The sequence below is a fragment of the Acartia tonsa genome, chromosome 7 (genome assembly GCF_053477335.1).
Source record: "Acartia tonsa isolate MP-2025a chromosome 7, ASM5347733v1, whole genome shotgun sequence".
Taxonomy (NCBI): Eukaryota; Metazoa; Arthropoda; class Copepoda; order Calanoida; family Acartiidae; genus Acartia; species Acartia tonsa.
Window position 1 is genome coordinate 9,368,199 of NC_137266.1, and position 144,179 is coordinate 9,512,377.

The 144,179-nt window shown below is 30.7% G+C and overlaps 4 protein-coding genes and 1 long non-coding RNA gene across 5 annotated transcripts; all 5 read right to left on the minus strand.

Moving 5' to 3' along the window:
• Positions 1-567: 567 nt before the first annotated feature.
• LOC145324788 (uncharacterized) lies at positions 568-5,619 on the minus strand. Its single transcript, XR_013881326.1, has 5 exons — positions 5,526-5,619; positions 2,477-2,546; positions 1,938-1,978; positions 1,075-1,162; positions 568-605 (listed from the first exon to the last, which is right to left on the minus strand). It is a non-coding gene; the product is annotated as an uncharacterized LOC145324788 (long non-coding RNA).
• A 1,902-nt stretch (positions 5,620-7,521) lies between these two features.
• Positions 7,522-21,639, minus strand: LOC145324146 (uncharacterized). Its single transcript, XM_080166773.1, has 15 exons — positions 21,585-21,639; positions 21,450-21,504; positions 21,324-21,379; positions 20,688-20,746; positions 20,198-20,276; positions 19,677-19,768; positions 18,918-19,000; positions 18,719-18,765; positions 17,508-17,611; positions 16,830-16,869; positions 16,625-16,717; positions 9,008-9,071; positions 8,599-8,681; positions 8,111-8,159; positions 7,522-7,574 (listed from the first exon to the last, which is right to left on the minus strand). The coding sequence occupies exons 7-15, from the start codon at positions 18,937-18,939 to the stop codon at positions 7,522-7,524; spliced, it is 555 nt and encodes a 184-aa protein (XP_080022899.1). The 5' UTR covers positions 18,940-19,000; positions 19,677-19,768; positions 20,198-20,276; positions 20,688-20,746; positions 21,324-21,379; positions 21,450-21,504; positions 21,585-21,639.
• Positions 21,640-54,669: 33,030 nt separating this feature from the next.
• On the minus strand, positions 54,670-59,272 carry LOC145324111 (uncharacterized). The gene is made up of 6 exons (XM_080166739.1): positions 59,157-59,272; positions 57,776-57,855; positions 57,468-57,571; positions 56,905-57,004; positions 56,244-56,334; positions 54,670-55,095 (listed from the first exon to the last, which is right to left on the minus strand). Exons 2-6 carry the CDS (start codon positions 57,778-57,780, stop codon positions 55,012-55,014), a joined length of 384 nt encoding a protein of 127 aa, XP_080022865.1. The 5' UTR covers positions 57,781-57,855; positions 59,157-59,272; the 3' UTR covers positions 54,670-55,011.
• Positions 59,273-59,613: 341 nt separating this feature from the next.
• LOC145324147 (cell adhesion molecule Dscam2-like) lies at positions 59,614-90,476 on the minus strand. The gene is made up of 19 exons (XM_080166774.1): positions 90,448-90,476; positions 90,043-90,127; positions 88,210-88,279; positions 86,095-86,135; positions 85,868-85,929; positions 85,251-85,333; positions 83,711-83,769; positions 82,450-82,646; positions 80,396-80,453; positions 74,573-74,650; positions 73,194-73,318; positions 72,308-72,392; positions 69,768-69,839; positions 68,915-69,020; positions 66,211-66,293; positions 65,154-65,249; positions 60,012-60,153; positions 59,848-59,910; positions 59,614-59,740 (listed from the first exon to the last, which is right to left on the minus strand). The coding sequence occupies exons 6-19, from the start codon at positions 85,274-85,276 to the stop codon at positions 59,614-59,616; spliced, it is 1,317 nt and encodes a 438-aa protein (XP_080022900.1). The 5' UTR covers positions 85,277-85,333; positions 85,868-85,929; positions 86,095-86,135; positions 88,210-88,279; positions 90,043-90,127; positions 90,448-90,476.
• Positions 90,477-91,135: 659 nt separating this feature from the next.
• Positions 91,136-96,353, minus strand: LOC145324148 (uncharacterized). Its single transcript, XM_080166775.1, has 5 exons — positions 96,288-96,353; positions 95,976-96,030; positions 95,442-95,548; positions 94,857-94,914; positions 91,136-91,206 (listed from the first exon to the last, which is right to left on the minus strand). The coding sequence occupies exons 1-5, from the start codon at positions 96,330-96,332 to the stop codon at positions 91,136-91,138; spliced, it is 336 nt and encodes a 111-aa protein (XP_080022901.1). The 5' UTR covers positions 96,333-96,353.
• Between the last annotated feature and the right edge of the window lie 47,826 nt (positions 96,354-144,179).

Here is a 144,179-nt window from a genome sequence, read left to right on the forward strand (position 1 = left end):
TAGAAGAAACAATGCTCGATAGGAACTCTAAGGGAAAGCACCACAATGAAATATTGGATAAAAGAAAAGAGAATGAAAAGTTTGCAAAGTCAATAGAAAATGACATTTCTTAATTAAATATTGTTATAAAATCATAGAAACTTATATACAGTAGTACCTGTATTTTATAACCTACATCTAACTTTTGTATTATTAAATTTTTATATCCTATTATTTAAAGTAGTAAGGATTTTGTCTGTCTTTAAAGTTCTTGCTGACCATAGTTTACAATTTAAGGCAAACTTAACATAAGTTCCTGTATGGTTTCAGACTATATTATCATAGAGTTAATTGAGATGGAAAAAACAATTTCAAAGAACAATTGTCAACAATTTCCAACTAAAGATATAATCCTATATTTTTTCCATTAATTAGCGTATAACTTTTGTGCCAGCCACAAATAAGATGTTGATTTTTATAGTCAATAACAATTGCAGTAGGTCCATTGTTATTTTTAAAGATTGAAGTCAAAACAGTATTATTAATATTAGATATCAATTCAGCAGGTTAAAACTTTATAAATACTTGCCTAGTTTTCCTATGGAGATCATGACAACATTCTAAACCTGAATAAAGGGAGGAGTAGGTTGCGCTAAAAATCCGTAAAGGTTGTGAGTTTTAAGTTAAAACAGTAGTAGAACGATAAAAATTTATGTTAACTTGAAAAAAATATTGTCTACAGTTCTTTTCAATAAGAAATAAACATATTTAGTAACTTTTATCGTTCTACTACTATTTTTAAGCCTTAAAACTCACACCTTTACGGATTTTTTGCGCAAACCTACTCCTCCCTTTTTAAAAAGTTTTATTTTAAAGCTTCTGATGTTAATTATAGGTCTAGGCGGGTTCTCAAAGCTCTAATTGGTTAATTGGATATAATTACACCCATAGTAAAAAAACGCGTTAGTATATGTTGAATCATAATAACTTATCAGTGGTATGCATAATTTCCATAGTCGATATTTGGAAAGAGATTCAAACTCACCACTTCCCCGAAAATAGTCAGCTTTTTTGTACAATAAACAAATTTTCTACCTGACACTTTTGCTTGTATAGAGTTATTTGTGAAAAGATTTATTTTATCTTGTTTTGTTGGGGATAACAGCCATTGCTTCAAATCACTCTAAAAATAAGAAAAGTAATTTCGAAACGGGTTCGAGTATGGAGAAACCACGTCAGAAACATTAAAGTGTTGAAAACTATTGGTATATCTGGGCTGGACACTATTAATGGAAATGTCTTGGCACTTTAACAGGCGCAGACAAAGGTCGAGCAATCAAATAAATTGTTCTTAACCTAATTTCCTATAGGGCGTTAGAGTATTGCATCCCATTACTAGCGGATGGTGCTCTGGATTCTCTAGAAATCGAAGAAAAACCCCATCGGCCAATGAGGTAAAAAACTTGATGTTATTCTTACTTTAAAAATGTAACCAATCTTTTTTTTGGATCTTCTGCATTTCACGGTAAAATATTGCTGGTAAGCAATATTTCCAAAAATCTATGAATTTTAAAGGCTGCTAGCTGCTAACGGCTGATCGTACAGATCATACCTGCACACCATTTTAAGCGGCATAAGAAGGCCTACAAATAATCTGGAATAGCCAAGATCCAATTATGCACAGGGAAATCTTCACTGAAGAAAAAACGCGTAAAATAGGTCTTTTTCGCGCATTTCTCTGCACTGCGAGATAATTATGCATTATTGATTTATGGCTATTCCAGATTATTTGTAGGCCTTCTTATGCCGCTTAAAACTGGTGTGCAGGTATGATCTGTACGATCAGCCGTTTGGCAGCTAGCAGCCTTTAAAATTCATAGATTTTTGGAAATATTGCTTACCAGCAATATTTTACCGTGAACTGCAGTAGATCCTTTTTTTTAAATCATAAAATATACCTTTCTAAGAGGAATTTGTAGAGAGTATACTTCTGAACTTTCTAAAAATAAAGAATTTTTTTTTTTTAATTTAAAGGATAAACTAAATATAACAAATGAAAGGTTAGGTAGCAATTCTACTAATGTATAAAAACCGTTATTATTGAGCATTGATATACATACAATGTACATCCAATAACATTAATGACAGACGGTCAGACTGTCTAAATTATAAGTTAGCTATACAACTTTAAATACAAGAAATAAGATGCTTAACTAGAGATTCAGCCAATTATCACATGAAACAATATTTCAAGGAACAAAAGACTTATTGAGTAGCTGTTAGGTCAAGCCACTAAACCGAATTAGTTCTTTTTTTCAGAGAAGCTTCACATAACCCCGAGGTTGGTTTAAGCTATTTTATTTTTAGATTTAAGCTATGGAATAATTTTTTACTATTTTTCTACTCTCCTTATCCCTTCCAACACAATAAAGAGCTCATAGATGCTAGGGGCGCAGCGGCTAGTATAACATAAATGCAGAATACTGAAATGTTATACCTTTTGTGACAGATAGATGAGGGGATGAATTGTGTTTTAATCTCTCTGATATTGATTCAGAAATTTCTTCCTAAAATGGATTAAAATGTTCAAGAATACATAGGTTTGCTTATTTAAGAATTAAATAGTATATTCTTTCCCCTTGGAATATTTAGGATTTGACACAATATGAGATTATATCCCTATCTTCAACTGAGGATCTAAAGGCAATGCGGGAGGGGACATTAGGCTGTTTATTAAAGTGTAGCCCCCAAATTTTATAATAAATCAAGTAACAACTATGGGGACTATTTTTGAATTTTAAATGGTTGGTTTATTAAGTTTAGTGTTCAAACGTTTAAAGCAATTATTGAAATCTACTGAAGTGGTAATTTTATGGATCATCATCGGGGATGTAGATCAATTTAATGACCATTGTCTTATCCCTTTAGATCCCTGGTCTAGATAGAGATACTGTGTTCCATAAGTATGGAGTGTATTTTTCTTCCCACACCCCTGTAGTTTGTTGGAGGGTAGAATTATCAAAATATCCGGATCATGGAAAGAAAACGAAGAAGGGGGTTTCGTGGTATTTTTAGAGTGAGCTCTTGATAGGTTATTTTAGGTTAGGTTAGGCTTGGTTTGTTGTTTGAATTGCTCCGCAGGGTTAGAGCCCCCCGACAAAGGTTAGAAGCTACTGTGAAAATAGACGAAGCTTGCTGCTTCGTTTTCTATCTATGATCTAAATATACCTGTATAAACATGGACGGATAAAAATTATTTTTCTATTCTAGTTGTGTTGTAATTAATTCTAATTTATGAATTTATTCAAATTAATGGACAAAATTTTCCTTGCTAATACTTCCCCAATATTCCTGACAAAATGCATCATTGCAAAGTATTTTTTAATTGCCATACAATCTCCTACCCCTGAACTATATTTTCTAAACTAATAATTAATTGCTTTCAAATATACTTATGATAGAAAGATAGACATATTAAATTGTGTAGATAGATAGGGAAATTAAAATTGTGGAGAGAGAGAGAGAGTGGGAGTTTGTTAAGTTTCTATAAAAAAAAACAAGGAAGACAACATTCATTATAGCGAAGAACAAAAATTAGTCAGTAGGACAAACAAACACTGACACTTGTGAAAGAACTCAATGAGAAAGATAAAATAGTGTATCTTGTTGTCACATGAAACATAAAAAAAAAACAGATTAATTGGATAATTATTTCACACAAAAATTATTAAATCAAAATGCTTCAAATGCTTTTTGTAACGTTTAAAGAGTTGCTTTGCTTTATAGATTTTACTGTTACAAAAATCATTACGCTTAGTTTTAAATCGATAGGGCAATACTAACATGTCCAAATGTAACGAAAAGAACAATCCATTAATATTAGAAAAGCTTCGCTTTAAAAAAATAAATATTTATTAAAAAGCACTTTTATCTTAATTTGAGCTATCATTTTTTCTAAAGCAATGATTTAATTTGTAAAATGGTAGCTCTGAAAATAAGATGAATTAGTTTTAAAGAATATTTTTTATTCTTAGTTTAAGCACTTATCCCCATGAATCCCTGTAACTTTTGAAATGCATAAATGCAAAGTTTCTGAATAATACATAATCTGAAAAGTTCACAATCCTATCAAAAGTCAATTCAGCACTTTTAGTCATTTTACTAGGCACAAAGTTACACTGCAAGTACAAAAAAATTATTTTGCGCATTTTTTTAGAGAAAAAATCGGCGTTATCCTCTTAGATTTTTTTCAATTTTTATAGAATTTTCTCAGCTTGCACTTTTACCCATTTAATTAATAAACATAAAGCAGTTATTTACACATTAAAATAGTTTAGTTCAAGCTGAAATTGAAAGGCAGACAGAACATGATGTATATTTTTAACTAATTTTCAATTGTATTACACTGTACAACCTTTGTTATAAATACTTTGATAATGGGTATAAAATCCAGTTTAAATTATCCTTAGTAGACAAAAAATAACATTTAAGTGCATTTAAATTCAATGAAAAACGGAGAACAAGAACTTTTTTAGCATAGGCAAATTTAAGAATGAAAATAGAATTATCAAAGCTTAAGTACCGAATTTGTATCAATATAAGATTGGAGTCGTATTGTTTGCTTTCAAATAGGTTTATATGATAGATAGGTATACTTTTATGCTTAATTGGAGGTATGGAAGTAAAGAATAGAAGGGCAAGGGGTTAAATAACTGTATATTTTCGGGGTTGGAACCCTGAGCCGACTTTCATTTGGGTCTTTAAATATCAGCCAAAAAAATCGGGAATTATTAACACAGCCAAGTCGCTACAAGAGCTATACATAAATCAATTTACTATCAGACGAAAAAGGTTATTATTAAAGTTGTAAATTCTAAGGAGCTATCAATCAAATTACCCCCTAATACAGAAAATATTTCTTTTTCATTTCTTACTATATAGTCGACTTGAACAATAGACAACAACAAAAAAGAGTCATTGGTACTTTAATGTAAAAAAATGTGCAAAACTGTTTTTGATTATAGAGAAGCTTTGCTAAATTATTCAGATTTTCAACCTTGATATTTCAGCAAGGGTATAAAATTCATTTTTGATTATCCTCATGCTGTAAAGAGATATAAAGTGCATCATTGAATAATATGGCCCTATAAAAACAGCAAATTATGCAGAAAAAAATCATCATAAGATCATTTATTTGATTAATATACAATTTTTATCCTTTGTTATAATTTGTTTGTTTTCCTTAAAGTACTATAAAGACAAGGGAGGGAGGGGACATTGGGCTGTTTATTACACTAGTCCCCAAAGTTTTAAAATAACGTTTTCTTATTCGTAGGCTTAGCAACTTTGAGGACTTTTATAGATTTTTGATTGGTTGATTCATTTAGTTGATTGTCCAAGCGCTGTGATTTGTAAATCTATTAAAATCTACAGTTTCTATTTGTAATCTACAGAAGTTGCATTTTGTGTTTCATCATTGGGAATGTACATAAATGAATTGGCTATTGTCTTATCCCTTTAGTTCCCTGGGTGGTAAAAATACTTACATTTTTGTGTAGATTTTCCTCAATGTTTTTAATTGTCTCCTCTTGATGGGTCAAGCTTTCTCTGACAGATAGATTAATAAATAAATGAAGAAAATTTAATTATAAAAAGAAATTAAACTGATTTTATATTTAAATTTTATATAACTTTAAAAACATTTAATAAATGTATTGGGAAGCCTTCAATCTTAACTATAAAGCTTATAAAAAGACTTATTCAGTTTCGCTTTAAAATGAATAAATACTCATTTCATGTAGATAGTTTGGTTGTACTCTATTTTCATGTTTTCCAACAATAAACACAAACTCTGCATGTTAGCCTATTAGATTTATTATATGTGAATATTGTGACAGGGGAATTTTTGATGGATATTGGTTCATACTTCCACCATGTTTAAGGGATGAGATGGGATAAAGTCATAAGGGGGGAATTGGAGGATATCGATATATATGCCACTGAGATAAAATATTTTATCAGGGTATGTCTCTCACTATATATATCCACCTATTCTATATCAATTGTTAGCCTGCTGCTGGCTAATTGAAGAGCAAACTCAAAATTTTACACAAAACTTTGTTTCAGAAAACTGTGGTAAATTTTATACACAGTTTATTACTTGTTGTTTAACATTTGTAATTAGTTAAATGAGTACATAGACTATACATATGTGTAGATTAATACTAAGATATGAAAATAACTATCAAATTTTTTAATGTATAGAAATTATTTAATATTTTAATTTATTCAGTATTCTTTGTTGTCTAAATGGTAAAAATGAAGGAGCTACTAGTGCCTAATAAAAAACTACGTCATACATTACAAATGACTAATAATAGGCCAGTGTACATAGTAATTGACTTGTGGTAAAATGTATCATATGGCCTATCATTGGTCATTTATAATGTATGACATAATTTTTTATTTGACACTATAAGCTGTTTCGGTAAATTGGAGTTACAGTTCTTTAAATTGCTTTAAAAACAAAACATTTTTCATCAGTCTCAGCGGCAAAAAAAATATTTATATCAAGAAACCCTTAATTCTTATAGAAGACCTTGTAAATATGACCTTGATGAAAGATTCTTTGATTGATCTTAGCCTAAATATTGCCATAGATTATTTATAAAAGGTAGATAATTCAAGATTGTTTTGTAAGTTTAAATTAATCATTAAAACTAAATGTACAACCTTAAATTTTAAAACATTTTCTTTATTAAAATTTTGTATTTATTTTCATAAAATACTATAATTTGTGACCTATAGTAGATATTCCTTGAAGTTTCCTCTGATATTTTCTAAAAGAAAAGTATTAAAGATTGAGACAAAAGATGCAAAAGATAGTTTTCAAAAACTTTTTTAATATCAAGTTTTCTTCCCTTTACTATAATTTCTTGGCAAAGGACAAGTAGTATAAAGGAGATAAAAATAATGGAAAGCAAATATCAATGATTTTTCTGAGATTTTATGTTATTAAAAAAACTTTTAGTTATTAGTTTAGACTCTTAAATTATATAAGACCAATTATATTTCTTATATATAACTTTTTTTATAATATTACTATTTCTTTTACCTCAGCTTTTTGTACAGAATATTTAAATACACATGTAGTATGACTGCACTAAATATTGTATGGGAAATGAAAACAAAACTCATGAAAGTATAAAATAATAGTTTTTCTACTTATTCATTTTTCTAGATTTAAAAAAATATTATGTGTTTACTGCTTATTATCCAAAGTAACAATGATGCCTAGTTAATAATCTATGTACTATATCTAGACCCACAATTTATTTCCTTAAAGCCTTTGTTCAGTTATTCCAACTATTAACTGCGCCCTTAGCATCTAAAGGCTCAAAGGTAAAATGGCATAAAAAGCCTATAATCATCCTAGGACCTATCGGAAATTTCCTAAAAATGCAGAACTCAATTGGTTCAGCAGATATCGAAATCTCAAGCTACAGACAAAAAAAAACCTAATACTTTTAAACAAAGTTAAATCTATCTATCTATCTCCCTGATATTTGAAATTTGTTGGTCCAATCTGTGTTGTTCTGAAATTAGAGATAGGAAGAGAGAATAATTAAACATTGATTGAATGAATAATTGAATTGCTAAACCAAAACTTTCATACAAAACTACAAAAAAAAACTATTATTAGAAAACTATTAAAAATTGTTTGAATCATTATTAAATTTTTATGAAAAAAATTCAGTGAGCAAAATATTAGAGTAAAACAATAGAGGTGGGGAAGGAGTTGAATAACTGTATGTCCTCACTTTTAATTAGATCTTTAAAAATCAACCAATAAAGTCGGGAATATTAACACAGCCAAGTCACTACAAAAGAGCAGAAAACAATTTGCTAGCAGACAAAAAATGTACCCAACAGAGGGATCTAAGTAGTTTCCTGGTTATACATCTTTATTTATAGATTTATTAGATAAACTTCAAAAATTCAATCTTAAAAAGATAAAAAAAATATGTCTGCCGTTTTCTAGGAACTCTTTCAAAGAGTATGGTTGCATTTATTTCCATGTTATTTTAAAATATAATTTTTTATACTAAATCTAATTAAATGTTCACAATACCTGCTAAATTATTAAGTTGGGCCTCATTTTGCTTCTCTAACACAGAAAACTAAAAATAAAAAAAAATATTTCATAAAATACAGTTATCCTAAGAAAATTGTTATTTTAAAAACAAGGATGACAACATCCTAATCTATAAAAGCATCAAAAAATCGTAGTTGGGAAAACGGACAAGGTGATTTAAACAGCTAGCAGTTGTGTGAATCAAGAATGAATAATGTGGCATGACTAAGAGACCGGCGGACCAAGTAAATTTTCTACTGAATGCTCAAAAGATCAGCTGACTATCTTTAAAAGTAGCCAAGGAAATAATATTGAAATCGTTACTCACTGACTTTTCAACCTTAAATTGACAAAAAATTTAAGTTTTTTTTATTTTTGTTGAAAGATTTTTGAAAAAGCATTGAAATCTCAATAAATTGGAAACCTTATCATCATAAAAATTGCTAAATCTTTCTAGCTCTTGTAAAAATGTAAATGAAAGTTACCTCTCTATCATTCTTATCTTGTTTATGTTTCAGATAATCCTCTCTCAAATTATCCAAGTTGCAGGCATAGTCTAATGATTTCTCTTAATAAAGAAAATTAATGAAAAAAGTATGTTTTATATATTACTTGGTACTCGTGGTAACGTCCCTAGAGGCCTCTAGGGGCACTTGAGGTGGTGGAGGGTTGAATTTGAAACCCCTTAGTTTCAAAAAGATAAAGTAAAAACAATATTTGATGGTGTTTTTTTTGAGTGGTAACCTTCCACCAAAAAGATATAAAACTTCCCAAGACCTGTGAGGAGCTACACTGTAAAGATAAACTGTATTGTTTTAGCGGTTAGTGAGATCCTTTGGTACAGACAGACGCATAGAGATAATGTTTACAAAAGGATTTTAATGAATAATTTACCTTTTATAAAACTCTGTTCTACTTCTAATTTAGCTTGATTTACTATTTGTTCATGTTGTAAATCCTAAAATTATACAAATATTCCTGAATTTAATTTATCATTTTATTAAATAATCCTAACTTTCAACAAAATGGTTTATATCAATACCAAAAAAGGTTTGCCTTATAAAAGACAAAATCTAAAATTACCTGTTCCTTTTTTTGAGAAAACAAGCACAAAGAATAAATAAACATAGAGCTTAATTCTAATATTTATATTTATTAGTTAAAAATAATTAAAAATGCATGAAAGAGGCATTTTTTTCATTCTCTATAGCTTCAATAGAATTTGTTAAGCTTTTTACACATATTCAAAAAAATTAATTCTGAAAAGACATTAATGATTCTATTCAAATGTAGACAACAATTGATTAAAGATGTTCGTTTTCAATGTATTTTTTTTCAGGGATCTACAGCCGCCCTTTCAGACTTAAGGGGGCTCTAGCTTGATATTGACTTAGGTTGTGTTTGATGCAGATTGGGGAAAAGACTGATTCTGTTGAGTAATTATTGAAAAATCGGTGTTATCCCTTAAAAAATATTTTTTTAAATTTTAAAAGTACCTGTTCCATTTTTTTTAACACGCATTAATGATAATAATTTTAATATTTATATTTCATGGTTAAAACTAATTGGATATACATGAAAGAGGCAGTTTTTACATTATTTTTACATTCATTAGAATTTGTTAAGCTTTTTACACATATTCAAAAAAAAATATTCTGAAAGGACATTAATGATTCTATTCATATGTAGACAGTAATTGATTTAAAATGTTTCTTTCAACTGCAGTTTTTCTCAGGGACCTAGAGCCGCACTTCAGTCACGTGGATTAGACTTAGGGAGGCTCTAGTTTGATAATGGCTTAGGTTGTTTGAGGCAGAGTGTAGAAAAGACAGATTCTGTTGAGTAATAATTGAAAAAATGGGCGTTATCCTATTTCATGGTTAAAACTAATAATGATATGCATTAAAGAGGCAGTTTTTATTATTTATTTTTAATTTCATCAGAATTTTTAAAGCTTTTTACACATATTCAAAAACATAAATTCTGCTAGGACATTAATGATTCTATTCAAATGTAAACAGCAATTGATTTAAATTGTTTCTTTTCAACTGCAGTTTTTCACAGGGATCTGCAGCAGCAACTTCAGACTGAGACTGGTTGAGGGTTGTTCAGGATGTCTGAGATATTGATTGACATACCCTGATAGGGCTTAATTCAATTTTTTTGCTGTTGCAGAAGGTGTATTTTTGTTAGGCTGAAAATGATAGTAGCCTAGGCCAAAGGTTGCTGAGGCTTATTCTATGACTTCTTGTGTGGCTTATTTTACACAGCTATTGGTGTGGCTTTTGTTCTTTGTCTAGGATTAGGATGGCGATCCATGGTATTTATTATTGTCCTATATTTATATAATATTTCAAAATATTTAACAAACAGTATATAAAACCAAGCCTGCTAAAGAGTTTCATTTTTTGTATAATGAAAAAAATAACTAGAATAATATTTTTGTGTTTTGCCACGGGCATTTTTTTCTTTCAAATGTACAATTCAATACAGAAATATGTTTCTTTCCCAATTATTACAGCAAATTCATTGGTATCGGTTAAAGATATTGAGCTTCCGATAACCTACATTTGTCAGGTACTGTTCTACAGTGTGTTTTTTAACAGAAAAAAAGTACTGTTTAATTTAACAAACTTACCATTGACAGAGTTTAATAATCAATATCTTAGTTTTGCATCATATAAATATATACCAATTTGTAACAAATTATGCCTAAAACCCTGTTTTTCATTGAATATGATTTTAGAAAAAAATAGCAAACCAATATTAAATTCTGATATTATTTTTCTGACTAAAAAAATCAAAAGCAGTCAGCTCCCAAACGGCTGGAAGATACTAAAAACAAAAATCTGTCAATGGTAAATGGGTTAAATTGAGGAACACTTTTTCTCTTAAAAAATACAGTTTGTTTTGTTCTATAAAAATTCCTGTTATAAATTTATTCTACAACATGATATACATAGCCTTTCTGAAGCAAAATAGCCGTCTGTACCTAAAAACATGAATAGAAATTATCTGAAAAACCAATAGTCAAGCAGAATTTTTATGTTTAATTTAAGCAGTCAAAAATAAGTAAATATGTTTTAAGGAGGATCAATTTGATTACTCAAACACACTTGGGTATGGTTCAGTAACAGGCTTTGTAATGGGAAATTTAAATGGAAATTATACTTGGAAAGGAAAACATGGAAATTTGACATATGAGGAGCTGCTACACATGATATATGTCCATGATTATAAAGATCTTAAATATGACAATGAAACAATCATATTTCTGATGCCATATGGTTTCTGTTTAACATTCAACAAAACAACCACTCAGAAAGTTATATATTGGTCTGTTAAGAAGTCTGTGTTCATGTTGACAGATCCTGCCAAAGTTAACAGTTTTAAAACTAATGAGATGGAAAATTCTAGGATACAATTTGGTCCAACAACTGATGGATTATTTGATATATCAGCATATGAGATTCAATATTCACTTCATGATTCACGCATTCAGGATGGTAAAGCTTGCACTGACTATGCTCGTTTAAAATCCAGCTATGAAGAATGTATTCTGACTGTTCTGAAGGCTAGATTGCTGAAGTATTACAATTGCTTACCACCCTGGTTTCCAAAACCTTCAGACCAAACTTGTGAAAAAGATAAAGAAATTAAGGTTGAACAAGAAAACCAGGGAAGCATTCTTGAGTACTCTAAGGATAGAATAAATTATGATATGAATGAGCTTATATTAGGCAGGGAATTAGAAATGCTGAAAGTCTGCTTGCCACCCTGCTTGAAAATGGATGTAAAAATGATCAAGGCTTCTTATAGGTAAACATATGATTTAATCCAACATTATTTTTAATTCTCAAAACAGATTCCATCATATTTCAGTCAGGGATACTTACAAGGAACAACGCAGAATAAAATTCTAACAGATTTGATGCAAACTTTAAAACATATTTTTTAAAGATCATTAAGTTTGTAAATGTTAAACTAAATTTAGTTCAGTTGAGGCACAAGCATGTCAGCAATTTTTTTTCCTTCTCAATTTAGCCTTTATGGAAAATTATTTTAATCTATTCCAATATGAATCATTGAAAGCTTAATATTTATAGATTTAGAAAAGCACTTTATAAAAATGATGAGACTAGAGACCTTTCTTGTTAAATACTTTATTACATAAAACCTTTAAAGAATTAAAAATAAGAATGTTTTTTTCAAATGCTTCAAATTTAATGATTTCTACTTATAGGGCAAATTGGAAAACGAAGGCAGACTTACATCTTATTACAAAAGACTCTGTTACAGTGCACACTGATGTATATGGATATGACATATTCAGTTTGGTAGTGGACTTAGGAAGTGCTCTTGGTTTGTGGCTAGGGTTATCTGCTCTCACTATTATGGACTACATTATTGAAGCTTTTAGTTACATTAGAAGCAAGTACCAAAGATATGAGCTCAGCATTAGACCTTGATTATTAGGGTGGGTTCATATCGGAATTAGACAAAGAGGGGATATGCAAAAGATAAAATTAACCTTTAAAACATTTCTGACCGAAAAAGAATTTAAAAAAATTGAGTTTTAGAACGCAACCACTAAAAAATATATTTGATTACTTATTAATATGCAAAGACGACATTCAAAATTTTTTTTTAAATCAGAACTATGGCTTCATGGTGCTCCCTGGAAAGGCCTTGAGGAGCTGAATCAGGAACTTTTTTTCCGTTTCAAAATATCTCGTTCCTAGCCTTAGAAATCACTAAAAAAACCACATTTTTTAAAGGTTTATTGAGAATTGTCCAATTTGTAGAGGTTTTTTAGATTTTCTCAGGCTAGGAACGAGATTTTTTGAAACAGTCAAAAGTTCCTGATTCTACTCCTCAATGCCTTTCCTGGGAGCACCATGAAGCCATAGTTCTGATTCAATAAATTTTTGACTCCCATATACAAATACCTTTACAATTTAATGTCTGGTAGTCAGCGGTTTTAAGACTTAGGATAAATTTTAAATCATCCAGAGGTGTATTATACTCATACAAATCATTTGCAGATCCCCGCTTTGGCCTCAGAAAACAAATGTCCAATATCAACCCACCCTATTGATTATAATGCTTATTTACTGCTTATTAATTAAAGTAATCAATTTTTAATTTATAAAGTAAGATGTTTCATATTACAATATTAACAGTGATTAAATTGAAATATTTCATACTTTCTTTTATATGAAATATTTTTTAAAAATCCTAAGCTTTATTAAACTTAAAAATTGCACTTTATGAAAAAAATTATTCTTATTATTCTAATTATATTTTATTCTATTATAATGTTCTATAATCATTGCAGAGTAATTTAATAAAAAAACATGAAGTTTGCATTTGTTTAAATAAAAATAACTAAGAAATAATTACATTTAAATTTGATTATTTTAAAAATAATAGCTTTCACAAATAAATTTTAATCATTTTATTTTTTCATAATCTGAAAGGACTGGAGGTCTGGAATTTCTTTGTTTGATATTTTACTTTAAATACTTTATTGAGTTCAACATATATTTATTCTCTTTGCCATGATGACTAGTTTGGCTGGCCATGATGGCAGCATTATAATTATCTATTATTACATATTCAAAATTCTTGAATAGGAACAATTAATCCATTCAAGCTTTAGAAATTATTTAATCATTTTGAAAGAAGTTTTTATTACCAAACATAAAAGAAAAAGAAAATTAAATACTTAATGATAGTATTAAATAATAATAATGTTCTGCTTTTGAACTGTGAAAAAAAAGTAAAAGAAAAATACTTGGAGGATTTTTTTAGTTTGAAGATTTTTTTTCTCTTAATGTTTTTGAAAAAAAAATTAAAAATCCCTAGGTAAACATTGAAAATCCCAAGGGAAACATTGAAGAACTTGAAAAACATGGAAGAACACTGAAAAAAAAACTGATAAACACTGAATAAAAATTTAAAAACAATTAAAACCTTGAAAAATACATTGAAAAGAAAATCTTAAAGAGACTCGGTAAAATTCCTAGTGCTTGTTAACATTGAAAATCTAATCTTTATGGTAATCAATATATCTTTCTAGAGCTTGTAAAAATGTGAATGTTTCCCCTACAAACAAAAACATTTATAATTTTATACTTTTCTTATACTAGGTCCAATCTTTTAGTGTTCACAGAGCAATATTTGTAAATTCTCAAGTTAAAACCCAAACAAAAACATCAATTAATGCATTTCATTTGTAAACATTAAATTACAAAAAAGGTTGCTTATTTATTTCTTTTTCAATACAAAACATACATATTATTATGTATAGTTAAGGACAATGATTTATGTACAGTACACAGATATTAGTAAAGACAATATGGCCAAATAAAAAATTAGTTTTAAAAAAATTTTGATAGGAAAAGCTCATAATCTTATTAAATCAATTAGTCAGTTGTTTTATAGTTGGCTTTAATTCCAGTTTCATTTATGCAGCCAAGTGCACATTTACTTTGAAATCAAAATTATGATTTTATCTGCTAAGAAATGTTGTTTGGAAAATATTTTCCCATATTATTTTGAAACTGATATCTAGTAGATTAAAAGCGGTGGTTAGCCATACTGAAAAATTATTTCTAGCATTGTATTATATCCAGTTTTCTACAAATATAAAATGTACAATCATAAGATTGTAGCCATTTTTTCAGGGCTTAAAAAACTGATTTAAATCTTAAAATTGTACATCTCATATCTGCGGAAAGTTGTTTATAATATGATGCAAGACATAACTATTACCTCTAATCTTTTGCTTTTATATTAAATCACAAGTTTAAACTTTTGAATTTTTATTTTACTGTCCTTACTCACCAGCGTTTTTAATTATAGAACTTTTTATGCATTACAATGAAATTGTATACATAATAGTCAATGTAAAATTATTCAGTCAGTTTGGTTGGTTTGAATCATAAACATGGAAAAGTTAACAAGATTGATTTTTCTGTGTTTTGTGACAGGAATGTTTCTGTTCCAGATGTACAATTCAGTCAAGAAGTATATTTCACCTCCCATTATAAAAGCCAACTCTCAGCTTTCAATTGAGGACATTGAATTGCCTATAACCTATGTCTGTCAGGTATGTAAGTTTTTTTTAACAAGAATATACATTGTTAATTGCACTTTGTAAAATATTTTTATATAGGATGATCAGTTTGACTACTCTAACACCCTAGGGTATGAACTTGTAACTCATTTCTTAATGGGATTGACTAATGGACACTATTCTTGGAGAAGCAAATATGGAAATTTGACATTTAAAGATTTGCAACATAAGATATTTCACTATGATTACAACAAATCCTCTACCAACAATTCTGAACTGAAATTTCTGATGCCATATGGTTTTTGCTTAAAATTCAACAAAACTGTCATTAAAAAAACTCGATTGTTTTCTGATAAAAAGTCAATATTTATGATAACAGATCCACAAAAAATTAACAATTTAAGAACTAATGAGATGGAAAATTCAAGAATTAAATATGGTCCAACAACTAATAATCTGTTTGATATGGCTGCATATGAAATTCAATATTCCCTGTATGATTCCCGCATCCATGATGGCAAAACTTGTACTGACTATACTAGCATCAAATCTAGTTATGAAGATTGTATTCTGTCTGTTCTGAAGGCTAGATTATTGAAATATTACAAATGTTTGCCTCCATGGTTTCCCAAACAATTTGGTCAGACTTGTGAAGTAGACAAGGAGATAGAAGTTCAACATGAAAATCCGGGACACCTTTTAGAATACTCAGATGAAAAAATAATGTATGATATGAATGAACTGATTTTTGGAAGAGAGCTGAAAATGCTGAAAGATTGTTTGCAACCTTGTTTGAGCCAGGATGTCAAAATAGTATTAGCAACTCACAGGTAAATAAATTATCATAATATTATATTTGTGTAAGAAACTCACTTCTACCAAGACTAGTATGCTGAAGCCCAACTGTATACCTGTTAACCAATTTGGGCTTCAATGTAATAGGCTGGGTACAAGATTACATAATTAACATCAACTCTTTGATTCTTAATTTAAATTTAAGGTCAAACTTTGCTGGTAATGAGGCATTCTTGTATCTGACCACAAAAGAAACTGTCACTGTGTATACTGATATTTTCAATTATGATGAGTTTAGTTTAGTTGTAGACTTGGGAAGTGCCCTTGGATTATGGTTAGGATTATCTGCTTTAACCATAGTGGATTACACCTTTGAAGCACTTACTTTTATCAGGAGTAAGTTTAAGAAACATTAATTAAGCACCAGATCTTAATTGATATATTCTTATAAATTATACTTTGTTTAACTTATTTTATTTCTCATCACATTTGTAAATTTTATTTGCTATTATACAATTAAAATTTATATTAAAATTTTATTCAATCCTATCGACTATGGTTTCTACCTCAATTTAAACTCTGAAAACAAACTCATAACCATAGAAAAACTGGTGTACATAAAAAAAGATAATAACCTGAGTCTTTTCAACTGTATTATGCAGAAACTCTAAAGATTTTTGTAGCTGAGATACTTGCACTTCTTGTTTGGCCAAGTTGGTGCTAATTTTCTGATATATATATATTTAAGTTATAAAATGAAGTAATCTAATTAAAATACTATTTAATTTCTTTCAAAAATTTTAGGTTAAACTTTGTATAAGATATCAAAAGTGAACTTACTTCTTTAGATTCAGATTCTGCTCTCATATTTTCCTCCTCTCTAAAAAGTAATATTGTGATATGGAAATGAAAACAAAATAAGTTCAATATTTGGTTAATATTTTTCTTACTAATTTGTTCAAATTTTCAAATACATTAATTTTTCTTTTATTGAAAAAGCTTCCCTACAATTGACAAAACTAGTTTGGTATTAATATTAGTCTTTTAAGAATAAAGTAAATTAACTAATTTATTAAATAACTCACCATTGTTTTATGTAGTCTTTTACAAAATTATTTTTAAGTGATTTTATTACAATTTAGCCTTTATAAATTTCATTATCTAGTTGTTTTGTATAAACCTTGGCATATTTGTTATTTGTTTCTTCAATAAAACAATTGAAAAAACAATAAAGTTTGTATAAGTATGTTTTGAAACTATTAAGATGAAATATTACATTTAGTTGTCCATGTTTTATGTTAAATTTTTTTTGTAACAGGTCAAGTGTGTAGAAAAATATTATACAAATCAAAGATAGAGAAAAAGTTTATGCTATATCATTTAAAACATAAAATTTTACAATTTTATCAATATTTGGTTAACATAGGAATTTAAAAAATATTACTTAAAGGAATTTATTCTTTTATCTTTTCCTGGTTAGTTTGTTAAATAAGTTAAGTCTTATAGAAAAAAATATACCTTTTATATTTGAAATAAATCCAAATTATAAGTAGAATGATAAATAACCCAGCTAGAATTGATAAAATGATAATGATAACTATTACTACCGTACTTAAACCAGCCTAAAATTTATAAGAATTATAAATAAATACATATAGAATAGCGCATTTTAAATTGAACATTTAATTGAGAATCTAAAAATACATGCGTCTAGATAAATTTGTAAAATTCTATTATATATAACTAAAGTAACAGGATGTTTGTCTGTCTGTGTGTCTGTCTGTACCGAAGGATCTCGCTAACCGCTGAACCGATCGGGTTCTCCTTAACAGGGTAGCTTCTCATAAGTCCCGGGAAGGTTTATAACTATTTTGGGGGAGGGTACCACCATCCTCCCAAGATAAATGACAAAAAAATCATTTTTTTTAAAATTTAGGCGAGACTTCAACGTCAAATAAGGTGGTATCGTACATAAAAAATGAACTTTAACAAACAACAACATTTAAAGTGCCACTAGAGGCCTCTAGGGGCGTAGCCGCTAGTTATATATATAGGAAAAAAATAAAAAAAAACATGAATTGAAAGTAAATCGAGAAAGTTGCTCAAAAAAAGACATGTGACGTCATAAAATGATAGATTATCCATAACTTTTTTAGGGGAAGTCTTTCCCGCTTCTCTTCTCATCTCTAACATTTTTAATTGACTTTCTCCTTTTACAATTGAAAATATTTTGTAAGTTCAAAATTGAAAAAGGAAAAAGAAAAGAAATGTAAATATCAATGAGTCAGTTTTACTTATTTGATATTTTGACAGACATATCCGTGTAACAAAATAGCTGTGCTACTCCACACCAGGGCTATGTTATCCTATTGGTAGCAAAACTGTTTGAAAATTTTAGCAAAATGTAAGGCCAGTGTTGTGGGAGTTACAGAAAGAATAAAGATATTGGGAAATAAAGATAAAGAACATTTTTAGTCAAACTTTAGGACAGCCCAAGGTAAGGTATTCTTATTCCCTTAACTGTACACCACCTATTATTAATTAGGATAGGCTGAGTAATTTTCACCTTTTTACAAATGTTTATACGTTGAAGGGTCGGAATAAAAATCAAACAATCCAGTATTACAGACTGACAGAAGGGCAGACATACGAAATAAAGCTCTCTTGAGAAGCTTCACTGTAAAAAAATTTAAATAAAACTCATTCATATAATACTAAAATATACATACAGAATTTTCAGATGTCGTCTTAATTTCAATAGTTTGTGGAATTGTATCTGAAACAAGTCTGTGAATTATTCTAGTAGCAAATAATATACAAAGATTAAACAATTTTAATATGAAATGCCCCAATGTATAGGAATTATGTTATGAAATGCAGAGAGTTCTTTTTTAGATAAATAAATGAATGTTTTTTTTGGATTGATACCTGCAGATATTCCAGGAGCCATAACTTCCAGATCAGGAGGTGGTATAGAAGGAGGGGAAGGCTCGGGTGTGGTTTCTGAACTTCTTGGGTTAAGAATTTATTATCTTTTTTGTTGATTTTATTTTATTACATGTTCATGGAAAAAGCTAAGTGTGTTTGCTTGGTATATTAGTAAGCATTAGAAGATAAGCTAGATGTACAACGCATATTATAATGAATTAAATACACCCCATGTAAAATGATCGTTGTTTGATCACTAGTTTTAAAACAAAAAAAATATTAAACCAAATTACCCTGAGTTTTTGATAACTTGAATTTAAACTATGGGCACACGTATATTTTACAGTCCAATGTCGCCTTCCTGAATGCTTTTATTACAATTCATTTAATATTGCTAGTATGCCAGCTTCATTTCTATTGAAAAATATTCCTATATGTTCTATAATCAAATGCGATGTTAAAGTCAAACTGCTCCAAAAGTCAGTTAAATAGAAAGATATGACTTTTCACCCAGGGAGGAAAGGGACATTGGGATGTTTATTACACTTGTACCAAAAGTTTTATAATAACGTTTTTTTTTCGTTGGCTTATTAACCTTTGGACTATTATTGAATTTTGGTTGGTTGGTTCAATTAGTTGAGTATCCAAATATTTTAACCACTAATTGAATCTACAGAAAAGGTAATTTTGTATATCATCATATGGGATGTACATCAATTTATTAGCCATTTTCTTATCCCTTAAGAGTGATGCTCTTACCTAAAACTAGAACCACCATCAGGACCAATAGGAAACTCAAAATTTCCATAATAGAATCTTGTCAATATCTGATGAGAACTTGCTACAAATTCCTATAGAAATATATGCGCATTTAAAAGGCAATTTTTTTTTCAAAAGCCTGTTTTTTATCAATTAGCTTAACAACTTTAGGGACTTTACTGAACTATCATTGGTTGATTCAAACGTTTCAACCAATAATTTTAATCTACAAAAGGGGTAATTCTGAGTATCATCAATTTATCGGCCATTGTCTTATCCCTTTACATCCCTAACTGGGAACACATACTTACACATCAAACTACTTTTAATACATTAATGGTAAATCAAAATGGAGTATTGATTTTTATTCTTCTTGGTTTCTAAAATGTATTTTATATGTCGTCCTCTATAAAAAATCGACCAAAGTTGTGTATAAAGATTAATTTCTAATTGGAAGATTTTTGTTTTTTGATTAACAGATTTTCCAAACAAACAGAAGTAAACAAAATTAAAATATTTACCTTACAAGGAAATCCATCAATAGATTTTGGTGAATAAATAACGTTAATTATAATTCTGGCTTTTTCACAGGGCACCCAACTATAATAAAATCAATAAGTGTTTACAGAATATTTCAGAAAGGTCCTAAGTTTTACTGTGTTCGACCAACAATTCTGATATAAAAGTAACAGGATGCCTATCTGTTTGTACCGCTGAATCTCCTTTAAAAAGAGCCCCTCCCCTACTTAATCTTTTAAAAATATTTCCATAAAAATACACTTTTATACAGCTCTGGCAAACAAAATGGAGATCGATTTAATGAAATTTATATTAATGAAATTTTTTTGTGGAAATTATTAATTAACCCTTACAGATCGGGCCCCAATTCCCACCTTAATAGATCGGGGGGGGGGGGGGAGGCTAATTTAGCCCCCCCCCCCTCTATCTCGGCTCCTGTTACAGAGAGAGAGAGAGTTTCGAAGCCATACTGTAAAAGTTATTTCAACTTACTTTGTATAAAGTAATATGTCACAATATAGAAGTTTCTGACCATATATAAAAGTAGTAATCTATAATAAATATATGAAATAGGAAGCTTTTATAGGCCCATAAAAATGACGTCAAACTGGCTTACCATTGGTCAATTAAAATTTATTCTGGCTTGCTCCTGGTATTAGTCAATCATTGATAATTTGTATTGTATGACGTCATTTTATTATAGGCACTTATGAGCTTTATAAAATAGTTTTTGGTTGTATTTTCGTAATAGTGATCATGCTGGAATAGGGTATATCAATATTTAATCAGAAGGCAAAAATTGAAATTTCTCTCTTCCCTTCGAGGACGAAACCGTTAGAAATTACAGTTTTTGCTACATGGTCATTAAATTAACAAAATAAATTGGAAATCTTTTCACGAAAGTGCAATATTACGAAAATTCATGCATAAATTTTTCGTATTTTAAGCGAAAATGTAATTGTATTAAAAAATCATACTGTAATTGCATAATACAATATTGTTTAAAATGCGATAAATTAATTTAAAGACAATTATTATTTATTAACAATTTTTGGTTTATGCATATAAAAATATTATGTTGGTAAAAATGTTTTTTATATAGTCGATAATACTGATAAAAAAGTTCACCTTTTCATGTTGTATAATCAAATTGTTATCTATTCCTCTATAATCACCTTCACAACCTAGAAAAGCATATTATGTTGTAAGGCAGCAAATGAATTATTGTGATAAAAATCTAAAAATCTTTTTAACCTGTTAATTTACTAAAATCACATCTTAAGTCTCCTTGTATATTAAATCCTTCTATCTAAAAACATAAGCAACTTATAATAACATTCATTATTTTGCAATAAATAAAATTTATTAAATTATCAATTAAAACTGTACCTTCAAATTGGCAATTAAAGAATTCTTTTCAACTAACACCAAACTTTGATTTTTACCACTTGAAATTAAATTAACATACACATCTTAATCATTACAAAGCCAATAGAATATTGAGAAAAAAACAGAAGTATATATCGTATTAATTATATTGCACATACGAGAATGTACTGGGACAAAGTGACTCAAAATCAGCCATGTGACATCATAAAAATGAGGAAGATCAGAGAATAAGTGGGAAAGAAAACCCTTAATAAAGAGATGAATAATCCCTCATTTTTATGACGTCACATGAGTCATTTTGTCCCAGTACACGGGAATAGGTTTCCAAATTATTCTGGAAGTTCTCCTCTTAGATTTTTTTTTCAATTTTAAAAATTTGAGTCCCCCCTTCCCCCCCCCCCCCCCCCGACAACGAACAACTATTTTAGTTTAGGTTAGGTTAGGTTATAGGCCAGGGAGCCAAGCGCTGCGGCTAGGCAGGCAAGGGGGCTGAGCGCTCCGGCTAGGCAGGCTAGGGAGCCGAGCGCTGCAGCCAGAGTAGTTCGTTGTCGGGGGGGGGGGGGGGGGGAGGTGGTTGGTGTACCTTATTCTGTTACCATAATAATCACATAATAATAATTATAATTTCTACCTACTTAGGCCCCGAAGGGGAAGGAGAATATTTGGAATATTTATTTCAGCATGGTGAAAATTACGAAAAGACGCTAATAGTTGTTTATCAAATCATATTATAAACAGCTTTCCACGGATATACAATTACAAGAAAAAAACCAGTTCTTTAGCTTTGAGAATCCGAAGGCACGGACTAAATAAACTTGTTTTAATCTTATGATTGTACATTTTCATATTCATAGAAAACTGGATATAATACGATGCCTTACATACTTTTTCAGTATGGCTGAGAACCGGTTCTAATCCACCGGATATCAATCGGTTTTTAAAGAGACACTTGAAATAACTATTTAAATTTTTAAAGTTTTATTACTTCAAAATTAAATCTTTTACCTTATACCCACCCTAAACCTTTGTCCATCATTAGGTGGGCACAGGGAATTATAAGATTCAGGTACCAGTTCAAATAAAGCTGAATAAAAATTAACCAAATATATTAGAACATTTTTTCCAATAATTCGAGGATTTATTTTACAATTAATTAATTATTTTTTGTTTTGTTCTTAAGTAACATTAAAACTTTGTAAAAGCTAAGCTTTCTATAATTAAGTTTGTAAGAAAAACTCTTTTCGATAATTTCTACAACATGTTAGAATTACCCCATCGATTTCAAGCTTTGCATAAACAGTTAGGTACGATTTAGGAAGCGTAACAACTCTTTAATCATTACCAGAAAGTCCGTTTGATCATTTATATATTTTGCTTTTTAGCCTTTTTAACATCAATATTTTGCATGATATAATTGACTAATTTAATTTTGGAATAATGATTCCTAGTATAGCAAGGTACCATAATATAGGCAATAATCTACACCTAAAAATAAAAATTTTGCAACACATTTATAAAAAAAAATTACACTTTCAAATTAATGTCCTTTCTTTAGAGCTTTGTTTTTATGGATGTTGTCATACTTGTTTGAAACAAAACTTACCTATGATTAATAAAGTATATTTTAAAGTCATAATAACTTGATGTTATAACTACAATATTGATAACATATTTGCATTATAACATGCAATCACTTACTAATATACTTTAATTGATTAGTTTTGTCCTTCTAATTAACAAGGACAATTATGCAGGGATCTAAAGGGATAAGACAATGGAAGATAAATTGATGGACATAGCCTATGATGATACAATAAATTTTTCCTTCTTTAGATTAGAATTAGTGGTTGAAACGTATGAAAACTCAACTTAATGAATCAACAAATTAAAACTCATTTAAGTCTTCAAAGCTGTTATAGAAAATGTTATCATTAAACTTTGGGGACTAGTGTAATAAACTACTATTGTCTCCTTTCTTCCTGGATTATAGCATAACCTTTAAAATATAAAGTTTTTTACTGAAATCTTTATAAAATGAAAATATTACCAAATTCTAAAATCTAATTACAAACTATGAAGTAAACTCATATTTACCCCTATAATATTATCAAAACTTATTGGAGATCTTTATCACATTTATTTCTTGCACAATACACAAGGTTATAGACCTCCAGCTTTATGGAAGGGGGAAAAAACAAGGTGCTTTCCCTCAAAGTGCCTGTCGAGCACTAAAACTCCACTATATATATATTTTTTTAATGCCCTTCCTAATGGAGGCTGCCCATTACCCAATATACCTATAACTAACCTGAGCTGGATCTTTAAATCATTTTAGTGGTGAGCCAGATCAGGGTGAGCCAACTTTCCACCAATGAGAGCACAGCATTTTATTAAATGCCGCGCTGTGATTGGCTGAAATTCGGCTCACCCCGATCTGGCTCACCAATAAAGATCCAGCTCTGACCTAAAGCAATAAAAAAAATCTATCCTCCACTATTATTACTTTCAATTTTGAGAAAGCCCAATCTGTCCCGATTGTATCACTTTTAAAAGTGCGATTCTAGTTACGTCATATACGTTTCGGGAAAGAAAAAGGGAAGGGGGGAAGAAAATCTCTTCAAAAGAGATGGGAGAAAAGGGAAGAGATTTTCATCCCTCCTTCCCTTTTTATATGACGTCACAGGAATCGCACTTTTCAAAATTGATACAAAATCGGGACAGATTGGGCTTTCTCTCAATTTTGCCTCAGTAGAAGTGTGGATTTTATTTGTTCATAAATGTATCTATGAAAACACTTTTAGATACGATCTACATAGAAAGATACAGAGGTACTTTTTTTGTTTTGTAGGTTTGATAACCCTAATGAGATTACCCAAATTAAGCAGAGTGGGAGAGCGATTCTCTGTTTTTTTTTCTAAAGTTAGTTGAGGTTTTCTATGCTCACAAGTCACTTTGAGTGAAAAATATATTTCTATATTGAATTTTAAACCTTTACGTGATCATTTGTCTATTAATAAGCTCGGTGGAAAACACCCCTCCAGGGGCGTAGCCGCTAGTGTTTGATATTGTCCTGCTTTAAAAAAGTTTTTGCATAATGTTCAGGAAAATACTTTTAAATAGCAAAGGACATAAGTAGGACTTTCCTGAAAATAACACTTCAGTGATTTTGGCTGGATGGAAAAAAGACATAAATCCCAAATGAAAAGTGACGTCATAAACGGGAGAGATGAGAGAAGAAGTGGGAAAGGAAACCCCTTAAAAACAGATGGATCTATTGACGTCACATGGCTCATTTTGTCGGACACTTTATCGAGTCTCTGAAAATTGGAGACTAGTGTAATAAACCGTTAATTGTCCAATCCCTCTCTCTCTCTCTCTCTCTCTCTCTCTCTCTCTCTCTCTCTCTCTCTCTCTCTCTCTCTCTCTCTCTCTCTCTCTCTCTCTCTCTCTCTCTGCTATTTTTACTGTTTTGTTTGGATTTTTTTATTTGACAAATATAACTAAAGCCATGTCATCATTTATCATCTCAGATAATTTGTCAACACATCACTGCAACACTTTCTATCTGCCTATCTATCTATCTGGCTGTATGTCTATCTATCTATCTATAATAAAATTAGTAAAATCACGCAACCTTTAAAAGCGTTCTATACCAATACCTGCAGCTTTTGCAGTGTTAACAGTTGATTTAATCAATAGTATTTATTTAGTTAGACTATGTGGAAAGCCTTGGCCTATAAACAGGCTCAACTTATTAACATGCACAGTTATGACTTCTCAGACATAGGTCATGCAATCAAAGGGTCGGTTGTCTGTTCGATGTTACTTGACCTAATGTCCTTGAGTATTGCATCCCATTACAAGCTGATGATGCTCTGCCTTCTCTAGATGATCAAGCAGAATCCTTCCCTTACGAGGGCAGGTAATTAAATTTTTAATTTGGTTGTATCTCATGTATCTTTCTATTCAACCAATGTGTTGCAAAGTTGTTTGTAAAAAAAATGCAAAGGCTTTTAGTAAATTTACGATAGCGAGGGTTGGTCCTGTGCTTTGCATAAATATAGCAGGAATCAGGAATCTAAAGGGATAAGACAATGATCGATAAATTGATGCACATCACTTATGATGATACACAAAATTACTCCTTCCGTAAATTATAAATAGTAGTTAAAACGTTTAGACACTCAACTTAATGAATCAACCAATCAAGGACTAGTGTAATAAACAGCCCATTGTGCCGTTCCACCCTGATTTGGAATGCAGGCCATGTACCTTAATTCAGCGCAGGTTTTTTCCAACTTCCTTCGACTTTGTTTCAGTTTTAAGTTATTTTAGTCAAAACACAATTTAGTAACTACCTTTTGCACTAAAATTTTGACCCTTTAGACGCTCTGAAGAAAACAAATTAGAAATCTCTAAAATTATAGAACAAAAGTAAAAAAACAGCAATTGTCAACTGGGTTTTTTCAATATGATTAAGAAAATTTAAACTGGTCGAGTCATGGAGAAACTTTGCTTCCTAAAGTAAAAATACAAACATTTACACTTTCACATATTTTAGGATGCACCCCTGATGTATGCTTATACAAAACAACTAAATCATAACATCCACAAGTGGCAAAGCACAAAAAAATCAATGTTAAAATCACGAAACCTTTCTAAAATTAATTTTACATTTTATAACATTAAAATACATTAAATACAAATTAAATTACATACTGGAGTTGTTGTAAGGAATATTTAAAGCAGATTAAAGTCCCTAATGAAAAACGAACATTAACAATTGTTGAGTATCTTAACTAAATAATCAGAACATAAATGTATACAGGTCGAAACAACACTGTAAGAAAATTGGTTGAAAAACTTAATAAATACAGGTAATGTTTAGGGACATACTTACATTTTTAATACTTGATTGTAAAGAGGATTCGCATATAACGTTGTACTCTATTGTCCTAGGAATCAGTATTCCAAAAATCAGATCAATGGATAAAAATATGATATAAAAACTTGTTGTTAAAAATTATCATGTTAAAATGGACGTACGGACATTATGGTTTTTATTATAGAGTTGCTACGCTTTCTAAATCGTACCTAACTACTACAGAAATAACCCTGAAAAGTTTTAAATCGGTAGGACAATTTTAACATGCCTAAAGAGCTATCAGTTCCGGACGTACGTACGGATGGACCGACCCTAATTATAGAAAAGCTTCGCTATTAAATAACCGTGTATTACCGTACCGAGCCCTGATTATCCATGTGAATTTAACTTCAGGATTTTAAAAGAAATGTTAATAAACTTTTCTTACATTTAAAAGCTCTTTATAAAAATGTGTGTTTTTGTGAAACACTAACGCTCACTTTTGTTCTAATAAGTTTCAATTTGTGCTGCATTCCAGCTTTATTTTTATACATACATGCATGCATTTAATAATAAAGTAGAAACATTTTTCATCATTTTTCTCATTTACTTTTTAAATGCAAAGATTTTTTATTATTAGGGTCCGTCCGTTAAAGCAACTCTATAATCAAGTCCTATAAATATAAGTATGTTCTTAAACAGTTTTGCAGTAAATGTACTTACAATTTTTTTAGACTTATGCATTAATTCTGCTTTTAATGTTCTGAAAGTGTTAATTTTCATTTGTCCTACCTTTTTAAGGCTTTGCTTTTATGGATGTTGTCATCCTTGTTCAGTAAAGCATGCGAGGATTCATTTTTACCATGTTACATTTTACACCTGGCTTTATGTTCAATATCAATTTATATAAAGAAATATTTTGTCTAACAAACTTCGATTGATTTCATGCAAATATAATATTAGGAAAAGGTATATTTTTTGAGAAAAAAATGGCAAGTTAATTTGCACAGGAATTGTTGGTTTAAAATTGTAATATTATCTCACTAAAAATCTCGTAGTTCTTAAAAGCGAATCTTTTCTACAAAAGGGTTGGAACAGATAGCTTTTTCGTTTATTTAGGCATGTTAGAATTGTCTTATTGGTTTTAAACTTTGCAATTTGATTCCTGAAGAAGTTAGCAGAGGCAAGTCCTAAAAATGTAAGTATGTAAGCAGTTTTTCAACAAATTCACTAATTTATATTTTAATTATTATTTCACTCTACAAGTGTGCTGTTAGTTTTTTTCTATCGTCTCAGAGGTTTGCTTTTATAGTTGTTATTATCCTTGTTTCCTCAATAAATTATGATTTTATCCTTTTTTCTTTATAATGATATACTTTATTAAATTATGTTGTACATGAATACAAATAATGAACATTCAGATTTTTTTATTTTCATGTTTAAAGGGATACCTATGAAAACTGTATTATGTGCAATTTCAAGGTTTTTATATCGACTATATGGCTTTAACAAAAGTGGTCACAGCTGGCTTAGTATCGACCTAAAGGCACTATAACTACGTTTTTATGTTGTAAAAGGGACAGATTTTACAAGTTCAGATATTTTAAATGATTAATTTTGTTTAAAGATAATAATTTTATTATATACACTTAAAAAGCTTGTAAAACATTTTATTAATCTAATTCATTACATCCTTTGTATCCCTGTTCTGTGATCAACCTAGCTTCCTGAGAATAACAATTAATCCTATCATTACATTTGTTCTTTACGTTCATAAGAGTAACTTACTTAAGAGTGGGCAGTTATTCTTGGTAAAATTGTAAGAACAGTAGATCTAAAAATCATAATGTTAAGAATAGAAGATATTAAAAAAGTGTTTTATTTTTTGATCTTGAAATCCAAAGCATGCACAGAAGCGTGCACAAAAATACCCAAAAATTTTAACACACCCTGAAGCCAAAAACGGGGTGGTTATTAAGGGGAGTAAGAAAGTAGGGTTGGGCCGGATACTTTTTTGGCCGGATACCGGATATCCGGCTGATTTCAAATGCCGGATATCCGGCCAACGCCGGATATCCGGCAAATATCCGGTTATCCGGCCAAATTACCGGATATCCGGCCGGATTACCGGCCAAATTACCAGATATTAAAGTAGTAAAAAAAAAATTTCTGATGAAATCTTATATAAATTTACATAAAGTTAAACTTATTCAGAAAAAATGTTCTTCTAGCTTCAATAATAAGAAAATTATAGCCATTTAAGATTTTTAAAAGCAGAGGTTTTTGGTGTAAAGTATAAAAAATTATAGAGCCGGATATCCGGTCGGATAGTTTCAATATCCGGTATCCGGCCGGATATTGAAAATGACCGGATATCCGGCCGGATATCCGGCCACACTGGATATCCGGCCCAACCCTATAAGAAAGTCAACAATATCAGATGGTGGATGTTACACTCTTCCTATAGACCACCCTGTACTCAAATGTAAATAACATGATGTGAAAAGTATTTTATTTGTGTTGATTTTTATCTTTACCCCCTCTTGCTGTTTTAGGGGGTTAGGGGTGTAGGAGGTTGGACCACCACTTTATTTTTTCCAGGGGTGTGGTCATATTCTCTTTTTCAGGCCTCTGCTTGAAATCTTATTGCTATCAAATACAAATATTCCTTAATACATATTGCTGTAAATTTGTAATTTTTGTATTGTACATTTATATAAACTTTAAAGTTTGTTGATATTTCTGCAGATAAGTTCAACCATTAGTGCTCAGTCATCAATATTGATGAGTTCTAACATAAACATTTAGTATCTTTTTTTTGGTAAATATACAATTAACATATATGCATTCAGAGCAAAAATTCAATATAAATAACATAAAATTTCAATTTACATGGCCAAATATTAAAATTGGAACAAAATGATTTTAGAGACAAGAATTTGAATAAAAAATTAAAACTAAGGTGTTTGTATTATATTATTGTTATATTAGATGTCTGTAGAATAATGATGTAAGTAAGGAGAGTGCTGACTAAACTAACAAGTAAACTTCTGTCAACACTGAAGAATCTGGCAGCTGTCATTCCTCCTTCCTAAATTTTTTATTTTATTATTTGTTATAAATATGGTAGTTTAGCTACATGTTATTTTAAACATAAAATAAGTAAAAAAATTTGCCTGGTTTAATATCATCAGAGCTGATAGTATTTTTCCTTTCTCCATGAAATTTTCTTCTTGTCCATACAAGTGCCAAAACATCTAGATACAAAGAAAAAGTATTGAACTATAGTGTGAACCGATTAATATCCTATAGATTAGAAGGGGTTTGAAAGGGCCAACAAAAGAGGAATTGATTTGATTTCTTATCTAATTATCTGTAGAAAGCTGTCTTAAATACAATGGGATAAATTACTACCATAAAACATTTCATCAGATACCTATCATTACCTTTTTTAACAACAATAATTTTTTAACTAATTACCTCTTTTTTAGCTTGTAATGAATTGTTACAGTCTTCTGAGACAAGAGCCAAGTAAACTAAGACCAAAACAATCCACAAAAAGCTCAACATATAACTTGCAACCATGAGTGTGACTCCTTGCTTTAAATAGAAAATAACTCCATAAGCAAAGAATATCCCTAAAAAAAGATAATTTTAACATATAGTAATGTGGACACTTTCAGCATCAAATTTGTTTTCCTTTAACCCTTAACAGTTGGACCCCTTGCCACACCTTAATTGGTTGGGGGTGGGGGGGGGGCGTTCAACATGAGTGTGACTCCTTGCTTTAAATAGAAAATAACTCCATAAGCAAAGAATATCCCTAAAAAAAGATAATTTTAACATACAGTAATGTGGACACTTTCAGCATCAAATTTGTTTTCCTTTAACCCTTAACAGTTGGACCCCTTGCCACACCTTAATTGGTTGGGGTGGGGGGGGGGCTAATTTTTTTTTGTAAAAGTCCTATGTTTGATAATGAATTTCAGACCTTATTTAAGTCAAAGTCAATTTTCGCTTCCTTCACCCTTTTATTTAACAACCTTTGTTTTTAGGTCTTTTTTACTTAAAAATTTCAAACGGCTGCAATTTTCTTATTTTTGAAGCTAGAAGAACTATTTTTTGCAGAAAATGTTTATCATTAAGTAAATTTTATATTAAAAATATCAAAATATAAATTTCAGCGGCCGCAACTGTACTTGGCAGCTGCCACAGTCGGCAGAAAAATGGTGGCGGATCTTTATGAAATTTTAATACCTTATGTAGACATGTAAGAAAAGCTTAAGTTTAAAATTTGAAGTCTAAGTAAAAAGTTGCGGCCACTGGAGCCACATAAAGATTTCTGGAGACCTGGAGAATCAGGACCTGCAGGATCATACCTGGAACCTAAAATTGACTTGAACACCTGTATTTCATATGAGGATGTACTTCTAGATGATATTTTAGTATTTTGGTAAGATAAAATGCTTTGTTTAAGTCAAAAATATTTTTGCTCTTTACCTGGATGACCCTGCCAGGTTTGCTGGCATCCTGTGACCTCCAGGATTGAGATATTAAAAAAATTATAACTCCCAGTTATGTGTCATACCCATACTTAAAAAGTCACCCAGTTTGGGCTCTTTATCTTTCACACACAGAAAATGAGATAGAAAAAACTGGAAGCGACCATTAAGGGTTAAGTACCTGTAATGGTTTGAATTGAGAAGAACAAGAACATACCCAAGCTCACAGCATTCTAAAACATATGTACACTTGAAAACTAATTTTCTATTTAAGAAATATAAAACTCACCTTGTAACTCTTGTATTCACTTAGATAATCCAGGATCAGATCTGATTTTAGATTGCCACCACTGAAAAAAAATACTCTTTAAGACTAGGAACAAATAGAAATAAAATTAATACTAATCAAATTAGAAAATGTGTTTTATAAGATTAATTGCATCATGTGAAGGAAACAAAGTTGTGGGTTTTGTCGTATTTTCACAGTAGCTTTTGAAAGGTTATTTTAGGTTAGGTTTGGTGATTACCCCACAGGGTTATGCAATTGGCTCTGCAGGGTTAGAGTCCCCCGCAGGTGCTAGAAATGCTACTAGGAAAATGAGTCAAAACCTGCAACTTTGTTTCCTTTACATGACCTGATAATTTAATAAAAAAGGAAATCTCACTCTGTATCAAATTCATCAAAGCTGATAAATTTATGTGCAGTGGGACCAAAAAATATGAGATGTTGAAGAATAGTCATCATTATGCTGATGCTAATAAATACTAGATATATAAAAGCTGCTATCACAGAAACAATATCATTCAGATCATTATAAGCAACACACATCAATACTGGAATTATAAGCAGAGGAACAGATACAATTATCATTAAGATAAGTAGGCAAGGCTTTCGTGGACTTGGTATATCTGAGTTAATAATTGATGGGTAGATTTTCAGAAGTTGACTGTTGGTGTAAGGACAAATCAGTGAATTCAAGATGATTAGAATACTTAGAACAGTCTCAAATATAGTAACAGCTTCATCAGTCACATACATGTAAATGTTCAGACCAATTATCAATAAAACTTCCACTAACAAGAATGGAAATCTTTAATTTAGATTTCAATCTATAATACTTAGCAGAACAATGTCTGTCTGAAGATTTAGTACTTCTGATAAACCTTGATCAAATTAGGTTATGACTTTCTCAGGAATATACACTTGAAAACCCCAAACAAAATAAATTGCCATGGTGCTCTGATTTTTTTTCCTTTATTTGTTCTTTTATAATTTACTTTTTTCTTCTCTTATGTAATCTTAACAATATATTTTTATTTTTATGAAAAATAAAAAAATAAAACTAGATAAAAGCTGATAAAAGTGACTCCCCTTCTACACCCTCAAAATACGAGAGTTATTTATTAGAATTGTGAAATCTTTTTTGAAAAGGAAGTATTTTGCAATAAAAATAATAATTTCCGAATTGTGTTAACAAAATATTGATGGTATACATTGAAATTCCTCTTCCAGAAGTATTGGGGGATTGTACACCAAGAAATTGGAGGGCACCAAACTGCCAAATACCATAGATTACAACATTTCATTTTGAAATTATCTGAAAATATTTATAACATAACATTATATACAAGATAGTGAAATGAAAAGTTTTAGAATTAATAACTGTTTCATATCTTTATATTCAAAAACATTTATCACATCATATTATAGACAAAAGTTAATAAAAACATCATAAGTTCAAATCTACAGAGCCAATAGCAAACAATATTACTGCTTTCTTGGACTTGGTATAATTGAGTTAATAATTGATGGGTAGATTTTCAAAAGTTGACTGTTGGTGTAAGGACAAATCAGTGAATTCAAGATGATTAGAATACTTAGAACAGTCCCAAATATAGTCCCAGTTTCATTGGTAACATATGTAAATGTTTAGACCAATTATCAATAAAACTTCCACCAATAAGAATATAATTCTTCAATTTAGATTTCAATTTATAATAAATAGCTAAACAATGTCTGTCTAAAGCTTGCTAAATCCAGAACCAATTAAGTTATGCTTCTTACTTAGGGAACATACCAATTGGTTTTGTTGTGGCTTTAATCTACCTTTCAAGGTGTGAAACAATTGCTAACAAAATTATTGCCTGTTCCCCAAAAGTATTTCTATCATTTGTTTGCTTTATCTTTTTTATGTAATGTTATCTATCCAATCTTCTCAATATTCATTTTATCATTGAAGGAGGAGCATCTTTAAAGTAAAGTAACATTTTTCAATTGTGATAAAATTCTTCTTTATTTATTATACATTGAAATTCCTCTTCCAGAAATGTTGAGGGATTGTACACCAAGAAATTGGGGGACACCAAACTGCCAAGTATTAGAGACTACAAAATTTCATTTTGAGACTATCTGAAAAAATTCATAACATCACATTAAAGACAAGATAGTGAAACAGTTATAGAATTAATAACTGCTTCTGTATAGCCCCAATACAAGTTTGTTTTCTCACCGCATAGCCATCCCTTATTGTATTTTATTGCAAAATTTGATGGGAAATAAGTGATGAAAAACATTTTCTGTTATTTTAGAAACAGCACAAAGTATCAGTGCTTGTGTAAATGCTCAAATATACTGATATGTAAATACTATAAATTCCAATAAGTACAGTACTTTTATATGAAAAATTATAAACAAACATTAAACAGGTTTAAATACTACATATTATATAATTTGTCTAAAAAAAATGAAAAAACAATTTGAGCATAAACTGATATTTAGAAAATATATTTAGAAAAACTAAAAATCAATTTTACAGTTTTAGTCTTTTATTAAGCTAAATTTAAAATAATATACTAAGAGTTAAATCAAATATTAATCAATAATTTATTGAAAGGATTTAACCTTACTTTGTAATATAGTATTTGTTTTATATGGTTACAAAATAAACAGAGCAAACCTAAGTTGTTAATGAAAAAGTAAATGTGTGTAGATTTTATCAGATTATGTTATACAAATTATATTTTAAACAAGGATGACAACATCCATAAGTAGCGAAGCACAAAAAATAATGGATGGGAATGTGTACAAGTAGATTTAAAGTGTATTTTTTTTAAATCAAAAATAGATTTATCAGAGAAAATAAACATGAAACCTTGTTTTATTTTGTATGATGACGACAGTCAAAGTAAATTACATAAAAGATGCTCATAACAATTGGAAAAATATTTTGATACTGATATTCCAAAAAAGTTGTAAATCGGACCAAAAACACTAAAGATATGGGAAAATGTGTAAAATAGCCAAAAACCTGCTAAAAGGCAGTCTGACTGCCATGTTTGTTTTTTAAAAAAGACAGGATATTTAATTTTGATATCTATAACTGAAAAATTTTGAAAATAGGACCATAAACACCAAAGATATGGAGAAAAATGTGAAAAATATAAAAATAGCCTAAAACCTGCAAAAAGGCAGTCGGACCATAATTGTTGTTTTCTTTAATCGACAAGAAATTTAATTTAGATATCTAGAACTTAAAAAAATTTTAAAATCGGACCATAAACACCAAAGATATGGAGAAAAATGTAAAAATATAAAAATAGCCTAAAACCTGCAAAAAGGCAGTCGGACCGTCATTGTTGTTTTCTTTAATCAACAGGAAATTTTATTTAGATATCTATAACTTAAAAATTTTGAAAATCGGACCATAAACACCAAAGATATGGAGAAAAATGTGAAATATATAAAAATAGCCTAAAACCTGCTAAAGAGCGGTCTGGCCGCCATTGATGTTTTATAGTTAATTGTGCTCCTTAATGATGGGAATGTTGTCAAAAAGTTTCAGCCTTCTACCTTTTATAGGAGCAGAGAAAATCACGTTTCCCCCAATTCATTAATTACGGACAGACGGACGGACGGACAGACGGACGGACGGACATTGTGAATTATAGAGTAGCTTCGCTACTAAAAAAACTCACAAAAGGGGGTTAAAACAACCCCCTGTAAAAAATAAGTGGTTTGCGCCAACTAACTATAATTCCCTCACATCAATCTGAACCCCCCCCCCCATCAATGGTCTCTCTTCCTCCAGAACCCACTATAACAGGGAAATTTGTTAGGTTTAAAATCTAACAAACTCCAAAAGTTTAAGACTATTTGAGTTGAGTACAGAATGAACACAGGGGGTGTCAACAAAGCTAAGCCAATAAAATAACACCCATCTTGATGTTATCACACCTTTCCAAATCTCATGGCCCCTTGATTTCGTTTAAGAATGGTGGCAAGATGGTAGAGTATGAACACCTTGACCAAAGCCAAGCTAATAAAATAACATTACTCTAGATGTTATTTCATCTTCCTTAAACTCATGCCCCCCTTGATTTTGGTTAGAAGCAGTGTAAGAGGGGTGTCTAAAAATTCAGATTTGATGTATGCACTAGGGTTGGGCCGGATATTTTTTTGGCCGGATACCGGATATCCGGCTGATTTCAAATGCCGGATATCCAGTATCCGGCCAAATTACCGGATATCCGGCCGGATAACCGGCCAAATTACTACATATTAAAGTATCAAAAAAGGATATAGTCCCTTAAGGCAACGCACCTTAAGGAGTGATTTGTTGTATTTATTTTAGGTTAGGTTATATTTGGTTAGGTGATTACCCCGCAGGGTTAGGCAATTGGCCCCGGAAGGTTAGAGTCCCCCGCAGGGGGCTAGAAATAGGAGGAAAGCTACTGTGAAAATACGAATAATCACTCCTTAAGGGGCGTTAACACGAAAGGGACTATACCCGCAAAAAAAATTTCATCATAAACTGGTGTTTTATATTATACTAGCGGCTGCGTCCCTAGTATCTAGGGATATTAGAAGGGACATGAAAGTGCAGAAAAATAACTTAAAACCTTACAATGACTTTTAAAAAAAATAAACAGCCTAAAACCACCCTTGGAAGAAGCTTTACTCTAAAGGAGAACCATATCGGTTCAGCGGTTAGCGAGATCCTTCGCTACAGACAAAAAAAGCTTACTTCTTTATATAATAGGATAAAATTAAGGTTAAATCATTAAATCATCTTTCTTCTTAGCAAATAAATCTAATTAACTATTACTAACCCTCAATCTGTAATATCAACCACTAACGGTTGGAGGATGGGCGGGGAGGTGGCGTTGAATGCCTGCCCCCCCCCCCCCCTTCTGTTTTTTTCTATCCCATTTTCTGTGTATAAAAGGTAGAGGGCTATAACTGAGTGACTTTCGAAATATGGGTATGACACATAACTGAGAGTTGAAATTTTTTTAATACCTCCTTTCTGGCGGGCACAGGATGCCAGCAAATCTGGTAAGGTCATTCAGGTAAAAAGTAAAAATATTTTTTTTATTTAAACAAAGCATTTCATGTTATCTAATACTAAAATATCCTATAGTCGTACATCCTCATATGTAATATAGGTGTTCAAGTCGATTTCAGGTTCCAGGTATAATCCTGCAAGTCCTGAACCTCCAGGTCTCCAGAAATCTTTAAATGGTTCCGGTGACCGCAAATTTTTACTTGAAGAATTCAAATTTTAAACTTAGGCTTTTTTATATATCTCCATGACATATTACAATTTCATAAAATCCGTTGCCGTTTACCAGCCAACCATCGGTTTGCGGCTGGCAGCTGCCAAGTACTGCTGCCACCGCCAAAATTCATGTTTTGATTTTTCTAACATAAAATTTACATAAAGATAAACATATTCAGAAAAAATTGTTCTATTTAGCTTCAATAATAAGAAAATTACAGCCATTTAAGTTTTAAAAAAAACAGAGATTTTTGTTGTAAAATATAAAAGATTATATTGCCAGATATCCGGCCGGATAGTTTCAATATCCGGTATCCGGCCGGATATTGAAAATAGGCCGAATATCCGGCCCAAACCTAGTATGCACCCTCCTGAAAAAACACTGACACCACTGCATAAACCCTTATATTTCAACCCCATTCCACACCTTAATTGGTTGAGGGGAGTAAGTGTTAAACAAACAACCCCCTTAGCTCCTATTAGAGATAGAGGGCTAATAAATTTTTTGCATGTCCCCTGTTTGAGAAAGTATTTCTGACTATAATTGAGTCAAAGTCATATTTTGTTTGCTTTATCCTTTTATTTGACAACCTTTGTTTTCAGGTGCTTTTTTACTAAAATGTTTTAAATGGCTTTAATTTTCTTATTTTGAAGTATAGAAGACCAATTTTTTTCAGAAATTGTTTATCTTAAAAATAAATTAAAATTAGAATCTTTGAAATAAAAATTTCGGCAGCTGATACACAAAGAAATGAGTTCAAAATCTTAGAGAGGGGGGAGGGCGATCAACGCTTTACACCCCAATCATTAGTGGTTAATATATTTGTAAAATTTTGATTGTCATTCTTCTATGAGTTACTCTTTGAGTTGTGAATATATTAATAATTTGTTGCTGCATAATACAACAATTATTCCAGACAATCATGAATTATTGTAAATCATTACAACTATCTATCTATTCATTTGTCTACCTACATTATCAAACCCTTTCAATGCAGGGAGGGAGGGAATATTAGGGTGTTTATTACACTAGTCCCCTAAGTTTTCTTATTCGTTGGTTTAGCAACTTTGGGGATTTTTATAGAATTTTGATTGGTTGATTCATCTAGTTGAGAGTAGAAACGTTTCAACAAATAATTGCAATATAAAGAATGGGTAATTATCTGTATCGTCATTAGGAATGTACAATTTATCGGCCATTGTCTTATCCCTTTAGATCCCTGCTTTCTATGCATTATTATATGGTTATTTAGAGTTAATTTTTCGTTATTACTATGAAGCGATGTGCCCCAAAAACATATTATTTTAGTTTTCCCACTTGTTGGTTACAGCTGAGATGGATGGAGAGGCATTTGAGTTCTATTCCTCTTTTTTTGACACTATCTTGGGGGGGGGGGGGGGGGGGGAGGTTGTAATTTTTTTCTATTGGCGATATTATTAACCTTTCCAGGACCTACATCTAGAATCTACATTGTAAAGATCTATAAAGGTTCAACGATTAGCAAGAATCTTAGCAAGGTACAGACAGACAGAAAGACTCACAGCCTCTTATTTTTATTAAAATTTTATCTTTTATCTATTTATTCCTCCTTTTTTTATGACACGGTTTTTTTTAACAACTTTAGCAATAAATTGTGGAACCGCAGTGCAATATGTGCCAATTGCATGTAATAAATATCTAAAACTTCATACAGGAAAAACTTTTTTTAAACTAAATGTTTCAAATAAAGTTTCACAACCCTAAAAGTAATATGTTTTTTCTTTCAGTAAGATCTCAAAACGGTGCAACATTTGTTGATTAATCTTTAGGTTAGCTTCGAGTTTGTTCTTGACAATTTTAATGGTTATACAAGATTAACACTTAAAAGTCGGACCCCTTTTCGCACCTTAATTGTTGGGAAATTAAAGTAATATATATAGAGCGATAAATAGTATATGTAACAATCACCCCTTTTCAAAGGCCTTTTACACACTATGGGTTGGGTCTTCTAGATCAGCTGAATCTTTCAAAAATGTAAATACAACTGGGTGCTGGCAAAAGAACAAAAAGCAAATTGTAAACTAATGTTAGTACAAGGACGTCCAAGCTTTTTACTTTGAATTAGGGGTTCTAGCGTTCAAGGGGGAAATCTAATATATTTTTAAAAAACTTGTGGGGTGTAAAATAAGAGGATTCAAAGTCTAATGGGATAAACACCCCTTTACCCTTTTACTTGGACGTCTATGTATGAGCTGTATTGATTTTTGCATTTTTCCCTAGTTAAAATTGTTTTGCATTGTCTGTTCATTTGTTGAAAAATATTTTGAAAATTATCTACTGATTTCATATAACTGACAATAACCCATTAGTTTAAAATAAGGACATAGTTAATTTGCCACCACCTCAGGGAGAGCTTAACCCTTTAAGGAAAAATAATTGAAAACAACGTAAATTCAGGCAAAAAATAAATTTGGGAACATCTGCAATATATTAGTTCTATAATTGTCGCTAGATGTCACTAAAAACTTGATAATTATGATTTGCAAGAAAGTATTTACATCATTAGGAATAATGTCTTGTTAATCACAAATAACTAGGTTTATAAATGCAGTAGTGTAAATCGGAAAAGATAATTATGAATATAATTTTATAGTCAGGAGCCTAAATGTGAGATATTGGTAATGGCAGTTTAAATACTTCATAGAGGTTTAGACAGAAATGGCAATTTATCACAAAAATTGTCCCTTTCTTTTTCAAAAAGTAGAAGAAAGCATTAAACAGCTGAATTTAGAAAGCAAAGTTTAATGAAATTATTCTCGTCTGCTGAGCTTTAGGTCTTTGCCATCGGAAATCATTTAGTAATCTGTTTATACATCTATACTATAAATTTATTGTTGGGAAAGGGGGGTTAGTCAGGCGTTGAACGCCTGACCCTATTTTCTCAGCTCCTATTAGAGCTAAAAAAAAAATTTGTTCACGTCCCCTGTTTGATAAAGAATTGAAGACTATAAGAGAAAATCATATTGAATTGCAGATGGATTTCATTTATTGTACAAAATTGAATAGCATAAAAGTGTGTAAAAATGTATAAAAATATTGTTGATAATATTGAATAAATGACAAGAATTATGCAGAAATATAAAGGCACAAGACATCGGCCGATAAATTGGTGTACAATGTACATCCTCAATGATGATACACAAAATACCACTTCTATAGATTACAATCAGTGGTTGAAACGTTTGGATACTCAACCTAATGAATTAATAAATCAAAATCCCTAAAGTTGTTTAGCAAACGAACAAGAAAACATTATTATAAAACTTTTGGGACTAGTGTAATAAACTGTCCAATGTCCCCTCCCTTCCTGAGAATTATGACAGCACAAACGTCCAGCAAATCTATAAACATAACATAAAGAATAAGGAGGGGTATCCTCACAATCTAAGCAAATGTTACAATGCAAATTATTGTTAGGTTTTAAAAAAAGGTTAGAGCTGAATGTATAAATTTTGTATGTAACTTTTGCACTATCATAGCAAGATCATACGATAAATCATCATGTAGTACTGCTGCATTCTTCAGGGCCGGAATAACTTCAACCCATATAATTTAGGCATGATGATTCCTGTAATAGTTAGGTACAATTTAGAAAGCGTAGCAACTCTATAATCATTTTCAGAAACTCGATATATATCAATTTTTAACCCATTAGTGCCGAGCGCCACTTTTATGGACCGATCGAGCTGAAAATCTCAAGGAAGCTTTATTATGGTAAAAACGGAATTCCAAATTTTTTTGTTTTGCTCTAGTGGCGTGCACAGGACAGTTGCAATAAAACCCGGTTCGGCATGGTTATAAAAAGCCAACAGCCGTAGGCACCCGTTTTTGGGCGGTTTCCACCGGCATTTAGACCCGTTTTTTTTGGCCCCAAAAATTAAAAATGTAATTTTTGAACGCCCAAAGTGAGATGAACACTTTTTAGAACTTTGATACGATCCGTAATTGAAAACTACATAACCTCATGTAATCTATAGAGCTACAAGTAATATACGAAAAGATTTATATCACATTTAGTGTTTTGGCTAAAGGTGCCTCCCTTTTCGGTTAATAAAAGCCTAATAAAACCCATTTTAATTGTAAAAACCGGCTAAATACCCATTAAGATATGTGCCATGGGCTGCCGAGCCGGGCTTATATAGAACGTAAAAAAACGATAAAAAAATCATATAAAAAATAATAATTTGAATAAAACGAATTCACAAATGAAAAGTACTTGCCAATAAACTTTAGATTTCACGAAAAAAATCAGCAACTTTACAGAAACAAAAAAGTTAGAAGGGGTATTTTGAATTCACCTAATTTTTCTTGATTTTCCAATTTTGTTGAGCTATACCAGCAAACGGAAGTAAGCAAAACTGCCTGCTCCAGGGGGAAAAGAAAACCAGGGTAGTAGAGGGGGGATTCATACTGAGAATGATGCAATTATGAAACTGGAAGCCAGTTATTTTTGCGATTTTCTGGAACCGGGCGATAAAAACCGGGTCGGCACTAATAGGCATGTTATTTTTAGCCTGTTTTGTTGGACCACATGTGAATTCTATATTTTGATATGAGAATATGAAAGGGTAGAATTATTCCAGAGTGGGTAAGGAGAAATGGATATATTGACAGGGGAAAATATACCGGCAATTTTAGTTGCTACAATGGTCCTTATTAATTGGACAGCTCGTTTATTAATTAACAGCAGAGCGGATGAGGTAAAGTGGGTGGATGTGTAGGGTATCGTTTTTTTAGCCAGCAGTGAGTATTACTTGATAAGTTGATCAGAGTACATTGAAATCTGGTGCAACATCCAAGTAGTTATATATCGATTGTAAAGAGACAGGGATGAAAAATGGAAGAGGAGAGGGGCACAAATAGACAGGGGAAAGAAATAAAATGGAAAGAAAACTAAGGATAAAAATGTGTCCATATTTCAGCAATTATAGAATATGTTTGTTTTGCTTAAGCTTTAAAAATATTCTATTATTTATCATGAAAGTTTTTTATTAAACTTTTGTTTTTAGATTAAAAAATAAATATCAATTAAAAAAAGATATAAAAATCTATAATATTATTTAATAAGAATTGTAATTTCCTTTTCATTATATCCATAATTAGTTCTGGTAATTTGATATGGAATGTAATTTAATATTATGACGCTAAAATCTTTTTTACAGAAATGAAACCTTACAAGTCATGATTAGTTTTTCTTTGAGGCTTTTCCTCAAAGTTTCTAGAGAGCGCAGTACGCTCCTTTGTGTGTAAAATAGATTGAAAATAATTTAGTGAGTGATCCATACACTGCATTGCTCTTACACTACACTTGTGGGGGTAACCTACACCCACTATAACTATAACCCACTTAATCTGACTTAAAGTAATCAATACACACAAAAAAACTTCCCCTCTCGTTTATTTTTAGTTTTTTTAAAAGTAAGGAGAGGGCAAGGTATTCTTCGCTTAACAAGGCTTTTTCAAGGGAAACCGCTGTTAGAAAATTAATAAGATACTTCACTTGATTTTCCATATCCAAAAACGTCAAACTCTTACATATAATATAATATAATAATATATGTATGAAATATACATATATAGAATATTACACCCCAATAAAAGAGTTGAATATTATACTTTCATATCATTTCGTCTTTTCAGGGGTAGGAAAATATATTCCAAACTAATTCTTACAACTAACCAAAGAAGGAGGGGACGTTGGACTGTTTATAACACTATTTTCCAAAGGTATATAATAATGTTTTCTTAGTTGGCTTACCAAATTTTAATGAATTTTGATTGGTTGGTTCATTAAGTTGAGTGTCCAAATCGCAAGTCTAGGTTTAGGGGTAAACCTGGATGATCATCTCTGGTGAGATTCAACTTAGAACTGAAAATAAAAAAATAATCTTAGATATCTTAATTCCAAATTTCATACCACTGTAATTGTATCTTATTAAAAGCTTTATTAAGGTCATATTATTGATTTTTTACTGTACAAATTAATCCAATAAGTTTTGCTTGAGTCTTAAGGCCGCCAGAATGAGTATTATCCGAAAATTTAAACCACTGATTTGTATCATTACTAGAGGCTGCGCCCTGTGCTACTAGGGGCTCGATTTATGAGTAGGAAAGAAAACAAATAGCCTAAAACAATCCCGTTGTTCAGTAGTTATCAAAATCTTAAACTACAGGCCAAAAGAAACCTTACTACTTTATATGATAGGATAAATACTTATTATTACAGAAAATATTTCCCTATTCATTTTTCTTCACAGATTGATTTTTATTGGAAAGAAAAGGGACTTACTAGACATAATTTGTACATTTGTATAAGATAAGAGAAAATTATATATTTTCATTTCTGAATTCCCCCCACAAAGTCGAAGTGTTCCTAATTATATCCATATGTATAAACTAGCGGCTTCGCCCCTAGCCTCTAGGGGCTTTGCCCCAAGAGGTTTGATCAAACCAATTTTTCGTACTTTAGATTTAAAATAAAAAAGAACAATTTTTTTTGGGGGGGGGAAATTTTTTTTTTTTTTTGAAGGGGGACCGGGGTAGTCTACCCCACTATTTTAATTTTAGTTTAAAAAGAAAATTTTTTTTTTTTTTGGGGGGGGGTATTTTCATTTTTAGCGGTTAGCGAGATCCTTCGCTACAAACAAACAGACAAACAAACACACAAACAGACAGACATCGTTCTACTTTGTATTATAGATATGAAATGGTCTATAATTAAGAACAGTTTGACTTAATACGAGCATTTAACTACAACCCAACACTCAATTTTACGGAAATATGCAAAAAAAATGGCACTTTTTAAACAAATCTTATTTGATTATTCTAGGTAGTAATGGTACCCTTCAATGGACTAATAACAAGCAATACTGATAATTTGATCAATAACTCACCTGTTTGTGAAAAAAATACTATACACTAATATATATTAGGCTACTTTAATCCATAGCATAGGATTAATTTATTTAGATTTCTTAAACAAACTAAAAATAATATATTTATATGCAAAAATATCAATAACTTTTAAAATTTTAACACAAATTTCCTGTTTCCAGAAAATTGGTTAAAAATGTTCATACATTACATAATTAATTTTTAAACACATCAAAAAAGATAAAAAATCATGGTTTATGTAATATAAAATTTCTATTCCATTAGATGCTGTAAGTTATCATTTAAGATGAGATTAATCTAAGGGCATTTTTTCAATTTTAGTTTAAATTTTTTTTGGGAGGGTTGTGGTATCTTCCTTCAAATTAGTTTAAACCTTCTCAGAGCCTATTAGAAGCTACATTGCAAAGGAGAACCATATTGATTCCGCATTTAGCAAGATCTTTTATTACACACAGATATCCTGTTACATTATCATGAGGATAAAAATCCTTTTAACACCTTTCGACCTGCATACTAGATAACAGCAATATTGAGTTTGTTTACCTACATGTCAATCTGATATATTCTTATGTTCAGTCAGGGAGGAAGGGGTCCCTAAATTGCACTGGTATCCAAAGTTTTATTACCACATTATCTTATTGGTTGTGTTAAATACTTTGGGTACTTCTATAAAATTTGATTATTTGTTAAAAAAACTACCACCATCTAACATTACTTGAAGGGGTAATTTTGTTTATAATAATTGTGGATTTAAAAACTTTGGATACTTACATCTATGGATCACAGTCACTTGTTATTTTTGAGCTGATCTTGTGATAGACAGATAGGTTTATTCTAGTTTGTATGCTTACTGTCAATTTGATAAATGTATATGATTTTGTAGTGTATAGTACAGCATTACCCTGGTATATAGGTAAGCACTACCATATTAATGATAGGATATAACTCAACAATCTAAATATATCTCAAATATAACCTTATAAACAAACACTTACATAGTTATAATAAAAGTAGAAAATATCAAAATACAGCTGGAAATACAAAAGTTAGTAACCTAGGATGTATTTAAAAGGGTTTGGCAGCCTGTAAAACTCAGTAAAATCAACAATTTAAAAATCAACTGGAAGTCTAAACCTGACATAAATCTTGCAATTTTCTAAGATTTTCAAAGCATATAAACAGGTTTAATTTTTAAGCTGATGCTCGGCTGCGTAGACCCAATACCCAAAATTTGAAGCCTCCAGCTTCAATAACAAAAAAAATTATAGACATTTCAAAATGGTATTTTTCGAACAGTGAAAATTTTGAAAGTTTTTCATTGCTAATAATAAAAATTTCATTATTAAAATATGTCGCCTAGAAAGAAAATTATAAGCTTATTTTTGGCAAAAACATAGGATGTCAGTAACTGATAACATTTTTACAATAAAAAAAACCCTGAACAACCAATCACAGCTGATCATCTGTATTACTTACATTAGTTTAATTTTTTCCCGCTATGATTTTACGCTTACAGATTTAATTTAAACCGAATTTTTAAAAGAAATTTTGACTATGAAAAGGGGTGTTTTTAGTTATCAGTTAATGGCAGCCTAAGTTTCTGAAGAAAATAAGCTTTTAATTTTGCTTCTAGACGACTTAGCTTAATATTGAAATTTCTATCATAAGCAATGAAAATCTTTCAAAGTTTTCATTGTACTAAAAAACATTTTGAAATGTCTGTAACTTTTTTGTTATAGAAGCTGGAGGCTTCAAATTTTGGATATTGGGTCTACTCGTGGCAGTCTTTTAGCAGTTAAGGCGGTATATTTCTTGCAGGGTTCCTTTATCTCCTTTTACTGGTTTATTTTTTAGCTTGAACAAACGTTGTCATCCTAGTTTTATTTTACAAATATAAAATTTATACAGATACAAAACTAATATTCTTTGTGACCTAATTTAAATTGAAAGTTGTATAAAGTTACACAAGTTTTTTTAAATCCAATTACAAACTTATTAAATAATAAACTTCATAAATCTGATTCTACAGATTTGTAAAGTTTATTTTATGTTTTTCATTTAATTATTTATCGATCTCTAAATCTTGAAATAGGTTTATTGGTTTTTATTGTACATTATTTGTAAAATAAGAGGACATATTGATTTTGCTTTATTAATAATAAAATACGAAAATGACGTTTTATGAAGTTGAGTTTTAGTAAGGTTAGGATAGGTTTATTGCTTTTTTTATTAGTTAACCTTTTAACATTCTTTATTCCTTTTAAACCACCCTAATAACCTATAAATAGAATAGTTAGTTTCCATACAATGCAATTTTTTTGTTTATAACAATGATGACAACATCTATGAAAGCGAATCTATAAAAAGAACAAACGACTATTAACACTTTAAACTGAATAAGCAGAATATAAATTAGTATAAGTAAAGTATAAACAAAATTGTAAGTAAATTTGTTTCAAAATTACTCAAGTACAGGGTACTGTTAAGGACTTACATTTTAGGACTTGATTATAGAGATACTTCCCTTTACTATTGTACCTTATTGTCCTAGGAATCAGCATTCCAAAAATCAGATGAATAGGATGAACTGTTAAAGAAATCATCATGTAAAGTTTGAAAATGATAGGAACATTCTAACCTGTCCATATTAACAAAAGGACTAACCGTTCCTAGTTATAGAAAATATTCTCTTATAATAAAACTGTCCTAACCTATTTTGATTTTAAGAGTATAAAGAAAACCGCAATACAACGTCTAGTAGTAAAATTGATTTATTTCTGCAAATCTAACGTCAGCAAGGTGTTTAACTATTATTACAAATAAATATAAATCAATTTTTGTTATAGGAAGATATAGAATGACATAAATAAGATAAGTCAACATAATACACATACCAGCAATTTCCTTTAACTGGTAAGGCATTATTTTGAAATGAATTAAGTATAAGGGGAGGGGTTTCATTTTTTCATTCCTTTAGAACAGGTTAGGTTAGGTTATATTGGGTTCTAGAGAGCCTCAATTTGGTTCCTTCCCTCAGGGTATAAGAATAGAAAAAACTACATCAACTTATTTTATTTATTTTAAAAATAAGGGATGGGCACTCTAAAGGAGAGCAGAAACATACCTTAGCATACATTATATAGTAATAATTTCCTTAAAAATAATTTAACTGCTTTGTTGTAAGGAACTTACATATATTAGACAAAACACAGGCCTGTAGAACAACTAAAAGTAAGCATATTATATTCCTGATATTTATTTATCGCATTTTTTTATAAACAGCTTTCCGTGGATATAAAAATGTACAATTATTACACGATTACTAACACCGGTTTTGATTCACCGGATATTTATCGGTTTCGAAGTAGTACTAGAATAAAAATTATATTACATCTTAAACTGAACTCTGTAGAATTGTAAAATTTTTATTTTAAACATGATTTTTATGCACTTCCAAGTTCAGTAAATCAACAACTTAAGTTTTTATTTAAGGTGTTTTATAGTTGATATTCCATTTGATTTATAAATTGCAGAAATCTATTTTGGATTTGTGAGTAAAAAGAAAGAAATAAGTGAACAATATGTTGCATTATAACTTCTTGGTCAAAGGGATAAGAAGATAAATAGATAATAATTTTAAATTTTAAAATTCTAATTGCGCAGCTTGTGTTAATTTACTAGTATAAATCTCAAGCATACCGTTGTAGTGAGGAGCTACGTGGTAAAAATGTATCATCTGACTAAAAATTTGACTTGTGAGTAAATCATGGTAAACAGAAGCAAAGGGTGTGCAAAAAAGCATACCTTTTAAAAATTCACAACTGCGCAGCTTGTGTTGATAGCAGAAATATGTTATGTATACAGTTAGAATCGCTATAAGCTCTAGTTTTTTCAAATATAAGAACCATTGAGATAAAGACCAAAATGTGTTAAAAATCACCCATGTGAGGTCATAAAAATGGGGGATTATCTATCCCTTTTTTAGGGGTTTTCTCTCCCACTTCTCCTCTCATCTCCTTTATTTTTATGACGTCACATGAGTGATTTTTAACACAATTTGGTCTTTGTCACCATTGATTGATAGATAGATATATTGACAACCTAAGAGAGCAAAACTGCCCGTAACCAATATGTATTTCTGAACTAATATGAAAAATTTGTAATTAGTTTGTAAGTTACATTTAGTTTGAATAGATGTATAGACAGATAGTTTGCTAGATAAAATTCTACCTTTCGTAAAATATAGGTAAATTGATCAATAGATAGGTAAATAGACAGAGGTGGATTCTTAAAAAAACATTTTAGCTCACTGGCTCATTAAAATTAGTGAGGCTTGCAAAAAAGTTTTGTGAAAAATCCTCCAAAATCGCATTAAAAATTTACAAAAATTAAACAAAATCTTATGTTCATAACCCTTTTATGATTTTATTTAACTTTTGTAGATTTCTGATGCGATTTTGGAGGATTTCTCACAAAAGTTTTTAGCGAGCCTCACTAATTTTTGTGACGCAGTGAGCCAAAAGGTTTTTAAGAATCCACCTCAGTTCCCTTTGTTCCTGAAAAAAAAGTAATAGCCAGCACTCAACACGTAGATTTGTGTATCATATGATATCGATGTTCAATCAAATTTTCTCAACACAACAAAAATTGAAACAAACTCTTCAGATATGTTTTAGAAATATTGCTTTTATAGAGGGTCATAAATGATAAATCCTATAATAAAATGTAGTAAGGTTTTTTTGTCTGAAGCTAAAGATCTTGGAAAATGCTGGTCGGAATAGTTTCCATTTTTGTTATGAATATCTTTGTAAGGTTTTAAGCTACTTTTACTAAATCTCCAGACCTTCTCTAGAGACTAGAGAAGAAGGAAAGAGTATGTTTAAAAGTAAGATTATTGTAATATCTTTTTAAAAATTATTTTAGCATTACTTTCAATTTACTGTTTTAGATTTTACCTTTTTTTTAAAAAATTTTTAATTAATGATCTGTGTGAAGCTAGGATTTTGAAAAAGTAGTTATTGGCCATACTAAAGGATTCCCCAAAATCTAAGGTGGTTCTTCCTCTAGCCCCCAAAAAACAGTTTGTTAAAAAAATTCTCACTCATTAATCAAATGCATTGTTTAAGTCTAGGTGTAATAAATTATTATGTTTGTTTATATTCATTTACATGTTTTTCTTTATTGTTTTATGCAAATCAAATCATGGGAAAAGTAAACATAAAAAGCACCAAAAAATACTTTTTATATCTAATATAAAGCGACTGGTAGTAATAAGTAGAAAAGCTACTCTATAACTAGAGTGAACCCACAATTCCACCACTCAATAAAATAAAGTGAGCATGAATTGGTTCTTAAAAGAATATTAAAAAGAAAGATATTCATACACTCTTCTTTCTTGATATTAACACTATTCAAAAATTAATATTGCTTTAATCCTATTTCATAAAGTAATAATTTCTTTTATTTTGTACCTTAAGATTTCTGTACCGTTTGATTTTCTTCATTATATGGAAGCTTTACATAAGTCCCTGGAGGATTTGCTTTGTGAGTCTTGTCATAGTTTTAAGCTATTTGTCTGTTTTTCTATCAACTCTAACACAGAGCTCCTAGATGCTAGGGACGCTGGAAGTGTGTATTTAAATTAGTATATTGTTTACTAGGGTTGGGCCGGATATCCGGTCTGGCCGGTTATCTGGCCGGTTATCCGGTCATTTTCAATATCCGGGCAGATACCGAATATTAAAACTATCCGGTTATATGATATCCGGCTGATTTTTGATGCCGGAGATCCGATTATCCGGCCGGATATCCGGTAATTTGCCGGATATCGAACGTTGGCCAGATATCCGGCCCAACCCTATTATTTACTGATGTTCTTATGCCTGAGTTCAACCACACTTTATTTATTGTTGTGAAGGTAATGACAAATTAACTAGATTATTTACCAGAAAAGGGGAATATCATTGCTTTATTTTCATAATTGAATACTTGTACTCATTACATCATTCACACCTCTATTCTTCACCTAACGTAAAAGAAAAGAGAGGGCATGGAATATATGTAACCTTGCCCACCCTTTCCCAAATGAGTATTGGATCTTTAAAATCAGCTAATATCATCGGAAACATAAACCTACAAAAGAACTGAAAGCAAGTTCATAATAGACGAAAAGGGTCACCACCACTTGGGCCAGGTGGTTGCCTGGATTATACATCTATACATTTATTGCCCCACATTCATTTTTGTTTAAAAATCTTAGTTTTTCTTTTATTGATGCAATATACTTTAGATGTGATGCCACTCCTCAGCCAAATAGCCCAAAACCTTACCTGGATGGATTTTAAACCTTTAATTACAGTTGTGAAATGCTCGGTTGAGACGTTTATGAGATTTTTGCAAACTTACTCAAATATAAATACAGTGTGTTTTTTATGAGAACTTTTTTGAAAGCAATTTTACCCCACTTATAGTTATCAGAATTTAATGATTAATGGCTTATTTTCTTCGTTTTTTAAGGCAATTAATAGAACAACAAAAAATATTTCAGTTTTTATTTAAAAAGTACAGTAAAATCTTAAATTCAAAACTTAGGTGTCAACATCTAAAAATGGTTTTAGCGCATTTTTCTTATGCTCAAATAATCAACCTTTTGCAAGAATAAATGCTAAACACTTCAAAGTTGAGATATAGAGCTAAAAATGTATACAGATACTATTAGGGACATGTACTAGAACATATAAAAGTTTGAAGGTCATATCTCAACCAGGGAGGGAGTACTGGCCCCCCAAAGTCGACTACAGAAAATCCATTTTTTAAAGAAAAATGCGCTAAAACCATTTTTATATGTTGACACCTAAGTTTTGAAATTTAGATTTTACTGTACTTTTAAATAAAAACTGAAATATTTTTTTGTTGTTCTATTAATTGCCTTAAAAAATAAAGAAAATAAGCCATTAATCATTAAATTCTGATAACTATAAGTGGGGTAAAATTGCTTTCAAAAAAGTTCTCATAAAAAAACACACTGTATAATCATTCATAAAACTTACACCAGAGATAAATGATAATGAAACGTAACCTGTACCGAACATTAATGATAATCTGAATTAAATCAAGTTTCTGTTATTTTCATGTTCTAAACTAACAGGTTAATTCCTCATTCAAATTATAAATCATTTCATTGCAACAAAAGACAATGCTTTTCCTGTAAGAAATAAAATCTGTACCAATTTCCATAACTGTAAATAGTTATTTAGTCAACTCACTTAATTATTGAACTATTAAATTTGTTTAAATATCTTTATATAATAATTAAATTTTGTAATTCTCATTATAAATAAAATAATAATTGAAATCAATTAAAGGGATGAATTTACGGCCTAGTCCAAGGCTTAATTTCTCCTTGCTGTGCAATTTTTAGTGTGACTATTTATATTTAAATAATAATTAAATGTATTGCATTAGTTAATAAATTATATTCTATTCTAAATTAGTTTCTGTTTGTTGTTTGGCTTTTTCTTCACCCTCTGTCTGTTTTATCCTTACTGCTTCTCTTCTTTATCTTTTCCTTGATGTTGTCCTATCTCAGTTGCTTTATCCAACTCATTTTCTGCATATTTTGTTGTTATGAGCTAATATTTGTGTCATTTAGGGCCATGAATATGAATTGGTCTATTAAATATTCATATCTATCTATCTATCTATCTATCTATCTATCTATCTATCTATCTATATATCTATCTATCTATCTATCTATCTATCTATCTATCTATCTATCTATCTATCTATCTATCTATCTATCTATCTATCTATCTATCTATCTATCTATCTATCTATCTATCTATCTATCTATCTATCTATATATCTATCTATCTATCTATCTATCTATCTATCTATCTATCTATCTATCTATCTATCTATCTATCTATCTATCTATCTATCTATCTATCTATCTATCTATCTATCTATCTATCTATCTATCTATCTATCTATCTATCTATCTATCTATCTATCTATCTATCTATCTATCTATCTATCTATCTATCTATCTATCTATCTATCTATCTATCTATCTATCTATCTATCTATCTATCTATCTATCTATCTATCTATCTATCTATCTATCTATCTATCTATCTATCTATCTATCTATCTATCTATCTATCTATCTATCTATCTATCTATCTATCTATCTATCTATTTATCTATCTATCTATCTATCTATCTATCTATCTATCTATCTATCTACCTATCTATCTATCTATCTATCTATCCTTGTATATATTTGATTAATTGAGGTTTCTTAGGATAAGAGTTGTTTTAAGATCACAGTTTATTTTTTATTCTAACTTTATGTTTTTGTAAGGCTGTTTTTAATTAGTATGCACTTGAAATTTTTGTATGAAATAACGGGATCTCAAAAATGTTTTTTTTTAGAGGCCTGGCGCTAGGTAGCCCGTAGAGATAGAGAGATAAGATTTTGTACATGTATTTCTAGGCCCCTAAAGTAACTTTTTAGGTCAGCGTCAGTGTATTTTGAGTAAGAGGTCTAATATAGCATACTTCTACCTACATAAAAAAAAGTTTTAAACATAAAAAATAAATTTTGTAAATAATCTAAAAAAATAGCTTTAAAACTACAATTTATGAGATATTTTTTTCATTCTGTTGGGCTGTAAATGTTGCATTTGATTTGTTGTTTTAAATGACACAAGAAAAGTTTAGAATTATGATTTATATGAAAAATTAAAAAGTTTGAGTGTAAGATTTATCAAGATTAAAATTATAAATAAAGTGTTTATACTTTAACACAGAAATTTGTAGAACAAAATGAAAAAATTGAACATATTGTTTCTTACACACAAAGTACCTGTTACGTACTGATACCCCCCCCATAGGCGTCCAAGGGGGGGGGTAATGGGCCATTTGGCACCCCCAAACGATTTTGGGGGTGCCGTAGGCACCCCCAAAATTTTGTGAACAATACCCCCCCAAAAAAAAATTACCCCTACCTTGGGGGTGCCGTAGGCACCCCCAACGATTTTGGGGGGGGTATTTACCCCCCCCAAACCATTTTGGGGGGGTAAATACTCCCCCCAAAATAGAAAATCTTTAACAAAAAATTTTGGGGGGGGTAAACAAATTTTACCCCTACCAACAGATTTCAGGGGGGGTAATTACCCCCCCTGAAATCTGTTGGTAGGGGTAAAATAGAAAATCTTTAACAAAAAATTTTGGGGGGGGTAAACAAATTTTACCCCTACCAACAGATTTCAGGGGGGGTAATTACCCCCCCCAAGCAAATTTTACCCCCGGGGTAAAAATTTTGGGGGGGGTAAAAAAAATTTGCGGCGCGCTTCGCGCGCCATTTTACCCCCCCCTTAAAAAAATTTTACCCCCCCCAAAATAAAAAGCTTGGACGCCCCTGACCCCCCCCCCCTCAAATAAATATTTTTGAAATAATTGAGAGAAAAAAAAATCCTCCATCACTAGTTTTTTTTAATAAGTGGAGGGGGGCTTCAGTGCTCTACAAGAAACCTTGTTTGACGAGTCATCAAATACCTTTTTATTTTTTTTAAAAATCAGTTGGAATTCTAAACATGACCCAGATATGACAATCTATCTTTCTCTAAAACAAAAAATTCTATAATTTTAGGCTACATCGCAGCTAACGTGTGGCTGCCGAGGCCTAGCTATAGGACACTACACAGGCCAGGGTTAAGGTCTGACTAATAATACAAAATTGCACAGGAAGAGATATCCTACAAAGAACCTGAAATTTGTCTTTTTCTACACATTGCATTGGTTGTATTATACTTCAACTTAAAAATGTCTAAATTACACGAGAAACTTTTTAAACATAATTAAAATTTTCTAAAGTCATTGTGTTGAATATTTTGCATAAATTTTCCGGGGGAAATTTTGTGGAAAAATTATTTTTATTAAACTTGTATTTTTTTTGAAATATTTGTTTTATCTATTTGAGATTAATATCTTATACAACAGCCGAGTAAAATATATCGTTCCTTATAGGTGGAAAAAAGCCACACTCTCCACAGGAGATACAGGGGAGTATTCATAATAACTTTTTTCCTTTAGAAAGCTGACGCATTCAATATTTTTTTTGGATGCGCTAATTAATCAGTAGATGCTCTTTAGTCACAAGTGCTTTAAAATAATGCAGCTGTTTACCCTAATAAAAATAATAAGGACACGTTTCTGTGTATCTGTCTGTCTGTCCCGAAGGATCTCGTTAACCGCTAAACCAATATGGTTCTCCTTTACGAAGTGTAGCTTCTCATAGATCCCATATTGGGAGGGAGTAACACCACCTACCCAAGATAAATCGTTCCTATAAAATTGACTCCCCATTTTTTTACCTTTTCTTTTTAAAAATAAAATCTAATGTAGGGGGGGGGGGTATGCTATTGCCCCCAATACCTCAGGTGCTTCTAGAAGCCTCTAGGGGCGTAGCATCTAGTCTGTAATAAGAAGCTAAAAAAAAACATTCCCATATAAACGACCCCTTAAATAGTGGATGTAAATATTCATTTATTTCCCTGGTATCTCATTTATATCCCTGGTATGATTTTAGAAGATTTTTAATTTTTTTTGGGAGATTTTAGAAATTTTATTAATTACTAAAAGAAAAAAATTATTCCAGGGAAATAAATGAAATTTAAAAACAAAAATTAAACCACATTTTACTAGCATAAAAATGAGTTTTTGTTTAAATGAGAATGATATTCCTGTCCAGTTTTTTGTTTAGGAATACCCCATTTAAACCAAACGGACAGTCTGACTAACCAAATTTTGAAATACTATTAATTTTATTTGACTCATGGATGATTGTCATACTTGTTCACCTATTTGATTTATTATGAAAGTTTATTTCTCTTTGCACCATGTGTTACCAGCAAAACTAATACTTTTTAACAAGGATAATAATTTACATTATTGGCAAATAATTGAATTTATGAAATTCCATAATTTAGAAGCAATAAAACAAAAACTTAAGTGTCAATTAGAACGAACAATAAAAATATTATAAAATTAGATATCAAAGCAGCAAAAATACATAACATTTTAAACAAGTTGTACAAAGTACGTTTTTAGACATGCTATGCTTCTTAATCATAACAAAATAACAAAAAAAGATATTGAAGTACAAAAAGGCAGACTTTTTCAAGACTTTCAGAGTAGCTTTGTGTATTCTGGAAGAAACATATTTAGATTGATTTAAATTTATATTTTCAACAACAAAATTAAACATTAACTTTAAAAATAATACATGATTAACATCACAAGTTAATTATATTCATAAGTAGCGCAGCAATAACAAGCATTCCAAAATTTATAAGTAAAGGTATGTAAATTGTAAGGTAAGAGGACGTACGGACAGAAGTAATATTACAAATCATAGAGTAGCTTTGCTACTGAAATTATTGTAGGAGTACTACAAGGCAAAATCAAGAAGTCTTAGAGACCTAATTAAATGTAGGTAATAAGGCCATACAGACGGAAAGAAAAATGCAAATTATTGAGTAGCTGCGCGTGTAATATAATTGTACTACAAGGCGAAATCCATGTGTCTAACACTCCCATTAGAATTGGAGGTCGGGGGTAAAGATTCGTTTACTATGAACAGAAAATCCTAAAATAAAAAGATTTATTAGATAATTATAAAACACTAGCGGCTTCGCCCCTAGCCTCTAGAGGCTTCGCCCTATATAGTTATGGGAAGTCAACCTTCCTTAATAGACATATTAAAGAAAAAATATTTTTTTTTGAATTACTCTGTGGTAAAATTAAACCCAGGTTGTGCGCTTTATGCACAAAAATTTTAATTTGTACAAATTAAACCCAGGTTGTTTGCCGTATACACAAAAATTTCAATTCGTAAAAATTAAACCTAGGTTGTTCGCATACACAAAAATTAAAATTGAAAAAAAAATATTTTTATTTTTTTTGTTGGGGGGGTGGGGGTTGTTGGATTCATGGGGGCTTCGCCCCATGTTGCAGTGGGGTTCCCCCACCCCAATTACTGGTTTTTGTTTACAAAAATTTTAAAAAATTATAAATTTTGGAAGTTGTGATTTTTCTTATTTTTTGGGGGGTTGGGGTGTCCCACCCCCCAAGAAAATAGCTTAAAACCACCAAAGGACCAGTAGGTATATTCCCAGAAGGGTAGAGCCCAATTTGATCAGCAGTTACTGAGATTTTACAAAAAATGTAGAAAAAAATTTTTGGGGGTTTGGTTTTTTTTTATTTTTTGGGGGGTTGGGGGTGTCCCACCCCCCAAGAAAATAGCCTAAAACCACCACAGGACCATTAGGTATATTCCCTGAAGAGTAGAATCTAATCGGTTCAGTGGTTACCGAGATCTTAAGGGACAGACAGACAGACGGACAGACATCAAGCTACTTTGTATTATAGATAATATGCAATGTAAAAGATATTAGAAAAATATGTAGAATTAAGAAGCAGAAAGCTAATAAAACATTAGATTATATATTCGTTCTTGATTGGGAATCTAATAGGATAACAGATAAATTAATGTACATCCCCAATGGTAATACACAAAATAACCCCTTCTGTAGATTGCAATTAGTGGTTGAAACTTTGGGACACTCAACTTTATAATCCAACAAATCACAATTCACTAAAGTTTCCAACGTTGTTAAGCCAACAAATAAGAAAAGGTTATTATAAAACATTGGGGACTAGTGAATAAACAGTCCATTGTCCCCTATCTCTCTAAATTTGATAGATTATAAATATGCATTGTAGTTAGTAACTTACCCCTTCTTGATGATAGAAAGGTGATATAAATCCATTTGATCTTCTCCCTTCTCTAGTTTTTAAACCAGGTAGAGTTCTGTAACTAACATTTCTAAAAATATAATATTCTTTAAGTTTAGGTTAATCTAATCGTCCCCTAAACACAAATTTATGACTAAAAAAAATAGTTCATCTTACAATTAACTGTAAAATTATAATTTATTTAAAGTGTTTGAATTACTAATTTTAAGATATAGTCCACTTTTGGAGAAAAAAAAAAGATGTGGTCGAATTAGAATGATTTAAACAAGTCAAAATTTGATAACAAGATATTTAGGGAATAAGTAAATTAAGAAATAATAGTTTTTATAGGTACTTGAACACTTTAGTATAGATGTATATACAGACAACTACCTCCCTTCCCTTTTCAATAATCTTTTTCGTCTGCTTCTAAATTATTTTCTGCTTCTTGGCTGTGTTACTATAAGCGACGCCATTGGATGATTTTAAATGACCCAATAGAAAGGATGCACAAGGTTGATCCGATGGGGAGATACAGTTATCTAACCCTTTCTCCCTCTTGTGTTTTACTCTTATAGTACTTGCAATAAACTAAAATTCTATTAAATATATTGGATTAATATCCGACTGCCAGAGATGTAGAGTAGTAGCAAGTAATTACCTGGATGTTAAACAGCTATCACAGGCTGTAATAAGATTTGAGTTTGACCCCTCTAATCTAGGACGAGGCAATGTTAAGAAGGCGGGGATATCTACATGTCCTAGATAGATAATTTATGTATAAACAAATAGGTAGGTAGATTATAAATTATCACAACAAGGACTTTATTTTTGAAAATAGAAAAGTTGTTAACTTCTTGGTGACAATATCACAGAAAGATAGCTCAGTGAATTACAATATTACCATATCTGGTAGGTATACAAATATAACCTTTGATTAACTGCGTTAGCAACTAGGCAAATATGGTAAAAAAAGGTATATTTAAAACCCTGTAATACCACAATAGAGAAGAAAAAAATGTAAAAAAGGTAGGTGTATTTACAGTTAAAGAAAATTTTTTTGAGTGAAAATAATCATTTCATTAAAGAACAATTTGCATGATTAGGTTAAGTAAGATTTTTTGTGACCATGTCATATTTCTCAACCCTCAGAGAAACATATGAAAAGGCAGTGAAAAGAAAGGAATATGTGACATGAAAAACTCATGAAATGAGAAAGGTTACCTTGTGAACTGGCTGAGGTAGAAATAAGATTATTTTGTGACCATGTGACACTGCTAGAGCTTTCTCCATGATTTAGGAAACCAGAGAAGGATCTTGATCTTGTTCTAAATATAAAATCTTAAAACTTTCAAGAATAATAATTTATTTTATTTTTCCAAGAAGGGTATAATACAATATACAAAATTTATTAGTTAAAATTTAAGTTCTTGAAATTATATTTGCAAATTTAAAGTGGCTGTTTGAAATTTGATAATTCTAAAATATGAGAAATATTTAAAATGAAAAAAAATGTTATGCAATTTTTTCACCTCATATCTTTGAGTTGTAATGCTATTTGTTCTTCGTGAAGTTTTTGCCTTCTCTCTTTTGCTCTCTGTTTACATAAAGTCTAAACACAAAGAATGATAAAGTAAAGCTTAATGAAATGAATCTTTTCAATTCACCTTTTTTGTTCAGAGCTGGATCTTTAAATCGTTTTAGTGGTGCGCTAGATCAGGGCGATCCAGTTCACCTCGGTTTGGCGCGGCAATGACACTCGTTGAGTGCCATTGCCGCGCCAGTACCGCGCCGCTGGGCGCGCTGGTTCGCCCATTCCATTTTGATTTAAAGATTGAAATCTAATAATATATAGGTGCGCCGAACTGGATCGCCCGATTTAGCGCAACACTAAACGATTTAAAGATCCAGCTCAGAACTTTTAAATCTTCTTATATGGTTTTTCATGAAGGGTCAATAAAAAAATTAATTGAAAATTTGTTTTAAGAAGAAAATTAAACATTTTGAAACTAAAGTTTAATATTTTAAATGCAGCAATAAGCTATATGTACATAAATGCAATCTTCAAAATTAGCATATTATTTCAATAATTTAGTCAAACTATCTATCTACTTATCCTAAACCTTGCATTTATCTATCTATCTATCAATGTACTTGTATAAACAACCTTGTGAATTAGCATAATATTTCAATAATTTAGTGGAACAACCTCAAAATATTCTCAAAACATAAACATAAACAGTATCATAAAGTTAAATATGAAAATGTCATTGCTGAGAGGTACATACAGTTTTTTAAATGACTATGCACAAATATCTATATGTATAATAATCTATTTTTTCTCCCATTTTAAACCTAATTTTATCCACCCTTCAATTTATCTCTAAACAAGGATGTCAACATCTATAAAAGCGAAGTTCTGAAACATTAAGACAAAGGAGCATTAACACTTGTAGAGTGTCAGCACTGAATAAGCAGAATATTAATGTTTAAGACTAAAAAAAAAAAAAAAAATTGTGAGTAAATTTGTTGCAAAACTTTTTAAATACATGATACTGTTTAAGAACATACTTCCATTCTTAGACCTTGATTATAGAGATGCTTCGCTTATAAACTTGTACCTTGTCGTAAAAGAAATCAGCATTCCAAAAATCAGACGAATAGGATAATTATAAAATACAAAAAATCGTTGTCAAAAAATATTAAAAATAGCATGTTTTTCATGGACGTACGGACTTTTTGGTAACGACCATAGATTTGCTACGCCTTAATTCTAAAACATACCTAATTGTCATTCAAATCATCATGCAAAGTTTATAGTCGACCTGACTTGTTGAACTGTCACGGACGGACGGAATCATATAAGGATTGGCCGACCCTAATCATAGAAAAGCTTTGCTATAAACAACATACCTGTATAATAAGGCCTAGAAGTAAAGCAATAAGGCAGGCAGAACTTGTTATTGCTAGCAGCACCCAGGTGGTTGGGCCTAAGCTCTGATTTGTATTACTACTAGAGGAAGTCACTAATCCCTTTTTCAAAAATGAACTTCATAATTAAGAAAAACATGATATATTTCATGACTATACTTTATTTTCTTTTAGTAGAAAAGTATCATCAACATAGAAAGAATTAACAGTTCTTCTAACAAAAAATAAATGTTCAATAACAGTTTGTAAAAAAGTTACAAAAATATCTTTGCTTCAATCACTTTTGATTCAGTATATCTGTCAGTGACTATGTGTTTAAAGAGAAAAAAAGCAACAAGGATTTTTGATTATATAGAAAACAAGGTTGATAACATCAATTTGTTATGAACTGACCGACTGACGGACCAACATAGAAAAGGATTAAAGAGTATCTTGCCTACTAAAGTTTAGAGTTTAATGAACTTGATGAAGTTTCCTGTAAATTGTCAGGTTGTGGAGTATCAAGTTCAACTTGGAAAGGAGCACTTTCCCCCTTGTCATTGATGGCAACTATTTCAGCTGATACTCTAAATATATTCAATATTTATTCCATTATTAAACGTTTTTTAACTAATCTTTATCAATTTATTTTCTTTAAAAAATGTAATGATCACTTATAAATAATGTAAATCACCTTGTGTTTAGAGGAAGATCACGAACTAAAAAGTAAGGGGAGCTGGGATTAATTATCTCTATCCTAAAAAATGTTTTCAAAATTTCACATTTGCATAGATTAAATTATCTATAACCAATTTAATAAATTCTATATTGATTATAACCATATAAATGTCGTCTTACCTCTGAGTATTTGCCGCCAAATTGTACTTAAGGCGCAAAACATATTTGACTGGGCTGAGGTTTGGTGCAGCATTTGAACAGCTGATGATGACTGTTTTAGTGCTGATATTGCTTATGCACTCTCGTATTGGGTCAGGTACTCCTAAAATAATCAGATGATAAAAACCAGAAAAATTGTTATTTGTTTCCAGTGGATTAAAATCAGTACTAAGCTACAGACAAAAGAACCTTACTACTTTGTATTATAGAACTAGCAGCGATACCCATGATGTAGGTGGGGAAAAGTCAACCCACTCAGTTTTCAATTTTAGTTTTAAAAAATACATAAACATTCACATACAGTACATATTATAGTACATTTTTTATTGTAAACAATGTTTTTTTACTTCAATTTTATTAAAGTAAACACGTGTTTTATTGTTTTAATATCTAGTCTAAAGAATCATAATTCTAGGAAGAAATCAAAGATTGCCAATATATAAAGTACATGTACAATTTGTTGTCGTGTCTGTTTACTGATCTACTCATCAATGCTATTCAATAGGCTTTCTTTGTTTTATATGATTCTCTGACTAGACATTAATGCATATCTTAATTTATGAGGCAACTTCCTAAGCTAGTATATTTTAATGTAACCAGATCTAAATAAAAAATATCGATTAACTTAGATTAATTTATTTTGCTCATTTTTGTATATTATCTAATACATTACCTAGACATTTTATTTATAAAATAACCTGATACTACCAAATATTTATATTATAAGGCAAACTAAAGAATGAAACACTGAGAAAAAAAAATTCTAAAAGGTAAAACTGTTGAACATTATGCAGTCAATATAGAAAAGTACTTCATACACATCAAATTCAGCATAGATAACAATAGAAAAAAGATATGTAGCTTATCATTCCAGAATATGATAGAAAAAAATAACAATTATCATTATCTAAATTCAATTTTAAAATTCACAATAATGTGAAAGTATATAAAATTACAATGCAACTCTTTTAAAAACAGCTCCATGTGGATTCTAAATGAATACCTGGTTCTATGGTACTCTATATACATGGTGCATACAGGGAAATCACATTTATCTCTGCCCTGAATTAATGGGCAGAAGATAAAGCAGAGATAAAACCAAATCCAACAGAGAATACATAGATTACAATCCATAATGTTACAAGTGTATAAGAATCTGATTAAATATAATTATCCAACATGGATTGATATTTGGAATACTGCCCATTAATAACACTTTATCTTTATAGACAATATCTTCTCTTAATTTTTAATGCTTAGTTAAAAGTTTTAGTAATGGTTAATTATGTGATTGATTTGAATTAGATTTCTTTTCTATTGATTCCTAATTCTATTTTGTTTGATAATTTGTAAAGCCAAACAAAGAAAAACATCCCAAAACAGATATGCATGAATGGATGGTTAACCCAGTAGATGTAAGTAATTTCCTTTGGTTAGTTTCAAAGTCAATATTCAAGGTACAATTAAAGGTGTATAGTAAATTCTCAAGATACTTATACAATGCTAGATTATAAGTTAGCATAAGACAAACAATTTTATTTCAGGGTAATAAGCAATGATGAGATTTAGATTTAATGTTTGCTTATTCAAATTAACACAAATTATTTAGCATATCATTCTTGCAACCCTCTCCATAGGGAAATGATTGTAATGTAGTCAATAATGAGTTTGACCTACATCTAGAGTTGATGTAAGTAATAAGATGTGTTTTATTTTTAGTAGCGTCAGTCCGTAACGCTATGGGGGAAATGGGATTTACTCAGCTCCTATAAAAGATAGAATGCTGAAATTTTTTGACAACATTCCCATCATTAAGGAGCACAATTAAGTATAAAACATCGATGGCAGTAGGACCGCTTTTTAGCAGGTTTTAGGCTATTTTTTTATTTTTCACATTTTTCTCCATATCTTCAGTGTTTATGGTGCGATTTTCAAATTTTTTTCAGTTATAGACATCTAAATTAAATTTCCAGTCGTTTAAAGAAAACAACTATGACGGTCAGACTGCCTTTAAGCAGGTTTTAGGCTATTTTTGTATTTTTCACATTTTTCTCCATATCTTTGCTGTTTATGGTCCGATTTCCAAAATTTTTTCAGTTATACATATCAAAATTAAATTCCTGTTGTTTAAAGAAAACAACCATGATGGTCAGACTTCCTTTTTGCAGGTTTTTGGCTATTTTATAATTTTTACATTTTCCCCCATATCCATGATTTTATTTTTTGTGCTTCGCTACTTATGGATGTTGTCATCCTTGTTTATATGTTTATTCATTTTAGGTATATGCTTGTTTGTATGTTAGTTTTGTGCTTAGATATATATGTTAGTGTACACAATTATTTTTATTAGAGACGTAGCTACAAAAGTTTTAATCTTTTAAAATATCTAAAAAAACAATAATATGTTTTTACTTAGTAATGTACATATCTGTATATGAAACGATTTGTAAAGCAAAATAGGCTGCAAATTTAAATACTTATGTAAATTTTTATTCAAGATGCCTATACTAATATAATAATCTTTCTTGATTTCATCAGATTTACTAATAGTTCTAATCTTTCACTTAAATCTAAAGTCTACCTAAAGGCATCTGATCTTCAATACATTATCAATTTTTATATATTAAAAGCTAAGCTTTTCTATAATTAGGGCTGGTTCGTCCGTACTTCCATCCGTCCGTCCGTCCGAGATAGATAGCTTTTTTCGTTAGATTAGGCATGTTAGAATTGTCCTATCGATTGGTGATTCCTGTAGTTGTTGGTTACGATTTAGAAAGCGTAGCAACTCTATAAACATTACCAGAATGTCCGTACGTCCATTTTAAACATGTTGATTTTTCTACTTCTTTAACAACAAATTTTTCTGTGTTCTAATAATCCTATTGATCTGATTTTTGGTATATTTATTTCTGGGACAACAAAGTACAATATAATAAGCGAAGCAACTCTATGATTAAGTCCTAAAAATGTAAGTATGTCCATAAACATTATCCTGTATCAAGCAGTTTTTCAACAAATTTACTTACAATTTTGCTTTGACTCTTAATATTTTTATATTCTGATTATTCAGTTCTGACACTATACAAGTGTTAATGTCCGTTTGTCTCACCGTTTCAGTGCTTCGCTTTTATGGATGTTGTCATCCTTGTTTCCTGTCTATATTTATATATCCTAAACAATGTAAGTATGTATCTAGTTTAAACACATCTCTAAGTATTATTGTATTGAAGACAGACTCTATATGTCAGAGGTAATGGCAAATTGATTGATAAAAATGATTCCCCCAGGTAATACTCAAGAGGTCAATCTACCCTCAATTAACCTTCCTTTATTGTGAGGGTAGACCACAGGATCATTAATACATCCCCCCCACCATCCCCAAACTCCTTAGTCAATGACCACAGCTCTGTTAATTAGCTTCTTCTAAGCAGCAAATCTTCTGTATAAAATCTTATGAGTTACACATTTAAATTACAAGAGGAGCAAATAATCTCAAGTGCTTTAGAAAAATCAAGGAAGAATGTCTTTTTTAGAGGATTATTTGTGGCTTTTAAACTAAACTTAGAGATAAGATTAGAGATAATGAATTGTTTTATTTCATACAAGCAAAGCCTTGGTCTCAAATTTTAGTCACAAAAATATTATATTTTTCCATCTTAAAAAAATATTTAACATCTTCTAATTTATTAATAAGTTACAAAAATATTCTTTCTTAATTATTTTAGTCATCATAATAAATTTGATGAAATATGTACATTAATTGCCACCCTTACCTGCACATTATCATTCTGTTTATTCTCATTACATTTCTTATTATAATCTAATTATTTTCTTTTATTTGTAATTATTTGTTTTTTCTTTATGGTTTCTCAACATGCTTTTTTCAGGTTAATTAACAAATAATGAAATTTATGAAGAGAAATTTAGTTCAAAGTTCAAAGAGTACGAAGATCTTCTTTTTTAATTAAGCTTTTTTTAACACTTATCGATTGGGGGGGGGGGGGAGGAGCGTTGAAACCCCCTTCCTTTTTTTCTATCTCATTTTTTTTGTGTGTGAAAGATAAAGGTCTATAACTGAAGGACATTTTTAATATATGGGTATGTCACAAAAACCGAAAAATGACTTATCAAACAGGGGACATGGACAAAAATTTGTAGTCCTCTACCCCCAAACCCCGCCACCCCAACTGATTTAGATCCGGAAAGGTTCCCGACTTTTAAGTATTAATACAGCCTTTTGAGATTGTAGTGAACAGTTACACAAACATCTTACTACTTAAGAATGCAGATAAAATTATTCATGAGGCTAAAACAATAAATGCAAAATAATTCTTGTGATAAAATCAAGTTGAAAGTTATTGCTGCCATATGCAAGGATGTTGTCCATGTAATATCTAAACATTTATAATATCATAGAGGCAGGGGAAGAAAAGAGAGAGATGAGGAGAGGAGAGAAAGAAAGAAAGAAAGAAAAAATATGAGACAAAAAGAGATGTTATTGAACTGGGAAAGGAAAAATTATTTTTAAAAATGCTGAAAAATATACAAATATACATTATTGAATAAAATAAGACAGAAAAGATAAAAGCTGTAATTATGTATGCAATCTAGAATTACTATAACAAGGAAATATTATGAATTTAGATTTATTATCATTCACTTGTTGTTGCCTTTCTTATACATCTCAATATCCATTGCAAAAAAAATGTTAGATACTCATTTGATGACAAATTCAAGGCTTTACACTTACATTAAATATTCATAAACTCTCAAACAATTAGAATTGAGAAGGCTTGAATAAAGCGAAATATATTTTCTACAAAGAAGTTTGTTCTTTCATGTGTAGTTAGCTCTAGCCGCGCGTTTTTTGAGATTAAATATTCAAAATGAAATACCTATAAGATAAATATTGTAACTTTCATTTCTAACAGTAAAGAAAAGCCCAGTTTATTGTCAAACATTACAAATCTATCAGTATCTATTTCTCTTCATTTCATTTGTTTATCTATAGAACTATTCATTCACCTTATGAGTAACTATTTATCCGTCTCAATCTATATATCTTTCTATCAATCTAAATATCCATCTATCCATCTAAGTTACCTTTAGGTACTAAGTGCATGGAGCAGGGTGAATCTTGGACCCCCATCAAGTTTTGAGAAGAACAGGACACACTCGAATAATCCACCCCTGAACCAGCTATAATTATCTTTTAATTTTTTAATGGTATAGGCATTTCTAAGGTTTTGCTGGAATCTTCTCAATTTACTGTAATAAAAGTGAACTGGCATATATTCACTTCTACATTATGTTCAACATTACAAATCTTTAAGATAAACAACTGTCTTTTTTTGTAAATATTCCCTTTTATAATGAGCACCCAGTAGGTAATTTACTTGGTCCGTAGGTATGTTTGTCATGTTAAAATATATATAAAAATTAAATAAAAAAGTTTTTGTGATTTTTTAATATTTAATTTTTATCGAATTCTAAACATCTGATCATATTCTCATTCATGATTTATTATGCTTCGGTATTTATGAATGTTGTTAACCTTGTTAAAGAACAACTTCTACATTTATGATTTTAATCAAATTGTATGATACACTTTATTGTTTGAAAAGTACTTATGTACATATATATGCAAATAAATATGTTGAAATATCAGACACAAATATTTAAACAAAATTCTACTCTAAAGTTTTGTGTTATAAATTTGTTAGGGAAGTTTTAACATAACAGCAAAAACATATTGATATCCTTTTATATAAAGTAGTAAGGGTTTTTTCCCCTTAGTTTAATATCCCAATAACTACTGATAGGGTTCTTCCTTTTAGAATTGCTTCCTGTGATGGTTTTAGGCTATTTTGTTTTTAAATTATAGTCCTGGGATGGTTTTAAGCTATTTTATCTATTCTCTCTCTCTTTCTCTTCAAATAAAGATCCTCTAGAGGTTAAAGGTGTAGCCGCTAGTAACATTATAAGCAATTACTTTGATCGTGCTATAGTACGAAATAAACATTAAACCGACTATTCAAACCAAAATTTGAAATTGAAACTTTACTTTTGCTAATACCTATGTTTAATTTTCTTTTAATTTTACAGGAACTCATGTTTTGGAGAGGGTTACTCTCGACATTAAAGAAAATTAAAAGCATTCCTGGATTTAATTGTATTTCTAATTTAGGTGTCAGGGTTGTACGCTCCAGGATCAGGGAGTTGTCACCGGATTTAAAGTTCCACCTGAATAGATAGATAGTTAGATTAGATGGATTACCTTAAACATAATATTTTCTTACTACCCAGAAGTTCCCTATTACCTCATATGGTCGAGGATGCTGTCCATGACACTTTATTATCAGGTCTAAAACCAAGGATAACTAGGGGGAGCCAAATCTCTCCTTTTCTGACCAAACGCCCCAGGTATTAGGTTAAGTAACATCTAAAAGACAATCAACTCTTTGATTGCACGATCTTAGTATGGAAGTTCTAACTGTGAAAGGTAATGAGTTGTGCCTATTTTTGGCCGAGGTATTTCCCAAACTCTTTATATCGTGCCCCTGACATAGGTATCACTTTTAACGTCTTTAATTATGACGTGGTGTTTGGCCGATATATGGAACTTACACCTTCCCGACAACGAGCGGATGCGCTACGTGTTACGCCACAGTCGCGGGTTTATATTGATGATAATCAATATACCATCGAAAGCTATTCTTTAGTCTAACTGCCAATAATACAACATAATAATTATAACATACCTTTGAAAATATAATTCCTCTTATCTAAAACGGAAATATTTAACCAAACAAAAAGTGTTTTTCTATATTTCTTTACAAGAAGTAAAGTAGGAAGGAATTAAAAAGTTTTTACTTAGTTGGATAAAAAGACTCTTAACCTCTGCCACTAAATTAAGCTAAATAAGAAAATCATCTTGGAAAAAAGTAAAAACTTGGTCGACATTTGTTTAATGTTAAAGTTGGGATGGGAACAATATTTCTGTTTAAAAGTAAAACAAAATTAAATGTGAAGCAGATAACAGATATTCCAGTATGGCTTCGAAACCGATAAATATCAGCTGGATTAAAACCAGTTCTAAGCCATACTGAAAAATTATGTATCATATCGTATTTTATCCAGTTTGTTTTACGAATATAAAAAAATACAATCATATTACAAAAAACAGTTTTGTTAGCCCGTGCTTTCGGCAGTCCAGGGCTAACAAACTAGGTTTATTCTTATAATTGTACATTTTTACATCCACGGAAAGCTGTTTAAAAAACGATGCGATAAATAACCACTGATTTTTGTAGCAGAACTTCAAATTTTGCGATAATTCGGATGTGCAGCCAATTGATCTTATTGAAGAATTGTCTGTGTGTAAAATTAGTTGACAGAAGAGTTAAAACTTTTAGTTGTAGAGTAGTTTAATTGAAAGTCACTTAGTCAATTTTCCTATTACATTATAAAAGAAGTCTTTTACTTTATCTGTTTTCACTGTTTTGTTGGCTTTGAAATCGATTAATATCCACTATAATTAAACCGGTTCTCAGCCATACTGAAAAATCATTTAAAGCATCGTATCACAAACAATTTTCCACGAATATCACAATGATGATAAAACTGGTTTTAATTTAATAACGGAAAGCTGTTTATAATACGATGTGATAAATAAATGTAAAAAATATAAAACTATCTAAGCTAAAGATTATCTGTTTTCTGTATTGGATTTTTTTCTATTTGATAAGATTGTTATTATTTTTAGATGTACTTTACTCTGATAATAAAGTTTATATCCTATCATATAAAGTAGTAAGGTTTTTTTTGTCTAAAGCTTTATTTTTAAGGTTCATTTTTAGATTTAGGTTTTGTGTTGGTTGTATGCTATATTCTATCCCTTCACTACCCCTTGACAAGGCCCCTAGATCCTAGAGGCGAGGTCACTAGTATAAGTTTAAAGCAAAAGGCCTTAGCACCGGCTACCTACATTTAAATTTAAATATTATGCAACATTTTTTGGTTACATAAAAAGATATATTGAAACTGAACCAGATACAAAATTTTAGCCAGCTGTCAAATATTGAAATCCTTATTGTGTGCTGATACTCAGAGATCTAAAGGGATAAGACAGTGGTCAATAAATTGATGCTCTGTACATCCCCAATGATGATAAACAAAATTAACCTTTTTGTAGCTACAATTAATGGTTGAAACATTTGGAAACTAAATAAATCAAAATTTAAGAAAAGTTCTCAAAAATGTTGAGCCAACAAATAAGACAACGTTACTAAACTTTGGTAACTAGTGTAATAGACAGCCATACAGCACTATGACCCCTCCTTCCTTGGTTGATACTTCATATATACATATATATATATGTATATTCCTCTTTATATCAAGTTGAAAATTCAACCTTTATTGAATTATTCTAGTTATTCAATTTTCAACATTTTGTAACAGATATTGTATTTTCTACTCTTCCTTTTATGCAAACAACAAATATATTTTTCTGAATCAAGTTCCTTAAAACTTTGCGAAGTTTTTTTTTAAAGAAAGGTCGATCCACCCTTAAATTTATTTTTGTGGCATACTTTTTTTTTTTTAAAGAAGATTCTTAGAACGATAGGAACAATATTATATCTTGTCTTGATTATGGTCTTAATTTAAAGTAAATATAATGTAAAGTATCCTACATTTTTACAGTTTTATAGCAAATGAACAAACTTTAAACCAAATCTTTTAGATTTTTAATTTCACTTTCTTAAGAATTATTTTTTTTAATAATTTGGGTGTCGCCAATGGGGATGTTCAATGTACATCAATCTATCGGCCATTGTCTTATCCCTTTATATCCCTTAGTTTACCTAAATTTAGTTGGTCTAGGGTTGGCTTGAACAGGACAGATGAAAACAAAATTTGTTCCATCCTGGGTGAACTCTATCTTCCCGTTCTTGCCGCATACAGGAGTATCTAGAGATAAATATGACTATAAATATTAGATATAGATAGATAAATGTATTATTAACAGTAACAAGCCCTTTTCACTCCACAGGGGGAGCATGGGCCGCTGACAATTTGTCAGTGTTTCTGTAACAATGTGGGTTTTTATTGACATGGGATAGGGTTGTCAGCCCTAAGCCCTATGATTGCGGTGTAAAACGTCCATTTGTCCATCAGACAACCAACCCTTTGATTGCACGACCTTTGCCTGAGAAGTCTTAACTGTGCATGGTAGTGAGTTGCGCCTGTTTTGGGCCAAGGCATTCCTCCTACTCTAACTATTTATGTCGCGCACCTGATATAGCAGCAGTAGGAATAATTTTTAACGTCTTTAGTTTTGACGCGGTGTCGGACCGAGATTCGAACCTATCACCTTCCCGACGACGAGCGGATGCGCTGCGTGTTGAGCCACAGTCGCGGGTAAATGTATGGTGAGTTATATGAAATTCTATTTTGTAGAATAGTAAGGTTTTTTAGTCAGAAGCTTAAGATTTCAATAACTACTGCCAATATGGCAAATATGGCAATCCCTATTAATTTTTTTTCTTCATCCAAACGGGTTTAAATTTGAGGCTTAGTTGCGACTGAAGCGCGGCTGCCTTAAACTTAATAATATAAATGATGCTTCATCAAAATAAACTTAAAAATTATGGGCATTTTAAAAGTCAAAAGTAACACAAGGACAGAAACCCCAATATGATATATGAAAATACTTACGATGAACTAAAACTTGGACGACATTGCTGTAACCAATACCAAGTGAATTTTCCCCACTACAAGAATAATTCCCTGAAAAATATATATTAAATTACATCAAATATGTCAAAAAAGTTTACTGCTATTTTCAAACAAGATTTATTGAGAAAAAAAATCCAACAACCGCCCAAAAAAATCACTTAAAAATATTGCTCATTCTGTACGCGCATTTAACTTTTTTTTCATTGTTAGGTTACATTAAGAGTTGCTTCAATCCTAGCCTTTAGACTAAATGATTTAGGTAAGAAATAGCCTAAAACAACCAAATAAAAGCTTCCCTGAAACCACAATAAATTCGATTATGTAAATGATTTTGAGATTTCTGAGGGCACTTAGGGGCGGTTTCTAATGAGAGGGTGGTAATACCCTCCTCCAAAATAGGTATTAACCTTCGAAGAACCTATAAAAAGCTACATAGTAAAGGAGAACCATATTGTTTCAGAAGTTGGCAAGATCATTCAGTACAGACATACAAATAATCTCAACTCATACACATCATTCAATAAAATTCAAGATTAACTTCTCGTTTTGAAAGAAAATCTACTTAATATCTATCAATTTATCCTATATGGTTATTTGCAAAATATGACCTTAAATATATAGATTGTAAGAAAGCAACACAAGAAGATACAAGTATAGAATAAAGTATATAAGTTATAATCTTGACCTTAACCCTTGCTTACATAATATCCTCAAGATTGTTCAAGATAACTTTATCCAATTTTTTGTATATAAGTGCAACAAATAGGGATGCAAAGTAACAAACTATGCAAAAAGTTTTTCTCGTTTGACTTACAAGGATTACTTCATTTTTTCTTATGAAACTATATTTTGGTATGTTGGTGCCTGTACAAAAAACTGTACCATTTAGATAAAGCTTATAGTGCTTAAAAAAATGATGTCATACAAAAGAAATGGCCAATGGTAGGCCAGAATACAGTTGACCTTTTGTCAATAAGCTGCTTCCACTAAGCAATTTTAGAAATCACTAGCAGCTATGCCATAAAGTCCTCTAGGGGCATTAGGAATGGGATGAGTTTACCCTCAATCAATTTCAATTTTGTTTTTTTCCTTGTTTTTCCTAGGGCTGTTAACTTTAGGGATGGAGGTGATACCCTCAGCCAAAATAGTTACAAACCATCCCAGGACCTTTGAGATGCTACACTGTAAAGGAGAACCATACTAGTTAAGTAGTTAGCGAGATCCTTTGAGGCAGACATACATAGATCTTGTTACTTTTATATAAGCACATATGAATTAACTTGCCTTTATGATCATTCACAATTTACTAAATAGTTTTTATTTTAACGTAATAATAGTCATCATTCTAAACAGTTTTATTTTATTTTGATTCATAACCAATTTTACTATAATAATGCCTTTCCGTCTGTCTATCCTTCTATCTAAAAATGAGCTTATCAATCTATGATCAACTATTTGCAACAAAGCTCACCTAGCCCTGTAAAAGTTTGTTATGTTTGTGTTTTTTGAAAGCGAAGCTACTCTATAATTCATTTTGTCTAACCATCCGTCAGTTAGCCAGTTCGTAATGCTATAGTGGAAAGTGATTTTCTCATCATGTATTAAAGATAGACAGCTGATTTTTTTTGGGTGGAATATTTCCTATACGAATGATTTGTCCGTTGGTATGTCAGTATTGCTATAAAATATAAATATTAAAAAAAATAATGTAGAAAGGTTTCGTGATTCCTGATTTTAACAAACTCTCTTTAAATCTCCTAGACCATATTCCCAACCATGATATTTTTGTGCTTCGCTACTAATGAATGTTGTCATCCTGGTTTTATTGCATACCTTACCTACCATACCTCCCTACCTACCATATGATATTATGATGCTACACTGAATATAAAAAAAAAACTTTTTCCCAACCCGGCAACTACACATTCACTTTTTTTATGGATAAACTTTTTAATTGTCATCATATTTGAATCCTGGGCGCAGTTTTGAAAGGCAAAAATAATAAAACTTTGTTCATTGTAAAAAAAACTCTGACTTTGACACATGTTGTTTTCCCGCAAATTTATTCATTTTTAATTTACAAAAAATGGTTTGTTAAAACAAGGCATGTCTAAATGATGCAAGTTTTAATATAAAATAAAAAAAATTTTGGATCTAGTAAACGTATCTATTAAATACAATTTATACCTGCTTAATAATGATGGATAGAAAAATAACTAGGCAGTTAGAAAGATAGAAAGTAATATTACCTTGCTTATATTAATTATAGAAAATAACACGTATAACATAGTTATTTGAAATTAAAATTAGATTTAAAAAAAAAATACACATATTGCTAACCGCCCAACTGATATGGTTCTCCTTTACAAAGTAGCTTCTCAAAAGAGAAAACGCCCCTAGAGGCCTCTAGTAAACATATAAACAAACTTCTTGAATACATTTACATAATTCTTAAAAAAAAATAAAAAGTTATCACTAAAGCTAAATATTCGGATAGGCAGATAGTGGCATGATATTACCTTGCAATTTTCTAGATATGTTTTGAATAAACAAGTTGTTTTCTTCCAATTTATAATCCTCAACATCCAATGATATTTCTTTGCCCTGAAAAAATAGAAATCCTCATAATAAAGTAACAGGATCTCTGGCTGTTTGTCTGTCTGTTTATAGCTAGAAGAAGTCGCCTTAAATAAAAAAAAATATATGGCGCCGCATAGCGGATTTTTTTTGTAAACTGTTGTTCTTAACATAGATTAAATAGAGGCCGCTAGTCATAAATGATTTTCCATCGTAGGGCCAGTAATTTAATATAAATAACTATTTGATTTTTTGTTAATCTAAATAACTAACTTCATTTCTAAGCATAAAACACCACAATACCTTTTAAAAATATTCTCTGAGCTTATGAGTTTTATTGAATGAACCTAAACTTGAAAATTAATAAAAAAAATCTTTATCTAGTCTTTAATAATGTTGTTGGTGTAATTTTTAAATTTCCATTAAAAAACTATTTACCAAACCTATTTTTTTATTTATTTTCTAATACTTTTTTCTTATGTTAGACAACACATGCACACACAATACAAAAATAGCTGAGTTTCACTTTTTACAATTTACAACAAACAGTTTTAAATTATTACCTAGCATTAGCTTTGTGGAAAATGCGTAACGTTTGGGGTTCAAAACACAAAAAAAATAAACTTTATTATTTTATTGAAAACAAAAATTACATAGATGTTGGTGGTTGGCTTAACCATTTCAGCATCTAAATCTAAGTTATCTTTAATCTTTAAGTTATCTAAGAATCCATCTTTTGATCTTTTAACTCTAATTAAAGGATTATACATCTATAAGTATACATTTATTCCCTCAATGAGTCAATGCACATATGTATTTAAACCTTACCTGAAAATACCAGCCTTGAGAATGTATGCTTGCAGCCTGAGTATGACATGTAAGCTTGACAGCTTCACCCTCTGCAACTCCATTGTCTATGTTCATACTGTGCTCCAGTATTACCTCTGGTAATGCTAAAAATATAAAATTAGGTTAACCCGATCACTTCCAAGCTTTCTATCTTTTTTTTGTGGGGGGGGGGGGAGGGGTGGATGGATAAAAAGAGGATCTTTAAAGGTTTCGGAGAGTATTCTAGTGTATTTTTTTTTTAAATGGAGGTAATAAACACCCCTCCATTCCATTCCGTTCCCCTTTCCTTAAATAGAACCATCAAATTAAATAGGTGTACCATAAATAAGGAATAGTACCTCTTTTTAAAACCCTGCCTTTCTATTATTTAAAGTAGAAAGGTTTTGTTTTGTATAGGTGTACCATATATAAAGAATAGTACCTCTTTTTAAAACCCTGCCTTTCTATTATTTAAAGTAGTAAGGTTTTGTTTTGTCTGTAGCTTAAGATTTTGATTACTACTAAATTGAATTCTCCATTATTTTAATAAAACTTAACATGGATGGTTTTTAAGCTATTTCAAATAATATTTATGCATTCCCCTCACATTTAATACAGAGCACCTATATTGTGCGGCTTAGTCATTCTTTGTCTTTTCTTTTAAAATCCAATTTAATTTCAAATAATTTATTTATACAATTTATTTTCTGTAAATACTAAAATATATGATTTTTTTTGTGAACAAAAAGAATTCTTTTCTTAACTTATGAAAAGATAGAATGTATACAAAGTACATTTTTACAAGGTTAAAAATTTATACTCCCATAAGATTGAAATCTGTGCATCTTTATATTAGTCCTAAATATTGTGAAACTGGCCTCTAGGTACAGCTTTATGATTATGGCTGAATGCAACATAGGGTTGTATCACTTACAGATCTCATCTAATATAATTCTATTCATATCAAACCTATCAACCTACTCTACTGATATAAACTAAATATTTCAGTAATTTTTAAAGAATTTTATAAAATATTAAAATTTTTCATAACCACTTTTTTATAAGTACTGCATAAGTTATTGCTTTCAATGATTTTAAAAAAAGAACTATAGAGAAACGGATCTTTATAATTAAAACTTTAATATATATTCTGTCTCTAGAGGCCTCTAAGGTCGAGGGATTCGATGGCGGGAAGTCGACTCCACTTTTCAATTTAAATTTTTGTTTTAAATAGAAATATCGAAAATAATTCTTTTTGGGTCGGGCATTTTTTTTCTAGGGGCGATTTATGAGAAGCTATATTGTAAAGTAGCGGTTAGAGTAATCTTTTGGTACAGACAGACAGACACCCTGTTACTTTATTATAAGGATTGATATACCTGCCACTCTTAGAACCAGACTTGTCTCAAGTGTAGAGTTGAGAATTGGATTCCATGCTCTGCAAACTAGCACCCACCCTAAACAGTTGATATTAGATTTGTAGCTACGCCCCTAGAATCCTCTGGAGGGCACTTGAAGGCTGGGGGGGGGGGGTAGATATACCACACTTTTCTGGGATCTTGCTGAGTCAAGTATCAACTGTTGGGAATATCAAAGGATGACTCCATGCAAAATTTGAGCCGGTTCCGGCCAAAACCGGCCGTGAATTTTATGAAAAACCGGTTTTTTCCGGTTTTTAGGGGGTATCTGTAAATCGATTCAGCTGGAGCAAAACCGGTTAGAGGTACAAAAAATTTTACTTCACATGAAATTTAGCCAATGCAATTGCCTACAAAAATGTACTTCATCATCAACTTGATTGGACAACTCTTTCCCCTCCTAAATGTCCATTAAAACCTCGGAAACGGCAAAAATCGCCAAAAATCACGCCTTCGGCGGCAAATAACGGCTAAACAATCAGCCGGAGGCGAATGAAACATAAATAAAGAAATGTCTGCCTCAAAAAGTTGTTCAACATCAAAGAGATGCTTGAAGTCTCTAAAACGACTCCTTCCCCTCCTTTAAGGGGAAAAACCGAAAACATGTGATTTTCAAAAGTATGCCCACTTCGTGGGTGTGGGGGGCACTGAACCCGTCACCCCAGGGTCACCAAATATAAAGTGTAGGCGGCCCACAATGCTGAATTTTCACCAAGTGAAAGTCTTGTGTCATTATCTCTTATGAGAAAAAAGTTATTAATTAATTAAAATTTCAAATTGTGATTTTTTGATGGATTTCTTTGATGAAATGACAGGCCGGTCAATTTTTAGGCCATCTTTTGCGATTTTTGGGCCGTCACGCCCAAACGGTTTGAGATAATCTCACGGGACCTTTTGCCTAACCTAAGTCTGGTTATTTGTAAGGTCTAGGAAAAAAAACAGACTTACGCAAAAGATTATAATTATAATCTTTACACAGAAAAATGGCACGAGGTGAGGGTTTTAGGGGGCAAAATGAGCTGACCAGCGATTTTTGACGGCACGCAGCGACGTCGTGCTTCATCCAATCCGGGATTTTTTTTTCTTAGACCTTACAAATAACCAGGCTTAGGTCGGTCAAAAGGTCCCGTGAGATTATCTCAAACCGTTTGGGCGTGGCGGGCCGAAAACCGCAAAAAATGGCCTAAAAATTGACCAGCCTGTCATTTCATCAAAGAAATCCATCAAAAAATCACAATTTGAAATTTTAATTAATTAATAACTTTTTTCTCATAAGAGATAATGACACAAGACTTTCACTTGGTGAAAATTCAGTATTGTGGGCCGCCTAGACTTTATATTTGGTGACCCTGGGGTGACGGGGTCAGTGCCCCCCACACCCACGAAGTGGGCATACTTTTGAAAATCACGTTTTTTCAGTTTTTCCCCTTAAAGGAGGGGAAGGAGTCGTTTTAGAGACTTCAAGCATCTCTTTGATGTTGAACAACTTTTTGAGGCAGACATTTCTTTATTTATGTTTCATTCGCCTCCGGCTGACCGTTTAGCCGTTATTTGCCGCCGAAGGCGTGATTTTTGGCGATTTTTGCCGTTTCCGAGGTTTTAATGGACATTTAGGAGGGGAAAGAGTTGTCCAATCAAGTTGATAATGAAGTACATTTTTGTAGGCAATTGCATTGGCTAAATTTCATGTGAAGTAAAATTTTTTGTACCTCTAACCGGTTTTGCTCCAGCTGAATCGATTTACAGATACCCCCTAAAAACCGGAAAAAACCGGTTTTTCATAAAATTCACGGCCGGTTTTGGCCGGATCCGGCTCAAATTTTGCATGGAGTCATCCTTTGATATTCCCAACAGTTGATACTTGACTCAGCAAGATCCCAGAAAAGTGTGGTATATCTAGGGGGGGGGGGAGAAGAAGTCAACCCCCTTGATAGTTTTAAAAGGCAAAAACAAAAATAATTCTTTTTGGGAGCCAGAGGGGTCATTTTTTTGGGGGGCGATTTCTCTTGGAAGGTTGGTAATTCCCTTCCCCCAAAATAATTATAAACCTTTCTAGGACCTATAAGAAGGTAACCTGTAAAGGAGAACCTAATTGCTTCCGTGGTTACGAGATCCTTTGGTACAGATGGACAGAGATCCTTTCACTTTATTATCAGGATATGAAAATATAAACTTTAATTGACTTTATGCAAAATAAAGTCCACATGTGAATATAATGTAAACCCTAAAATACAACAATTTGTCAGTTATCAAATAGTAATCCAACAAGGATGACAACATCCATAAAAGCGAAGCACTGAAACGGTAGGACAAACGGACATTAACACTTGTATAGTATCTGAACTGAAAAATCGGAACATAAATGTATAAATGTCGAATCAAAATTGTAGGTAAATTTGTTGAAAAACTGCTTAAAAACAGGATAATGTTTATGGACATACTTACATTTTTGGACTTGATTATAGAGTTGCTTCGCTTATAATATTGTTCTTTGTTGTCCCAGGAATCAATATACAAAAAATCAGATCAAACGGATAATTAAACACTTGAAAATTTGTTGTTGAAAAAGTAGAAAAATCAACATGTTAAAAATGGACGTACGGACATTCTGATAATGATTATAGAGTTGCTACACTTTCTAAATCGTACCCAACTACTACAGGAATCATCATGCAAAGTTTGAAATCGATAGGACAATTCTAACATGCCTAAATTAACGAATAAAAGCTATCTATCTCGGACGGACGGACGGACGTACGGACGGACGGACGGACCGACCCTAATTATAGAAAAGCTTCGCTTTTAAAAATAGTATTTGTATTTGTAGAATTGTTAGCAGAGAGGTAAAATGCACAAGAATAGTTTACAAGGATATGCAATCTCAATACTCTCCAGAGATAGGTACAGATAGACTGATAAATTAACAGGGTATTTTAAGCCAAAGGCTCAAAATTATGTATAGATAATTAAATCTAAAAAGATATCGTATTATCAAAAAAAAATTGCATTGTGTAATTAGTTTGAACAAGAGGCATGTGGAAGGAGGTGTAGGGGTGTTTTTTGTAATCCCCTCCGATAAAACTAAGAGGTTGGATAGTGATACATACACCCCACTTTACAAGGGTTTACTACCTCCTGACCCCCCCCCCCCCCCCAAGAGAGGTGTCAATGTAAAAAGTCACACCAATTTTAAATTCAAGGGTGAGGCGGGGGAAGTGGGTGAAAAAAATCCTTGCCAAGGAATGCTTTTTGGACTTTTAAGAAAACTGATTATTTAGAGGGTGGACAACTAGGCAACTGGGACAACTATTTAAATTTTTCTGTTTTTGGTTTAAAAATCCAGTACACGCCATTATTTTGAGCCCCCTGTTGTTGAGAAGATAGGTAAAGCCCAACAAAAGATAAAAGAAAGGCATTTGATTTTGAATCTAGGTGAACACTGAACTCAACATTTCCAATACAGATTATTCAATAAACAAACATGTTGGAAATATTTTAGAATATCCTATTAGATAAAGTAAAAAGACTTTCGTTGTCTGAAGCTTAAGATCTCAATAACCAATGAACTGATTAGGTTCTTTATTTCAGGTAACCTACTAGGTCCCGTAATGACTTTATTCTATTTTGTTTCAGATTTAAGTCTAATTTAAACTATTTTTCTAGCTCCTCTCTGCCCCTTTGAATATAGAGCCCCTAGATGCTAGGGGCAATGATGCAAGTAAACTTCAAAGCATAAATATTAGTAAATATTTTTTTTTAAATTTAAGAATGGTGTTATTGATAAAATATAAATAAACATTTAACTTAAAGTTTTAATTATAGTGTTTTTGCTATTATAGATTAGACATTTAAAATTATTATTGCATAATTTAACAAATGTTAAAGATCTTGTTTTGAAATAAGTTTTTTACAAAGAAAATACAAGTAGAAGACAGAGGAATGTATGATTCGAATTCCAATTGCATAATTGTCCAATGTCTTGAGAATTCACATATATATCAGGATTTATACATCATTAGTAAACCAAACATTCAACTGTCATAAGTGCCTTGATCCAGGGAGCGGCAGCCGCACGTCAGCCACCTTTAAGAATAAGGAAAATCAAGTCAACCTTTCACAATTTTTCAAAATCAGCTTAAATTCTAAACATGGCCTAGATATTGCAATTCAAACGGGTTTAAATTTGAGGCCTTTTCGCAGCTGACATGCGGCTGCCGAGCCCTGCCTAGATCTGCCCCATTTAAATATTTATATATAAGTACCTTAAGATTACTTCGCCTAATTTTGATTACAGTACAAACTTTAGAATTGAGGTTTATTTTACTATTTTAGTTAATCATCTAGTTTTAAGATACAATGTAAAAATTACTTTATTTCCCTTCTACAGTTACCCTATGTATTTATTAATGTGTTATCCTCAAAAGCCAGCTCAATTAACCTGCTTTAATTGTACACCACGAAGTTTATCTATGTTCTCTTGAGTACCATTATATTCAAGGTCATTTTATGCCTAGCCTTTATACATACTTGTTTCGCACTCTTAAAAAGTATGTAATTTCTTATCAATGTTGGGTGTGGCAGCTCATACTTCTAGCAAGGCTCGGCAGCCGTGTGTTAGCCGCCTGAAAGCCTCATGGAAATCTACCTTTTAAAAATTTAAAAATCAGCTGGTATGTTTAACCTGACCCAAATATGGCTATACATCTTTTAAACATTTTTCTAAATCATCAAAACGGTCTTAGTTGCGGCTGGCACGCAGCTGCCGAGCCCTGCTTTCCAGACTAGCTTTAAAGTGAAAAAAGAGTGAAATATTATCAGCTATATAGCCTAGAAAAGAACTTTATGGGTAAACTGTAAATAAGTTTTGTTACAACACGATCTTCTACAAATTTGACACCCTTTTTTCACAGTGTATCTTTGAATTATGAATGCAATTTATATTTAGGCCACCTAAACTATGCAAATCTAAGATCTTATTATAGAAGACATTATAATTCCGAGACGATTATTTCCATAAAAGCAGACCTTTGGACATTTAAGAATTGTTAATTTTTCATTGTAAATATATGGATTGTATCATGTGACTAAAATTTGTTATATTAGTTTTAGAAGGCTTTCTTGAAAAAGTAAAATTATTAATTAAAAGTTTTCTATATTAATTCTATTACAAATGTATGATTGTCATTGATGAAAACCTTTAATTTTTATATAAAATCTCGCTTTAATCTATTAAAACTGAAAGAATTATGACCTTGCAATGATATTTAACATATCCATATCCTGATTTGATTAAATATTTATTGAAAAAAAATTCATTATTATTTGAGAATATTATATTTTATAACATTTGAGTATTTAAACACAATATCTGGTATTAATTATTTAGACATATATTACAATACTATTTCATATAAAATTTAACACAATAAAAAGAATTGTACAATGAATAATTTCTCAAATTTTATTTATTAGAAACCTTGAATCACCTTAACCTATATTTTAGCAAATAAGGTACAGAAACAAAAATAAAATACATTTATTCTAGACCCATAGTCTAAAGTTTAAGTTAAATAATATTCTCTTGTGTTTTCTTGTTTTTCTTTGAACTTCTTTCTTTGCATATTAGGTTGTTTGGTATATGTATAGAAATATACTTTTACCAATGTTATACAACATTTAAGAAAAAGAAAACCTTTTTAGATTTTGTAATACATAAGCTGCCATACTATAGAGAAAACAAAATTAATTTGCTAATTTAAAACAAATAACTGAATGAATTCTTACCCTCATTCTGCTTGGAAGGTGTAAATGGAAGCCTTGATATTGTTTCACTATTAATAACCTAAAAATAACATCATGTTAATCATATCTATCTATTCATTACAATACAAACAATGACGTCATTATCAGCTATCTTAAGTTGTTAGACAAATTATATGTTTTAATTAGAAACATTAGCCAACTAATATTTTAAGGTTGCAGATTTTCTGTAACTCATCATATAGTTAATAAATTACTTTAACTTCGTAGCTTTTAAAAAATGCAATAAATTGAAACTAATTTGCCTGAAGTTCAGAATAAGAGGGTGACTTTTAACTTTCAGATAATTGCACAAAAGTTTAACCTGCAAATCACTAAGCACCAAACTGATTTATTCTATGCATAAATATAAATGTGCATTGAGAGCTGCTTTATATTGGACCCTAGTTTTAGACATTATCAATTAAAAGTGTCAAAAGTTTGACATACATGGATTAAATTGTTCTTGTATGAAAACAATTATAAACAATAATTTGTCACAGACAACTTCCTTTTTGTTCTTTTCTTCCTAGCTTTTACACATATATCTCATGTTATCATCTTTAAATTAGATAAAAATAATATAAAAAGCTTTATAGTAAATTTATTAGACTTTTAGTTTTTTTTTTCAAATGCGTGTTTACTCTTTATTTTAATTTTACTCTTGTCCATTTTTCAAAGAATATTTTATAAGAATTTTCATAATTTGTTTTGTTTTAAAATCATATATTAATCTGAGATCAATTTAACTGTGAAACTTTCAAAAAATATAAAGGTATCAGCCAAAACTTTTTATTTATGTTTGTGTTTTTATGTCTGTGTAGGGACAATTTTGGTATATGTATTTCTAATTTATAAGTAGGTTAAAAGCATTACAAGAAATATATCAAAAACAATATCTAATGTGATGTGTAAGTATGTAAAATACAAAATATAATTTGTATATTAAGGATAAATGTTGAGAAATAAATTTACCAACATTTCAAGAGACATTAGAAAAGTGGAATCTTCATTTTATTTTATTTAACAAGCAATAAACAAACAAAGCATGGATTTGAGAAGTATACCTATAATTTTCATTTATCCTTTATGAGACAATAAGGTTATCCCAAGTACCCCAGGCTACATTCATCTGATTTTAAATATCCAAAAGAATCACAACTAATTTCAAATATTGATTTACCCGCCTATTGTAAACCCTAATTTTTATCCAACTTTTCATAATATCTTATTATATAAAGAAGGTTTTTATTGAAAGATTTGACTCCTGGGATAGTTTTATACTATTGTTATATTTTTCACTGCACCCTTGAATACAGAGTCTTTTGATGTCAGAGGCGCAGCCACTAGTACATTAAAAGAGTAGAAAAATGTAGGGGTGGATAAAAATACATTCAGATAGATAGATAGCTGTGTATATTATTAATTGTGTTGTTTGTCACATAAACACATTACAAAAATGAAAACAGAAAACAAGATTCATCTCTGGAAAGCTTTTTGCATGTGCTCCAATTTTATATGATGAATAGTTGGTTACATATTTAGATAGGAAGATTTACTATAACTTGTACATGATCAATTTTGGTATCTTTTGTCTCTTTGTTACATTGAAGTTTGAAAAGTATAAATTTCTAGAACTTTTTAAAAGGGATATAAAAGATATAAGGTATATATCACTCAAGTCAATTAAAAGGAAAATAAAAAATAAAACCAAATTTACAAGTATCATAAATTTATTATACAATTTAAAGTTTACTAATTATGCAAGAGTTATTCATATTAATTTTATGATGACTCTACTTAACAAAGAAAAATTTCAACTTCTATTGTTAAAATAATGAATAGCAAAGTTTGTCAAGAATCTAAATTTGGTAGTATGAATTTTGTCATATTATGTTTAAATAAAATTTGGCTTATATATTTGATTTTTGTACAAAATATTTCCCCTGATTTTGTATTTTCCAGTTACTAAAATTGACATTTTATAAAACTAAAGTAGTAAGTTAAATGTCTCTAATTAATCATAAAGACAGACAAACCTTAGTAGAAATATTGGCAGAAACCAATTCAGTTCCTAGATCAGAACCTCTTCCAAACTGTTCCTCTCCTGGTCCTGCTAGGTTCCAGGAAATATTTGCTGGAGGATTTGACCCTCTAGATGTACATTCCAAGTTGTACTCTTCTCCAGCCAGCATTTCAATAACTTCATTGGTTATCTTTACAAATTTTGGAGGCACTAAAAAGAATAAAAAACATATTAAGTAGATGCAATTAGTCTAAAATAAAAAAAATGTCTTTTTTGTAAATGAAATTTAGAAAAGTGAAAGAAAATGATATGAGTGATATGGGAGAATGAAAAGAGCAAAATGCATTGAAAATGTTTAAATCAAGGTCAGGAAATTTTGAATCAAGAGATCAACCATCAACCATCATTCCAAGGAACAAAGTGTTCAGGCAATGTTTTTTATTGTAAAATAAAATAAATTACAATGCAATTTCAAAATATTTCATACCAAGTTAATAATAAATTTTCTTTTATTTATTAATGAAGTTTTGATAAATGTAATGGAAAATAATTGTATAAATATGTAACATTGGATAAATACTAGCACTCTCTTCCTATTGACCCTCACCCTGCAACCCTCATAAACCACATAATAAAAATGTCCAAAGATTACAGCAAAAAATGTAATTATAAAACTTATTTTGACTATGTATTGCATATTTGTTTGCAAGAAAGTCAGTTTTAAGAGTTTTTAACTATTATACATCATCACATCATATACATCATTATACTCAATACCCAATCATGATTATTTTTATTTTCTTTTTTACTAGAACACTAAATATTCTAAGCTCATTTTTATAAGAGCTTTAGGCAAAGATGCATTTTCAGTTTTTTATGTTAGAAATCATCTTTCTAGCCATTCAGAAGTTCATATAATAAACAAGATATCAATCTTTATGTATATACATTTTTCTCCTTCTTATCTTTATAACTTTAATATTTGTTAGCTCAATAATAACAAACTGTATAAACCATAAAATAAAAAAGAACATATAACTGGCCCAAAAGTTTACAAACTTGTTCTACTTTTGTCAGCCTGAAAAATTTCAGGGGTAAAGTTGAATCATGGTTGGATTGTACAAAGTAACAGTAGCCAAACATTTCCAGTCAATTGTCCTCTCCCTGTATCTCTTGTAAAAATATAATTATACTCTTTTTACATTATTGGAATAGCATTTTTCAGGTACAAGCAAACTGTCAAAAGTGTATCAAAACAATAAAGATATATTTACCTAAAATGTTGAAATCTATTTGATGTTGTAAAGGCCTTGTGACTGGATTGTTGCCTCCCCTACAAATAAGATTTAGAGTAAAAACTGTTAAACATATTGTGTATAATAAAATTATGATTTACCTAGCTGCTATGTAGTTATGATTAAGTCATAAATTGTTGAGATTCTTTATGACATTCAAATACTGACTGTTTTTCTATTTGTAGATTAAAGGAAAAGTACTATGAAAAGGCAAGATTGTCAAAATTTATGTGCCTGCTTTTCCTGGTTCTTAGATTTTCAATATTTTTTTCTTTATTCATATGAAAACTGCTGACACTTTAGTTTTCTTTGAATTCAATAATCTACAACTTTTCATGTGTATGTGATGGGGATTATAGTATTCAAGAATAATTTCTTTAACATGTATATTATAAATGACTTAACAAAATAAGTTACAAATGAAACATTTAAAAGCATTTCAAGTAAATACTTATTGCTTTATACTTTGTACAATTATCATAAAAATTAAAAATAAAATTGAAAGGAGCAACTTTCTGCATTACATCAGAAGAAAATTAAAATTAATATCATTGATGCCTAAACTTTCAATATTTCTAAGTTCTTTATTTGTTAGTTGGATTGTAAAAACACTTTCATATCCCAATATAACTTGTGGAAAACACTTTTTATTTGCAAACATGGAAACATGTCTAAAACTTGAAAGAAAGATTGATATTTGGATAGATGGATAGATTTATGCTGTTCAATGGAGAAAATATGTCTATGAGTCTAGAAATTCAGACATATTAACAAACTTTACTTCAAAATCAAAGTTATTTTAAAAAGTAACTTTTCTTCTCAAAGATTTTGTCTGTAATGTTGAAGGAAAGAGCAATCACAATTTTAGCTAATGGGAGAGTTACTTATGATTAGGTAAAAGAATATTTTTTTGAAAGTGGAAGTTTTATCCTACACTAAATTCTTTTAAAAACAATACCATTATATATTAAAAATGTAAGTGTTATTTGATTTATCATTACTATTGGATAAGTTACATAAAAATAATCATTTTTAAAAAATCTTTTTGAACAACTTTGCTACAACTTTATGGACTGAATCCATTTAATGCACAGAATTCTTAATACCATATATGTTTACAAGTTTGTTTGTAGCTAATTTGTTTATTTCCTTTTGGAGAGGTTAATGGCATACAGTCAAATGCTCATGTTAAATCTAAGTATATATGTTGAATGGAAGTAATCTTTATTATGAAATATGTAACCTAGACAGGATAAGATTTAAAGTGAAAATGATTTTGATTTATCTAACCATGTATAATGCAAATTGCTTTAAATTTATCTTTTTTCGAGAAGCCACTATATAATTTGAAATGTCTGTCCATGTGTCTGTATGGGGGACATACATTTCTCGACTACTATTTGAGATTGAGTATTAATTTTTTTTGTGAATATTCCTTAAATCAATGAGCAGCCAGTATATAAGCTGCTTTGTCCGACTATCTATAGGTAATTCCCTGATGGTCATTAAGACTTTGTACCTGCATAAAAGTGACTCTTCAGCCATTTCTTCAGTTATAGTCAGCTTTAGTTTGCTTTGAGATTTGTTGGTATTACTTAATTCCTAGAAAAAAATAAAAATATTATAACCTTAATTATATGCAATTGCTTTATCTCTATCTAGATGATATTAGTAATGATTTCCAATGCTCATTTTCTGCTAAACTTGTATGTTGGTATGTTTTTGGTTTGCCTTGAACTTATATGCACAATGAGGATAATATCAAATGCCAAACGGGTTTATACAAAACACTTAATTTTGTACTTTGATAAAGGGTATATAATACAAATTTACATTTTAAAATTAGACTGAATTTGTATTTTCATAAATTTCTTCTGTGTACTTTGAAAAAAATATTTAAACCTGCTAATATGTATGAACATATGAGAGGAATAGTTTGTAAAACAAATAGTATTTGTGCAATTAACCCCATCTAAGTAAAACTTTACAACATTCCAATATTTGGTCCCTTTCATGGTTATACACAAATAAAGGGGTTTAGATATGAATAGATAAATAGCATAATTAAGATTAATTTAACTTTTCAACTTCCTACTTTTTTGTCTAAATTAATTATGAGTTATTTATTTACATTACCTGCTGTGTGCTATGTAATAATCTTCCTTCTTTCCACCAGGTGATGTTTGGTGCAGGAATACCTAAAAAATGAACATCTTAAGAATAGAATTTATTTTGCAAATTTACAAATTCTAAATATTCATCTTTCAACAAATTTGATTTTAATAGATCACTTCATAAGAAATTCTTTATTCAATCTCAATAACACTTCAAAATAACTATAAAATTATAGAATAATGAATTACCTCCTTCTAACTCACAAGTAAGCTCAAGAAAATCTCCAATTCTGATTTCAATAAAACAATATTCAATAGTCCTTTGTTGTTATTTATTACACATATAATACTATTCAGTCACTCATAATCCTATACAAATATTTTCCACTGTGGGTTAGAATTGAATCAAGAAAAAAGTAAGTGCCGAGCCCTGGGACCTATGTATGGTGAAAATATACATAAAACCATGATGATTCCAGGTAAAACCAAAATATATCAGCGGGGGCTTTTTGAGAAAATTATATTTGAAAGTTTCAAGTTCAATTTTCACCCCCTAGGAGTTGCCGCATAATCATGACAAGAAAAGCAAATATTATTTATTTTAAATTTTGAACAACTTTGCTTTTATAAAGTCCTTCTTAAAACCTCTCTATATATGATTTATTTTAGGCTGAATTTTCGTGACCTTTGCAAAGCAAGTGATAAAAATGGCCATTTATTAACTCCCTTCAGGAGTGGTTTTATGAAGAACTTTATAAAAGCGAAGTTGTTTAAAATTTAAAATAAATAATATTTGCTTTTCTTGTCATGATTATGCGGCAACTTTTAGAGGGTGAAAATTGAACTTGAAATTTTCAAATCTAATTTTCTCAAAAAGCCCCCGCAGAAATATTTTGGTTTTACCAGGAATCATCATGGTTTTATGTCTATTTTCACAATACATAGGTCCCAGGGCTCGGCACTTACTTTTGTCTTGATTCAATTCTAGCCCACAGTGTTTCATATTACCAGACATGCACCCATCCTACTTTAGGTATGAAAAAAATTCATCTTAGAAATCTTGTATTTATCTTATATAATCCTTGCTATTTTGATCACCAACAGTAATTTTGATATTTTAAGCATAGGGGTAAAGTTTAAAAAAACCACCAAATTTTACTGATAAATAAGATGTTAAAGCAACCTGGTAAAAGTATCTCATTAAAACGTGGGAGTCACTTTGACCTTTTTCTTCTAGAATAATAAACTGGAGCCTATGTATCTAATAAAAAATTTATGAAGCTGTTATCAATGTGCATATAGTATCCTTGTATCTTTGTGATATACTCTCAGGTTTTATATGTAAGAAAGTAAATTATGAAGGATTGTTGGGTAGGCAACAGGATAAAGAAAATAGCAGAAAGGGATTACAGACTAGGTTTTCTCAAATTCAGATAGAAAGATACAAGATTATAGTTAGTTGTAGATGTATAAATTAAGGAGAGAATAATATACTAAAGAAAATAATTGTTTATTGGTAAAAAATTAAAGTTACAGTCAAAGTTTACATTAAAAAGCTTAATTCTAAAATAATCAGCCATATTAAGTAATTTCTTTTTAGGCATTAATTCAGATTTATAAATTAATAAAAAAGTGGTATTTTTTTGCGGAAGCTTTAATGCTAAATCAATAAATATTTTTTTAAAAGATGACAAAACTATAGCAAGGATTTTAAAATAAATATTAAGATTGCAAAAAGAAAAGATAGATAAATAGAAAAAAGGGTATATGATAAAAGAGATATATGAACACATTGTGAAAATTATGGGATAAAAAGCAGGAAAGTGGAAATAGCAAAAAGTTGTCATTTCCTGCAATAATCTGTCCTGGTACTCTAACACAGGATTTATTATAACAGCAACAATTGGATAAAAAAAAATAAGATTTATAAATAATATTTCTAATTATATCTGCCACAATATATTTGATTAGGTAAACAATGGTTTTAAAGTATGCTTGTCATTTTTCTATGAAGACAAGTATAATTTTATTTTGTAAAACCATGATTGTAGCGTTATACGTAGTGCATTCACTTGTTGTTGGAAAGGTGAAAGGTTCGAATCTCTGCCCAACACCGCGTTATACCGCGTTAAAAATAAATCCTGCCACTGTTATGTCAGGAACGCGACATAAGAGTAGTGGCTTTGGCCCAAAATTACCATGCACAGTTTGGACTTCCAGCCAAAGTTCGTGCAATCTAAGGGTTGGTTGTCTGAAGGGAGTTTGACCATATAAATATACTCATCATTAAACAATTATCATAATCATTTGGTTCATAGATACATTAAAATAAGGAAATATATTTAAATATCGATATTGCTATTCCTGGTAAAATCTGTTGATCTTCCCAAAGTTCTTCCAGCTTTGTCAAATATTCTCACTGACGTTGGAGGCACTGAAAAAAAATCAAGTTTATTTTTGAATATTCGAAATAGAAAAATATAAATATAACGATAGGAAAGGTATGGAACGAAAGGGTTAGTTTTATTTACAAGTGTTTAACAAAGTGTAACAATTATTATTGACATAAATTTACAAAGTCACCACATTCTGATTTTTTTGTATGTAGGACAATTCGTAAGACAAGACTGTCTTACATAATTAAGTTTCATTGTTCAAGTAATTGAGGTCTAAGAAAAATTCTTTATCCAAATGGTACACATAAACTTCAGATAAGAGTTCTAAAGAATTCTTACAAAAAGAAAATCTTTTAAATCATGCTCTTTTTTTGAAAAAGGATAAATTTGATGATTTGATTTGAACAGAATAATGACTTACCTCACTTTTACATCATTTTTAGTGCACATTTTGTACACAACAACACAAATATAAAATCTTTCATCTTTATTTACTCAGTCTGTTCAGATTTGACGCAATATGTGACAGAGCAGCATATAACAAATTTTGTAAATATCAGAATAATACTGTGGTTTGGCCAAAAAGTTTAACAGAGCTAAGATATATATTTTGATGCTATGTTAGTTGTCAAGAAGGTGATGGGTTCGAGCCCCAGCAATTGTTGCAATAAAGAGGGTAAAATATTTCTGCTAATGTATTCTAGGTTATTTAAAGGGAGGCGGTTGACTTTTGATTGTAAATTATATTTGTCCAACAGATCTATAGACATCTCCTTTCCTTTTCGAAGACCTATTTCGTCTGCTTCTGAATTATTTTCTGTTACTTGGCTGTGTTAATATAAGCGACACCATTAGTTGATTTTCAATGAACTAATAGAAAGGTTGCACAAGGCAGTTGCGATGGGGAGATACATTTATTTAACCCTTTCTCCCTCTAGTGTTTTACTCTAATATTATATTTGCCCCTTAAAGTTTTCTACTTCCTTAGCTTCAAAACTTTTATTAAATCTTTATTGGGTTGTACCAATTAGAACATTTAAGCCATATCTTACTTCAATTTTCATCTACATAATAGGGTAAAAATAGCCCACAAGGATAACCCTCGTAGGGATAGGTCAAGCAGACTAAAAAACCCTCTCTACTTTTAAGTAGTGCACTGAAAGTTTTAACAAACAAATATATATTCTGCATATTCATATCAATACTTTCATATAAAATCTTTGAAAAGATACATATGTGTTCAATTATTGTGCTAAATTTAGCATCAAAGATGTTTGTCATGCAACTTTATTGCATCAAAATTGCCACATTAACACTCTCCTTTATATGCAAAAGTATTTAGATTCTAAATGTTTTATTGTTGCCAACTCTAATTTGATAATTTTAGCATAGCATTGAATATTCAAGTAAACAGTAAAATTCTTATTTTAAATCAAGCATTTTACTATACATAAATGTTAAGGTCAATAAATCAAGTATACAAACGACCATTTAAAAACATAGGGTGACAAATTATTTGAGAAGATAAATACATCACAAAATATTTTGAATACAAGTGTTCATATCGACATACTCATTTTTTTAATACTTGGTTATGTAGTGATGATTTGGTTAGTATATAGTGTCAAATCTTCCTAGGAATCACAATTAAAAAAAAAGAAATATGACAATTGCCTCATGAAATTTTTGTTTGTAAAAATAAAAAAAATGTAAATGGACTTTCTGATAATACCTTTGGAGTTACTATAGCTCGTCTCATATGCTAAATAATGTTTATCTGTTAGAATAAAAAACCTATTACCTATAACTTTAAGATTAGTAGCATGATATCTTGTGGGGGAAGATTTAAAATCTACTCTACAACTGTACTCTCCTCTATCTGAGTTCTAAAATCATTTTTTATTATCAGGTTAGGTTAATTTATATCTATAAATGCATACATTTATCTTTACAAGTGGTTGCGCCCAGGTATCTGGGGAATCTATCTTTAGAGGGGTAAGATGTAAGTATAAAAACAACCGAAAAGCCCTCACAATCTTAAATCTTAAAATAAAAAAACAGCCTAAAACTATTCCCAAACCTATGTGAAGCTTCTCTAGAAGGGAGAACTCAATCAGTTTAGTAGTTATCAAAATCATAAGATTCAGAAAAAAAAACCTTACAACTTTACAAAATAGGATAATATAAGATGAATATAAAGTGTTACCTCTACTCCTTGAAGTGATAAAAATGCTACAGGCTAAAAAAATTCAACTTTCATAATTGAATCCATCATTCCATAAGTTTTAGAAGATTTTTCTGAGTATGTGTTTGCAGATTTTTAAAAATATTGATCAGTTGTGTGCTGTAAAAAACACTTACATAAGCTAAATGTACTAATGATTAAAGCTAAATAGTTAAAATGTTTGAGTTACATAAAGTACTATTAAAAAGAGAAGACAAATGTCATGAATTTAGATATCTCTTTATTTGCTAATTATGAAAATAATGATCCTTGTTTATTTAAGCAAACCAATACAAAGTACAATACTTTGTAGGATAAAACAAATTATGATGATTCAATGTTTTTTTTGTATGTATGGATAATTGTTGGTTATTCTAATCCCAACTTGTATTTTTTTTATATGCATCTGTCAATCATTTGTATATGATTTATGTTAGAGATATATATTATTAAAAAGAGTGTACCATTTATTTCTTATATTTTTCCTGTTTTTAATAGCTGAGCAACGGAATTTTCCATAGTTTTTTGTTTAAGACAATCAAACAAACATTGCACCTCTAAATGTTTCTCAAAAGTATATCTATTTAGTTTTCAAATTATAGCAAGTTATAATATTGTAACTTTCATTTTTGGATGCATTCTTTATAGATGTTGTCATTTTATTAATATTTTATGAAAGCTTTTCCTTGCTATTTAGATTAAATCTTGCCCTTTGACTTCCTTCCAATGATTTCACTATACCTAAAAACATTAAAGGATAACAAATATAATTGAAAACTGATTATAATATACTATTTATTGCTATTGATGACAATAAAAAATGAGTTAGACCTGTACAATAAAATAATGTTGCAAAAATGCAATATGATGAGAAAAAACAATTATTGAATATTTGTTTCAAGGATCAAAACTGACATATTTCAGAATCTGTTATTGATATTTTATTTATTTGTTCTTGGAATTAACAACAATGACATTTAATAAAAGTTAGATCAATACAAATATGATAAATTTATATCTTACTCATAATTTGATATAAATTCAATATTTTGTTGAAGGAATCTTATTTAGAAAAAATCCATATTGGTTAATCTTTTAATAAAAATAAATATCCAATAATTTTATCAATACTAATCTGATATATTTTTTCCAATCATCGTTTTCTTACTAAAAAACTTTTTTGTATATAAACATTTATTGATTTTAAAATAGCTTAATAAAAAGTTAAATAATATCTCAATGATGTCTAGCAATTAGAAATATTGAATATTACATAAAATGATAAACTATTGAGCTTTAAGGAATTATAAGCAGTGTAAATATATCTAAAGTGTTTAAGTGTAAGATTTACTACTCCTCAACCAAACCATCAATGATTTCTTCAAAAGAAAGTTTAAAAAATTTATATTGCATGGTATATAATTAAAAATCTCTTTACATCTATCCTCCATGATCCCATAAATGTCTACTAGTTTCAAGCTCTGTAGTATATTAGTATAGCAGTATGTATTCAGGTTGAATTCTGAGAGTCCACTTTCTGTCTTTCCAACAAATGGATGTGGCCACAACAAAACACAATAAGTTATACTTTTTGCCCATAAGTTTATGTTTATTGATGTTTTAGTTAAAATGTATTTGTAATATTCTTATTAATACATGAAATATTTGGTAATGGTAAGTAATAATATGAGACTATGAGTAAGTACTATGAAAAAAAAGTTAAGAAAACTCAATGATCTAATTTAATCTTCATTGTTTTTGAGAAAATATTGTCTATATGTCTTAAAAAGTAACATAATGATTTTAATTAGGAGAAAACAAAACAAATTAAATATAATCTTGCTATCAAAATGTCACATTGGTAGCTTTAGAGAATAAATACTACATAGTTGTAGTATATAAATGTATATCTTATAGTAAGTTTATATTTTACCAGCTTAGAGAAAATGGGGAAGTAATCTTATTATGGTACAATGTAAAGATTAAGAGAAGGAAGGATGCAATATTGGTTCTTAAAACTAACTTTACTCTCTGCTTCTTTTTTCTCATTTCTCTCTCTTTCTCTCTTAGTCTCTGATTCTCTTTCCTTTCCTCTCAAACCTGACTTTAGTGTTTCTACTAATTACCCTTCTAGACATTTTATCAAGAATACAAGAACATTTATCTAATCCTAATTGAGTTGTAATTTTGTCCAAGGAATGTCTTACCATTCATTTTTCTTGTCCAATGAATATATATTTTATCAAATATTTGTTGATTTTATGGAAACACTAATTGAAATTGGGACAAAACTTGCAGAAGACTATACACACTCCTTAAAATACACACTTTATGTTTCTCAAATATAACTCATGAAAGAGGTTAGCTATTAATACTTGTAATATGAATATGAAAGTTGTTATAATTCTTGTCTCATAAAGTAATTATCTTTTTAAAGTTATTTTAAGGTACTTTTAAAATGTGGAAAAAAGTAACTTTTTTTAAAAATCATTTGTACCCCATCATAACTTAAAATTAGTAAACCAAGATTTCATGTGTGTTGAAAAAGTGCTCAAGTTTAAATACTAATTAATCTATTTTTTTCAGTTTTATATATTTACTCTTATTCATATGCATTTAAAGTGGTTAAAAAGTTAAAGTTGTAAAGTTAGCTATACTAAAGTTAGTTTTAAGATGCAAACACAAATTGACTTGACTTTGTATCAACAACTTGTTTACAGGAAAATTAGCCTAGTTAATACTAAACTAATAGGAATACTAATTTCACTAAATTTCAAAGTTAAAAATAACTTATCCAGACTTATCTTATTTTGATGAAAATGAATTTACCACTAAACAATAAACTAAATTAAATTTGCCATAGAGATACAAATCAATTAAAAACAAAATAAAGAAAACCTGACTTTTATAACCAATAGGAATAAGAAAATATTGAGTAGAAATACAATTGAATTTATTATTTTTACTTCTCATTATCACAATGTTATATTTTATAGAATATTAGTAAACCACAAAAGTGATTAATTTAATTATGCTGAAAACTTTTTTACTAGGGAATAAATATTCAATATTAAAAGTACATTTCTTCTGAAGAAAACAGTTCTCTATTATATTACGAAGAAACGTAAAAATATATTGTTGACTTTCTTAAGAACAAAATATAAAGAATAATTATATATCGCATTGTATTAGAGTAAGCATTCCGCGGAAATCAAATGAAAAATCATAAGGATAAAACCAGTTTTCTTGGCCTCGCGTGGGCAATAGCCCGGGCTATGAAACTGGTTTTAATCATATGATTTTATTTTAATATTCTTGGGAAATTCATTGTAACACGATGCTAAACAAACATTTTCATTATGGCCGAGAACCGGTTCCAATCCAGCGGATATTAATCGGTTTCGAAGCCATACTGGAAAATTTTTTTACATTATTCTACAATTATGGCTGTGTAATGTATACAGTTTCATTTACTTAGCCTTGAAAAAATAGTAAATAATTCTTATAGTTATAGAAGAACAAAATTGTATCATAAGGATTGCCCTATAGAGTTAATCAAAAATGAATCTGGCCTACTTTCCACTTCTATTCAAATAGAGATAAACTAGAGTCATAACTGTATAATTCAGTCAAGAGGATAATACTAAAGGTACATTCAAGATATCTCATGGGTTGAAATATTTTACAGATCTTGGTATGTAAGGGAATATTTTTGGGTATAGTTCCTTTCGTAAAATCGCACCTTTTGGGGCGATTCTTCGTATTTTTCACAGTAGCTTTCTCCTATTTCTAGCCCCTGCGGGAGGCTGTAATCCTGCGGGGCCAATTACCTAACCCTGTTGGGCAATCACCTAACCCAATATAACCTAACCTAACTTAAAATAACCCATAAAAAGCCATTTTAAAAATACATAAAAAAACAAAGGTTTTTGTCTGCCAAAAATCCATTTTAAAGTTTGAGGAAAAATGGGGTCGGATTAACCATCTAGATGTATTGTTTATTATGTCTATTACTATTCATTAATGTAAATATCCCTTGCAGAGGAAATCATTTGGTTTGTTCTGATATCAATTTTATACCTGTCAGTTGTTTACCCTCAGATGTAGCCATCTAACCACAACTTATCTATCTATCTATAATCAATATCATGGAGGGGACACTGGGCTGTTTATTACACTAGTCCCCAATAGTCCCACTATAATAACGTTTTCTTTTTCGTTGGCTTAACAACTTAAGGAACTTTTATTTGACCTTGATTGGTTGGTTCATTTAGTTGAGTGTTCAAACGGTTTAACCACTGATTGCAATCTAAACAAGGTGTTTTTTTGTGTAACATCATTGGGGATGTACATCAATTTATCCGCCATTGTCTTATCCCTTAATATCCTACCTGTCAATGGGAAACCAGAGCGCAGATCAAAGGTGAAAATTGGAGTTCCCTTTCCATCCTAGGTTTTACAAGATAAGTTAGATTTAAAATGTAACAAGAACAACAACTGTGTGTAACTGCAGAGATTGACCAATGAAAGAAATAAACAAAACTGTTCCATTCACTACTGAGGTATTGAAAAATGGAAATAGTGTTTTTTTTAACCAATAAACCCAACCGCGGCATTAGTTGTCGAGTTCGCGTTTGTTCCACACTGCGTCATTCTTGTGACGTAAAATGATACCCACTGTTGCTATTACATGGTACATTACATTATAAGTAAGAGTAGGGGAAATGCCTTATCCCATAAATGGGTGCCACTGATTACCATGCACAGTTAGGACTTCCGTACAAAGGTCAAAGAGTTGATTGTCTGTTGGATGTTACCTACTATCCAATAGTAGGCATTAGAGTATCGCATCCTATTTCTTACTCTGGCTTCTCTAATGTTCACTATATAATGAAGAAGAATCCCACCACAACGAGGATATTTACTAGGTAATTATAAAAACAAATCAAAAGAATTATTAAATTTTTAAAGATTACCTTGTACCAAAGGACCAATTGTATTTTATCATCAGGTAGAGTGGGAGTTATATTACAGGGAAGATTTGTCATCATTCCTGCAACGGATTCTACCTCCGTGACAGCTCCTGAAATGGGAAAATTTGTCTGAATTTATTCCAGGAAGGTTTGCTGACAAGCTTATTCTTATGATATAACTTCTTATTTTTATATTACTAGCGGGTACTCAACTAAAATCCTCTAAGGGAATTTGAGGGAAATAATAAAAGGACCCTCTACTTTAAATTTATTTTTGAAAAGAAAAAAATGAGGGGTTGATGGTATATTATCTTGGGGCAATTACTATTGGATTGATTTAGAACCCTCTCCTAAAATAGTTATAAATCTTTCCTGGACCAATTTGAAGCTTCGCTGTAAAGGTGAACCATATGGGTCCATTGGTTATCAAGATATCAAGCTTAACAGATAGAAAGAAAGACAGACATTCTGTTACTTGTATAAAAGAATATTGTAAGTCTATAGTACAAGACTCATACATTTTAAAAATCTATCTACCTGTAACTATAGCAGGATCAAAATCTGATTTTGTATACCCAACCGAAAGAAAAATCTAAAAAAAAATTACTTAACTGTTCTTCCTTGACTTTTCTGGCCAAACAATCATCAATATTAAAAAAGAAACATTGTTTGTTTTCCACCTAACAAATTTTGGCAACCCCAAAAATTTCTAAAAACCCCCATTTTACCCCTCGCCACCCAAGATAAAAAGGGTGCTTTTATGTGTTTAATAAAGATTGTTATTATTAAAAGTATCTTTTTTTCAAAAATGAAATAATTATCTAAGTCATAACATTTCTAATTACATACCTGTGTCAAACAGACAAATATAAATTGTTTATGATTGTGCACCATAGCCAGAAAATTTCTTTCATCAGACTGTTTAAGTAAAGTCAGGTTTACAAACAATTCATATTTCCTCGGAATGGATAAAGAATATAATTAGATATAATGATAGGGGAAAAATTGTCGTCAATTGTAGACATTATTTATTGGTCAGTCCATTCATCCAGTAGAAGTTAAAGAGTGTGGATGGGATTATCTTTATTTTAGCCAGTTATAAGTTTCTGATTTAGAATCCACTCAGAGTTTTGCTTTATATATATCAGTATTTAAAAAGCGTAACACGTAGCGCACCCGCTTTTTTAAGGAACATCGCGTTATGACTAAAGATGTACAACATAGATCTACTGATGGTTCGTCAGGTGCGCAAAATAAAATGTTAGAATATGGGGAATGCCTTGGCTGAAAACAGACGTATCTACTTACAATGTATAGTTATGACTTCAAGACAAAGGCGGTGCAATCAAAAGGTTTGATTTCTGAGGTGCGTTTGATCTAATAATCATGTACATTAACAAGCAAGATTTGGCCCAGATAGGCTGTAATGCTATTCAAAAAACTGAAAATACTTTATATTTTAAGTTGATTTAAATTCATATAGTTTGAATAGGTATATCTTATTTTGTACAAAGTTTAACGTAAAAAAAATAAATACATATTTGTTGTAAAAATAACATAAGGTTTTATTTCAGGAATAAGGGAACAGTCTGAAAATATTTTACAAGATATGTGTGATCAAATCAAAACTTCCCTGGCATTTTTTCTAAATACATATTCTTTTCTCAAGCATTTCAATTTGTGTTATTATCTTAGCCTGCTTTTGTAGCTGATAAATATTAATGGCATTGTCTAGTATGGCTTCGAAACCGATCAATACCAACTGAAATAGAACCGGTTCTTATCCATACTGATATTTTTTTATAGCATCCTATTACATACAATTGACCACGAAAATTAAAATAAAAATCCTAAAAATATTACCCTTTTTTAGCAAGAGCCTTCGGATACTCGGGTATAAAAAAAAACTTATTTTTATCTTTTATTTTTTTACTATAATATCCACGGGGAGCTGTTTATAATACAATGCGATAAATAAGTATTTTCATAAAAAAAATATAATCCTCTAATAAATCCTCCGATTAATATTCGCTAGCGGCTAAGCCCCTAGCCACTAGGGGCTTTGCTCTATGTCAACCCTCCTATATATAATTTTTCTGAGAGCTATAGATATTTTCAAGATATATAGATCATTCTTAGTCAAATTCCTCTGTGTTGTTCGCCGTATATGTGGTAATCCGAGCCGCGGAGTTCTTGCGACGGACGTTTTTAGCGGGCTTGTGGGTGTCCCACCCTTTAAGAAAGTAGCTTAAAACCACCACAGACCAGTTGGTATATTAACTGAAGAGTATAATCCAATCAGTTCAGTGGGTACTGAAATCTTAAGGGCCGGACAAACAGACGGACAGACATCAAGCTACTTTGATAAGAAAATGAATTTTTATATCAGTTGCCTTATCCCTACATCCATTTTTTTTATATCCAAAATGAAAGATATAAAGATATATGAGTGTCACATAAATCAGCCAATAAACTTTTTTCCAAGTCATTCAGACCATAAAATATATCACTTTTTTATCCTTATGAAAAAAAAATTTTGCGCATTTATTTTTTTATTGTAACTTTTGCAAAAAAAGACCCATTTAATTTACCATGTAGTTTGCAAAATGTCATAACTTGTAAATTATGATAAAGACATACGAATTTCATGTATGTTATTTCATTTAATAGACTAGTATTATATTATAAACTCACGGCTTCGCCCCTAGGATCTAGTGGCTTTATATTTGAAGGAATATGGAAGAGTAGAAAAAGCCTATAACTATACCCAGACTTATTTATAAGAATAAAATAGCCTTAAACCATCCCGGGACATATGTGAAGCTTCCATTAAACGGAGAACTTAATCGTTATTGAAATCAAAAGCTTCTGATTAAAAAAAACCTTACTACTTTAAATACAGGGTGTAATCAATATATTTAATCTTAACCATGAAATTACAACTTACCTGATTTTCATGTACCACTTTTAAAAAGTGAAACTTGAAGCTGGCTAAAATAACAATATCCACATTTCTACCTCTTACCAAATCCCCTCACCTCATACATGGATGAACGAACTGTCCAAAATGGGTTCCATATTCTATATTATCTTTTTTTTTACAAAATTGTCTTCATACAATTGATGTGTGTTGATATTTAAAGTATTATAAACCTTTCCTGAGTTTTACTGGTTTAATATTGCCAGGACCAGGCAGTGCGACACAGTCATAATAACAAAATCATATCTGAAACAAACAAGAATATTTGTTTATAAAGGAATTTTAGATACATTTGCCTGATAAGCAGAGGGCCTGTGTTATTGTATTGTATCATATTATGTTAAGTTTTAACAAATGTACAAACATGAAAAACATGAAAAACATATAAAATAATAACCCTTAAAGGTTGGGGCGTTCAATGCTCGGGGCTAACAAAACTGGTTATAATACGATGCGATAAATATTTATTCAGCTATAAAGGAAAAATGTCTATAGATAATTCAAATGGTTTTAAAATATCAGGGCTCGGCAGCCGAGAAGAAGCCAAAAATTTAAACCCGTTCGGATGCTTTTTAATAAAGACGGGTTGCCATATTTGGGTCAGGTTCGTTTAGACTTCCAGCTTTGAGTTTTAAAATTGTAAATGGTTGATAAAAAATGGAAGTGAGGGGGGGGGGTTGTCGAATACAGCCCAACCAATTCAAGTGCTCTAGAGGCCTCCAGGGGCATAGCTGCTAGTAAGATATTAAAAAAACAAGTAAAACTATCTTTTATGAAATTAGACAGATAGATATATAACAATTATAATCATAACGGTTCAATGATACTAAAAATGTTTCCAAAAAAACAAAGGCAATTTTTGTAGATTGGTTTAGTTTACCCCAAGGAATACTTGAAACTTTAGAACTTTCAAAGAACGCAGAAGATGTTTGATGTACATGCATTTCAGCCATAAAAAAAAACGATATTTTAAAGTTTAAAGCAATGTTTAATTCATAAATAGCATACATTAAATATACTTTAATTAAATTCAAATAAGGAGACAAGGGGTGGGTGGGGAGGATGTAGGGTGGTAATTTTCAAAGTGTCATGTGTGACATCATCAAAATACGTCTATTATCCGTCACTTTTTTAGTGGTTTCCTTTTACACTTCTCCTCTCATCCTTCCTTTATAACATCACATATGACACTTTCCACTGTCCCCTTCATCCCATATTTTAAATTTATTGTGAAATAAGACGGAAGGGTTTTAGTGCTCGATAAGGCGCTTAGAGGGAAGTTATTTCAATCAAGTAAAACAGCTTTAGAAACTAGGGAAAATAAAATACTAATGATTATGATTTACAGACTGACGAACAAACCAGGGAGGGAGGAGACATTGGGCTGTTTATTATACCAGTCTTCAAAGTTTCTAATTTTTTGCCTTAACAACTTTGGGGCCTCTTATTGAATTTTGATAGGTTGATTCTTTAAGTTGAGTGTCCTAACGTTTCAAACACTTATTGTAATCTACAGAATGAAAAATTTTGTTTATCATCATTGGGGATGTACATAAATTTAGCGGCCATTGTCTTATCCCTTCAGATCCCTGCGAACAAACACTTATATTAGTTGCATTATTGATAATCTAAATGTGCCATTTCTGGAACACTTTGTAGGAAAGTTACTGCTTATTTAAATATATAGTAACTTAAGATAAGATACTTATTTATATTCATGTTTATCATAGACAAAAACATAATCCTCTTGGGCATAAAATCTAACATTTTTTATTAGTAATCGTTAAATTTTACCTTAAAGGCCCACTTAATTATTGAAACTATTTAGTTGTCGATTTTGGAGAGCTCTGGTTATGGTTTTAGGCCATTTTATTTAGAAATTTGTTTTTGGATATTTTTCAACCCTCTCTTTGTTCCTTCGAATACATACCAATAAAGACCATTTCTTGAGAATATTCCCCCTACCTAAATACCTATTGTATCATTTTGGTTCTTAGTCTGTAGTCTAACTATGTTCGTTTATATGTAAAGCCTTTTTTACCTAGGAATCATCGACGTAATAATTTTTGTATTATTAATAATGCATCAAAAATATATTCTTTTTATCAATAATTAATTTTTGGATAAAAAAAATGAATGTATTGTATACAAACTAATGATAAATAAACAATTTACCATAATGTAGTATAGTTCAGTTTTAAGTTTTGGCTTAAAAGTAGAAACATCATTTACTCTTTATTGCTCTGTAAAAGTTAAGAGCACATTTAAGAGAACATTTAAGAGAACATTTATTTAGTTAGTCAGTTGATATTGAGAGTCCTAACACAGAACATTATCTGGTTTGGGTTCGAGTCTTTATTAAGACCAATACAGCTATTTACAAACATCCTCCTACTTTAGCTAGTTTGCATAGGCAAATATTCTACCCCTTCAAAGTGCATAGTTAATTAATACATTGTATTAATTAAACAGTCAGTCATCCTGTTGCTTGGTGTCCTGATAATTAGACAGACAGCCATCCTGCTACTTCAGAGTTATACAGCTAATTAATACCTTTGTATTAATTAGACAGACAGTCATCCTGCTACTTCAGAGTTATACAGCTAATTAATACCTTTGTATTAATTAGACAGACAGTCATCCTGCTACTTCAGAGTTAAACAGCTAATTAATACCTTTGTATTAATTAGACAGACAGTCATCCTGCTACTTCAGAGTTATACAGCTAATTAATACCTTTGTATTAATTAGACAGACAGTCATCCTGCTACTTCAGAGTTATACAGCTAATTAATACCTTTGTATTAATTAGACAGACAGTCATCCTGCTACTTCAGAGTTAAACAGCTAATTAATACCTTTGTATTAATTAGACAGACAGTCATCCTGCTACTTCAGAGTTATACAGCTAATTAATACCTTTGTATTAATTAGACAGACAGTCTTCCTGCTACTTCAGAGTTATACAGCTAATTAATACCTTTGTATTAATTAGACAGACAGTCATCCTGTTACTTCAGAGTTATATAGCTAATTAATACATTTGTACTAATTAGACAGACAGTCATCCTGCTACTTCAAAGTGCATAGTTAATTAATACATTTGTATTAATTAAACAGACAGCCATCCTACTGCTTTGGTGTCCTGACATACAAACAGACATCCAGCTACTTCAGAACTTTCCAGCTTAAATAATCAGTAGTTTGACTTATTAATATATTTAACCATTTCTAAATAAAGTATACATATTTAATCTTATTTACCCAAAAACTGCATTTAATCCAATATAAATAAATACTTAAAAAACTGTTTGTATTTTGAATTAAATATTGAATCTACTCTATCATTAACTTATGTAAGTCTGTCTACATCACATTTGGCGCAGTCTTATTGTGCTACGTGTTATTTAGACCTGCTGCTGAGTTAAGGGTGGGGGAAGTGGTGTTTAATTTGAATTCAATCACTTTTTGAGATTTTTTTTTATCTCGGATTTTTCACAGTTTTGTTTTATTTTTTTTATATTTCTAACTTGATTTATATTTTAGGTTTCTGTGGAATTTCATTTTTTAACTCTTCTGATCTAAATTTCACGGCGAATCTAGTTCTAGTGCTCGGATATGGCTGATGGAGAAAAAGGAGAGCGGGGTAAAAATGAAGGCAAGCGTGGACGGCCGCCTAAGCGTCCTAGGGAGACTGACAGTCAGGATGATGATGGAACTCCCGAAAATTGGGAGGAGGATGATGCTGTGGCTGAGGATGTTGGTGCAGGTGCTAATGCAGAAGTGGAGTCGGCTCTGGGTGCTGTGGAGAATGATGCTGTGCCTGAAAGTATAAAGAAATATGTTAGGGCAATGATAAAAGAGCATACGTCTGTTAAGAGCCGAGTGGATCGGTTAACCGCGGCAAATAAACGGCTGGAGAATAAGGTGAAAGAGTTCAAAAGTTCAGATGAGCATAAGAAATTAGGTTATGATGTTGATTTGGCTACTATCAAGAAAAAGGTGGCTCAATTGCCACCAGATGGCGACATTGGTGGATTCTTGTATGAGACAAGTTTGGGGGCTAGTGTGGCTACAGCTAAATCGATGGGGGATGATTCATTTAATGCATCTTTTATTAATCGATTGAGTGTGGAGGCTAAATTGGATTCTACTAGTTTCGAGGCTAAGAGGGTAGAGAGTGCTCCTGGACATTTGAAGTTTTCGCAGATAGATTTTTTGGGTCCAGCTGGTAATGGTAATTGGATGAATGTACGTGAGAGTTGTTTGACCGAGTATGAGAATCAGTTATTGGATATATTTCCTTTAATCGAGGAAAGGGCTGAAGTGCTTAAGGCTTACAAAAAGGTGGCTGGTGGCAGTGTCAGTCAGCAGACTGTAGAGGGACAGTTTAAGGAGTTTTGTCTGGTAAGGGGTGTCAAGTGGGACAGTGATTTTGTGCGGGACGCTCCATTTTGGGATGGAAATATTGATTTTGAGGATTATTTTTTGTCCTTGTGGAGGGTTGCTCGGTTCGCAAAATTGGAGGATCCCATGCTTTTCAAGGATGTGTTGTACAATAGGATTTTTGAGTGCAAGGGAAAGAAAATGGGGAGGCTTATTACTCCGGAGGCTAATGCCTCCCTGAGTGCTTTAGGTTATTACCTGTTGATAAGGAGGTTGGTGATACCGTTTTCAGATACAGAATCAGCTACTGAATTCTTCTACGCCCTGAAACAAAAGAGTGGTCAGAATGTGGATGTGTTCTTTAATGAGAAATTACGGTTGTTTAGACTTATGCATCCTGGTCATATTTCTAAACAATCTTGGCGTGATTTTTATAACAATGTGGCGAAGAATTTAATGTTTACAGATTTAGCTAGAGATATGGCCAACTTTGTTGAATCTATGCATTACCTGGAGGATTATAGCTCATTCTTGACTTATTTGATTCGTAGAGGTCAACATTACATCAGCTGGGCTCGTTCTGGACACATTTCACCTGAAAATGTGACGTCATGTTATTCCCAGGCTATGGAAGGGTTGAAATTGGAAGAATCTAGGGAGGTGAAATCTAGGCCTGTGATTAGTGAGGTGCATGTATCCAATTTGGCTGACAGAACTGGGACTGGCGATAATAATGCTTGGATTGAGGGGAAGGATGATATCCCTTGGGATCAAGTTGAGAATGTGATTGGGGCTTTGAATTCGAAGGCTAAGAATATGATTTGTTGGTATTGCGGGAAAGAAGGACATATAGTGGCTGATTGTTGGCAGAAGAGGGATGGTAAGCCGCCTGCCCCTGATTCTCGCATAGGTAAGACCAAGGCTAAGTTCTTTCCGGTCAATAATGAAAAGGGAGAGGGGCCTGGAGTGCCTAATAATCGGGTGATACCTGAGCAGTTTCTGAAGAAATCAGTCAATCAGAGGGGGCCGGCTGTGGATTCTGAAAAAAGCAGAGATGAAAAACAATACGAGGCTATGATTGCTGAAATGGCTAGGTTCAATTATCAATAATATCCTATGTAGTAGTGTGATGATTGATTCGATGTATAAACCTTATTTTATATATTGTTTCTTTGTTCACATATATTATATCTAGGTTATATTAGTGTAATTGAGTTTTTAAGCTATGTAAAATTTGAAAATTTTTGCTGTTTTGTATTCGGATAATGGCTTTCAATGTTGTGAAGAAGTTTCTGTTTTTGTTTTTTTTAGTCAATGTGTGGAGGTGCTAGTAACTGTTAATGGGAACAATATATTATATAATACATTTAGTACAATTAAGTATAAAATTTGGTAGGTATCTAAATAAAGTTTTAATGAATATTAAACCTTTGAGGGGTACTTACTTGTGTTGCAAGGAGTTTGGTGTCTAGTCACGAGGGGCTGGTGTTCTGCAGGCTGTGCATGACATAATATGTTGATCAGTATGATGGCGGCTGGTGGATGGCGGAGGGCTGGCTGCTGTGTTGTAGATTGATGGCTTTGTATCTGAAATTTGAAGTTAATTAATTAAATATATACATTAATTATTTATAACACGACATTGAAATTTTAATCCGACGGAACGGTGGCAGAAGTTACTAGGGCTTTAAAGGGATCGTGAAGTCTTGAAGATAAAGAAAGAAAAATGCCTATTTGCGCGGATTTAGAGTTTTTGTACCAGGAGCTGATATTACAGTGGAGGAATTAGGAATTGTTGATACAGGAAATAATTTTAATTCTTTAATATCTAGAGAAATTTTTGATCAACATGAAATTGGTTTCTGTCCTGCTAAGTTATCAGCCTATTCGGTAGATTAAAAGAAAGTTAATATTATTGGATATGTTGAGTTAAAAGTTAGATTTGTGGGAACCAAGCTGTGTTTACAGAAATATTTTATGTACCTGAGGTAACAGGCAAGTTGGTGAATCTCAGTTCTGATTTCCTGAAGAAAAATAAAATTAATATTTGTTTGGAAGTGGATAAATTTGAATTTCATGGGGAATCTGTTCCTATTAATTCTTGTTTACAAAAACAGGTAGTGGCTGAACCTACTCTGTCAGGGATAAAGGAGGGGTTAACGTAGTTAATGCGTCGATAAAACCTATTACCTTGCTTAAAAATGTGAAGATGGGGCACTGTTTTGTCATGGACAATCTGGATTCCACCTGTAAGAAAACAAAAAATGTGTTAAAGAAACCAGAAAAGTTGTCAGGACAGAAAATGCATGAGCGAGTACAGTTTATTATTCAACAATTGAAGTTAGAGGAAAATCAGATGATTAAGGAAAATCCAGAATTGAAACCGAAGATTATTAAAATTTGCAACGCGCCATCCTTGTTTTGTGCTTTGATGGACAAGGTGTTATCCATTTCACTAGGGATGTATGGTTTCTGTATCAGTTACCTGGATGATTTGATTGTGTTTTCGGTTAGTCCAGAGGAGCATGTAGAACATTTGCAGACGTTGTTTCCGGTTCTCAGACAGGGCAACCTGGAATGGAATCTGGATAAGTGTGGTTTATTGACTAGAGAATGCCACTATCTGGAGCATATTATTAGTGCCGCCAGATTGAAGATGAATCCTTCATATTTGGAACGGATTAAGGATTGGGGCAAGCCTAAGACAGGAAAGGAGTTACAGAAATTTTTGGGATTCACTAATTATTACAAACGGTTAAGTTTGTTTTAATCATAATCTGCTTAGCTTATTTTCCAGGTATATATTTACGTGTCAGCTAGTTGATGCTAAGACTGAGACAGCAGTGAAGGCTATTTTGGAGAATTTTGTACCTATCTATGGTTTATTTTGGAGAATTTTGTACCTACCTATGGTTTATTTTGGGGAATTTTGTACCTACCTATGGTTTATTTTGGAGAATTTTGTACCTACCTATGGTTTATTTTGGAGAATTTTGTACCTACCTATAATTTATTTCGGGCTTTGAGATCTGACAGAGTTACAAAAAGGGGGTAATGAAAGGATTGGGGGTGGACACCGTTTTAGTTAAGAGTAGACAAAAATCATGAAATACTTGGGAGAAAAAAAAAAAAAAATTACCTGTGGCAACATTGGTGATTAACTGCTCCAAGAGCTCGAGGACAGGTTATTCGTTTTTTGGTCGTATTTGGAATTTCTGAAACATATGGAGGATATAATTAAGAGGATTTTAACAAATTCCAAACTATATTTGGAGGTTCAAAACAAACACAGAGTACAGAAGGAAGCATTAAGAGTGACGTGTCCAAGAAGTTACAGTCTTTCTACGGTGGGCCTTTTATTGTGGTCAAAAAGTTTTCGGATGCTTTGTATGAATTAGCGCCTTTTGGGAATCACCCCCTCCTTCAAGGGATTGAACATAAAAAAATATTATGTATCATTCAAGTCAATGTTGAATTCTGTTTTAAAGGGACTGTGTATGAAATATCTCCCTTTAAATATATGATGGCGGTTGAGTCTGTAGTACCTGTTTCTAAAGCTGGAACGAGTGTTGATGAGGTCAATTTTCCATTGGATTAGTTGTTTCCATTTGCTATCTTTGCCTGAAAAAGTGGTGACGATTAAAATGAGTGGGTCAGTAGCTAAATGGGATACAAAGAGGAGGTTAAATCTCAAGTAGGAGGTCCTGTGGTACATGTGCAGATTAATAAATATAAAAGTTTTATATATATGTTTATATAATGGAGATTCATTACATTATTGTTTAATTATTTTAATAACAAATATGTGCTTATTAAGCTAGTAAGTTGGAAAGTTGATCTACAATAAAAGTTAAGTCCAGTTGATAGTTGAAACTGAGATTGTGAGCAATTAAATCATAATATCGAGTTATAGTGGTAAACCATCAAAATCAGGTAAACATTTTTACTTTGTCTGATTTTGGGAAATTGTTTTTTACATTTTTATGTGATGCTGAAATGTACCTGTATTAATGACAGAGTGGAATGGCAGAACTGTGAGATTCTGATTGTTCGGTTTTCGGACTGGTTCACAACAGATCACAAGAATATAGGTGTCATTTCAGTAATTTTTCACATTTTTCATTAGGATTGGAGTAGGAGGAAAAATTGGCATTTTCAGATTTTTTGATGGATTTGTATTATTTTATTCCTGAATAAAATAATAAATATTCCTGATGTGTTTTTGTGGGTTACATCAGCCAAGCTGAAATTTGTTCTGGATGCATAAAGTGGAGGAGAATAGTGTTTTATTGTTGCAGCTGACTTCTATATATCATCAAGTGGAAAGGATTGGTTTGTACATTTATTATGGTTGACTGATAGCTGGCAGCATTTTGTCATGGTGGTGATTGGCGCGGCTGGATTTGTACCTTGGCATCCCTGACATAAAATTGATATGATGATTCGTATAATGTAATCTGTTTTAAATGTCGTCTTAAATATAAAAAAATATTGAAATTGTAATTATCAGGAAAGATGGATGATAGAGAGAGACGTCGGCTGGTTCCTGGTTGGTTGCAAGAGGAGCATGAGAGGTCTTTAAAGAGGTTGGAGGATGGTAGGACCAACAGGCGGCGGGTGGTGTACAGAAAGGATGATAAGGCTGGTCCCAGTAGAAGACAGCATAAGGATGGGCGGCAGGTGGTGTACAGAATGGATGATAGGGCTGGTCCCAGTAGAAGACAGCATAAGGATGGGCGGCCCAGGTATTTAGACATGTCACAGAAAGAGGCAGAAGTTCAGAGACATTTGACAAATATATTCAGTGAGATCAGGCGCAAAATAAGTAAAGATCTACCTGCTGTACCTTGGCAGCTGCAACAGGCTGGGAGTACTAGTGGGGCGGTGGCTGCCAGTGAGGTGATGGTGGTTCAGGGAGACGTTCCAGATATTGGTGCTGAGTTGGAGGTTCAGGCTTCAGTGCCTGCTGAAGAGGGTTCTGTAGCTGCTGCTGTAGATAATGCGGTAATGGCTGCTGATGTAGATTCAGATTAGTGAAGCCTTGACGGCGTCAGGAGGGGGAAAATGTAGTATAGTTCAGTTTTAAGTTTTGGCTTAAAAGTAGAAACATCATTTACTCTTTATTGCTCTGTAAAAGTTAAGAGCACATTTAAGAGAACATTTAAGAGAACATTTATTTAGTTAGTCAGTTGATATTGAGAGTCCTAACACAGAACATTATCTGGTTTGGGTTCGAGTCTTTATTAAGACCAATACAGCTATTTACAAACATCCTCCTACTTTAGCTAGTTTGCATAGGCAAATATTCTACCCCTTCAAAGTGCATAGTTAATTAATACATTGTATTAATTAAACAGTCAGTCATCCTGTTGCTTGGTGTCCTGATAATTAGACAGACAGCCATCCTGCTACTTCAGAGTTATACAGCTAATTAATACCTTTGTATTAATTAGACAGACAGTCATCCTGCTACTTCAGAGTTATACAGCTAATTAATACCTTTGTATTAATTAGACAGACAGTCATCCTGCTACTTCAGAGTTAAACAGCTAATTAATACCTTTGTATTAATTAGACAGACAGTCATCCTGCTACTTCAGAGTTATACAGCTAATTAATACCTTTGTATTAATTAGACAGACAGTCATCCTGCTACTTCAGAGTTATACAGCTAATTAATACCTTTGTATTAATTAGACAGACAGTCATCCTGCTACTTCAGAGTTAAACAGCTAATTAATACCTTTGTATTAATTAGACAGACAGTCATCCTGCTACTTCAGAGTTATACAGCTAATTAATACCTTTGTATTAATTAGACAGACAGTCTTCCTGCTACTTCAGAGTTATACAGCTAATTAATACCTTTGTATTAATTAGACAGACAGTCATCCTGTTACTTCAGAGTTATATAGCTAATTAATACATTTGTACTAATTAGACAGACAGTCATCCTGCTACTTCAAAGTGCATAGTTAATTAATACATTTGTATTAATTAAACAGACAGCCATCCTACTGCTTTGGTGTCCTGACATACAAACAGACATCCAGCTACTTCAGAACTTTCCAGCTTAAATAATCAGTAGTTTGACTTATTAATATATTTAACCATTTCTAAATAAAGTATACATATTTAATCTTATTTACCCAAAAACTGCATTTAATCCAATATAAATAAATACTTAAAAAACTGTTTGTATTTTGAATTAAATATTGAATCTACTCTATCATTAACTTATGTAAGTCTGTCTACATCACAATAATAAAGATATTCATAAATCTATCAATTATTGAAAATCTATAGTTAACCTATAAAATGCTTATTAAAATAACAATGTAAATGACACTAAACCCTCATTCAATTTATTTTGAGCAATGCTGCTTTACATTTTTTATGTTTGTAAAGTCTAAACGAAATAAATTTCGATTTTAGGTTCTTTTATATCTGTTAGTTATGTAATGAATTTGAGAAAAAGGATATTTTAAGGCATCTACCTATCTCTTTGAAAACAAGGCCCTTGATGCAGGGGGCGCAAACCTTAGTTTTCAAGAAACTATTCTTATTTAAATTCACCTAAAACAAGGATGACAACATCCATAAAAGCGAAGTACTGAAACGGTAGGACAAACGGACATTAACACTTGTATAGTATCTGAACTGAAAAATCGGAACATAAATGTATAAATGTCGAATCAAAATTGTAGGTAAATTTGTTGAAAAACTGCTTAAAAACAGGATAATGTTTATGGACATACTTACATTTTTGGACTTGATTATAGAGTTTCTTCGCTTATAATATTGTTCTTTGTTGTCCCAGGAATCAATATACCAAAAATCAGATCAAACGGATAATTCAAACACTTGAAAATTTGTTGTAAAAAAAGTAGAAAAATCAACATGTTTAAAATGGACGTACGGACATTCTGGTAATGATTATAGAGTTGCTACGCTTTCTAAATCGTACCCAACTACTACAGGAATCATCATGCAAAGTTTGAAATCGATAGGACAATTCTAACATGCCTAAATTAACGAATAAAAGCTATCTATCTCGGACGAACGGACGTACGGACCGACCCTAATTATAGAAAAGCTTCGCTTTTAATAATTATAGAAAAGCTTCGCTTTTAAAAAACGTTCAGTCATTTGTTTAAAATGCCTATTTAAATATATGACTAAGTTTAAAGTCTCTTATTGATTTTATATACACTAGTAGCTGCGCCCCCAGCATCCAGGTGCTCAGTATACAAAAGGATAAGAAGAGTGAAGAAAAATAGCCGAAAACCATCCTAGGATATATGTAAAGTTTCTCTAAAATAGATATCTCAATTGGTTGAGTAATCATCGAAATCTTAAGCTACAGACAAAAAACTCTACTAATATATACTACTTCATATAATAGGTTAATTTTATGTCTAAGTATGCTTATGTTTTCCTTACTCATTTAAATATAATCATTTTTGGTTTCATCAACACAAAAGTAGGTAAATGAATATGTTTGAAGTCCTTAAGTTATTTGAAAACAAGGATGACAACATCCATTAAAGCAAAGATTATATCAGCCAGTTAATCAAGAGAACATTATCAAGTATAGGGTGACAGCCCTTTTGATAACTAATGCAAGAACTAACTTTTTAGATGTGTCGAAAAATATATATTGAATGTTTCATATTAACGTAACACATTTATGCCTATTAGTGATAGGAATCAATATTAATAATATTTATGTAAATGTGTTGCAAAACCAATTTCGAATGAATCAATATTAAAATGTATATTTATATCAAAGAATAGTTAAAAATATCATGTTGAAGATGGATGTGCGGACTTTCTGGCAATAATTGTAGAGTTGTTTCACTTTCTATATTGTACTTAATTGTTAGAAGAATCATCATAGGTATCATGTAAGGACGGACTAATTTTAGAGTAGCTGCTACATAGTATAATATGATAATTACTCTAGACTATAACACACAATAGACAAATGATTTTAGATTTTGCAAAACAAAAAAAAGAAAATATGGGTACATCACAATCTGTTGTTTTATATTGAGAAAACCAAAAATTATTTGTATCTATTAATTTAATTAGAAAGACTAATGCTCTTTTTAAATAAATGGGCCAAGGCAAGCCCCATACTTTTACTGTTAAACCAGTACCAATATTCCCTTTAAACGGAGCTTTTGTTTAAGTAATCCTTCAAAATGTGAGTCCAGAAGACGAAGAAAACCCCTTAAAAAGAGATGGATAATCCCTCGTTTTTAATGACGTAACATGCTGATTTTTTGAGGAACTTTGAGGAACAGGAATGGCAACTTTATCGAAGCAATGGCGTTCAGGGAGCCGATGATCAATGGTCATTAGTAAGAAAAAATGAATATAAGATAAAGGAATGATAAATAAGACAATTAAAACATAAAAATTAACATTGGTAAGGATAATCTTCAAACTTAATTTGCCGCCTTTCTTGATTATATAGAAGCTGAGTAAATCAAATCACTCTAATTTTGAATCATAGATAAAACTATAAGATATATAACTACTATCTTCTGTTAGAAGCAAAAAAATAGATGTAAATCACATTGTTATTAACTCTATTATTTAACACACATTTACTCTAGCGTAACCAGAATGTAATTACTGTTTCAAATAGCTACATTAATTTAAATTTAGACAAAGTATATAAAGCATAAATTTTAAACTTTTATTACACAAGTTTGGCTAGTATCTTATTAGTATATACATACATACCATCAAAATTCTAAATATTCTAAGATTTTTGGATAATAAAGATATTTAAATATTTTGATCTACTGCAGTTCACGGTAAAATATTGCTGGTAACGAATATTGCCAAAAATCAATGAATTTTAAAGGCTGCTAGCTGCCAAACGGCTGAACGTACAGATCATACTCGCACACCGCACACCATTTTAAGCAGTATAAGAAGGCCTACAAATAATCTGATAGCCAAGATCCAATGATGCACATGGAAAGCTTCACTGAAGGAAAAACGCATAAAATATGCCTTTTTCGGGAATTTCTCTGCTCTGCGAGATAATTATGCATTATTGATTTATGGCTATTCCAGATTATTTGTAGGCCTTCTTATGCTGCTTAAAACAGTGTGCGGGCATGATCTGTACGTTCAGCCGTTTTGCAGCTAGCAGCCTTTAAAATTCATAGATTTTTGAAAATATTGCTTACCAGCAATATTTTACCGTGAACTGCAGTAGATCCAAATAATTACATACAAAATTATCGAAATTTAACAAAATAATAAATTTTGTTAATTTGACTTTGACAAAACATTTGTCTACCAATCTTAAAACATTGGTTTCTCGATCTTTAACATTTACAATACCAGTTATATTTAATTGTCTTAATTTATTCAAAGTAATGCAATTTAAAACATAAATGATAAATTATTTATAATTTCAAAGATGAAAAACTTATAATAAAGCGTCTAAACATCTTAAAGATTAAATCAAAGGGATGATTAACATTTAAAAATTTGTGTAAAAATAGTTTTTTAGTAGTTTTTGTTATAGTTATTGAATTGTCACTCCTTCAGACAAAAAATTAAAATAATCTTAATACAAGGTTTCAAACAATTTTAATACACCTGAAATTTTCCTCTAAAAATTGTTGTGTAAAAATGTCATTTTATAAACGATGATATAATGTTGATTTTATTTTGAAAGTCAGCAATTTATATTCTTTACACGGAGCATCTTCAGTATCGCAGCAACTCTATGCTTTATAAAGTCTGTTTGTCTGAACGTCCGTTTATGACAGGTTTGTAACAAATTTTGCATTAGAATTATCAAAAGCTTTGTTATAAGTAAAGTTTCTTTAAAGCGCAATATATATTTTTTTTATGTTTTTAGTCAAGTAAGTGAAATAGGATATTTTTTGATGAAAAAAATTTACTTTTAAGAACAAGACTATTTTGAATATTTGGCGGCCGGACAATACATCATCCCTATAAAACCTGACTGTCTGTCATTTACAATGTAGGTTCTCAAAGGTCCTGGAAAGGTTTATTACTATTTTTGGAAAGGATACCACCACCATCCCAAGATAAATCATCCCCCTAAAGAAATGTTCCTCACCTCCCCATAAAAAGTTTTCTCTTTTTTTTTAAAACTAAAATTATAATTGGGGTGGGGTCAAGTTCCTCCCTCACGAGTGCCCCTAGAGGCTTCTAGGAGAGTGATCGCTAGTATTGATATATGGTAGCTGTGCCAATGGAATTTTCTCAAATATTAAATTACACTACAAGGAAAATTCACATTTTTGTACTTTTGTATAAAATTATTCTTGTCGGGATATATTTAAACTTTTCTACCGACGTGGCACTTTGATTTATAATGGTTTAGGTAAACCAGATATTATGTATACAAGAAATTATTACAACTTCAACCAATATTTAATCTGAAGAAAAACTATGATGCCTCTGCTTTTTAAAGGTAATTGTCTTATTCTAATTATCGAATTATTACTTTATCATTTGCTTAACATAGTTGCAAATATATTCAGAATAACAAAACAGTTTGTTTTAATAATGACTTTGATTTTATAAATTTATTTTTAAATCCTAATGCAACATGTTATATTTACTTTAAATTATTTGAAGGAAAATCAGGGTTTTCTATCTAACTTCATAAACACTTATACAAACTTAGTTTATAGACAACTGTCTGTCTATCTATCTAATATTCATCTATGTACACAGATGGCAGCCATAAATGTATAAATATCCTCATAATAAAGTAACAGCATGGCTGTTTGTTTGTTTGTACTGAGGGATCTCGCTAACCGCTGAACCGATATGGTTCTATTTTACAGGATAACTTCTCATAGGTCATGGGAAGGTTAATGACTATTTTGGGGGAGGGTACCACCACTATCCCAAGAGAAATCGCCGCTAGAAAACCTCCCCCCAAAAACATCGAAATAAAAAGGTGGGTTATCAAAGTAAAATTCCCCCCTCCTAAAGTAGCCCTAGAAACTTTTATGGGCGTAGCCGCTAGTAGATTTATAGCCATACATTTGTCTGGTTCCAGAGGTAGGAACCTTTTTCGTCTGCTAGTAAATTGTTTTCTGCTCTTTGTAACGAATTGGCTGTGTTAATACTTCCGACACTATTGGCTGGCATTTAAAGATCCAATTGAAAGTCGGCACATTGTTTCCAACCCGTGAACATTAACCCCAGCCCCTCTACCATTTTACAGCAATCAAAAATAATAATTCAATGCTGAAGAAAAAAAAATTAAATTGACATGTGGATAAAAAGAGTAGACAATTATAAATACATTTTTTTAAATTTGTATGACGTACAGATCATAATTCTAGATGAGTTATGCTGCTACTAAACAACTTGAAAGTTGGTCAAGATAGTTGAGACTAAATTTATTGTCAATCTGTTGTAAAGCACTTCTATCAGAACTTTAATAAACTGTTTATCTTTCTATCCCATGTATACAATTTCTCCTATCTATCTAAATTTACCAACTAAAGACTGTGCACCTAACTTCACCTTTACAGTGTAGCTTCTCATAGGTCCTGGGAAGGTTTATAACTATTTAGGATGCTGTGAGTATTGGTGCAAAAAATGGGGACATAATTCCAGTGACGTCATATTTTTCTTTCCCGAAAAAGGGAAGGGGGGAAGAAAATCTCTTTAAAAGAGATGGGGAAAACCCCCTTTTCTCCCATCTCTTTTTTTCTTCCCCCCTTTCCTTTTTTGGGAAAGAAAAATATGACGTCACTGGAATCATGTCCCCATTTTTTGCACCAATACTCACAGCATCCTATTTAGGTAAGGTTATCACCACCCTCCCAAGAGAAATTGTCCATAAAAAACCTTTCCAATATTTTTTTCTTACTTATTTTTTTTAAAACTAAAATTCAAAGTGGGGGGTTGACTTCCCCACCTCGCCCCTTCAAGTGCTGCCATGGTCTCTAGGGGCGCATCTGCTAGTAAGAGATGTATTAGCCTATATCCATATAAAACTAGTCAGACAAATTGCTCTATAAAAGTTTATCAAACTTACAAAATCAATTTTAGATTTATATTTAAGATATGATTTAGTGCATTTAACTTGCTTTAAAAACTGATAATGTTTTAATTATTTGCTTTAATCTATATCTTGAAGTTTTTGGAATACCTTTTTATCATAGGATCTTTTTCTGGCGTTGGGACAAAAGACCTAAAGGCCTAATGAACAAAAGCTAATGACCTTGTTATTTATGCATAGTTAGGTAACCGAAGGTATAGGTTCACTAGTTTTGAACTCCCCGCAGGGAAAGGCAGTTTGAATGGGATAGTATCTCTATTTTAAAGGTTGTCATTTTTTCGCAAAAAATCCAACAAGTTCTATAACAGAAAATTGAAAAAAATATATTCTTTTAGTGCGTTATTGTTGCACTTCTTAGTTTATCTATTAAAATAATTTTATTGTTTTGGGCATTACTGTCTTTCCAAAAGATATTTAGGACCTAAACTACAATAAAATTTTAGAACAAAAAAACTGTTGTCAGCTTTTTATTACATATTGCCAATAGGTATATAATATATATAATAATTCTTATATAATGCCATTTGGTCATGGTGGGAGGTAACAAATATGTCGCCATAAGTGGTAACTGCTTACACAATTTAGACATAGGTTCCAAGGATGGTTTTAGGCTAATACCCCTTTTAATATGGAGCCCCTAGATTTTAGGGGCGCAGTCTAAATGAAAGTTGCCACATCATTCATATATTGATTAACTATAAGACGCTACTTTAATTACACATTTTTTTACACTTTTGGCAACAATTAATATTCAAAGGTGTTAAACTGTTATTGTCGACTAAACTGTTTGGTTCAAATCTTACTTTAATTAACAACAATCAGCAAAAGTAATCAAAACTGACTTCATAAGAATTGTTTATTAAAATATATAATCACAGTCTTATGCAGTTAAAGTTTTATAACTATGGCAACATACAAAGTGCCAACCTGCAAAGGGCAGAATTCATTGTCCTATACCTATTTCCCTGAAATTTGTAAGAAAACATAAAGCATTAAATAAATCTTATCTTGGTTATTATATAGGTCAACAGTGTCCTAAAATTAAACCTTTTTTAGGAGTGAAGCTTTTTCAAAATTCCTAAGGTCTGTCTTACCTAGGAACCATTTAATGATGAACCCCAATTGCCCCCATGCCTAACCCTGTAGGGGTACAAAGAACCTATTACAAACCAAAGTAAAAAACGAACAAATGAAACCCTCACCCTTCTTGTTTTATTTCAAAAACAGAGAGTGGGGGGTAAAGTTTCAATGCTCAACAAGGCGCTTTGAGAGAAAACGCCCAAAAATGCATTATCATATATAAATATATTCATAAAAAAATCTTTTTCGCGTGTCTTTTTTTTAGTTAAAGCCTTGTTTTTAATAAGAAAATGAAAATTCCGATAGTAATAATCTTTTTAGATATCATAAATAAAACAATTATCATATAAACCTTTATTATCATTATGTAGCAAAGAAGTTACAAAATGTACAGTTACATTTTTGATTATTTTATATTTGATAAAACTACAGTTTAATACAGTGTGTTTTTTTTATGAGAACTTTTTTGAAAGCAATTTTACCCCACTTATAGTTATCAGAATTTAATGATTAATGGCTTATTTAATGGCTAAACACTTCAAATTTGAGATATAGAGCTAAAAATGTATACAGATACTATTAGGGACACTAGAATATATCAAAGTTTGAAGGTCATATCTCAACCAGGGAGGGATTACTGGCCCCCCAAAGTCGACTACAGAAAATCCATTTTTTTAAAGAAAAATGCGCTAAAACCATTTTTATATGTTGACACCTAAGTTTTGAAATTTAGATTTTACTGTACTTTTTAGATAAAAACTGAAATATTTTTTTGTTGTTCTTTTAATTGCTTAAAAAAATAAAGAAAATAAGCCATTAATCATTAAATTCTGATAACTATAAGTGGGGTAAAATTGCTTTCAAAAAAGTTCTCATAAAAAAAAACACACTGTATATTGAATGACTGTATATTAGTGTACAAAATCTACAAAATTTTAACTCACTTACGAACGTACTTTATACCCTGTTCCTGGAGTAGATACGCTATCAAAAAATATAGTTTAGTGATTATTTCAATACAAATATATATTTTGGATAAACTCTTATTAAATGTTATCATGAATTAAATTATTAAACTTTTTATGAATATTTCTTTTGAACAAAATAATAATATCTTATTGTAATAAAAATCAAATTAATGTTCTGGAATAAAAGTTTATTGTCCTGCTCTGTAAAAGCGCAGCTACAATGGATGAATTATTACTTGGATGTTACGCCAGATTTTCATGTTTTCTAATAAAATGATCCCTTCCATCCAACCCTATTACGTAATCCCCTCCCCTTCTATTGGATGAACGAAGTGGACAAAATATAAGTTCGATGTTAGCAACCTAAATTGACAACAAATTTTCCCATGTCATAATTGTCATAAATTCCACATCCATTGAAGTTACCTTATAACAAGAACATATACGTCTATCTTCAAGGCGAAAAATAATTTCAAAAACATGTATAGCATTGCATCGTATTACAGACCTTTTTCCTCGTAAAATAAAATTTAAATCGTGAAATTAAAACCAGTTTTGAAATCCTTTGACCTCACGGGGCTAGCAAAGCTGGTTTTAATCGTAAAAATTTTAATTGTATAAATATCCGCGAAAACCATCTATATTACATTGCGATAATTACCTATCTAGACGTTTTTTTTTACATAGGTATTTTCGTGATTTGCTCTTATTGTGCATAAATGAAATATGTGAGAATCTATGGCTTTTTTAAAAGTGAATGACAAAATTGCAATCCAGTAAATTAATCAATTCACAAGAAAAGGATTTGATCATTTAAAAGCACAAAAAAACTAATGATTAAAATCGCTTTAAAAGTTTTTTTTCTAAATTGTACTTTTCCAAGGCTAGACAACCGCGGTGAAATCAAAGCTTGATTAGCTTTTTGATACGTTGCTTATATATTCTGATAGATACCTAAGGGGGGGGGGGGGAAGTATCCGAAAGAAAACCCCTCTTGTTGCATGTATGTTAAATCCCCTAAAGCTAACACCCCTCTCGAATTGGGTTTTCGGTAGTTATAAAAATAGTAAATGTGTGTCAAAATTTTCTGGTCCGCTTCGCGCACTTCATTGTAAATTCTATTTCTAGATATAGCTCAATAACAAAGAAACCTTGTCGTAGTTAATGCAATTAAATCAAATATTTATAATCAAATTAATTTTATTTGGTTTGCTGATTACTTTCAACATAATTTATGGTTCTTGTAAATTTCTGTAAATAATATGCACTATACAGTAGTGCGGAACTCATAATCTTTAAGACACTATAAGAAAATGATGTACAATCCTAATTATAATCATTTTTATGATTGAAATTAATGGCGGAAGAGTATAGACGCTGCTAGTTTGCAAACTTACAGCAACAAATAAATGAACAGAGTTTTAAATTACAAGGCCTTGCTGGCTGGAAAGTTAACTTTTGTTTGTCAGTAAAGGTTTACAAATTGTATCACCATCAATGTATTCTGGAATATGGATGCCTAACATACAGAATGGAAAAAGATCAGACAGATAGATAGATTTGGCTGTACATTATTAATTCTTTCTCTATTTTCAAATAGATACATTACTTCAATTAATCTTATGTAGGCAAAAGGGATTATTAAGATGTTGATTTAAAAAAAAATAGGTTAAGCAAAGGTTAGAAGAGCCAGGCAGGATTAATGGCCCCTTTAAAGGGTAAAAATAAGTTATTAAGGGGGAGGGAGGGATTCGGTGGTTAAAAAAAAGGTTTTATTTTATATCACCACGTTTCTCGTCAAATCCATAACTTCTTTGGTCCAAACACCAAGAAACTAAGGCTAAACATACATAATATTTTCTTTATTTTTGCAATATCCATCTTCAACCCCCTAATTAAAATAGCCTAAAACCTTCTAGCACTAATATAAGAATTAATTCGCTTTTTAAAAGTATGAAGCTATAGATCATTTCATTGTCTGAACGTTTACATAAATAGTTAAACTGAAAAAAAACTTCTCGATATTAATACACTAAAGTTGGCTCGATATAACTATCTCGCTATTGGCTAGTGTTCTATAAGTATATATCTATTTATCTATTTCTCAATAAATCAATTTTCCGCCCCCGCCATTACTATCTAAAAGAAAGTAGTTAATATTTAATAATTTAAATGATTTTAAGATTTCTTAATTATATTTTTTTCAGTTTACCATCACCAAAGGGTTAATATGATTAAAATTTTAGTTTCAATATTTGAACACACAGGAAGTGTCGCCACAATAGAGTTCTTTTAAAACAGAGTTTTCTTAAATTTACTATATTATAAATTTAGATTTTCTTTTTTATGATTATAAATTAAATACATCAATATAATGTAAATAGCTACATGAAATGAAAGAAATTAATTTATTTTTAATAAAGTAATTAATGGGTTTTATCGTTCTGGGCAATGAGAGTTTATTATGGATTATGGGAGCACTATGAGTTTTAAACGATTATTCCTTGGAAGATTTGAGCTCATTTATAGACATTTATTTCCTATATAGATCTGTCATGGATCTTGAAGCAATAAAGCAGGCCCTTTTGTAAATGTTAAAAATTGGAAGAATCTATTAAATAAAAGATATCGCAAATATACTTAGTAAATAATCACTGCATTGTATCACTCTTCCTCAATATTAGTATGATAACAAACTAGTGTCCGAGATATATTTCAGAGCAAATTATTTTCAAACACATGAGAGAGAGAGAGAGAGAGAGAGAGAGAGAGAGAGAGAGAGAGAGAGAGAGAGAGAGAGAGAGTTAAAGAGAGAGAGAGGAAGGAAGAAGAGGGAGAAAGGGGGAGAGAGAAAAAAAGAGAAAGAAGAGGTTAAAGGAGGCGATAGAAAGATAATGTAGAAACCAGAGAAAGAGAAAAGAGGGAGATAGAGAGCGAGTGAGAAAGGTAAAAGGGAGAGAGAGCATTAGAGATTTTTATTTATAAGTATTTAACATATTCATAAATTTAAAACTATTAAGTCATATAAACAAAATTCTAGTTTTTGTTATTTGGTGAAATTATCTGCTTAAATAAAATAATAAAATTCCTTTTGCTGTTTTATATAATTCACAATAATGTAAAAACACCGGAAAATTCTTCCAATCAACCTCCGTGAGAAATTTAGGCATACTCCGTAAGAGAAAATCGGAGACATTATTCGAAGACGCTGCAAGTAGACTTAAGACGCTGCAAGTAGACTTTACTAAAGTATCATACAATTATACATGTCTTATAAGTAGGAGAGGGTGTGGTTTATCTTTTAAACCTATATCCTTGTAATAAAGTAACAGGATGTTTTTCTGTCTGTCCGTTCCGAAGGATATCGTTAACTCCTGAACCGATATGGTTCTTCTTTACAATGTAGCTTTTCTTAGGTCCTGTCCTGGTAAGGTTTATAACTACTTTATAACCACCTCCCAAAGATAAATCGCCATAAGAAAAAACCACCCCCCCCCCCAAAAAAATGACTTTTCTTATTGAAACTAAAATGAATTTGGAGAGGGGGGACTCTAGAGAGGGTTTGGTCTGCCTTCTAAACCTATATACTACAGAAAAATTGATGTCTATGTGCTTTTTTGTACCCGCCCCTTGAAGGTAAAGGTTCTTGTCTCCACGGTAATATTACTATTCTGAATAGAGGACTACATTGGCTTAAAACAGGTTCAACACATTACCATTGCGTTATCCCCCTCATAAATATGTTCTTTCCTTTTTTGTGGATATTTTTATTAAGCCATTTTATCCGATTTTTTAGCTTCGTTTTTGCTCTGCATATTGTCATCCTTGTTATATTTTATGTGTTAGAAACTATTATTTAACCAGGCAGAAAAGTAATTTCAATTAAACACATAAAATGGAATTATGTACTACATTATAAGGCAAGGATGACACACGTCCATAGAAAATAAGCTCAACAATGTAATGAGAAAAATGAACATAATTATAAACAGCTATCTAAGGAATAAGACAATTGACAATAATAAAAATAAATTACAAAGCTATAAATTAACATTCTGAAGGTTAAAACTATTGATGGTAGGGTTTGGACACTGTTAGTTTATACCATCCAATCAAGATTAAATAAAAGTCTTCACAGTTTTTAAGCCAACGAATGAGAACAAGAATAATTTACAATATGACGATGAGTCTAGGTGGCTTGGTGTCGCTTCGGGTTTAAGACCACTCCACGCACCTTGAAACACACTCTACTTATGATTGCAGTGCAGTGTAAAGCATCCATTCGCCCATCAGAGAACCAAACGACGAGCGAGTGCGCTGCGTGTTGAGCCACGGTCGCGGGTTAATTTACATTACCTTTTTACCATACTTAAAAGGAATCACTAAATTAAAAACAGTACAAACAAACAAACTAACGAACATTCAACAATTGTAGAAAAGCTTTGCTTTAAAAAAGTACATTAGATATATGCAGTATGTTATATTTCACTTAAACTACATTCTCTCTGTTCATTTAAAATGTAATTCTTTTCATGGTTAAAGGATTATTTTAAGCTAAACTTTTTTTTTTAATTTTTAAATTATTGTCGGTTGGTTTGGTTGTACGGAATTGTCATATCTATGTTATACTTCGCATTAGGCTTTCTAAATAGATGGTTTACTTTGTTTTTATACATATTAATTTCAAATTTTGATTCCTAGAATTTATAGATATAAAGTTTTAGGCATATCTTAATTGCGTAAGAAATGTAAATATGTCAATATTTTCTGCTACTTATTATAAACGCAAAAACCTTAATGTACAATGGTTTTTATTTTTATGAATTGTGTCATCCTAGTTCTTTGTATGAACATGTATGGCCTATCCCTCTACTTCTAAAATAGTTTCTAACTTTAATTAATTTGACTTTGTTAAAAGTATTTCAGTCTATAAAAAATGTTTAATTTAAAAGCACATATACATATTTAATATTTTTAAAAGTGCGCGCCTAGCATCTTGGGGCTTTTTTGTAAAATAATGGTGAGGGAGTTCACAAAAATAGCTTAAAACCATCCCGAGCTGCATTAATCTGAAAATAAAACAGCCTAAACCTCTCCGAAGCTCCCCTAAAATGTTTTTTTTTTCAAAAGTAGGATTGTACCTGTGCTCATCAAGGCACTTTAAGGGAAAACTGTCATTATTTTATCAAAAGTTAGAGGAAAAATCTGTGGCTGAAGTTATGATTGATTGGTAAACTAAAACAAATCAGAGAGAGAGAGAGAGAGGGGGGACAATGGGTTGTTTATTGCCCTGGTCCCCAACATTTTATAATTCTTATTCTTTGGCCTAACAACTATGTGGCATTAAGTGAATTTTGATTGGTTGTTTTATTAAGTTGAGTGTTCAAAGGTTCCAACCACTGTTTTTAATTAACAGAAGGGGTTATTTAGTGAATCAGCATTGGGGATGTACAAGGGTTTATCGGCCATTGTCTTATCCCTTTAGATTCCTGAAAACAAATGGTGGTACAAGTTAGGTTGGTTGGAGACTGGTAAAACAATGTCTCTCTGTTCACATTAGAAGTAGAGAAGCTCAGGCATCTAATGGGATAAGACAATGGCCGATAAATTGATGATACTCAAAATTTCACAATCTGAAGGCTAAAATTAGAACTTGAAACGTTAGAACACTCAACTTAATAAATCAACCAATCAAAATTCAATAAAAGTCTCAAAAGTTGTTAAGCCAAGTAATAAAAGTGAGGATTCGTCGTATTTTTAAAATGGCTTTTTATAGGTTATTTTAGGTTAGGTTAGGTTATATTGGGTTAGGTGATTGCCCCACAGGGTTATGTAATTGGCCCCGCAGGGGCTAGAAATAGGAGAAAAGCTACTGTAAAAAATACGAAGAATCGCCCCATAAGGTGCGATGTTACGAAAGGGACTATACCCGAAAACTTTGGGGACTAGTGTAAAAACCAGACAATGTCCACTCCCTATTTTACAATTATGAATATCCTTCCGCCTGTCAGTTAGTTCGTTTATGATGTTTTTTGTTGGCTGCTGTTGGCTGATAATTTTGGTAAATAGTTTGCTAACCAATGTACATGTAAATCACTTCGTCTGGCAGTACTTATCTGGAATACTTCAAACTATTATAAGAATCATATAATGTTTTTAAATCTGTTTTTAAATATTTTCGATTAAGCATACTCTAACAAACATGCATTTATTTAATATTATTATAGATTTAACTCTAACTATCTGAGTATCTATATGTTTATTCGTCCATCGAGTTTTCTATCTAATTACATATAAATTCAAACAATATCCATTTAAATATATTTTTATCTAGAATCTACATATATTTACTCTCTATCTGTCTTAGTGAAATTTATAAAGAGAGGGATAGGTTTCTGGTAAAATCCGTAAAGGTTATGTGTTATAAGTTAAAAACAGTAGTAGAACGATAAATTTTTTTTGTCTATAGTTCTTTTCAATAAGAAATAAACATATTTAGTGAATATTATCATTTTACTACTATTTTTAAGCCTTAAAACACACACCTTTACGGATTCTACCAGAAACCTACCCCTCTCTTTAAAAACAAAACCCAACTTGTCTGCCATTTAAATCTATTTATATTTCTAGTATCATCTACTTATTTATCTATCCGGTTATATGTCTATCTGAGTAAAATTTATAAATTTAAAAACATAACCCGACTTGTCAGCCATTTAAATCTATTTATCCCCAAGTTAATAGTCACTGAAATTTAAATTCATGTTTCATATTTGAATAATAAAAAGGGGGACTTTTTACTTACCTTATTTGGAATTTTATTAAACCAGCAAAATTTGTTTTTCAAAACTGGTAGCTTTCCAATGTGTGTATTTCGACTATATAATGATAAGCTTATATCAATCGACATTTTAATATTTAATGACATTTTGAAAGGAAAAATTTTGTATAAATGTATAAACATACCCTTTCTTTATATTTTACACATATGATATAGTGTATAATTTACATACATATCACACACATAGATGCAGAGGCGAATTATACTATCCACACCTTTCCGCAAGAATCCGCAAAGTGTGGCGATAAAATTAAGGCCTATATTTCATGTTTTCGTTTACAGTTAAATCCTTCTTTCCCCTTCTTCAGAGATATTTATTTTTTTTTTTTTAATTAAAATCCTTATCATTAAAATCACTAAGACGACTTTCAATTTTTAGGATTAATATATTGCCTATCAAAAATATATTATATTGAAATACGATTATTGACAATTAATTAGATTATCTTTCGAAATGAAAAAAATTCTAAACTTATTTTTTATATCCCTGAAAATTTTACCTTTGTAATATTGAAATCAATAATTGTCTGCTAATATGTTCATAACATTCACATAAATAACTCCCAGTGGTAAAAAAAATAATATTAATTTGTTGTAATTTATAATAGATTTTTAATGTAATAGCGTTCGTATTTGATTTTATAAGATATAATCATTTATAAAAAAGTGTTATTAGGCAATTAGCATTGGAGTTTTTTTATTACATTCATAGCAGTGCCGCATTATTTTGCGGTAATTAAGACGAAATTTAAATTATCTCCCGCAAACATGTATTCAATTTGCAAATGAAAAAATAGGGCCCAGATGCAGTAGTCAGAAAGGATAGTTTGAATTATCTAGGTTAAATGTTAAAATTTTTATAAAAGGGGGGGGGGGCGGAGTTCTAACACTTTTACGTAAACAGTGATTATAGGCTTTGTCTTTGGGGTGAGAGGATAAATTATTTCACAAAAAAGTTTCCTTTTGGGATGTAGTTTTCCTATTCAAAAAAATTAGGATTTGCCTCCAGGTCCAGGTACTGCAGGCCTCCAGGTGGATTCTGGACAGGTAAAAAAAGTTCAAGTCAAAACAAAACTTATTTAACAAAAGTTGCTACTTTATGGGCAGTATGAACTTATTTGAAGAAAATTTTGAAATCATGCTCCAGGTTCAGGTACTGCAGGCCTCTAGGTGGATCCTGGACAGGTAAAAACTGAAAATTTTTACTTTTGAAATCAGAATAAAACTTATTTAACAAAAGTTGCTACTTTATGGGCAGTATTAACTAATTTGAAGAAAGTTTTTAAATCAGGCTCCATGTACAGGTACTGCAAGCCTCCAGGTGGACCCTGGACAGTTAAAAACTGAAAATTTTCACTATTTAAGTTAGAAAAAAACTTTTTTAACAAAAGTTGCTACTTTATGGATGGTATGAATTAACCTGAAGAAAATCTTGAAATCAGGCTCCATGTTCAGTTACTGCAGGCCTCCAGGTGGATCCTGGACAGTAAAAAACTGAAAATGTTTACTATTTAAGTTAGAACAAACCTTATTTTAAAACCTGCTACTTTTTGCTAGTTTACCTAATAAGCTTAAGATCTCGGTAACCACTGAACCGATCGGATTCTTCTCTTCAGGGTATCTATTTTCTTTGGGCGTGGGACACCCCCAACCCCCCCAAAAATAAAAAAATTCCCCCTCATTTTTTTTTGAAGATGTAGAGCCAGTGCCTCAATTTTTTTTTTTTGATGATGCAAATGATGAAGATGAAGATCCACCCCATGTACTAGATTTTTTAAAATTACTTCTTGGGGCAAAGCCCCTAGAGGCTAGGGGCAAAGACGCCAGTAAATTAAATAGTAGAAATTTTAGTTTTTAACCGTCCAGGATCCACCTGGAGGCCTGCGGTACCTGAACATTGAGCCTAATTTCAAAATTTACTTAAAATTAGTTCATACCATACATAAAGTAGCAACTTTTGTTAAATAGGTTTTGTTCTGACTTCAAAAGTAAAAATTTTAGTTTTTACCTGTCCAGGATCCACCTGGAGCCCTGCAGTACCTGAAACTGGTTTTAATTTTTTTTTCAAATCAGTTCATACTATCCATAAAGTAAGTTAAATAAGTTTTTTTCTAACTTGAATTTTTTTTACCTGTCTAAAATCCACCTGGAGGCTAGCAGTATCTAAACCTGGAGGCCAAATAAATTATTTTTTTTAAAATAGGAAAACTAAATCCCAAAAGGAAATTTTTTTGTGAAATAATCTTTCCTCTCACTCTAAAGACAAAGCTTATAATCACTGTTTACGCAAAAGTGTCAGAACTCCCCCCCCCCCTCTTAACACTAATTGAAAGGCCATAATTTATTGAATTAAAATGTGATTATCTTCCTATTATATAAAGCAGTAAGCGTTTTTTGTCTGTATCGAAGGATCTCGCGAACCGCTGAACCGATATTGTTCTCCTTTACAGTGAAGCTTCTTATAGGTTCTGGGAAGGTTTTAAACTATTTTTGGAGAGGGTGTCTTCACCCCACTCCCCCCCCCAAAATTTTTTTTTATTCTTTTGAAACTCAAATTTTATATGGGATGAGGTCGACTTTTCCCCCTCCTAAATTAAGTGCTCCTAGAGGCTTCTAGGGGCGTAGCCGCTAGTATTATTTAAAGTAGTAAGCTTCTTTTGTCTGTAGCGAAGGATATTGCTAATCGCTGACCCGATATGGTTCTTCTTTACACTGAAGCTTCCTATAGGTCCTGAGGTGGTTTTAGGCTATTTTATTTTATAGATAAAGTCTGGGTATGGTGTAAGGCTATTTTCTGCCCTTATTTATCCTTTAGAATAGAGCTTCTAGATGATAGTGGCGCAGCCGCTTGTATATATCAAAGAGCGAAGCTTTTTTATCATTATTAAAAGCGAGTTTTTCTATGATTAGGGTTGGTCAGTCTGTTCGTCTGGAACGGATAGCTCATTTCGTTAATTATAGCATGTTAGAGTTGTCCTATCAATTTGAAACTTCATATGTTGATTCCTTTCATAGTAAGGTACAATTTAGAAAGCGTATGTCCATTTTAAACATGTCGTTTTTTTACTTTTTTTAACAACAAATTTGTATGTGATGTTATTATCCGATTGATCTGATTTTTGGACAATCTACAGGTGTTAAACTTCGTTTTTCAACTGTTTCAGAGCTTCGCTTTTAAGGATGTTGTCATTCTTGTTTTTTAATTGAAATTAACAGGGTTTTGAAGCTGCGGGTAAGCCTCAGTGAAATCGTCATATTATAACTTTAAAATTTACCTGGATATCTAAACATGTTTCTTAACAGCCATTCTCCTTATTAAAATCTTTATTTTGCACACCTGCGGAATTTGAGGCTTGTGTGCGGCTGTCGATCCCTTGAAATTACTATTCTTAGCCCAACATAAGAAAACTGTATATTCTTTGATAACAGCTGATTTAGTAAACAAAACTTCCTTTTAATGAAAAATTATCTATTTTTGCAAAAATCGTGTTATAAATTTTTTTTAAAAGTTAGACAGCTTAAAAAATAAAAATAAATTATTTTTATTTCACACCTTTTTTTATTTTGCTGCCTTAATAAGGAAATATTTAATATATTTGAATCGGCTTAATGCAATTTTTTTTACTTTTTTTTATGATTATTCAATACGTATGAAAAAGTGACATTTAAAAATCTCGCCACAAGAAGATTTAACAAACAAAATATTGATTTTGAGTACAATTTGATTTTTAAGTTTTAGAAAAACTATAGAAATATTCAAAGTTAAGTGTTTGTTTACATTTTGAAAAAATTATTTTGCTCTGTTCTATTTAATTAGAACTTTTCAAAAAAACTTCATTTAATAAAAGATTAATATTTTTTAATGTTTTTTAAAACATATTACCTTAGATTGGTCAAAAGTTTATTTTTCTATGTGATTTAGGGGTTGCAATTTTTTTGCAAATTACGTTTTTTGGCTTTTCATTCAAATAAGTTGCAAAATTCTGGTTTTTACGGTTTAAATTTATTAAATGACTTCAGAAAAACATATTATAATCCTTACATTTACTTTTTTTTCTAACAATCTATTTTTTAGGAGACTTTTTATATCGCTGACAAAAATGGCATTATTCTGCAAAAAAATATTTTTTTTTGCAAATTTAAAGATATGAAAGTATTTAATAAATGGTTAACTTTAATTTTTGTTTTAGCAAAATGGATTATTGTTTCTTATAAGATAAAAATAAGGTATCGCAAATATTTGTTGCAATTTTAATGCGATTTTATTGCAAATAGGAAGACATAGGATTTTAGTTTTAACAGATTATGATTCTGGACCCAAAATTACATAGGACTGAAGTTTTCGTTTGTTGATTGCTGAAAGTTAAAGTTTCTTGCTCTAAAATCGCTATGTGCACAGACAAGGTTTTTAGGTCTCTGGGAATAGTTATTTCTCGCATCGTATTATAAACGGCTTTCCGCGGATATAGAAAGTACAATTATGAGATTAAAACTAGTTTTTTAGCCCCGAGGTGCCGAAGGCACCGGCTAAAAAACTGGTTTTAATCTTATGATTGTACATTTCTATATTCGTAGAAAGCTGGACATAATACGATGCTAGACATAGTTTTTTCGTATGGATGAGAACCGGTTCCTATCCACCGGATTCGAATGAATACGAGAAAAATTCTTACAGCAATTGTAAAGTTCTTTAGTTTGAAATAGAAGCTAAGCTTCTGGGGACTCTTGTAGGAGAGGGGGGATTTCGACCCCATATCTTTAAATTTTAGTTTATAAAAAAAAGAGTACAATATTTTTGTTGTGGCGATTTTTTGGTGGGGTGGGTGTACCCTCCCCTGAAATAGTTTTAAACCTTCCCAGGACAGCAGTTTGCGATATCCTTCGGATCATATAGAAAGAAAGAAATCCTGTTATTTAAGGATAAGCTAAAATTCACAAAAAATGCTTTAAAAAATAGGCATTTATACTTTTCCTGCAGCTGCAAGTCACATTCGATGGAATTATATGATGTCAGACAACTCAATAAATCATTAAGTCATATACAGTTCAATTTGCAATACATTATTCTATAAAGTTGTAAGTTGTATGTGTGTGTGAACAGAGAGATCTCTTAAACAGCTTGACCGTTGTACAAGTTTATCAAAGTTAGTTCTTAAGATATTTGGTGGAGATGGGCAATAGTCTCCTACAAAAAAAACCTGAAAGAGTCCATAGTTTAAAACCCTTAGTCCCTAGAAAATCTAATACAAAACAAATGATTTATAACTGTAATCAATAGGTAAATCAAATTATATTTATTTTTACCATTCGTGCAGTAATGACAAGGAAGAATACACCCATGAGTTTTAAATGGTCATACAGACTTTTTGGTAATGATTATAGAGTTTTTAAATCGTGCTTAAGTATTACAGGAATAATCGTGCAAAGTTTAAAATCTGTGGGACAAATCTAAGATGTTTGAATTAAGAATAAGTGCTAACCGTTAAGTAAAATATAAAGAGAGATCGAAAAGAAAGTTTGGTGTAATCTTTCGTTTGTCAAGTTAATATTTATTCTTTATATAACATCTTATTCAAGTATCTCATATAGCAGCCAAATAAATGACAGCCATCTTCAGAACAGACGGACAAAAAGACAAGGTTAGTTGTAGAGTAGTTTAGCTACTTATAAAAGTAAACAGCAAGACGCTACAAAGTTTTCCAAATTGCAAATAAGATTAATATAATTATAATCAAACTTTTCATCTTTATATACTTTTCTTAGCACAGCTTGTTTATAAGATAAGGTATGTCCTTCTGTCTTTCTACAGAGCTCTGTTTATAATTGATGACATTTGAGAAGATTCCTCGGTTTGTCTGTTATTTTGTTTGTTTCCTTAATTTTCATAAGATTGATTATTCATTTTTAAAAGTGAAGCTTTTCTATAATTAGGGTCGGTCCGTCCGTCCGTCCGTAACGGATAGCTTTTTTCGTTAATTTAGGCATGTTAGAATTGTCCTATCGTTTTTAAACTTTGCATGGTGATTCCTGTAGTAGTTAGGTAAGATTTAGAAAGCGTAGCAACTCTATAATCATTACCAGAATGTCCGTACGTCCATTTTAAACCTGTTGATTTTTTTTACTTTTTTAACAACAAATTTTTATGTGATAATAATCCGATTGATCTGATTTTTGGTATACCGATTCCTGGGACAACAAAGTACAATATCATAATCGAAGCAACTCTATAATCAAGTCCTAAAAATGTAAGTATGTCCATAAACATTATTCTGTATCAATCAGTTTTTCAACAATTTTGCTTACAATTTTGATTCGACTCTTTTACATTTATATTCTGATTATTCAGTTCTGACACTATACAAGTTTTAATGTCCGTTTGTCCCACCGTTTCAGTGCTTCTCTTTTATGGATGCTGTCATCCTAGTTATTCTAGTGAGATTTAAGGATGTTTTTTGGAACTCTAATATAGATTTAATTAAGATATAGAATGATAAAATGTGATCGGAGTAGGAGTAGGTATAGGCTTAAATTCATTTCATAAGTTTGAATAAATCTTTATATATTAAAATCTTTCTTTCTTTTATTTTATGTTTATTTATGTTTGTTCTTTATTTAACTGAAATATTATTTTCTCTTATTTGTTTAAGTTTCTGCTGGTCCGAAATAATATTTTCTTTGCTGCCTGCACAATAAAACAAAAGTCTAAACATGAATAAGTGTCATTTTCTTTGATGTCGAAATTTGTATTTTCTAATAGCGACACTACTTTATGATGAACTTTGTCTGTCCGTAGGTTCGTTACACTATGAGGGAAATGTGATTTTCTGAACTCTTATTCAAGATAGACGGCTAATTTTTTTTTGTAAAGATACTCTATACTAATGATCATTCAGTATGTAATCTACTTTGTCCGTCAGTCTGGCAGTCATGCTACAAAATAAAAATACTAAACAGTATAAAAATTTACTATTTTGTATAAACATAAAAAAACTCTTGTAGCTAGAAATATCTTTTTCTGTTTTTATTCCATTAAAATTCAATGTTTAGTAGAACTATTCTCCCCTTCAACCCCCCAGGCTATGAAAATATATTTATCTGTCTATCTGATATTTGTTTATCTATTTAAATATTATAAGTATTTCTATGTATGTATAAACAACCTTAGGCTGCAGGGCTTTTGAAAAACAAGGATGACAACTTTATAAAGCAAAGCTCTCAAATTACACAAATCAATAATAAACTATATAAGTTTTGCTAATTTGTTAATATTGCAACATTAAGATTGCAATTATAGAAAACCTTCAAAAATAACTTTATTTTAATCTAAAATTTTTTATCAAATTTTTGTTGGTATTTCTGTTTTATATGCGATTACTCTTGAAAGAGTGCGGTACACTAACCCAAAAAATCTATAAATCTTTCCATTACCTATGAGAAACTACCCTATACAGAAGAACCATATCGGTTTAGCGATCAGAGAGAACCTTTAGTACAGAAAGACATAGTTCCTGTTACTTTCCTACAAGGATTTAGATTTATTTCTGAAAAAAGTCTTTCTAATATCAAACACTTTGTTTAGTTCAATGTGACACAAATACAATTTAAAGATAAAATATATCATAGGAAAAATAAGATTCAGGGAATTTTCAAAGAGATTTTTGTCTTGTTCTTATACATAAAAATATAAAAGTCATATTCAATGTAGTAATGTTTTTATTGAGAATTATTTTAGAGGGCGAAGGGCATAAAAATAGAAAGTGGGATTTATACAATAACACAAATATCATTTTAAAACACATAGCAACTTTTTAAAATCTAGAACAATGAATATTTTTTAAAGTTTTTATTTTATTGCTTATTTGTAAAGTAGAAGATTATTTAGGTAAAACCATTACCAAAATTATCAAATACCTTTAAGCTAATTTACAATTAAGAAGAACCAAATTAGTCTTCTGACTATTTAGATCTTTAGGTGTAAACAAAAAGACAAACATACAGGCAGACAGACAGAAATCATCCCTCCTTTTTAAAAGCATAATTATAAAAATTGCATATTTTATGGGTGTTTTAAACAAAGCCCTGGGAAAATAGAATATAAGAAGCAATAAATAATAAATTTTTGCCCAGTAAATTTACAATTCAGGAAGTAAATATTTTAAATTTAGATGTCTAGTTCAGACTAGCTATCTTTCTATCTAGCTAGCTATTCATATTTCAAAACAAATTGTAAATTTTCAAATCAGGAAGCAAAAGTCAAATGTTAAATTTAGCTATCCAGTATTCATATTTCAATTAATTTGTAAATTAACAAATCAGGTGTAGAGGTCTTCATAAATTATTCTGACAGTCTAATAATTGTAAGTATATCAAATTAGAAATTATATTTTAGAATATAACTTGGTTTAAATTGGGCGGAGGAATGGGTAGTCTTACTGTTTTTATATCAATTTGAATATTTAAATATTTTTTAAGCTATACAATTTATCTATATCTGTACTTTTATATCTTATCTATTCAACTATCTATCTAACCAAGTATTTTTTGATCTATGAACAAATCTATTTATCTATCTCGGAAGCAATATAAAAAGTTAGACAGGTGGTTAAGAAATAAGATCAATATAAAGATTGCAATATTTCTCCCATATTGATAACTTTTATTACAATGGTTATAAAAGTTCTTTTGAGATTTAGAGTGGGGAGGGGAAAGTTGAGGCTAGCTACTCTTAAAGTCATATGATAGAGAAAAAAAAATTGTATTTTTCAAAAGCTTTGAACGAAATTTTTAAATAAATCATACGATATTCTATTTTAATCATTTTTTATTATTTCTTCTTTAAATTAAAGTTTTGCCTAGGTATCTTTTTGTGTGTTAAGATCTAAAATATTTTTTCCTTCGTAAAAATGATTGAAAATTGTGTTAGGGGAATAATGTAATAGACATTTTTATCTGAAAAGTTTTTACCGAGATTTGATAGTGTAACTTTATAAATGAAAGTTTGTAAGGTTTGATGTGATATATCCATATCCAAAGTATATCTATCTATCTATATAATTCCTACAATATGTTTTCCACTTCTATTTTTTTACATAGTATTTTTGTCCATGTTTCTTTTTATTTAAATGTCAAAATTACATTTTTTTTTAAGGGGAGGGTGATTTTTTCTAGGGTAAATGTAACTTTCTAAAACTAGATAAAAGCCTTACCTGGACCTTTAAGAAGCTTCAACGTAAATAAGAACCATATTGGTCCAGCGGTTAGCGAGATCCTTTGGACACACATAAAAATTAATTTTTATTGTAGGGAAAGCTACCTTTTTGTACATTGGTTTTGGTTATATTATTCATTTAATCTGATTTCTGAAATCTATTTTATTCAGGGATTTTATTATTCAAAATATTTATTTAGCTATGAGTTTTATTCAATTTTGTAAATTATTAATTAATCTAACTTAATGCTCTACGTATAAAACAAGGAAGGCACTATAATAGCCTAAAACCATCAAGAATCAGATTTTAAGCTTCTCTAAGATGGAGAACTAAATCGGTTCGGTTAATAGCAATATCTTAACAGACAAACAAAAAACTTACTAATTCTTACTATAAAGTAATAAGCTTTTTTGTCTGAAGCGAAGGATCTCGCTAACTGAATAACCGATATGGTTCTTAAAGTTTTGACTGCAGTTTATAGACTTTTAAAAGAAATTCTATCTAGGTTATCTTTCTATCCACCTCTGTTAACTTATCTTGGATTTCTAAGTGCAATTTGAAGACCAGATAAAAACAAGAGAGAGACTCAACTTAGGACAAATACACTCATTCCATGGAACATAATAGTATAGAACAGAAAGCCATTTTGGTTAGGGAAGGAAAAACAAAAAACTATAAATAAAACTGGTACTCAAATCACTCTGGCTTGAATTTTGGTTACTTTCATAAACATAAATTTTCATTTAGTGGTTTATATGAGCAGTGTCCAATTTTTGTAACCAATGATTTTCAAAAATATATTCACATATGCCTATATTTACATGTATAATATCATTCTATGTTGTGTAGTACTCAATAATTCTAACACTCACACATATTCATATGTATATTCTATAATATTATTCTATGTTGTGTAGTACTTAATAATTCTACCAAACACACTCACACATATTCATATGTATATTCTATAATATTATTCTATGTTGTGTAGTACTTAATAATTCTACCAAACACACTCACACATATTCATATGTATATTCTATAATATTATTCTATGTTGTGTAGTACTTAATAATTCTACCAAACTATTCTATAATATTATTCTATGTTGTGTAGTACTTAATAATTCTACCAAACACACTCACACATATTCATATGTATATTCTATAATATTATTCTATGTTGTGTAGTACTTAATAATTCTAACAAACACACTCACACATATTCATATGTATATTCTATAATATTATTCTATGTTATGTAGTACTTAATAATTCTAACAAACACACTCACACATATTCATATGTATATTCTATAATATTATTCTATGTTGTGTAGTACTTAATAATTCTAACAAACACACTCACACATATTCATATGTATATTCTATAATATTATTCTATGTTGTGTAGTACTTAATAATTCTAACAAACACACTCACACATGCAGAAAATAACTCCTATGTTTCTACAATTCAAAAAAAAATCAGATTTGTTGGCCAACATACCTTGATAGCACCACCTTTTACCCTAGGTCCTAATGTTGAAATAAACTGAGAAGACATTCTTTATTTTAACTTACTTTAATTTATCTTAAAAAAAAGAAAAATCCCAAATTTATGTTTTCAGTCGTTCATCATGGCTGGAATGTTAAGTGTTCATAAATTTCTTAACTTTATAAAGATTCCTACTATGACAAATTATAATTATAAAACATGGCGTATCTACAGCTTTTATCATAAGGTACTTACGTTCAGATAAAACTTAGCACATAATTTATATATTGTTCAATGATCCTATTGCAGTAAAAATTGTAAAAATACTTTAGAATCTTACTTAGGCTTGAAAAGATCATAAGGTAATTTTCCAAGAATATAAATGAAGCTTCCCTAAAATGGAGAACTAACCCCCATTCATGTTCAGTGAGATTTTAATAGACAAACAAACAAAAACATTACTACTTTGATATATAGAGGATTGGTTGATTTGTTTGAACACTATTGGTAAATCTCACCCACATATTTCCATTTCCAATTTTACTCGCAATCTAGTGTCTCCTCCCATCATACAGGGTGAGGACAATGGAAGGTGAATTGATAATCCCCCATGTTTTTTTTTTATTTATTTTGATGTTTGTAACTCATAAATACAAAGAGGAGAATAGGTGGTGGATTAATTTAATTACCATTATACCCTCCCTTCCTGAGTCTGCTAGAAGAGTGTAAATCCCAGCAGAATTTGGACTTGGAATACCAACAATAAAACTATCTATCTATTATCTAGTACAGTGGCGTGCACTGGGTTTTGTAATATTTTTCTAAAAATATGTGATTAGGGGAATATACACAATTAAATTTGATAAATATAAGATTTACTTGCATGTAGTAATTTATTCAGATAAATATACATATACTTATGGGGGAAAAACTAGATAAATGTCAAAACTTTCTCAAAATAAATTCGTAAATTTGTTTATACACCCCCTTAAACTAAAGCGGGTTGTGATTTTTAAAACTTGTTTTGGCACCCCCCTTTGGATGCATTAAGGGGGTGTATCAGGTGGTTGTAGGAGGCTAGAACCCTAGGGGATAATCGACTTAAGTTGATTTTGCCAGGGCGATGATAAACCCCTTATAAGAAAACAGTAAAAGTGTCGAACTATGACGTCAGAAAAAATTAACAATTAACTAATGAGAAGCCAGTATTCACAATGGTAAAATATATAGCGGCCTCTCATTGGTTAATTGTTAATTTTTTCTGGCGTCATAGTTAGACACTTCTACTGATTTCCCCTTATAACCCTCATAAGCACGCCTCTGATCTAGCCTATAGTATCCTTAGCTTTGTCAAACTATTTATTCATCTATCTCATCATTATTTACTTGAATTTCTTGTGAAGTTTACAAATCAGGTCAAAAAATTAAACAACATTTTGAAAACCTAAGATTTATTGACAACTAATTTATATTTATAAGTTGAAATGAATACATTTAAGTTTTATATCTTCATGTTATTTAAAATACGTGGTTTGAAATTGCTGAAATTGGATTGTTTGGTTTTATACAAGTAGTCAAAAATTGCCTACAAATAATTTCAATATACAGAAGGGGTTATTTTGTTTATCTTTTTATCCCTTAAGATCTCTTATGATAATTGAGTTATATTTGAATAATGAGGTTTAGAGTAGCTCAGCTAATAAATAGAATTAACACACAAACAATTAGTGAGATTAAAATAGATAGAGACATAACTTAATTCATTTTATATTTAAATTTCTCAAGATTTTAAATTTAATAATTTAAAGAGTGTAAATTTTAGTTTTTTTTTGGCTGAGAAAGAATTTTAAATTTATGTTTCTCTAAGGGTGATATGTTTTTACAATAAAAATAATGTTTTTTTTTGTAGTTGCAAATAATAAGTTATCATCTAGTTGAATACTTTTAAAAGTGGTAAACCATTGTTTGTTGTTTTAAATATTCTCATACGGGTTCTTTTCCTCAAATACCTAGCAAGCTTAGAACACTCCCCCTTCCCTTAATTATTTAAATAAATTGAAGATTAATTGAAGGGGGGGGGGGATTTATATTTTACACTTGGAGGACAACCATGTACCCAGGATAACCTAACATAGCCTAAAATAAAACATTAACATTCCTACCCCCAACTCCACTCTTTTTAAAAATATATTGCCAAAAATAGTAGAGGGAGGGGTTACTTTTAAAAAGCATTTTTATTAAATCAGCCTTTAGTTAACTTTAATTATAAATACCTCTCACCAAAATCTAAACTTAAACCTTGTTTTCTATCATAAATTATGTATTTTTTATGTGCAATTAATAGGCAGCCCTCCTTAAAATTCCTGTGAACGCCTCTGTTGTATTCAAACTTAATTTCTTGGTATGTCAAGTCAAACAATAAATTTTATCTTAAATTATAATATTTTTCTTCATATTGTACAGTACATGTAAATTGCTTAGAATAAAGTATTACTTATTTATACTAACAAAGGATTAAAAGTAGTAAAGTTAATTTAATGGATAGTAGATAGTTTTACTCGTTGGGCCGGGATTCTCCTTCAATTTCAAGCGATCAACTACAGAAACCAGAGGATCATTAGGTTATGTTACATCCAAGATAACAACCCTTTGATTGCACGATTTTTGTCTGTAAGTGTGAATGGTAATGAAATGCGCCTGTTTATGAGCTAAGGCACCCCCCCCTCTCACTCATTAATAGTGTCACATACTAAAAATAGTGAAACTGAAAAAATTTTAGAAATCGGACCATTAACACCAAAGGTATGGAGAAAAATGTGAAATATACAAAAATAGCCTAAAACCTGCTTAAAGGCAGTCTGACCATCATAGTTGTTTTCTTTAAACAACAGGAAATGTGAAAAATACAAGAATAGCCTAAAACCTGATAAAAAGCGGACCGACCTCCATTGATGTTTTATAGTTAATTGTGCTCCTTAATAATAGGAATGTTGTCCAAAAAAATTAGCCTTTTATCTTTTATATGAGCCGAGAAAATCACGTTTCCCCCAAACTAAGACTGACAAACGGACATACGGACAGACGGACATTTCAAATTATAGAAAAGCTTCGCTTTTAAAAAGGATAGATAGATGAGAAGAAAAGATGCCAAATGCAATAGTTTTACATGGCAATGATTGGGTTGTAAATCTCAACTAAACTAGAAATAAAACAATGTTTTATATTCTATTTAAAGTCAGGTTTATTGGGGGATAATATAATGGAGATAAATTGATGTACATCCCCAATAATGATAAGCAAAATTTTCTCTTTTAAAGATCTTTGGTTGAAAAATTTTAGACACTAATAGTTAGGAAGCTGGCAATAATTAAATGCTTTTTTTAGACAACTATTAAGATAACGGTTTTATTGTATATGGGCACCAGTATAATTTACAGTCAAATCTCCCCTTCCTTCCTTATTAAAAACTAGCGGCTTCGCCCCTAGCCTCTAGGGGCTTTGCCCCAAGACGTTCGATCAAACCAAATTTTCTTTGTCGGTGGGGGGGGGGGGGGGGCAGTCGACCCCACAATTTTAGTTTTAAAAAGAAAAAATAAATTTGGTGGGGGGTATTTTTCATTTTTTTGGGGGGGTTGGGGGTGTCCAACCCCCCAAGAAAATAGTTATAAACCTTCCCGGGACCTATGAGAAGCTACCCTGTAAAGGAGAACCCGATCAGTTCAGCAGTTAGCGAGATCCTTCGCTACAAACAAACAGACAAACAGACAGACATCGTTCTACTTTGTATTATAGATACAGAAAATGATTGCAAATATTGCAAATGAGAAAAAAAAGGATAATTAATTTTAAATCTAAATCATAGTTAATCATTTTAAAATCTATTTGATGAGACATTTCGCAATGGATGTTGTCAATGTTATCCTTGTTAAAAGCGAAGCTTTTCTATAATTAGGGTCGGTCTGTACGTCCGTACGTCCGTCCGTCCGTATGTCCGTCCGTCCGAGATAGTTAGCTTTTATACGTTAATTTAGGCATGTTAGAATTGTCCTATCGATTTCTAATTTTGCATGGTGATTCCTGTAGTAGTTAGGTACGATTTAGAAAGCGTAGCAACTCTATAATCGTTACCAAAATTCCGTACGTCCATTTTAAACATGTTGATTTTTTTTACTTTTTTAATAACAATTTTTATGTGATAAAATCATCCGATTGATCTGATTTTTTGATTACTGATTCCTATTACAATAAGGTACAATATTATGAGCGAAGCATCTCTATTATCAAGTATTAAAATGTCAGTATGTCCTTAAACAGAATTCTGCATTTAATAAGTTTTGCAACAAATTTACGTATACTTTTGTCAAACCTTATATTTTCATATTTTGTATATTCAGTTCTGACACTCAACAATAGTTAATGTTCGTCTGTCATATCGTTTCAGAGCTTCGCTTTTATGGATGTTGTCATCCTTGTTTATTTATGAATCATTTTATATCCCCATGATTTTGGTTTTACTTAGTAATGTACCATAGCATTTGAATACATAATCTTTACTTTGTAGATACGACTTGTTTTAAATAGTTAAAGTCAAAACTAAGAACAATGATAAATGTATATAGCAGTCGTATAGCCAGCCATCTATGCGTTATATGTTATTCATTTAATAAATTTTACATATGTGAAACAATTAGCCTTAATAAGTATTAATAAAATAGAGAATAATTATAGATTGATCGTTCTAACAAACGGTCAAAATTATTAGTATTTTGTTATTAAAAAAATTAAGTTGAATAGGTATATCTAGAAACCCTAATGTTTTCGCCTATTTTGTTATAAAACAAGGCTTATTTTAAGTAATGTCTTTAAACTATGTAGTTAAGAAAAACATGTAAAAAAAGTTGACGAAATTTTGGCAACAAATTTGAAGAAAATTGAGAAGGGGGGGGGGACATTTCCCTTGATGCTGTCTTATAACATAAACAAAATGACATAATAAAATATATGGAACAAGTGCGAGTAAGAAAACCAACTCACAAGTATTTGAATATCAACTTTATTTGGCATTACAAATTGAGTATATTAGAAATATTTTTTTCTTCAATTTTGAATAGCTAGAAAGACTGATACTAATGAATACCAGAGAGGGAGGCGACATTGGGCTGTTTGTTACACTAGTCCCAAAAAGTCTTATAATAACGTTTTCTTATTCGTTGGCTTAATGACCTTGAGTACTTTAATTGAATTTTGATTGGTTGGTTGATTTAGTTGAGTGTCCAAACGTTTTAATCGCTAATTGCAATCTACTTAAGGGGTACTTTTGTGTATCATCAATGGGCATGTACATCAATTTATGGCCATAGTCTTATCCCTTTAGATCCCCTAATATGACTACTAAACTGTATTTGATCCATCACATTGCATTATATTGGTGTGTAAACAGCTAATTTGTATTCATACCCCTTAACAGCTCATCCCAAATTTTACCGTCGTTACCACAAAAGAACCACATTTTAAAATGGAAACATCAGAGTAAATTTAGATTATAAAGACAATCAAATTCAGATGGGGGACATAACATTTTTTGAATAGAAGGAAAGCCTTCACCTAATATAGGTGCTACTGAAAACTATCAATATTTAGGACTTCCATACAAAGGTAGAGCATTAAAAATGTTTGTTGTCCGTATGACGTTTGGCCATATATCCGTGTACTTAATTAGCTTAACATGATTTAGTTCAAAGATACACTAATAAGATATATTTTTGTTATAGTGCATGTCAAAAGATTCTTCACTGAATTTTTAGAAGCTTGTATCACAAAAAGCATCCAGCTAGGTAAATTACATGTATTTATAAATGTGTGTTGAAACAAAATAAGTTTTTGAGTGGGTATTTATAAAAATCTTGTGGTTTTCTAGGAATACTTATGCTAAGCTAAGAAAAAGTGTGTTTATATCATTGCAGTTTTACGCACAGCAATATTAGCTTGTATTAAAGGATAAACATTTTCTTTTAAAATGACAAAAACATTATCTTATTAGTGTTTTGGTGCATAAAAAAAACGTATTTTAAACAGCTACAGTCTTTTCTGTAATGCTAATTTGAGCAATAACGTTTCTGTATGGTATTTTTAAATGCAAACCAAACAAAAGTAAAAAAAAATAGAGGGGACACAAGCTATCTGTAACTCTACCCACGACTCTGTGCCGACTTTCTATTTGGTCTTTGAAAATCAGCCAATAGTGTCGAAAAAATAAATAAAGCCAAGTTTTTCAAAAAAGCAGAAAGATGCGATCAGACGAAAAGGTCCCCAGCACGTGGGCCAGGTAGTTGTCTGGATCATACATCTACCGTATAAATTTATTAATTACATCAAAGCTTGCCTCAAATATAAACTTTACTTTTTTGTTGTTCTATATACTTTTATGCATATACAAACTTATAGCTAGATTGAGTCAGTTTTTAATACATTAGTTTTTGCATATGGTAGCTTAGAATGATAAAAGAAAAGTTTTAAATTAAAAACATACAAACTACCAAAGAGCAATTAATGTTTATCATATTTTTTTGTGGAGGGGAGGTGCGGAAGATAATAATTTATCCCTAATTGTCATATCTTTTTATCCCTGATATCTATCTACTCATAGTGTGCCTTTTTGACATATTATTTTTGTAGGTTATCTATTATAATATTGCCAAAATAATGCTAATCTATATTTGATTTACTTATCAAATACTTCCTTTAATATCAACTCCTCTCGTAAGCAGTAGTAAAACTACTATATACTCTGTTTGGGGATATTAGTAATTTACGGTGTTTTTCAATCGTATTAAAGAATTCCCTAATGTTCAAAGAGTATTTAATTTACAACTCTTTTTAGACTCGGATTTAGTGCATTTTTATAGATATATGTATTGTATATGTACTCTAGAGCCCTTAATATATCCTAGGTGGATAAAGCATACAAAATATAATATTTACCATCAAACGCTAGACTTAAATTCATTCCTAAGAAAGTATATGACTGAAAACAGTAATTAAGTGCAGTTTGATATTAGCAAAGCGTTTGTACATTTGCACATAAACCCGAAACTGTAGACTTAAGATTTTAGAAAAATGATAACCTGCGGCATTAGCGTAAAAACGGTATCTACTTTTGCTATGTCAGGTACGTCCCACTTATAATGAGAATAAGGGGAATACCTTGGCCCATAAACAGGCGCAACTCATTACCATTCACAGTTAGTTTAATAAACTCGTTGTTACAAGGAGAAAAATAAACATTGGTTAACATTTTAAAATATTCCTAATTACAATATAATTTCTATTTTCAATGACGTCTAGACTATTATGTTGTAATTATTGCTTTCTAACACATTCCTCATAAAAATCTGTCTGGTTTCTTTTGAGAAGAAGTTTTTTTCAAATACATAAGAAATACTTAAATATGGAATGTGAAGGATAGTTCATTTGAAGAAAAGTTAATTTTTGGTTGAAATATTTTAAAGAAATATAGTTTTTTCTATTATGGTTTTACTAGAGGCTATTCATTATGAAACTTTTATAGGATGATTATATTAAGCCGAATAGTTTGTTTTAAAATACAACATTCCTTAAGTGCCCATTGTTCACATGATAATAAAAATGAAGACAATACAATAATGTAATATACAGTGCAAAATATAAAGACAACATAATGGCAAGAAATACTAGGTCCAAAGGTAGCTCAATAATAAAATATTTACATAGATGCAACTGTTGCTATGTTTATTGTTTATTTCAAAGCATAATCTGTAATATTATACTAGCGGCTACGTCCCTAGAGGCTTCTAAGGGAACTTGAGAGAAGAAAAGGAGAAGGGAGGGGGAGAGTCGACCCCCCTAGTTGTTTAATCTGAAATCATAGGTTTATAATTGCATAATACATGGAAAATCGCTATTAGAATTTGCCCATAGTAATTAGGTTAAGAGTATTAAAAACGGAAAATCTTAAAACTGGCTGACATTAAAAATAAAATGTTTAATAGAAAAGTCTTTAGTTTTCTTGCTCGAATAAAATGTGTAAAATAAAAAGTGAAAAATACTTTTGGTTTTTGATATAAAAATAGTGAACTTTGGATGTTATAATTACCTTATTTTTGTCTGAACTTCTTACTAGAGAAAATACGAAAATGTCTTATCAAGTCTCCTAATTTTTACATAGGGTCAAGAAATGTCACCATAGATTCATTAATCAAATTTGTTTAAGTGTTTCCTCAAAACTGTACTAGAATTTTTATTGAAATGAAATGCTTTATATGTTAACTAAAAAAGAAATTCTAAATGCCATTTAACTCTAGAGTTTTCCCAAAATCAAAAAAAAATATTTTTAAATATATTTGACTATTTTCTGAGTCTTTTATTTAAAGACATTTTGTACAAACAACCATACTGTCTCAAAATCGAAAATGGGATGGGAGGCATAAACTAAAAACAAGGATAACATGTTCCTTAAAAGTAAAGCTTAACAAAACAGGCGGATAATCGAATCTTGACAAACATTATTTATAAAAATGTATCATAAAAATTAAATACAAAATATGTTTTATGCACCAATGTTTTTTTGAATGAGTTAAAGAGAAAATTATTATTATAGGGTGCCTAACAGCCATAGGAATAAACATTGCAAATTCCTGTTATTAAATCATCTATGTACATAATCTAAACATTTATATTCCTAATATCTAAAGCATCTAAGTTTAATATGTACAAATTGAATTATTAATAAAGTTTATAAATTGTTAGGTACATTTTTAAAATTTGTACCTACATTTAAAAAATATATAATGTTTCAGGAATCGCATGTTTAAATCAAGAGGACAATTCCAACATATTAAAATTAATGATCGAACAAAGCTATACATTACGGACAGCCCTACCCTAATTAAAGAAATGCTTCGCTTTATGGATTGAAATGTGTTTACATATTCTATTTATAGTCTTGAAAACTATCTTCTAATGTGTTTAAAGTTTCATACAGAAAGGGGAAATAACATTATTATAACTCCCCCAACCCCTCTTTTTACCCCTCCTCATTTATTACTAATGAAAGGTATTTCTTTAATACAATTAATAATTACTAATTCAAATTATGGACCTGTGGATTCGCCAAAGCATCTAGGGGAAGCCTAATACTAATAAGTCCTAAACCCAATTCCACGCAAAAAGTTAAATTTGATGATAAAAAAGGCCAAAAACCACTAAATTATGCTTCTCTAATATGGAAAGCTCATTCGCCTGAGCTGTTAACAGAAAAAAAAGCTAAGTCTAACATATATGATGATCAATTTTTAAAAAAAATGTAGCACAACCACTCTATAGCTATGGTCGGTTTGATTGTTTGTCAGTCTGTATTATAGAGTGAGAAAAAAATAGATTTTCTCATCAGCTTTCAAAGATAGAACCCTTCATTCATATAATATTTAGTTCAGACTTGTTTTTGCTATTCAAACATTTGTTGCCTTGTAAAAACGCTTTGCACTGAATAAATGTCAGTTAGTTGACCGATCAGTTAGTTATAGATATTCAAGGCAACAAGACATGTGCACATTGACAAAATGAACTAGAAACAAACAAAGAAATTAACAACAAACAGCATTAAAGTTAATCATTAAATTTATCCAGGGGTATGAAACTCTAAATAGGTTTCTTCTTAATA

What these genes read in the sequence shown, in the direction of transcription:
- LOC145324146 (XM_080166773.1), bottom strand. Translation starts at nt 18,939, where the DNA reads ATGGCTCCTGGAATATCTGCAG. An exon ending in GGCTCCTGGAATATCTGCAG is followed by an intron (nt 18,766 to 18,917) that starts GTATCAATCCAA and finishes GACTTGTTTCAG; the next exon opens with ATACAATTCCACAAACTATT. An exon ending in AGACGACATCTGAAAATTCT is followed by an intron (nt 17,612 to 18,718) that starts GTATGTATATTT and finishes TATAAATTTTAG; the next exon opens with GCTGGTTTAAGTACGGTAGT.
- LOC145324111 (XM_080166739.1), bottom strand. An exon ending in TACCTCAGCCAGTTCACAAG is followed by an intron (nt 57,005 to 57,467) that starts GTAACCTTTCTC and finishes TTATCTATCTAG; the next exon opens with GACATGTAGATATCCCCGCC. An exon ending in CTTTCTATCATCAAGAAGGG is followed by an intron (nt 55,096 to 56,243) that starts GTAAGTTACTAA and finishes TTTTTATTTTAG; the next exon opens with GATTTTCTGTTCATAGTAAA.
- LOC145324147 (XM_080166774.1), bottom strand. Translation starts at nt 85,276, where the DNA reads ATGGCTGAAGAGTCACTTTTATGCAG. An exon ending in TCTGGTTCTAAGAGTGGCAG is followed by an intron (nt 73,319 to 74,572) that starts GTATATCAATCC and finishes TTATATTTTTAG; the next exon opens with CATTACCAGAGGTAATACTG. An exon ending in CATGCACTTAGTACCTAAAG is followed by an intron (nt 60,154 to 65,153) that starts GTAACTTAGATG and finishes TGATTATTTTAG; the next exon opens with GAGTACCTGACCCAATACGA.
- LOC145324148 (XM_080166775.1), bottom strand. Translation starts at nt 96,332, where the DNA reads ATGGTGCACAATCATAAACAATTTATATTTGTCTGTTTGACACAG. An exon ending in TATTTGTCTGTTTGACACAG is followed by an intron (nt 96,031 to 96,287) that starts GTATGTAATTAG and finishes ATTTTTTTTTAG; the next exon opens with ATTTTTCTTTCGGTTGGGTA. An exon ending in AATTGGTCCTTTGGTACAAG is followed by an intron (nt 94,915 to 95,441) that starts GTAATCTTTAAA and finishes TGTAAAACCTAG; the next exon opens with GATGGAAAGGGAACTCCAAT.